The 144,179-nt window shown below is 36.4% G+C and overlaps 4 protein-coding genes across 13 annotated transcripts; 2 read left to right on the top strand and 2 right to left on the bottom strand.

The window, feature by feature from the left end:
- Nucleotides 1-29,661: 29,661 nt before the first annotated feature.
- Nucleotides 29,662-34,116, top strand: Hip14 (palmitoyltransferase Hip14). 2 transcript variants are annotated; one of them, XM_090154567.1, is made up of 13 exons: nucleotides 29,662-29,799; nucleotides 30,135-30,519; nucleotides 30,587-30,725; nucleotides 30,811-30,973; nucleotides 31,036-31,161; nucleotides 31,230-31,369; nucleotides 31,427-31,527; nucleotides 31,603-31,727; nucleotides 31,797-31,953; nucleotides 32,029-32,112; nucleotides 32,177-32,328; nucleotides 32,386-32,483; nucleotides 32,553-34,116. In XM_090154567.1, the coding sequence occupies exons 1-13, from the start codon at nucleotides 29,740-29,742 to the stop codon at nucleotides 32,704-32,706; spliced, it is 1,884 nt and encodes a 627-aa protein (XP_090010693.1). In that variant the 5' UTR covers nucleotides 29,662-29,739; the 3' UTR covers nucleotides 32,707-34,116. The 2 variants fall into 2 exon arrangements, with proteins under 2 accessions (XP_090010693.1, XP_090010694.1); XM_090154568.1 differs by lacking the exon at nucleotides 29,662-29,799 and adding an exon at nucleotides 29,903-30,043.
- LOC149934925 (serine/threonine-protein kinase BRSK2-like) lies at nucleotides 33,508-123,947 on the bottom strand. 4 transcript variants are annotated; one of them, XM_090154563.1, is made up of 17 exons: nucleotides 123,649-123,947; nucleotides 96,509-96,603; nucleotides 67,147-67,232; nucleotides 64,730-64,870; nucleotides 56,079-56,229; nucleotides 52,930-52,998; nucleotides 51,787-51,933; nucleotides 51,397-51,431; nucleotides 48,998-49,162; nucleotides 47,674-47,792; nucleotides 47,536-47,593; nucleotides 46,741-46,800; nucleotides 46,374-46,633; nucleotides 45,393-45,441; nucleotides 45,116-45,269; nucleotides 40,067-40,295; nucleotides 34,126-36,749 (listed from the first exon to the last, which is right to left on the bottom strand). In XM_090154563.1, exons 1-17 carry the CDS (start codon nucleotides 123,746-123,748, stop codon nucleotides 36,376-36,378), a joined length of 2,292 nt encoding a protein of 763 aa, XP_090010689.1. In that variant the 5' UTR covers nucleotides 123,749-123,947; the 3' UTR covers nucleotides 34,126-36,375. The 4 variants fall into 4 exon arrangements, with proteins under 4 accessions (XP_090010692.1, XP_090010689.1, XP_090010691.1 ...); XM_090154565.1 differs by having other exon boundaries at nucleotides 45,146-45,269; XM_090154564.1 differs by having other exon boundaries at nucleotides 46,374-46,618.
- Nucleotides 123,948-124,149: 202 nt separating this feature from the next.
- LOC149934924 (uncharacterized) lies at nucleotides 124,150-128,870 on the bottom strand. 2 transcript variants are annotated; one of them, XM_090153075.1, is made up of 9 exons: nucleotides 128,651-128,870; nucleotides 127,888-128,037; nucleotides 127,487-127,533; nucleotides 127,327-127,418; nucleotides 127,136-127,262; nucleotides 126,765-127,070; nucleotides 126,481-126,701; nucleotides 124,848-126,419; nucleotides 124,150-124,776 (listed from the first exon to the last, which is right to left on the bottom strand). In XM_090153075.1, exons 2-9 carry the CDS (start codon nucleotides 128,025-128,027, stop codon nucleotides 124,681-124,683), a joined length of 2,601 nt encoding a protein of 866 aa, XP_090009201.1. In that variant the 5' UTR covers nucleotides 128,028-128,037; nucleotides 128,651-128,870; the 3' UTR covers nucleotides 124,150-124,680. The 2 variants fall into 2 exon arrangements, with proteins under 2 accessions (XP_090009201.1, XP_090009202.1); XM_090153076.1 differs by having other exon boundaries at nucleotides 127,897-128,037.
- A 334-nt stretch (nucleotides 128,871-129,204) lies between these two features.
- LOC149934923 (uncharacterized) lies at nucleotides 129,205-137,944 on the top strand. Of its 5 annotated transcripts, none has more exons than XM_090153070.1 (11): nucleotides 129,205-129,278; nucleotides 131,020-134,776; nucleotides 134,842-134,981; nucleotides 135,069-135,530; nucleotides 135,597-135,734; nucleotides 135,863-135,987; nucleotides 136,068-136,192; nucleotides 136,261-136,439; nucleotides 136,507-136,719; nucleotides 136,787-136,873; nucleotides 137,071-137,944. In XM_090153070.1, the coding sequence occupies exons 2-11, from the start codon at nucleotides 131,137-131,139 to the stop codon at nucleotides 137,119-137,121; spliced, it is 5,160 nt and encodes a 1,719-aa protein (XP_090009196.1). In that variant the 5' UTR covers nucleotides 129,205-129,278; nucleotides 131,020-131,136; the 3' UTR covers nucleotides 137,122-137,944. The 5 variants fall into 5 exon arrangements, with proteins under 5 accessions (XP_090009196.1, XP_090009200.1, XP_090009198.1 ...); XM_090153074.1 differs by lacking the exon at nucleotides 129,205-129,278 and adding an exon at nucleotides 129,341-129,472 and having other exon boundaries at nucleotides 134,842-134,966; nucleotides 135,087-135,530; XM_090153072.1 differs by lacking the exon at nucleotides 129,205-129,278 and adding an exon at nucleotides 129,341-129,472 and having other exon boundaries at nucleotides 134,842-134,966.
- Nucleotides 137,945-144,179: the final 6,235 nt, after the last annotated feature.

Raw genomic sequence — 144,179 nt, 5'->3', positions numbered from 1 at the left:
AATAATATATAGTGATAAATATGGTAAATAATAGTATATAGTCGTAAATATGGTAAATAATGGTATATAGTGGTAAATTTGGTAAATTAAATAGTAAATAGTGGTAAATAATGGTATATAGTGGTAAATATGGTAAATAGTGGTAAATATGGTAAATAGGGGTTAATTTTGGTAAATAATGGTATATAGTCGTAAATATGGTATATAGTCGTAAATATGGTAAATAATGGTATATAGTGGTAAATAGTGGTAAATAGAGGTAAATATGGTAAATAATAATATATAGTGGTTAATACGGTAAATAATAATATGTAGTGGTAAATATGGTAAATTAAATAGTAAATAGTGGTAAATAATGGTAAATATGGTAAATAGTGGTAAATAATGGTAAATATGGTAAATAATGGTATATAGTAGTAAATATGGTAAATAGTGGTAAATATGGTAAATAGTGGTAAATATGGTAAATAATAATATATAGTGGTAAATAGGGTAAATTAAATAGTAAATAGTGGTAAATAATGGTAAATATGGTAAATAGTGGTAAATAGCGGGAAATAGTGATAAATAGTAGTGAATAGTGGTAAATATTGGTAAATAGCGGTAAATAGTGGTAAATAGCGGTAAATAGTGGTTAATATGGTAAATAGTGGTAAATATGGTAAATATTTTCCATTATTTATCATATTTTCCATTATTTACCATATTTTCCATTATTTACCCATATTTTCCATTATTTACCAATATTCTAAAAAAGTTTTATTTTTGGAACACTCGTCAAAAATTACCTAATTCTTCGGAATGATACTAGCGGAAGCCTGCTAGAGCATACGTTTCAAACCCACAATATTCCACAATTATCTCCTAACATTACATAATAGACTTCTGCTACAACCTCATTTCAATTTATTTCTATCACGATCCAAAAACCTCACGTACGTTTAAATAAAAATACTCGCTATATTTAAATTTAAAACCTTTTTAACTAGTCTTCCAGCGAAAAGCCCACTTTGCAGGGGTAAAAGTTGGACAGGGCATTATTCGAATCATCCAAAATTTCTTTAATAAATGCAACCGAAAGTAATTAAATAAAAGTTAATAAATTTATTCGAAATTAAAGTGAACGAAATGGAGAGGAAACTTTTAAAGAAAGACCAATTCTGCAAATTTAATATATAAAAGTCCACAGGGAATAGAGGGCCCCAATTTAATTTTAATGAAAATAGAGACGCAAATAACCTATGACATTTTTCCATTTCTAACCATTCGCAGAAATTTCATAACGGCTTGAAAGGAACGAAAAGAGGCAGTCGCAGCGCCATCTCTCTCCAAAATGATCCAACAAAAAATGGAAAGCTTCTTCTTTTTAGGGCTGAAAATTCCTTCCACGTTTATCCAATTAAAATTTCCTTGCCCTTTTTTCCCATCCAAAGCGACTACTAAGTAAAAATGTTTTCATCATCTCCAAGGCGCGAAGGGCCCGCGGAGAAGACGACGTCGCGGGGGAAGGGGTGAGTGGATGAGGGGGGAAGGAAGTAGGGGGCATCCTCATTTTAATACGATTGCTCCGAAAGAGGAAGAAGATTGGAGAAAATTGGCCGTGTCAAGTCGGGCTGATATTAAATTCCTGGAACGGGCCTACAAAACCTAGCGACAACTACCACCAACCAGCCAGCCAAGCCTATCACTCCGTGTATTTTTAATCAAAATCGGTTACATTGAAATTGGGCCCATTTTAATTATGAATTTTGACGTTTTTCCGCCTTTTAATCACTTACGCTTAGCTAATATCATAAGTAACGTAATACCAATAAGTGAAACAATTATCAAAACATTTTCAGCGAGTTATTGCTTAATTAAGGTTTAATTTAACACACAGCCCTCTAGTGTCAAAATAAACTTCTACAAAGGATGATAGGGGGTGGTGGAGTGGCACTTTCGCCTCGCAGCCCGAGGATCCGGGTCCAATCCCAACTTGTGGCACTGGGTGAAAACTCGGAACCACTCCTTCCGCGTTGAGTTTGCAAGTTCTCCCCCCACTGATTATAGCGGTTTTCCTCCGAGCTCCTCGGTTTCCCCTTTCCACATAAACCTGTAGAGGTTAGCGATAATAGTGAGTGTAGGGAAGTGTTGGCTCGCGAAATTTATCCCTGACACCCGAATTAATGGCTTTAAAAGTCGCTAAATGGTTTGTTATGTATATAAGCAAAGAAATATGTCATACTTATTTTTATTACATTACTTATGGCTCTGGCTCAAATATAGTTATTCACACTGGCGAAACTAATATTATCTATCTTCCCTAATGCTTAAAATGTTTTAATCGCCGTAAAAATCTATGTTTTAATCCCTAGCGTCCCTATTAACTATTGTTTTAAAACCTCAGCTAGTTTTTATGGAAAGAGGAAACCAAAGAACTATATGAGGAAAAACCCCTTTCCATACAGGGAGAGAGCTTACAAACTCAACGCGGAAAGAGTAATTTAGAGCTCTTCATCTAATACCACAAGCTGGGATCGAACCCGTGCTCCTCTTGCTTCGAGGCGAAAGTGTTAACCACTTCGCCGTAATTTTAGAAATTAATATCAGATTCGTTATTTCTTAATCTACATCAAATACGCTCGATCAAATATAATTTAACGAAATATCAAAAGTAATAATTTATTACGGTGGTTCTCAACCTTTGTCACCTCGTGGAAACCCATTTCGGTTTAAAATTTATCGTGGTACCCTCGCTCGAAAAAAAAATCGGTATTTAAATTTTTTCTTCCAAAACTAATTCTATCATCACACAGCTCAAAATCTCGTGGAACCTCTAGAATTTTAACCGAAGCCTTGGGGTTCCATAGAGCCCCATTTGAAAATCACCGATTTATTAAATAAGACTATTGTCGTGCAAAATTAAATAACAAAAATCTAAAAAAATGAAAGTTCTCAACAATTTTGCTAAGCTGGAATAAATTACCATAGCAATAGCGACGTAAATATATCTATCTGTATTCTATAGGTGGCGGTCAAAGGGTGAGACAGGCACGGTCAGTGTTATACGGTAGAGTGGCTGCTATCTGATCCAATTATCGTGGCGAACCTCATCGTCAACTATATCAAGTTAATGGAAAACTTGGCCGAGCGCGGAGATAATTTTATCGCTGGAGCGACGAGGTTTGGCACAGAGCCTCAAATGGAGGGGACTATTCTTGTAAACAAAATGGCAGCGATGGTCGCGGAGGGCTTGCTGATGGAAGGGGTTTGGTCGAGGGTTTGGTCCTCTTCCATTTAGTATATTGTGTTCAATAGGCGGGTTCCAGCCATCAAACGAAACGTGCAAGTGCCCTGATGGGAAATGTCAAGAGTGCTTCGCCAATTTCATTAAAAAGAGATCGACGGATCTCGATAATAAATTTCAATTTCCTTAATTGGGATACCCCGGCGCTATTGGCAGCCCGGCAACGCTCGCCCAAATCTCCCTCCCGCCTAGTTCGTTTTCAAATTCATCACCACTATTACCGTAAGTAAACTAATAACAATAAGTACGACAATTAACTAAAAAATTATCACCGAACTGATTTATACTGAGTTATTGCCCCATCGGGGTTTGGTTCGGCACAGAGCCCCCTAGTGTCGAAATATGCTACTACCTAGGACTATAATATACGGTTTGAGTCTATTTGATCGATTCCCAAATGATCGAACGGGTCCCAATTGATCGAATTTCCATTTGATCGAATTGCATTTGATCGAATGGCATTTGATCGAACGAAATTTGATCGAAAGCTACAGTAGGGTAAAACCACTAGTTTTTGGGAGTAAATCGAAAAGGCAACGGTGCATAGGCGCCTACGGCGCGCGTACATCAACCTAACCTAACCTAACCTGACCCTATTTATATATATCAATAACAACGGGCCGTTATCGTCATCATATAGTGTATAAAGTAAAAATCTCTTCATCTTCGTGGCTTAATACAGTTAAAGCAATGAATTATTCCATCATTATTCCTTCTGCATTTAAGCAATGAATTATTCCATCATTATTCCTTCTGCACTTCATATTGACATTCGGTAAAATAAAAACATACCAACTGGTACTATACATACTTTTGAATTCGATCAAATAGTATTCGATCATTTGAAGGTTCGATCTTATGAAACAAATGACAAATGGGATTCGATCAAATGGAATTTCGATCAATTGCAACGTATAATGATGGACTGTCGATCACATATTTTTCGATCAAATGGACCAACACCTAATATACTACCCAGTTCTGTTGAGTGTCCAAATCTGAACTGGGTTGAGTCAGAAAATTACCATTAAAACAATAAAAAATTACATACTTATTGTTATCATGTTACTTATGATTACAGGCATTTAATATGAGTACCGTTTTTGGTATCGTTCAATCTGTAATTCGGTACGTAAGCTGGGCGATACGGTAAAATCTACGCCTATTTCAAATAAACAAACTGCCAGCTAATACAAATGGTGAAAAGTAACCAATATTATTGTTTTTGCTAATTTGAATAACTTCTGTGACCCAAATGTTGATGATTCGATTCCACCTCGAGGCAGTTGACGTTTTTCATCTCGTTCAGAAAGCTAATATTCAAATTAATTAATAAAAATACGTTCAATAAGTTCCAAGCTGTTGGAGTTTATACCACTACCCATTTCTTGCCGTTAAGCAAAAGTAAATTATTTGATATGGCCAAGTCATCAAATAGCTCATTGTTTCACGTATTCTTGAAATTGATCTTTTCAATTGGACAATTTGCGACTCTTAAGGTCTATTCACACGAGCCAACTTTTTGATCCAACTAGATGAGTCAACTTTGAGTTGAGTAAACTAGTTGGTTCGTGTGAATAAAAGTTCGATGAGTTGATCCACCAAAAAGTACGCGAGAAAAAAATGGATCACTGATCCATTTTTGCTGACTCAGCATTTTGATTTGAAAAGTTGGCTCGTGTGAAAAGGTCTTAATTCAAGCATATTTAAAGTGTATTATAAATCTACAATCGTGTTTTTAAATGCCGTTATTCGCACCAGATGGTGACGATAGCAACAAGTCACTAAGCACAATAAATAAATACCTGTCAGTGTTGGACAACTTTTATTTTGGGGCACTTTTGTCGAGTTTGGGAATACGGTCAACTTTTATTTTGGGGCACTTTTGTCGAGTTTGGGAATACGGACAACTTTTATTTTGTTGCGATTTTGTCGAGTTTGGGAATACGGTCAACTTTCATTTTGGGGCACTTTTGTCGAGTTTGCAAATACGGACAACTTTTATTTGGGGGCGATTTTGTCGAGTTTGGGAATACGGACAACTTTTATTTTGGGGCGATTTTGTCGAGTTTGGGAATACGGACAACTTTTATTTTGGGGCGCTTTTGTCGAGTTTGGGAATACGGACAACTTTTATTTTGGGGCGATTTTGTCGAGTTTGGGAATACGGACAACTTTTATTTTGGGACGATTTTGTCGAGTTTGGGAATACGGACAACTTTTATTTTGGGGCGATTTTGTTGAGTTTGGGAATACGGACAACTTTTATTTTGGGGCGATTTTGTCGAGTTTGGGAATACGGACAACTTTTATTTTGGTGCGCTTTTGTCGAGTTTGGGAATACGGACAACTTTTATTTTGGGGCACTTTTGTCGAGTTTGGGAATACGGACAACTTTTATTTTGGGGCGATTTTGTCGAGTTTGGGAATACGGACAACTTTTATTTTGGGGCGATTTTGTCGAGTTTGGGAATACGGTCAACTTTTATTTTGGGGCACTTTTGTCGAGTTTGCAAATACGGTCAACTTTTATTTTGGGGCGCTTTTGTCGAGTTTGGGAATACGGACAACTTTTATTTTGGGGCGATTTTGTCGAGTTTGGGAATACGGACAACTTTTATTTTGGGGCAATTTTGTCGAGTTTGGGAATACGGACAACTTTTATTTTGTTGCGATTTTGTCGAGTTTGGGAATACGGTCAACTTTTATTTTGGGGCACTTTTGTCGAGTTTGGGAATACGGACAACTTTTATTTTGTTGCGATTTTGTCGAGTTTGGGAATACGGTCAACTTTTATTTTGGGGCACTTTTGTCGAGTTTGCAAATACGGACAACTTTTATTTTGGGGCGATTTTGTCGAGTTTGGGAATACGGACAACTTTTATTTTGGGGCGCTTTTGTCGAGTTTGGGAATACGGACAACTTTTATTTTGGGGCGCTTTTGTCGAGTTTGGGAATACGGACAACTTTTATTTTGGGGCACTTTTGTCGAGTTTGCAAATACGGACAACTTTTATTTTGGGGCGATTTTGTCGAGTTTGGGAATACGGTCAACTTTTATTTTGGGGCGCTTTTGTCGAGTTTGGGAATACGGTCAACTTTTATTTTGGGGCACTTTTGTCGAGTTTGCAAATACGGACAACTTTTATTTTGGGGCGATTTTGTCGAGTTTGGGAATACGGACAACTTTTATTTTGGGGCGCTTTTGTCGAGTTTGGGAATACGGACAACTTTTATTTTGGGGCGCTTTTGTCGAGTTTGGGAATACGGACAACTTTTATTTTGGGGCACTTTTGTCGAGTTTGGGAATACGGACAACTTTTATTTTGGGGCGCTTTTGTCGAGTTTGGGAATACGGACAACTTTTATTTTGGGGCGATTTTGTCGAGTTTGGGAATACGGACAACTTTTATTTTGGGGCGCTTTTGTCGAGTTTGGGGATACGGGCAATCTTGTTTTGGGGCGTTTTTTTCGAGTTTAGGAATACGGTCAACTTTTATTTTGGGGCGCTTTTGTCGAGTTTGGGAATACGGACAACTTTTATTTTGGGGCGATTTTGTCGAGTTTGGGAATACGGCCAACTTTTATTTTGGGGCGATTTTGTCGAGTTTGGGAATACGGTCAACTTTTATTTTGGGGCACTTTTGTCGAGTTTGCAAATACGGACAACTTTTATTTTGGGGCGATTTTGTCGAGTTTGGGAATACGGACAACTTTTATTTTGGGGCGCTTTTGTCGAGTTTGGGAATACGGACAACTTTTATTTTGGGGCGCTTTTGTCGAGTTTGGGAATACGGACAACTTTTATTTTGGGGAACTTTTGTCGAGTTTGCAAATACGGACAACTTTTATTTTGGGGCGATTTTGTCGAGTTTGGGAATACGGACAACTTTTATTTTGGGGCGCTTTTGTCGAGTTTGGGAATACGGTCAACTTTTATTTTGGGGCACTTTTGTCGAGTTTGCAAATACGGACAACTTTTATTTTGGGGCGATTTTGTCGAGTTTGGGAATACGGACAACTTTTATTTTGGGGCGCTTTTGTCGAGTTTGGGAATACGGACAACTTTTATTTTGGGGCGCTTTTGTCGAGTTTGGGAATACGGACAACTTTTATTTTGGGGCACTTTTGTCGAGTTTGGGAATACGGACAACTTTTATTTTGGGGCGCTTTTGTCGAGTTTGGGAATACGGACAACTTTTATTTTGGGGCGATTTTGTCGAGTTTGGGAATACGGACAACTTTTATTTTGGGGCGCTTTTGTCGAGTTTGGGGATACGGGCAATCTTGTTTTGGGGCGTTTTTTTCGAGTTTAGGAATACGGTCAACCTTTATTTTGGGGCGCTTTTGTCGAGTTTGGGAATACGGACAACTTTTATTTTGGGGCGCTTTTGTCGAGTTTGGGAATACGGCCAACTTTTATTTTGGGGCGATTTTGTCGAGTTTGGGAATACGGTCAACTTTTATTTTGGGGCGCTTTTGTCGAGTTTGGGAATACGGACAACTTTTATTTTGGGGCAATTTTGTCGAGTTTGGGAATACGGACAACTTTTATTTTGGGGCGCTTTTGTCGAGTTTGGGAATACGGACAACTTTTATTTTGGGGCGATTTTGTCGAGTTTGGGAATACGGACAACTTTTATTTTGGGGCGCTTTTGTCGAGTTTGGGAATACGGACAACTTTTATTTTGGGGCGCTTTTGTCGAGTTTGGGAATACGGGCAATCTTGTTTTGGGGCGTGTTTGTTGAGTTTGGGAATACGGACAACTTTTATTTTTGAGCTGATAATTATCGTACGTCTGGCAACGCTGTTCTCAATCCTCCTCAAACTCAAACCAACCCAATATCTCATTGGTTCCCTAAACACCTGACGCCTTCCAACGCGATTGAAGCCCCTTAACTAGAAATATATAAATACACACCCGATAAATACATTCTTAATGACACAATAACGCGTAATTAGAAGCGAACTCTCAACTAGGCGTTTGATTCGTCATCCAATTCGGTGGCAAGGTCAAACGGAAAACCTTTATTACGTCGAACGAAAATAATTAATTTGTTTCGGCTGATAAAAAAAAGCACGCGGGTGAGAAGGAGGGAGGAATGGCAATAAAATAAACAAAGTACGGTAAATGGAAAGGAAATTGTAAATGGAACAGAAAGAGAGAACGGCGCGCTGCAGAAACGCTCTCGAAGAAGCGAGGGCTGTCGGGAGAGCCACGCTAATTTGCCTTTCTGCGGGAATAAATTGTTTCCGTTTGGCGAGCATCCGCCCGCGTCCGTTCAGACCTAAAATGGCTTTTCGAGCTGATCGAAAAGATTCCGCCCGGACCAGGGCTCAATTATAAGTGTATCTTTATTAATTATTGTCGATTCGGTGATTAATTATTTTGTCAGGCTAGAGACCGCTTTACACTTTCCACATCCAGCCGCGCCAACTAAACGCGCTCCCAAACTGACTAAAATTGGCGAGAGAGGGCGGGCTGCGCTTAATCGGGGTCGAGATCACGGGCCGCCGGAAATTATTATTGGATCCTAATTAAAAGCCGCCGTCATGTGAGCGCCCAGATGAGAATTCACGCTCCTCTCCAGCTCTCCCTCTCCGGTTATCGGTCAGCGACTCTGGGGCCAATTTCACCCCACCCTCCCCTCTCACCCCAAACCCCATACTACCCCGCCCCCCCCCCTTGCATCGTCATCCACCACCAAAACGTTAAACTCCATTAATTAATTAGTTGCAAATATCAGCCTCATAACCCCCCACCCAATTATTAGTTTATTATTTTATTTTGAGACTCAAATTAGTTCTGTCATAAGTTTAAAATTATTATCCATAATTGTGTCATACCAAAAATGGCTTCGAGCTTAGAAAAGATCGCGCCATCTAGGAGCAACAAACACAACACCCCACACAAGGAGAACGCAACCCGTCAAAAGTTGTGCATTTTCTTGCGTACAATTTTCCCCCTTTCCATAAAACGTTCAGCGTAAAGGCTCGACCAATGAAATTTGTATACAACACTGCGTTATCGGGTTTAAAGACTAGCTGGGTTATCCATGTGTTTTTTGCTCCTAGGCGCCATCTACTTTAATACCTGTCCACTAAATGTGTGAAGAAATAGCAGACGATCTTTGAATATGAATGTTCTTTAACTGAAACGTTCAGCTTTGCCGGGAGTAGTGGCGTACTCCTGTAATCCCAAGCGTCTGGGAGGCAGAGTTTGTGTATGGCCGTGTGAGGACGACCACCAATCTCCCAACGAGTGATTATCATACTTCCGCCACGGGTGTCCCATCCCTATCCCCAAGTGGCCGTAACACATATCTCACACCTGATTAATCAGATGGACGAACGGACTGAATTGTCACACCCGTCAAAATCGCTCATAACGAGCTCCAAAAAAAACGTTCAGCTTTCATATCGAGATAACTTTGAATGAGCAGACAGCTTTCACACATTAGATTTAAACACAGTCGGTAGGCGGAGATAGTTCTTACCAAAGTTTAACCTACGCACGAAGCCTATAGAATAGTTCTTTCTATAAAGTCACAGTCTCTTACTTTCACAAGTCTACGAGCACGCGCTACAGTCGCCAGAGAAATATAGCTTTTTCAAGAGCCCGTGCAAATCGCTCAAGCGAAGAATATACTAATAAAGCTGTGTCTTGTGCAAAGATATATGAAATAGTATAGATCAACAATCCTACGAGGGACTGATACGGAAGTGACAGCTAGCAGACAACTCGTATTTTCTGGATGCGCAACGTTATAGCGCCATCTTTCAACCAAAAGTTTAAAAAAATGACACGTGACTTCAACTCCACGTTACTCTAGGGCTATCAATATTATTAGGCCTAATCTTCAGCTTTCTTTTTTTCAAATACTAATTTTGGTCACCGATAAATGACAATATTACGTAACGCTTCCAGAAAATAGTTTCCAAATACTAATTTTGGTCACCGATAGCTGGCACTATTACGTAGCGCATCCAGAAAATATTTTAAAAATAGTAATTTTGACCACCGATAGATGGCACTATTACGTAGCGCATCCAGAAAATATTTTCAAAATAGTAATTTTGGTCACCGATAGATGGCGCTATTACGTAGCTGTCTCTTCCGTGTTCTTCCCAAGGGCCCGTATGAAGCGTTAGGTATCTATGCTATTTCATATATCTATGGTCTTTTGACGCAAGAGCAACATATTCTTTTTTTTTTTACTTTTAATACATTTTATTTTAAAGAAACCTTTATTAGCATTTCAAGAATGTATTTATTTCTACTCAGGGAGAATGAATATGTCGAGACTATCGACGGACACGTTGAGGCCCTAACGCAGTCACGCTAAGGGGGGGGGGAGGAAAAAAGGAGGCGGTCTTATTTTTTGCGTCCTCGCAGCAACGTTAATCGCGTCGAAAAACGTAATTTTTAAGAACCAATGAGATTGCAGTATTATTTGATTTTATTAAAGCGGGGGAGCATACCGGCGGTCCCAACGGGTGGAATTGGAGAAACGCTAACAAATAATCTCGACATATTCATTCTCCCTGAGTATAAATAAATACATTCTTGGCATTTCTAACGATAAAAATAGACCATTTATAAGCAAATTATCTACGTCTCGGCATGACTTCCAAAGAGCACTTATTAGGCTATTGACTTGGTATGAAGTTCAAAAATGTGTGCTCATTCTAGAAATAGCTCAAACACACTTTGAAATGTTGGTCTAAATTACAGTTTACGCTTGCACCGTGCCGTATAGGCGTGTAGACGTAGCTCTATTGTACACAGACTGTTTTCCATATATCGTTATTCCTAAAGAGTAATTTTACCGAAAATGAATTTTTCGAGCTAAATGTTTTTGTAAATGAAGTAGCGAAACGCGAACACGTTCATTTAAATTAAATTTTAGACAAACCGAATTTTTCGAGTTACCTGGTTTTGGAAATGAGGTAGCGAATCGCAAATGTTTTATTTTGTTTGGAGCTAGATGGCACCTGTATCAATTGCTACGAAATTTAAATATCACAATAGTGCGTACGTATTCTTTGAGGCCCCGCGAATTTGCCAGAAATCTCACTAAAAATTAAAATTTCTTAATGCAACCGAAAACATAGTTTAGAAATGATCAGTACTAACTAAAAATATAATTTTTAAGTAAGTTGGTATTAATTTAAAAATGTATGTAGATTTAAAGTCGAATTTCGCTAAATAGCACTAAAACCGGCTACCGAGGGCATGATATATGGAATACGGCGTTATCGGCTACACTGTACGTGGGCCCAATACAAATAAATACCTTGTGTGTAAAAACGCGTACGTCAATATACCCGTGATGGAATTCTAACATTTTAGGAGAAAGGTGTAGTTTTAAGGTCCTACTCCAAAACACTTGATTAAGTTTATTATTTTCCTTTACACAGAAATTCACCAAACGTATTACCATTCAACACACAGAAATACGCCAAACATGCTACCTTTCAACACACAGAAATACACAAAACATGGTGCCTTTCAACACAGAAAAACACAAAACATGCTACCTTTCAACACACAGAAATATGCAAAACATGGTACCTTTCAACACAGAAATACACAAAACCGGGTAGCTTTCAACACACATAAATACACTAAACATGGTACCTTTCAACACACAGAAATACGCATAACATGCTACCTTTCAACACAGAAATACACAAAACCTGGTAGCTTTCAACACACATAAATACACTAAACGTAGTACAATTCAACACAGATATACACTAAACGTAGTACAATTCAACACAGCTAGTACAATTCAACACATAAATACACTAAACGTAGTACCGTTCAACACAGATATACACTAAACGTAGTACAATTCAACACAGCTAGTACAATTCAACACAGATATACACTAAACGTAGTAAAATTCAACACAGATATACACTAAACGTAGTACAATTCAACACAGATATACACTAAACGTAGTACAATTCAACACAGATATACACTAAACGTAGTAAAATTCAACACAGATATACACTAAACGAAGTACAATTCAACACAGATATACACTAAACGTAGTACAATTCAACACAGATATACACTAAACGTAGTACAATTCAACACAGATATGCACTAAACGTATTACAATTCAACACAGATATACACTAAACGTAGTACAACTCAACACAGATATACACTAAACATGGTACAATTCAACACAGATATACACTAAACGTAGTACAATTCAACATAGATATACACTAAACGTAGTACAACTCAACACAGATATACACTAAACGTAGTACAATTCTACACAGATATACACTAAACGTAGTACAATTCTACACAGATATACACTAAACATGGTACAATTCAACACAGATATACAGTAAACATAGTACCTTTCAACACACAGAAATACACAAAACATGGTACCTTTCAACAATTGGCTGAAATCCATTTTCCGATTCTGTTTTCCTCAAGGGTAAAAGCTATTTACCAACTTCAGACTAAACCGAAAAATTAAAGAAACGATCTTTTATTTACACCCTAATAAATATTCGATCGATAAAACAAATTGCATTCTTTAAAATAAAAAAAATTAGATAAGCCCTCGCTAGAGGAGTCGAATGTAAATTTTGCTTTTATCAAGTGCAAACGGACTCCCGAAGAAAACACTATACTCTAATGGCATTTTTTTTTAAATAGAGAAATACCTAAAGGTATATCCTATTTAAAAATGTGGGTTTTTTTACAACCATTTTGCGTTATTTCACTTATTTGACGGACGAACGTTACTTGACACCTTTGGAACTCTCAGCTCTACGGCCATTGCCCAGTATCGAGCGAAGTATCGGGTAAGATTAATATCATTTCTATTTGAAACCTTCGACGGTTGTCAATCAGTTGGCCCTTATCAGTAAGCAGCCCTGGTTCTGGATCCACGCACGAAAGCTCCCTCCTCCTCCCAAAAAACCACCCTGGACCAAGAAGGACGGAGGCGATATTTTTTTTAATCAAATGGGCGTATGCTTCATACGTGACTTTTTCAAAGGAGGCTCGTAGATACGCTACGAAGTTGCAATTTATAGTTAACGGGTCTCGACAATAAGGCCCAAAAAAATACTTATTACAAAACTAAATTTAATTAGTATTCGGGGACTTTGGATAAAATGGAAACTAATGAGCCCTATATTCAAAACAGACGACTATCAAATTGGAAATTTACTGGTTAAGCAATAAAAATGAAATTAGAGTATTAAGGAGAAAATATATAGCTTTGTCCAATAAATGTCATCATACCATCATTAAAAATTAATAATAAAAATTGGAAATCTGGGAAAATAGAGTTGTTATCTTATATCAAGAACGTATTTAGTTTACTGAGAAGGTCAAATGCGCGATTCAGATCGAAATAGTAACGCCATCTGCCGTGGACATATTTTAAAATATTTTTAATACACTAATTAAAAATTTACAAATTATTTTTCTATTATTATAAATTAAAATAAATCGTTGAAATTCATTTTTGAAAGTTGCAAGAACTAAATTAAGTGTAAAATCAAATTTTCCAGTAACTAATTATAGATAAAAGAAACCGATTACAGATGGCGCTACGCCAATGGGAAAAATGGAGCATTTCCGTTTTGAGGGAGGAGCTTATGTAGTAGATCATAGTAATAGTTAGTGTAGTGAGCTGTTGGCTCGCGTGGCATGCAGGGCTTTCCACCAGTTTCCTACGCATTGTAACCCGGCCACCTGAATTAATGGCTTTAAAAGTCGCTTGATGACTTAGGCCTCGGGTGGTGCCTTGGGTATTAATTAGCCTAGCTGATTATTCTTTTTATCATGGAAAGTAAACTCGTAACTTAAACAATTCATTTCTTAAATCAGATATATAAATAATATATTTAAAAACCAAATATCACGATTAAAAGTATAAAAATAAATAAATTGTGTCAAATACAAATTCTAAATTCCAAATAATTACCCCTTCAAAACGAAACCAAGATGCTGAAATCTCCGTTAACATAAGTTTAAAAAAAAACCATCATCCCAACATAGATATTTACTCATAAGACAAAAGCATTCTTTTCAAAAGAGAATATAATAATTAAAGACAAAAATCGCAACTTCAAAACGACACGACGCGTAAAATAAAAACTTTCGTCCTGGAAAACAATGGAGTAAAGGAAAAAGGCTGAAGAGAAACTTCCGTTGAAAAAAAAAATGTTCCTTGGATTAGCCCAGCTCCGTAAAAGAAGGTGGAGAGCGCCACGGAATCGTGGATCGAATTTAAGAGTCAAAAGGAGACTTTCTGCACGCGCAATTACGTCTTCGGGTCTCCAAGGAGAATTAGTTAATTGGAGAGAAAAGGCTTATTCCGTACTTTCGCCGGCGCGATCCCCTTCCCCGCATGGCGCGCCAGTCTTACGCACAGTTGGCTGGCAGGAGACCAGAGTCGAAGGAAGAAAACCAACCGTACAATAATGAATCCGGCGTTTATAGAAGCGGAATATTGCATTACCGTACCGCCTGAGAGAGAGCGAGCGCCATCTACAATCGTTCCCCGCTTAACCGACAACGCCGCCGAAGGTAGGGTAGGGCTTCAACCCTAGCGGGATACCTTCGAGCCGCGCTATTTCGTCACCGAGCGGTGCATTACACGCGAGAGCACTAGGAAAAGGCAAGAGGGGGTGTACGTGAAATAAAACGACATTGGACTAATGGATGGAACCGCCTAATGTTTTTGTTTCCGACGCTCTTTCGATTGGATTGTTTTTTTCTCGTTATCCACGACTTTCTTCCCACCCCCCCCCCCCCCCCTCGCTCTCCTCCTGGAGGTATTCTTTTCCCCGGTTCTCGCTAAGAGAGGATTACGCCGAAATTCGTTTTACTAAAACCTAATTAAACTCGGCAAAAATAAAGTGAAATCGGGATTCTTCCGAGACGCCACTAATTAAAGAACGGAGAAGAGCGGGTGGGGGAGGAAGGATCAACACCCCTCCCATCCCCCCCTTCCAGAAACAGGGCAAGGCGGATATAATTAAATAATGGAAGAAAGTAATCCTCTTTTATTAGAACTTATGGCTTTCGCCAGCCGAATATCGACATTAATGTTTTGATAAAGTTTGAATAATAAGTAGAAATCTCGATTGTAAAACGCGTCATTGTAAGGTGGAGACATCTAGCGATTATCCCGCGTACCGCGATAAAGACCAAATGTTTGTCTTCATTTTGGCTCGCTTGTCGTGTCTAATCCCGGTTGTAAACCGCGGATGGGGTGGGCCAACGGATTTTGAGACAATCTCTCCGCTACGATTTTCTCTGTCCTCTCTATTAGTTTTTACGATCGTCGACCGCCGACGTTAAAAGAGAAAAGAACATCCCAAGGATGGATGAGGCTAAAAAAAGCGAAGCGATAATACAGATTTTTGCGTCTTTTTATAGAGTCCCTGGCGCCATCTATCACCAAGTGAGAGAACTGAATAAAAAAATTCTTCAGAAAAGTATTTGAATAGGATTAAAAACTAAATCGAAAAATCCAAAAACGTAACTAGCTTCTGTGAAACCTGGTGACAGAGTAATGAAATTCGTTGTTCAACCATCAAGAAAAAAATAATATGGGAGGCAAAGATTGTAAACCAAATCATAACTTATTTTGTAGCGAAAGTTCGTCTGCTTTTGATTTTTCATGGCACTCTTTCACACAAACAATCGCCATCTATGTTTACGTTTTGCCATTAAAAAGCAGACGAACTTACGCTACGAAGTGTGATATTGCTATAATCCTATATTCTTAGGTTCCTGAATGCATTCTTCACATCATCCCTTTTAAAAGATGTGATTGGTGCTTGTAAGGCCGTGCAGATAAATATCAGGCCCTTCTGACTGAAAATTCCAAGGGGGGGGGGAGTTCTGCGAAGGGCCTTGTGATGGGCCCCTAACGTAGCAGGTCCCCAGGAAGCATGCTTGTGGGCCCTTTTCCGTCAGGCCCTGGATATTTTGCCCTCCATCTGCTTGAAATGTCGGGCCCTGGGACAAATTATGTCGTCAAGGGCCCTTCTGACTGAAATTTACAATGGGGATTCTGATGGGCCCCTAACGTAGCTGGTCCCCAGGAAGCATGCTTGTGGGCCCTTTTCCGTCAGGCCCTGGATATTTTGCCCTCCATCTGCTTGAAATGTCGGGCCCTGGGGCAAATTATGTCGTCAAGGGCCCTTCTGACTAAAATTTCCAATGGGGGTTCTGATGAAGGGCGTTGTTATGGGCCCCTAACGTAGCCTATCCCCTTTTCTGTTTCGGGCCTGCAACCGGAAGTAACCCTTCGCCAACATGTTTTAGTTTTGTAATTGACCTATTAGGAAAACGTGTTAATAATAAACAGAATTGTTTCCCTTTAAACGCTTGTGACAGCACTGCGAGAACATCGGGTTCAATAATAGGAGATTATCCAAAACGGGGTCGGATATCCTTAGTTGAAATGACGGCCCGAGAAATTCAATAACACTTAATAATTAATTAACTGGCTTCGGTAACGGGGGTAGGGCTGTATTGGAATATTGACATTTGCAATTAATCAGAATCTGATATACGGTATATACGGTATAATATCCAACAAGTTCGTTCGAAAATGGACCTACTCATTAATTCAGCAATACAGGAGTAAAGTTCGTAGATATTTGTCGCTCCCATCTTTAGAACAAATATTAATTTTTAGCGCAAACGCCGCTGACTAATTCTATAAGCTAATCAAGAAAATTCTTAATTTAATATATAAACAAAAAGGAGTCTTCTCTCGATCAATTTTGATACTAAAAAACATTATTGTTTAGGATGGGAAACCCGGCTCTTTATCAGATACACCGCCCAAGTTTGGCAAATTAAAAATGGAGGCTAAAAATTCTTTTCGGCGTACAAAAAAGGGGGGAGGGAGGCAGGACTAAACGTAATTATTTCTCCCAAATTTATTTTCTTAGTTAATTGGGATCGGATACGAGAGGGGGAGCTTATCTAAAAAGCCGTTATAATTTAAAAAAGTTGACAAATGACCAAAATATAGTTCGGCGCTACAGTCGCCATCTACCTTCGCAAAACCGAACACTGCGAAAAAAGCACGGCTATATTATTTTGATATTAATTTAATTCTTAATTTTAATTAAATAATAATTTAATTCTTAACATTAATTAAACATTAATTTAATTCTTAATTTTTAAAAAAATATTAATTTAATTCTTAATTTTAATTAAACATTAATTTAATTCTTAATTTTAATTATATGTTAATGTAATTATTAATTTTAATTATATATTAATTTAATTCTTCATTTGTTCATATTATTAACTCATTCTTAATTTGTTCATATTATTAACTCATTCTTAATTTGAACTTAATATTAATTTAATTCTTAATTTGAACTTAATGTTAATTTAATTTTTAATTTGAACTTAATATTAATTTAATTCTTAATTTGAACTTAATATTAATTTAATTCTTAATTTGAACTTAATATTAATTTAATTCTTAATTTGAACTTAATATTAATTTAATTCTTAATTTGAACTTAATATTAATTTAATTCTTAATTTGAACTTAATATTAATTTAATTCTTAATTTGAACTTAATGTTAATTTAGTTCTTAATTTGAACTTAATGTTAATTTAATTCTTAATTTGAACTTAATGTTAATTTAATTCTTAATTTGAACTTAATGTTAATTTAATTCTTAATTTGAACTTAATATTAATTTAATTATTAATTTGAACTTAATATTAATTTAATTCTTAATTTGAACTTAATATTAATTTAATTCTTAATTTGAACTTAATATTAAATTAATTCTTAATTTGAATTTAATATTAATTTAATTATTAATTTGAATTTAATATTAATTTAATTATTAATTTGAATTTAATATTAATTTAATTATTAATTTGAATTTAATATTAATTTAATTATTAATTTGAATTTAATATTAATTTAATTATTAATTTGAACTTAATATTAATTTAATTCCTAATTTGAACTTAATATTAATTTAATTCCTAATTTGAACTTAATATTAATTTAATTATTAATTTTAATTTAATATTAATTTAATTATTAATTTTAATTTAATATTAATTTAATTATTAATTTTAATTTAATATTAATTTAATTATTAATTTTAATTTAATATTAATTTAATTCTTAATTTGAATTTAATTCTAAAAGTTCGTTTTTAAGTTTTACTCCAGTCTTAATAGATAGAGGATTCCATAATATTATTCCTAATCAGGAGTAGAGTAAGGTTATGACGTCATTTTACTCCGATTCGGTGGTGTCGAATAATTGGAGTCGGAGTAAAAATGTGCTGCCTGTGGCCTTTTTAACAGATAAACTCTGGCTAGCAAAATCCGATTTACTCCGCTACTCCTCCTTTTCAGAACTTCCGAAGGAGTAAAAAGAGTAGCCCTAATACTCCGGTACAAGCGAATAGTTTAAGAGGCAGAGTAATTCTCATTCCAGGAACAGGCGAATAAAACATTTTAGGTTAAAAAGAGTACACTTTATGTCCGAGAACAGGCGAAATGAAACCACATATTCCAAGCCTCGGCAGCCAAGTTAAAAGCAGATATCCTACGTTACCGCAATGGTAAAATAGCGTACAGTGTCTACCCCCTTTGGTTTACCTTTGCTACGCCAGTACCTCAGTGCCACCTAGGAGCAACAAGAACAAGGAGAACGTAGCTAGCCTTTAAACGCGCTAACAAAGTGTTGTGTACAAATTTGATTGGACGAGCCTTTACGCTGAGCATTTTACGGGCGGGGGGGAAGACAATTTCCGAATTTTCCCCTTCCGACGGCAGCAGGCGCTGTGTTTGTTGCTCCTAGGTGGCAGAGAGTAAAAACATTTATTTCCCGAAAATTATCACGTGTTTCTGGTTATCTGGTTTCACTCCATTCCACTAGATCAGGCTCCCCGCCAGCAATAGGCACAAGTAGGCACGTGCCTACGTTGAAAAAGTGTAGGCCTACTTGGGGGCCTCCAAATTTTTAAAAAGGTGGCTATGATTGGGCCTCCAAAATCGAAATAAACTTTCAGTTCGTAAGATTTTTACATTTGGGTCTTCTAAAAATGTTTATTTAGAAAGCAGGTTTCTTTGCCAATTTCAAGAGGGTTAGAAAGAATGACCGCGATTCCAGATTTTTCCCTTAAAAACTTGATCTTTTGAATCGACTGAAATACTACATGCTAGGCAGAAAGGTGCACCTGACACCTGTTTGCCGTGGTGTCAGTGAGAAGCTACAACACACTGTGTTACACCGAGGAGCAACAAACACAGCACCCCACAAAAGTCGCGGATTTCCTTTTTCAAGACTACTAAGCTATTACAAACAGTCTTTTTCAAGACTAGTAAGCTATTACAAACAGTCTTTTTCAAGACTAGTAAGCTATTACAAACAGTCTTTTTCAAGACACATTGGATTTTGAGGTGTTGAAGGATAAACCGGAATTTTTTTGCCAAGATTCAACTTTAGAGAGATCCTGTTGTAACTCGGCGTTAGATGTGTTTGTACTAAGAATTTTGATAAGTTTTGTGTCATCTGCAAAGAGACTGGGGAAAGAATGGTCGACAGCTGAAGGTAAACTATTGATGTATATTGCAAATAAGAATGGTTAACATTAGGAGCGTACACCTATGAAATTAGATATAAGAAAGGTATAAATCATTCTAACGCCGATGGACTAAGTCGTTTACCTTTATTATCAAAACTAATAACACCACCAATACCATCCGAGTATGTCTTCGCAATTAGCCAACTCAATCAAGGACCTCTCGACTCGATACAAGTAGCTGAAGAAACAGCAAAAGACCATATTTTGAAGCAAATCTACAAATTTGTTCAACAAGGGTGGCCAAACAAATTAGAAGAACATTTCAAGCCATACTGGAAGAGAAGATATGACTTGACTATTCATGAAGGAGTCTTATTAGCTACCGACCGGGTGGTCATACCGAAAACTTGCCAAGAAGTTATTCTGGATGAACTGCATAGTTCACACCAGGGAATGCTGCAAACAAAGCGATTAGCCAGGAGCAAAGTTTGGTGGCCAGAATTGAACACCAACATTAGGACAGAATTAGAGCATGTTGAAGTTGTCAGCAAAATGCAACCATGCCAAAGGCTGAATACTTGAAGTGGCCCGAGGAGATCCAACCGTGGACTCGTGTCCATATAGACTTTGCCGGACCGGTAAATGGGAAATATTTATTAATATTAGTGGACGCTACCTCGAAATGGATGGAAATCGGAGTCACTTCAACAACCATCACATTCTTACGACAAAATTTGGCACGTTATGGAATTATGAAGACCCTGTTGAGTGATAATGCCACTTGTTTCACAAGTAACGAGTTCCAAATCTTCACGCAGAATAACGGCTTCAAGCATTTGACCATTCCACCGTATCACCCTGCTTCAAATGGTCAGGCTGAAAGGGTGGTGCGTACCGTGAAGACATCATTAAAAAAAATTGATGGTACTTCTAACTCTGCCATTGACGTCATTGACGAAGGTATAAAAAAATTCTCAAATGGATCTCTCGACGTAAGACTAGCATGATTTCTCATAAACTATCGCCGCACTCCGCAAATTAGTGGTAAATCTCCAGCGAAAATCATGTTTGGAAGAGAAATCCGCACCAATCTTGGCATGGTCCATCCAACGAACTTTAAAGAGGAGAGAGGTAATGAGAATATCAACATCGATAAACCTTTAATTGAAATGATAGAAGTAAATAATAATAGCGATAAAACCATTAGTAAAAATTAGTGATGTTACCTGTAAGTTTCATCATAATCAAAAAGTCTTTGTAAAAAAACTATGGTAAGGGAGAAAATTGGATAGAGGGAACTGTAAAAAATCTATCGGAAATATGATGTATGGGATTGATATTGGGAGAGGTATTATTAGAAAACATCAGAACCAATTGAGACTAAGGAGGGAGAAGTTATTATAACCAACCGTGTCTGAGACATCAACAACTGGAGCCAGTAAAATGAATCCAAATCCAGATGCAGGGTACAGATCAGTATTACAACCACTGATCCAGAGTCATCAACAACCACCGATCCAGAGTCCTGACAATGAATCTCCAAGCTGGAGTAGCAAATCATCACCAAGTCGATCACCGAGTCGCAATCCTATCTTATTACCACGACAAGACTCGAGACCAGAGCAACAGCCTACCGCAAGCATCTCTATTCCTAGTGTAGCCACATCATCAGAAGAAGCCCGATCAAGGATACTTATTAGACAAGATTTTGACAAAGAGCCTCAGTCGAGTAAACACAGACCACACGTACGAAGATCCAGTCGAAGACGTAAATCAATTAAAAGACTTAATTTATGAACTGAAATGTTTAATCGTGAATGTAGTTAAATGACACTATAACCAGTCTATGTGATGTTATGAACTATAATAGCCAGGGGGCGCCACTGGGTGGGCAAGCTGAGGGAGCTCTAGTTTTATGACCACCTAAACAGTGGTCTACCGGCTGCCGACATGTTCGGTACTCTTACTTAAAACTTTAATTAACAAGAACAAACACATCAGATTGATTAAATCTAGATTAGATTTTTTAATCTTGATTACCCTGATTTAATCTTGATTACCCTCATTTAATGACGATCACCCTGATTTAATCACGATTACCCTGATTTAATCATTTTACTATGATTAAGACGCAGCCAAAATTGAAGTGACCTGCCCCTCGGAAAAATCTAATCGACGAATGTCATTCCTTGATTAAAATGCCTATAAAAAATCCATTGCAGGGGAAACTTTTAGAAATCATGTCAAAATAAAAATTTTAAAAACAATCCTTAAAAGTCAGGAAATTTTTGAAAAAAACATTATAGATGGGGCCTCTAAATCAGGCTGGGCCTACGTGCAGAAAATTCTTGGCGGGGCTACTGCACTAGATGGCACTACGATACAGGTGTACGGCCACCCGAAAAACTTGCATATATCGTAGCTATATAGAATAGGATCTCTGGTTGTAAGGACCGCTCTACCTATAGCAATGACCAAGAAAACCAAATTTATGAAACTGCCAGAGTATAATTCTGGCGCCATATATGAGGCACCGGACAAAAAAACGGCAGTATGAAAACGACGGGGGGGGGGGGTATAAGTGAATAGCTAATAACGGCGGGAACAAAGCTTCAACGAGAAGGTGGGTGGGCTAACTAAAGAACAGGTATATTGCGGTCGATGGAGAGAGGGTGGGATATCTCTTAAGTAAACATTTAACTGATCAAAGAAAACTGGAGATGCGCTAATAAGATTGGAGCGAAGCTTTCGGCTTTTTTTGTTATTCGTCTGTTGGGCCAAAGTTAATTTGCACCCTCCGGAAGGGATGGTTAGCGGGCTAAACTTTCCCCTCCCCTAACCACCGTAATTAATACAATCTTTGCTTAAGCAGAATTTTTTTACACCCTTAAAGCTAACAATATTCTAGATGTTGATTTTTTTTCTACGCCTAACCAATAGGGTCACCCCTTGAGGCGTGTTTTGCTGTTAGGTGTATAGAGTTATAATTAAATTTAATACATTAGCGCACGCGCGATGTATTAAAATTGATTGTAAACAAAACTGCAGATATTTAATGACGAAATAAAATTGCGCCTTAATAATTCAGTCAGTTTATCATATCGTGTTTTGGTGTTAGACATAAGTACAATTTAATTTAAATAATTAATATTAGAAAAATGTTTTTTGGAGTTAGATGGTGCGTGTATCAATTGGTACGAAATTCAAACATCACAATAGAACGTACGCGGGTTGTGGGGTCCCCCGAATTGGCCAGAAATCTCACTTAGAGTTAAAACCGAAAAATTAGTTCATAAATGTAATTTTCAAACAACTCGGTCTTAATATTAAATAAGTATGTAAATTTAACAAGTTGGCAAGCCAAAATATACCTCTCCTCGGAAGAATTGTCCCTAGTGGTATTAATTTCTCGAGATAACCCTTAAAGATATATCTCCGCAATTTAAAGTTATTTGTTAAAAATATTAACCCATTTCTATCCCGCCCGGTATAAAATTTTAATTATAATTAAAATAATTGAGACGAAACGACCAATTTTAATTTATTCAGAATATCATAAGTTAAGTAGTTACAACAGTAAGTTGGACGTACTATAACAATGCACAATTGAATTAAACCCTTTTACAGAACAAGTTTATCAGTTAAATATAATACGAAGCAAATTTTAATGAAATATCTACAGAGGCTTTTTGGAATTACTCGCTTACGAAATACTTGCCGCATCTTTAACGCTCATTTTATTTCAACACTCGCCCTTGATGAAGATACCGTAGATATCTGGTAGTGGACGACTCGTTCACTTCCTGTTGACGTTGTGACGCATACCACATGAAAAAGACCAATGCCGTCCAATTTCCAATATCATATAATGACTCGCACACCCAAGAAATCATTGACTGCGTTAGAAATCGTAGATATCCAAATATCCACACCAAATGTATTTACAAGAAGCAAAAACCTTACCATCAACAAAGCACAGAGAGCCACTTGACTAACCGCCAGCTTTTAAAGCAATTAACGTTAAATTATCTCCTTTGAATTAACAGAACTATATATAGGTCGTTAAGAAAGTGGACCACCCACAGGGTCTACCCTTTAACCCTCTAATCTCGGCTGACTGCGCTAAAACAAGATTTAACCTTTAAAAAATACCAGATTAGGCCTTCATAAATTCATTAATAAAAAAAAAGACTTTATTACCTATTATGCTTACGATGCCTGTCTTAATTTCAGTGAATCTAAGCAGCTATCGGTGGTTCTGTGGTAGAGCGCTCGACTGCCAAGCCGAATGGTCTGGGTTCGAAACCTGGGTGGCGCATTTGTTTTTAATCAATAGAGAAACGCTAAATTAGAATTTCTTCGATGCAATAATTTCAATTTCAATTCTATTTCAATTAAACCAAAATTTCGTACTCTATTAAATACGCTTCCGATAAAGCTGAAGGTCTAATTTTCAATAAGGTGTGACAAGTGTCGGTGGTTCTGTGGTAGAACGTCCGCCTGTCAATCAGGAGGTCTCGGGTTCAAATCCCGCCCGATGCGATCGCAAATTGATACTAAGACGAATACCGTGTACAACTGGTGGAAACCCTGCCATTGGACGTTGAGAGGTAGCATTACACTCAGCACTCGGTCCGTCCCAAAGTCATTAAGAAGAAGTTGGAGACAAAACGCCCATATAAACACAACAGACTCAACATGCACATCCATCAGAACACAAACACAACAAATTCAACACTCACAACCTACGCATAAACATTACAAAAACGTAATACACCAAACCGTCACGACGGTGAGCGAAAAAACACCATCCAAACCAAACCGCAAATGCATCCGTTAACGCTCACCGTCACACGGTGGTTTTGCCAACCCTTTGAGAAACTGCGTACGCAGTGATTACACTTTGCACCGAAAATGCGAACGCGTTCGCAGTCCTGACAGACAGACACACCCACAGACCCACCCACAGACCCACCCACAGACAGACACGGTCGTTGTATAACCCCTCCTAGGGGACTTTGTCCCCTCGGAGAGGTAAAAAGCACTAAAATCGGAAATTCATAGGGATGCACCGATATGTCGGCCGACACCGGTATTAGAAAAATATTTTCAGGAAATTTTTTTAAAAATAAGAAAATTCTCGATTAACTAACTAATGATAATATTTTATTTGATTGGCCGAGCTACGTACGCCAAAAGCTAAATCATACCTTTTTAGACCGAGGGTTACGAGTGTAAACAAATAAAAAACAACGATATTCGATTTGTGAAAATATGTATCAAGTAAAATGAAAATAAACATATTCCTATATGCTCTTGCAAACCTTTTTCAAAGGAAAATTATGATAAAATGGTATAACAGTGCAGTAGCGGCGCTAAGGTTTTTTCACAGGTGGGCTAATTATTTTGTGGCCCCTAAGAATTTTGTGGCCCTTAGTCCCTTACAACCATGGAGTGTAGCTTCACTCCATTTTACAAATTTAGTAACCCCTTATACATTTTTCAGGAAGCGAGAAGAGCAAGGTCGTTTTCTTGTTGCGGCTCTCGTCGGGTTTACTGGACCCCTATATGACCTTGTATCCGACCTGGAGGGGACACGTACATCCCCGGGGTATTTCCATAAATTTCCTTTCTTTTCTTTCTATTGTCCATTCAACTTTCTCTCAATTTCCGCTCCCGTCCTCCCGAATCTATCTGTTTATGGTCTACTATCTTATTGAGTAAACAAATTGATTTTGAAAGGCAATAAAACAAATTTCTAGAGATAAAGAAAATTCATAAATTAAAATATGTGGCCTCTTAATTATAAATTTGTGGCCCCTTTAATATAAACATGTGGAACCTCTCAGAAATGCAGGGGGGCTAAAGCCCACTTCAGCCCGCCCTTAGCGCCGCTACTGTAACAGTGCACTGAATCGTCTTTTACAATGATTTTATCATATACAATACTGTTATGAGAGATAACTTTGTTAATATCGGCCAATATTACAGCCGATGTTATACCATAAGTAACATAATAACAATAAGTATGACAATTAACGAGATTTACAACCAAACTGATTTTCATAGTTATTGCGTAATCAAGATGTTTTCTGAGCACAGAGCTCTCTAGTGTCTAAAATATGCGAGACTTCCGCTAAGCCGAAATATCTGGTTTCCGATAGATAGGCGGAATATTAGGCTAAAATGATAAGTTTTTCTCGGCGCCACGAGTTTTTTATCACGCATGATTCGCACGCTGGGCTTCTAAACAAAGCCAAAGCCCCTCGTGACTCCAGAACGAGCTCTCCGATATTAGGCTTAATTTTTTATCAAAACGTAGTCATCCAAAACGTTAAGTCGCGAGTCCAAGTCACAGCTTGAAGAGAGTATCAGCTAGGAGCAACAAACACAAGGAGAACGCAGCTAGCCTTTAAACACGCTAACGAAGGGTTGTGTACGAATTTCATTGGACGAGCGTCACGAGCCTTTACGCGAACGTTTTACGGGTGGGGGGAAGACAAGCGTCTAGCCAATGAAAAACGTACACAAGAAAATCCACGACTCTTGACGGGTTGCGTTCTCCTTGTGTGGGGTGTTGTGTTTGTTGCTCCTAGGTATCAGTGCCGAAAAAAGGTTCGGTTTGAAAATTAGCATTAAAGCAATAGGAAGTGTCATACTTATTGTTATTATGTTACTTATGGCTGTACCCATATCGGTGCCTCCATAGAAATTAGCAACTTGTCGGCCCCGATCTACCAACTTGTGGGCCCCCGATCTAAAAAATTCATAGCGGGCTACCGAGGGCGTGATATTTCTTTTCGATTAAGATATCTCTGGCCTTTCTAAACCTAATTCTAGGAGAGTTATGTGGAATACGGCGGACGCGGACGCGGCTGCGGCGGCGGCGGGGGCATCGGCTACACTGTACTTGGGTAAAGTAAACACAAATCCTTTAGGATTGTGTGTAAAAAAAGTGGTATTAAAATTAAGATTGCTTTAAATACGGTTGCTGTTCTTTGGAGTATGTTAAAATCCAGGTATAAACTACGATTTTCATTTAATACGAGTTTTAATTGAAATCGCTCAAGTGGAATTCGTGGGAGTTTCGGAGAAGGGGGAGGGTGGCTGAAAAGAGAGATTTTGGCAGTTTAGAAATGGGGGGATGAAAGTGGTGCCGGGAAGAGGAGTAAATTCGATCCAATCCTCCCTCTCCACTCCCCCTTGACCATTTTAGCGACAAAACAATTTTCTTGTACAAAAAGCCCCATCAGTTCATTAGTGGAATAACCGGGCCGGAAAAACGAAAGTGATACCAAGGATTCGTAGGGTGGTACCTTTTGGTATTATAGGCTATTGGCACTCTTTTAGAAAGCCCATTGAAACTGGCTCAAGAGCTTTAGAACTTTAATAAGAGATAAACCAAAAAACATCTACTTCTAAAAAAAAAGGTGTTTTCTCTAAATCTATTATTTAACAGGCTAAAGGTGTACTACAGTAGAGCTAAAAAATAACCCGAAATTTTTAGCAAGGTCCAGATAAGGTAAATACAATTGAAGTGAAACAGTTTTAGAGTTCCCTTTTGGTCAGTCACCCAGTTTACTTTCTAAAGGATTATAAAAGAAACGATTTAAATTTACATTTTTATCTCATTTTCTCGTTCTTTGATGAATGCACCAAAGCACTCGGAGGGTTTTTGGATAGAGAATATAGAAGTGGAATAGCAACTCTAATTGTAGGGTTTAAAATGCATCTCGAAATTAGGGGTTTGAGCGGGGTACTTCCGGTTATTGTAGAGGTAAACGTAGAGGTTTATGACCTAACATTACCGGAAGTTGACATGGCTAAAGTACCATGAGATGAAAATCGGCGAAGTTTTTATTCCTCTTCTATATTTTCTGTGGTTTTCGAAGTTGATGAAGTTTTTTATTTACGTCATAGGTCACCTATGATGTCATTAAATAATTCTACTATTTAGATATTAGAATTTAAAATATTTTGAGTATTAGACCTGTTATTCGACTAATATTTGGGCCAATTATTCGACGATAATTCGATAAGGTAGTATTTTGGTTAAGCCTAACTATTCGGTATCTAGATCGAAAACTACTATTCGTCTCGGTATTTGATTTGAATATTTTTGGTATTCGATATTCGTCGCGATTGGCTAAAAGTGCTATTCGCCCAGCCTTAGTGAAAAAGACTACTCGACTCAGGAACCTTGCACAAGTGGCGTAGGAACTGGTTCAAATCGTACCCTCTTAATCGGCCCTTAATGGGTCCGAGTGTGCAATAACTGGTGGCTTTAACGGGGAGTCGGGGTCCGGCTCTTGTAACCCATAAGGGCGGTGGCGCACTGGGAGATGTTAGCTCTGATCAAATGGTCCTATCTCCACCTCTGACTTCGGTCAGGTAGGGGCTGGATACTGGGTTTCGGCTCAGGCTAACGGAGAGGGTCCGTGCAAACTGGCCGTCTCGGCGGATTGGGTAGCCTGCTGTGGGGCTGCGAACCTCCGTATGAGGGCGCGGCGGTTCTGTTTCCCGGCCTTTTGGACTCCCACCGGGACATCCGGCGCCAGCTGTGCCGGGTTACTTGGACTCGCCGTTCCCCTTTATGAGCTCTCTCCAATGGGTTTGACTCTCTGCCTCTGTAGGTAGGGTGTCGGCTGGAGTTGCTACAGCATCCATTCTTACTCCCACTGCTGTGTGCGAAGTGGGGATTGCTCCAGCCATTGCTGCACCTTCTGCTGGATTGAGTGGCTTGCGTCTAAGGTGCGACCATCAGTAGTAGGGTTCTGCTACCCATGGTGGATTTGTCACCCGTCCGGGCTTGGGGACGCTGGCGTAGGGCACTATGATGATAGGCCTCCAGTCGTATGGTCTCTGTTACTAGGTACACCGGGCTATAAATTCTGAAACACTGTACCCTCTTAATCCCAAACGTTCCAACGCGCCTGCCTAGCACTCCCGCTGTCCCGGGGTTAGGTACGTACCGCCTGTGCTAGAGGTATCGTACTTTCCGCTCCAGAAACACCTTCTCTGCTCCAAGCTAAAACGACCTCCCCCGCCCAACTCTTGCTTGCAGGGAGGGGGGGATCTTCCATGATACCCCCGAATCGTTTCTACACAGGAATAAATAAATATATTCATACATACATTTCATTAGGTAAATAAATAAAATTATCAAAATTAAAAAAAAACTATGGTTTTACATGAAAACTTACTTATTAATGGTAATATAACTCCATTGCATTCTTTACTTTGGATTACCTCCACAACAAAATACTAAGCAGCACAGCAAATATTAAAAGTCATGTTAGTGACGGGTCAATATTGGAACCCTTTCGAGGTGCCCTGGTATTTCCGGAGCCGCCCTGATACAAAAGGGTGTACCTGTATGTAATGTACGGCAAAAAAAAGTTATAACCTTATACAGAAATACCATAGGTTACATTCCCTTTAAAGGTAAATTTGTATGTTATAACAAGAATGCATCCAGGAATCCAGGATAGCTGCGAATATGAAGCCACAACTATATAGCCTCTGCTCTGTATAGGGTACTATCCCCTTATTCTCTTTTCCCAGAATAAATTCTTGTTGTAAATAGGAAACTTTGTCAAAGCAAGGATCCCATATGGTCAAAGTTTATGAAAGTCAAAAGGAAAATATCTAGTTGAATTACCGCTATTGAAATGAATGATAAACATCCCCCCTTTTCGGTCGATTTAAGTTGTTCAAGCAGCGCTCCAAGCGTTGGAAAATAAATTTCGCTAAAATACACGGGGAAGAACCGGATCCTGAAAATAGCGAGCGCTTGCAGGCGGCCGTGGGTTGTGGTTAGATGGCGCTAATTGATGTTTAAGGAGAAGCGTGATTTTAGGGGCCATGGCGGACGATAAAGATCCTTCATGCACACCTGTGTATTTTACCGGTGGGGAATGCCAGGTAAATAATTATAACAAAATTTTGCATCGAAAATGTTGCTTAGTGTAAGGTTTCCACTATGGCTAGGAAAATATTTTTTCCGATTTGCGTAAATATCACTCAGACCTATAAAACTTATGTATCGTAAGCCTTTGGTGTAATAAACCCGGCTACCGCCCATACAAAGCCATTTAGACAAATTTGCCATTGATTTTGTTATAAATCGTTTTGGCTATGGGGGCTTTTCTTACTTATCCCAACAATGGTCTAGAATTATTTACGCTTGAGTTACAAAAACCTTATATTCCAAAGACAATTGGTAAAGTTTATTTAGAGAATTTGTTCATTTGAAACAGGGCAAAGAAGATGGAACATTTGTCAACCAAGACAGTAACAGAAATGATGCTGGTACCGATACAACGGTGCCATCCGTAGATTATAGTAATTTTGATATAGTGAAAGCTACGCAATATGGGATACTTGAACGTTGCAAAGAAATTGTAGATAATGGTTACGATGTAAACCAAAGAGATTCTGAAAATGTGACTCTACTCCACTGGGCTGCGATTAATAATCGCCGTGAAATAGTTAAATACTTCATTTCTAAAGGTGCCGTGGTTGACGCGATTGGGGGTGAGCTACAGGCAACGCCTTTACATTGGGCGACACGACAGGGACATTTGAACATGGTCTGTTTATTAATTCAACATAATGCTGATCCTTCCTTAAGAGATGGAGAAGGTATCTCTAATGTTTTAAATATATACACATGAAAAGTCTTTACTAACATTGTTAAACAAATTTGTAGGGTGTTGTTGCTTACATTTAGCCGCTGAATTTGGGCATACGGCTATTGTAGCATATCTCATTGCAAAAGGGGAAAATGTTAATATTCTTGACCGTAATGGTATGACCCCTTTGATGTGGGCGGCATACAGAGTTACTACGTAAGTCTTATAAAATTCTTTCACCCATTGTCTCACCCCCCCCCCCTAAAAAAAAGTATTGTTATATATGTTGTTATTTATCTAGAAATGATCCCACTCGATTGCTTATTACACTGGGGGCCAGCTTAACTATGACAGATAGACATCATCGAAATACTCCTTTACATTGGGCAGTATATGCCCGAAACAGTACAGCTATAACACTACTTTTAAGAGCCGGAAGTAATGTCTTTGCAAGAAATGCCCAGGTAGTCATAAATACCTTAAGATGTCATCCTACTATTCTGTGTAAAACTTCATTTTCTTCAAGGGTGATTCTCCAAAAGCAATGGCAGAGAAAATGAAATCCACGTGGCTAGCGCAGCGCTTGGAAGAAGCGGAAAAAGAATGGGAAGTCAAAAACAAGCACATATTTCTACGCTTTCATAGAGATAAGGTACCTCCATACCTCCATACTCTTAAGTCTATATTTTTACACTTGAGACTTATCTTTCTTCTATTTAGAGCTTGAGGTATTGGTGTATGTTTGCCTCGCCATTCGTTGGCTTTTATTTAATTGGAGCAATTTTGGAAAGCAGTGAAGCATACATAGTAAAAATAGGCCTCTTCATGATCCTCGTTGCTTTATTCTCAATTATCAGCAAGTACGTTGTCTCCTAACTTTCTAATAAAATCAGCGTTAATAATGATACAAATCTTAGATTTTTCTTTGATGACCGGTTCCTCAATGTTCTTCCAGTATCAGTTTACCTCTCTACAAAATTTTGGATGTATGTTACTTGGTTTACATATTTGTGGCCCTGTATCCTTTTATTTATATGAAATTCAGTATGGTGACACTAAAGGAAATTTCCTTACATCAATTTAATAAAAAAAGATGTTGGAACGCCAGCCAAAACTATAGGTTTTGTTGTGACTTCAACTGTTTTGTATTATAACTTTTACAAAGCTTGGAAGTCGGATCCAGGTTCTGTGCAGGGTGACCAACAACAGCAATTTAGGGTCAGTTTTGCCTGTTTAATATGAAAAAAAAAAATTATATATTGATAATTTAAAAAATTAAATGGATAGACGATAATCGAACTGGCTGAAAGGGATGGTTTCAATCCAACCTGGTTTTGTAGCACTTGCCTTGTTCAGCGTCCTTTAAGATCAAAACACTGTTCGATATGTAATCGTTGCGTCGCCAAATTTGACCATCATTGCCCTTGGGTATCCAACTGCGTTGGCAAGTATCATTCCTATAAAGAAAGCGGAAGAAAGGTTAAAAAACATGTTACAAAATGTTATCTCGCCACAATAGGTTCTGGAAATCACCGCTATTTTGTAAATTATCTCTTATTCCTCAGTATAATGATTGCCTGGTGTTTATATGGATGTTATCTTTGTAAGAGTTTGTTGATTTGTTTTTTATGGTAGCTAAGAGATTTATAAATAATGGTCTTTAATAGTCTGGTACGGCCATTGGTCGCGAAATAACATATCAACACTGTCATTTGTCTGGAACTCTCTGTTTGTGAGTGGTTGGGTCGGTTGGATTGCAGTCAATGCCTTACTGCACGGTGCCTGGGTTGTGTGTCTCTTAGGATGTCAACTATATCAGGTCTAGTGGTTAAAATTTTTCCTTCCAAGTAGGATATTAATTTTTTTATCGGTTTAGATAATGTGGTTGGCGATGACGACAAATGAAAGAATGAATTGCGCAAGATATCCACATTTTAAACGAGATAAGAAGGGACATTATAGGAGTCCTTTTCAGTAAGTATCACCTATACTTTTAGATCCCTTTTTATGTACAGTATTACTACTATTTTAAATATTTTACAGTCGTGGAGTTCTAAAAAATCTGATAGATTTTTACGAGTGCCGCTGCTGCGGATTGTGTCGTCACGAAGTGAAGGACTGGAGGAAAGAATACGAAGTGATCACGAGCGAAGAAGAAAAGAGTCATTTGTTGAACGACAGTCAAATGTTTGTTTGAAAAGTGCAACTAACAAAAAATTCAAAGATATCTTTGGCTTATTTTTTATCCTAATAAGTGAACCGAACTTTTTGAAATAAGATTCGTTAATAATAACGTACGTATTACCAGAAGGTCGCAATTAAGACTGGAGATTGTATTTGCCACTCTTTTTCATGTAAATTTCTAATCATCGCTCCATTTAGTATCATTTTGATCAAATAGGTGTACATGTTTCAGTTGTAGTTTCTTTTAATAGTTTGTAGGATAAAATATAGTAAATCAATTGCAATTGATAATTTAGGTATTTAAATAATGAAAACAGTGAGATATTTTGACTCGTTGTTGCCCCTGAAATAACAGTTTCTCGAAAGTGTAAACTGTTAAGCACACCAATATTTAGCAGTCAAAGATTAGGCAATGCTAAATATTTCTAATAGAATCCAACTGCAAAGTCAAGGTTAAAAAATAGCAGTTGGAAATTTAAAAGCAGGCTATTTTATATAATTCTGCGAATTTTTTTTGTATATATAATAAGTGTGTATGTGTGTGTATAAAACTACTTAATCCCAATTAAATTTTAAAACTAGTTGATCTAGAGACTAGTTTTTATAATCCACCTCTGTTAATATTTTAAACATTGGCTTCATAAAATTTGTCACTGTTTTTATTGTATTATAAATTAAATGGATTAATTTTGCTCAAATTTTACCCAATTGTCCTATAGTCTGAAATGTTATTGTTTGCACAATTTATTTGTTAGATCTCTTTCATATCAATAATTAAATTATTAATTTTTTAATGGACAATCTATATTCCAGGTAAAGTTATTGTTGGTTTTATTAAAAAAAAATGTAAATTTCTTACGTACCCAGTTTTCTAATTATTTCCCCAGCAATTTCTATAGTGCAGTGCTCTTAGTCATTTTCACTCTCTCGTAAAATGAATTGTTGTATTAAACATTTTCAATGCCTGGCATTTACACTGTTCTATATTAAAAAGAAAGTCATGAAAACCAAAGACATCAAATTTCTACCAGATATGATTTTCATAATCAGTGTTGTAGTATTAAATGTACATGTTAAAAAAAACTGGTTTTATAAGTAGGGAAAAAGATTGGCAATGGGAGATACCTATTGCCAATAACAATCACAAATTAAATAAAGCCTATATCTTCATGCATTATTAACTATAAAAATAATGAAAAAAAAGTGAAATTGATGCACCAAAAGATGTTTGTGAATAGCCAATAAGTTATATTTTGGACTTATACTGGGATTTACTTTCAAATATACCATATTTTTTTTCTTTTAGTAGAAAAAACTTACTTTTGTTAACTAATTTCTATTAATTTGTGCGATAAAACATTTTGAATTTAAAGTAATATCGTGGATTATTCCAAAGTGTAGAAAACCAACACGTAAAATGAAAAAAACCTCTGTAAATTTTAGGACTTTTTATTTGTTTAACCTGCACCATGAATTTCATTAGCAGGGTTTAAAACACAAAAAAGAAACCCCTTCAATGACATGCATAATTTTTACCCACTTTTTTTTTTCAATAATTTTTTTAGTTTTTTTTTGCTTGATGTGATTTTTTTTGCTACTGTTATAGATTTTTTTAGCTCATTCTACTGTCCAAGAAAATTTACTGGAATGGTATCGTTGGCTATTTGTCTTATTATCTCGACTAAATCTAAAATATACAAAATTTACACAGGGAAGGAGGGGATGGGGTTAACAGGGAATCATAACTACTTATTACAACCAAGTGATATTCACAGAAGGTTTTTCTCTTAAACTTTTTGCCAAATACAAAAATAACGAAAAACAATATATATATATAACACGTATCCCGCTATCTAATTAAATAGATCAAAGCGTCACTCTTCGCTTTTTTCTTCTAGGTGATAAGTTTTATTTACAATCTGACTTTTTATTATTTTGCGGTGCTTGCAATATATATAGAAATCATTTTTATACGGCTTAAAAGAGCTTTAACTATCGTCTACTCTTACAAACATGAGATCTACCGTGTTGGTGCCTTCTCAATCAATGTGCTATAAGAATTTATTACTCTAAAACATGCCCTGTCTAAATGGCTCTTCACTAAACCAGAGGAAAATTATCAGTTATATTTTTACTTTTGAGATGTTTTTAAGATCTTAAAAGTTATAGCCTTATAGTTTAGAGGGCGGCTGACTGGCTGCTTCTAAATTGACATTTCCATTATTTTGGTTGTCAATTTTAATATCGCCGAATGAGGCCTACGATTCCATTCCAGGAGATATTGGAATAGCAAACAGTTTGATGGAAGAATAGGACATTTTTTTCTCTTTTGGTTTTTTTTTTTCAATATCTTCGCGAAGGGCGTTTTTCTTTTGATACGAAATAACAATGTAAATGGTAGTAGAAGGAGGGGAATATGATTAGCGCATAACGATTCACAAATAGGATATTTGATAGCAATTCGATTCCAACAATTCTTGTTTGTTATCAATTTTAGAGGGATTAGGTATAGGGGAAATTCTTGGGGGTATTCTTTTTAGAACAGGGCATGATACACAGTTAATATTTTTCTTCACATTTTTCTTAAATAGCACATACTGGAAATGCAAAATCCACTTTTTTTTAATTGTTTAGATTGATATGACCGCAAACCAATTTTCATATTTTTTTGCCAAGATGAAATTGGTAAAAACCTTTATGCTTTTTTTTTCTTTCCTAAAGCAAGTTTACCCAACCCAGGCTACAATTATACACATATTTACATATAGAAGGGATTTTAAATAAATATTATATCCATTTCTTAGCGAGAAATGGACTTTTAAACTTAATTTATCTTTTTTTATAAGCCTATGTGAAAACGTCACAAAATATAGCGACTGCCGATACTTTCTATAAAACGAAAAAATTTATAAAATAAATAATAACTTTGCTTTTTTCCCCTTTCCTTCAATTTTTAAAGAAAAAAAATACGATTGAATGAGGAAAGAATTCTTAGAAGGTAAAATATTTTTGTTCTTTACATATTTCTCCTAAATACCACTTTTTCTTGTTATTTTATATATGTCCCACGCACAATTAATGTTTTCAGTTAATTTTTTTCTATGCTCGACGGATGCTAGTAAATTAAATTGCAGATATCACTGCCACATGCACGCAAACGTTAAATGATAAACGCAAAAGAGATAATTTGTTTAGTTTTTTTTTATCGTAGCCATTTAGCATTTAAACAGCTCCGTTTCACACCACACAAGATTGAAATGATATCCACTTTCGTTAGATTTGAAATGAATTGCTAATAAGAACGATTACAAACATTCGTTTCCACGGAAAGTAAAGGAACGTGTTCCTTCATATTTACGTTAGTTGTTCCGTTAAACAATGCCTATTTTTTTTATTAAGGTATTGACTGAAATTTATTTATTTTTTGTGACTCAAATATCTATTTCAGCGCATTTTTTTTTTTCAAAAACCTGGTAACGGTTTTTTTTACTGGCAAAAGCTACAAATTCCACGCGTATTTCGTTTTTATCGTCGAAGATTTTGTGATCATTATTACAAACGATTCGGAGTAGCGAATTAAATTTGAGTTTATAGCTCGGAATGGTCTAAGAGAATTTTCTAATCCGAAACAAAGTTTTTGAGAGAGATTTAGTCGTGGTTCTGTTGATAAAACGAGGTGTTATCAGACTTTGTCTTTGGGTCTGTTAGTGGTGTCGTAGCTCATCCTGCGCCCGTTGGCGATATGCCGTCCCACTTCGTCTCTCCTTTGCGACAGCAATTTGGCTTCCCTCTCAAAAATATCGGCCGTCGCATCCTGGTCAGACTTGCACCTGGCCATGATGACCCCTCCCGAGCCGGCGCCCGAGCCCAGAGCCATATCGTCACTGGCCACTTGGGCGTGCGTCGGAGTCGGCGACAGACTTTCGGAGCCGCAAGAGGAGCTGTCGCTTAGTTCGGCCGTTGGTCTGCGGCTGATTCGCGGAGACATGTTAGGACGGCGCCCGAGAATTTGAGCTTGAATGTGCTCGCAAATTCGTTTGAACCTTCTGATAGGACCTGCTCCGGATCAATTACACGCGACCATCAGCAAAAATCCCTTTTTTTTACATCGCAACCTCTAAGGCAGTTCGATAACTTAGGATAATTCCCTATCTTCGTCAGACTAAAATACGATCTAGACTCCCAGCTGAGAACAGAGGCCATGGCAAATAAGAGGGGTAAAATAAAGGCGCGAGTACAGGATATTTTTGGTAGGAGATTTTTAAGCCAATGAAACTCGTAAGAAAAGACACGTATGCTCTGACGTCAAAATGACTTAAAAAAACAGTCCCCTAGATAGAGACGGAAATCGGCCGAGATAATTATTCCAAGTTCGAGTTATGTATTCCTGGTCTGGTTTATTTCGAGGAAAACGTCTGTTTTTAAGCACCAATTTTGACCCAATAGAGTGCTAGCAGTTGATGCGTTTTTAAAAGTTAGTGACGTCACAGCCGTAGCTTCCGTTGTGGTTGTCATGAAAACTCGTGTTTTTTCTCAATAGACGTTTAACATTGGTGACGTCAAGCTGCTGGCACTCTATTCCTTTCGTTTGAGTGATTAAATTCTTTTCAGAAACCTTCAGAATCGAAGCAAACCAGACACCGATCATTTTTGTTTTGATGTATATTAGTTTAAGGAAGATACTACACTTAAATTGAGGTTTTTAGAGGGTTTAGTACCTTGTTAAAAACTATCACAGTAATTCGTTCGGGACGGTTACATTAGGTGGTTTCTTTTCGTCTGTTCTAGTGTACTCTTAGCCTGTTACAGGGATGATATTTACTCGGTCCCATAAACAATTCGCTTGTTGCGGAGTATTACAGCTACTCTTTCTACTCCTCTTCAAAAGCGGGTGCCAATAGAGTACACTAATAAAATCGTCTGCTTATCCAAAATTTATCTGCTAAACGTTTTATCCCGTTTCGAACTATTCGCCACCGCAGAATCGGCAAAAAAAGGTTGTCATTAGTGTACCTACTCCGAAATACTCGAGGGGTTGGTCACTCCGCGAACTCGGTGTACAAGTCATCCGAGAGTGTCTTACCCCTCGGAAATACCAGAACAAGCGAAAATAAACCACCTATTAGAGTTCCTCGGATTTACTGGGTTAATTTGAACGAAGATAATAATGAACTCCGTACCTTAGTTTCGAATTAAGAGAGCTTTCCGATTAACGATTTTGTAACGAAGCGATTACCCACTTCCGGTACTTGATCTCCGGGAAACCGAGTTTCAGCGGTTCCTGTAGTACGCTTTCAATAGTTGGTTACCATAGTAACTATGGAGCTAGTTTTTTCTGAGTTCCGGCAGGAAGTGGGTAAGCGCTATTGAGTTAAGCGCGAAGTAGTGCTTTCGAATCTAGAGTACGAGGTCTTTGTTTTTTATGAGCCGATCCTACTCTCGGTTAGTAAAAACATACTACCAATTCCACCCACAGTAAATTCCTGTCATAGCACTCGGCCGCCCGGATTTAAAGTCGCTAGATGATCTGGGCCTAGGGTGGTGCCTTGGGTGTTAGCCTAGCTGATTATTATTATTATTATTATTAATTCTGTAATAATACTACCGCTTTATCTAGCATCGTTACCGCAGGTTTTGAGGTCGTTCACAAATAACGTAACGCAGTGGCGTATACAAGGGGAGGGTTTCCATGACCAACCTCCCCCCCCCCCATGTGCGTAGCTTAGACTGTACTAAAATTTCACCCCCTTCTCGACCCTCCCAGGTATTAGTGCCATTTTCCTTTCAAATTATTGACATATTTTAAATACTTTTTGTTGTAAATATTTGTATTATGTCATTTTATTGGTTTTTTTTTGTGCAGTTGTGCTCCCCTAAGTGGAGCCGCCCTGTTCTAAAAGGGCACGTAATAATAATAATAATAAATAAACTCATTCATTCATTCATTCGGGTATTTTACATCGTCTGACATCCTCCTTGACGAATCCCTGGCTACGCCAATGAAGGGATGGGGTTTGTAAAAGTGTAATAAAATGTTAAAGGGTGGAGGGGGTGGTCTCTGAAATGTTACGTAAACTATCATATTTTTAAACCAGAATCTAAAAGATCGATTACTGTGTGTTACATCTTCAATTTAGTGCTTATTTTTCTCATTTATAATAGATGATTAGTGACACCATACACAAATATTTTTAAAGCAAGTGGCGGCTCTAACATTGCCACTTGTATTATGAAAAGGCCACTGTTATTAGAGATGGCCATGAATCTATCCGATCCTTCGAGAAACGCGACTTTAGTGTAGAGCATGGTGCCATCTATGTATGTCAAAGGAAGCTAAAATTTAAAATAGTCAAATGATAACGTGAAAAGAGAGCCACTGTAGGGTATTATAGTTAGATTGTTGATAATTGCTGTAATTTACGTTATTGATCAATTTACAAACGATCCAATCAACGAGAGTGGTACCAATAAGTACCGCCTTTTTGATTTCGACACTAGCGACATCTATTGAAAAAAGAGCTACTTCACGTCAAGCCGCTGATTATTTATTTATTATTTATTTAATTTAAGAAAAATAATTTTAAGATTTATGATGACGAGTATTTGTAACGTTATTAACTTTTTTTTACCAGGGGGTTCTAAAAGTACGTTTTTTGCGTTACGTTATTTACGAAGCCCTCTATTTCTAATTAGTAGTTCAGCAATAAATCTAGAGATGGCGCCACATTTGCGGATGCCACGTGTTAGTCGTCTTATTCTGTGATAAGTTTTAGAAACAGTGTTTTGGCAGAGAGGAATTTGTCAAGATGAACCATGACAAAGGATCGGCTCACGGGTGTTATCCCAAGTTACCGGAGCTTCGCTTTGGAGGTCGGACACATTAATAGCAGGGTTCGTACGAAATTTCCGGAATTAATTTCCCTGACTTTTCCTGACCAATTTGCGAAATTTTCCCTGACAATATTTGTAGAATAAATAAATGTTTCAAAAATGTTTTAATTATTTTTGGAACCATTTTAAAATTCCCTGATTTTTTGGGACCATTTTAAAATTCCCCGACTTTTTGGAAGCATTTTAAAATTGCCTGATTTTTTGGGACCATTTTAAAATTCCCCAACTTTTTGGAACCATTTCCAAATTCCCTGACTTTTTGGGACCATTTTAAAATTCCCTGACTTTTTGGAACCATTTTAAAATTACCTGACTTTTTGGGACCATTTTAAAATCCCCGCACTTTTTGGGACCATTTTAAAATTCCCCCACTTTTTGGGACCATTTTAAAATTCCCCCACTTTTTGGGACAATTTTAAAATTCGCTGACTTTTCCAGTTCGTGTACGAACCCCGAATATGACAAAGGATGCGTTACAGTACCGGATATGAGAGTAAAACTAATGCAATAGACTGAAGGTTTGTCTCCGTGGTTAAATCTGTCGAGTCCATTTGTGGCAACGAGACTGACATCATTGAGAGGCCCCGCGCTGACGGCGGTAATATCCACGTGGAATCGAATGTTGCGTTGGAACATGGTGGGTCCTCCCGGACGCTTGTACTCGACCCGAAAAGACATCGGAGACACGACACTATGGCTCAAATCGGCAATCTGAGCGAAATGGTCAAAATTCGAGACAGGCTTTAAAGAAGCATTTCAACCCCCAAAAGATGGCTATTCTTCAGGGTTTGTGCAAAAACGTCTCCTTTCAAAAGCGTACAAACTAAACTGACCCCACTTGATTCTACTTGTAAATGGGAATTTTTTTTTAAGGACATTAATAAATGTCGTTTACAGGGTGACCAGGGAAAAGCTTTTCATAGGAAAAATAGGAATTTTAGGGGCAAATTATAGGAAAATACAGGAAACTAAATAGGCGAATTATAGGAAAATATAGGAAACTAAATAGGCTAAATATAAAAAGGGCGAATTATAGGAAAATACAGGAAACTAAATAGGCGAATTGTAGGAAAATATAGGAAACTAAATAGGCTAAATATAAAAAGGGCGAATTATAGGAAAATACAGGAAACTAAATAGGCGAATTATAGGAAAATATAGGAAACTAAATAGGCTAAATATAAAAAGGGCGAATTATAGGAAAATACAGGAAACTAAATAGGCGAATTGTAGGAAAATATAGGAAACTAAATAGGCTAAATATAAAAAGGGCGAATTATAGGAAAATACAGGAAACTAAATAGGCGAATTATAGGAAAATATAGGAAACTAAATAGGCTAAATATAAAAAGGGCGAATTATAGGAAAATACAGGAAACTAAATAGGCGAATTGTAGGAAAATATAGGAAACTAAATAGGCTAAATATAAAAAGGGCGAATTATAGGAAAATACAGGAAACTAAATAGGCGAATTATAGGAAAATATAGGAAACTAAATAGGCTAAATATAAAAAGGGCGAATTATAGGAAAATACAGGAAACTAAATAGGCGAATTATAGGAAAATATAGGAAACTAAATAGGCTAAATATAAAAGGGCGAATTATAGGAAAATACAGGAAACTAAATAGGCGAATTGTAGGAAAATATAGGAAACTAAATAGGCTAAATATAAAAAGGGCGAATTATAGGAAAATACAGGAAACTAAATAGGCGAATTGTAGGAAAATATAGGAAACTAAATAGGCTAAATATAAAAAGGGCGAATTATAGGAAAATACAGGAAACTAAATTTGCGAATTATAGGAAAATATAGGAAACTAAATAGGCTAAATATAAAAAGGGCGAATTATAGGAAAATACAGGAAACTAAATAGGCGAATTATAGGAAAATATAGGAAACTAAATAGGCTAAATATAAAAAGGGCGAATTATAGGAAAATACAGGAAACTAAATAGGCGAATTGTAGGAAAATATAGGAAACTAAATAGGCTAAATATAAAAAGGGCGAATTATAGGAAAATACAGGAAACTAAATAGGCGAATTATAGGAAAATATAGGAAATAAATAGGCTAAATATAAAAGGGCGAATTATAGGAAAATACAGGAAACTAAATAGGCGAATTGTAGGAAAATATAGGAAACTAAATAGGCTAAATATAAAAAGGGCGAATTATAGGAAAATACAGGAAACTAAATAGGCGAATTGTAGGAAAATATAGGAAACTAAATAGGCTAAATATAAAAAGGGCGAATTATAGGAAAATACAGGAAACTAAATTGGCGAATTATAGGAAAATATAGGAAACTAAATAGGCTAAATATAAAAAGGGCGAATTATAGGAAAATACAGGAAACTAAATAGGCGAATTATAGGAAAATATAGGAAACTAAATAGGCTAAATATAAAAAGGGCGAATTATAGGAAAATACAGGAAACTAAATAGGCGAATTGTAGGAAAATATAGGAAACTAAATAGGCTAAATATAAAAAAGGGCGAATTATAGGAAAATACAGGAAACTAAATAGGCGAATTATAGGAAAATATAGGAAACTAAATAGGCTAAATATAAAAAGGGCGAATTATAGGAAAATACAGGAAACTAAATAGGCGAATTATAGGAAAATATAGGAAACTAAATAGGCTAAATATAAAAAGGGCATTATTGGATCACTTAGCGGATTTACAAAGCTCGTATATTTCAAGATTTTGTTCGAAAATGGCAGTATTTACAGTAGATGATGATACGTACAAAAAGTTCTTTCATTTTCAAAAGACCGAGAAATTATAGGAAAATATAGGAAAATAGGTAAGAATAAAGGAAATTATAGGAAGGCATTCAAAATATAGGAAATATAGGAAGTCTGGTCATCCTGCGTTTAGAGCAACGGTTTTGAAAGGAGAGCCAAAGATAAAATGAAATAATGCTTCGAATGGTATTACATCATTTTAATACCGGTACTTTTTCGTAAAAAGCTGAACGAAAGGTACCTAATCTCAAACTCAATTTTTAAAACAGTGGTTTTCAACCTTTATTTTCCGCGGAACCCTTCGCTATCAGAATTAAAATCCGCGGAAACCCTGAAATTTAAGGAATTAAATATTATCCCGGAAGTCGAAGGGCAAAACCACAACTCTACAGATTTCAAATATATTATTTTTTTAATTATAAAGAAATAAATTAATATATGTAATATTAAATAATAATAATATTTATAAACAAAAATGCAAAAATATTAATTTATTAATCAAAATATCACAAATATGAAGTAGAATAGACTAGATTAGCTAGATTAGATTTGGGTTTTTAAATTATTTATCCTTTCTTTTAAATATTTCCACGAAACCCCTGGAACCATCTCGCGGTTCACATTTTGAAAACCACTGCTTTGAAAGAATGTCAAAAAACACAAAACTATTCCGATATTGTTATGAAAAAAAATAAAATAATTTTGAATAAATCCTAGAGAATAAAGACCCTAATTTAGAATTACAAAAAAAAGAGTATTAAATGGGGAATTCAAAACCACAGAAAATATTTCAATAGACAAAACAAAGCAAATTAAAATACTACGCATGCGCCAATGATCGTGCAACGTTTGCATGACAACTCTACCATCTACAGTGCGTAGGAAGACAAAAACAAATTCGTTGGCAAATGCAAAACGGAAACGTTATTATATTCAGTCGGAAATCCATATCTCTACTTGTAATGCTTATCGGGGCAGATTTTCGTCTCGATGTGGCTGACGGTTTTTTTAAGGTCACTATGTTAACTTCACAAACAACAACGTGAGAGGGGAGCGCGCGCAGAGAGGATTTTTTTTATCTCGTAGGCGGGGCCAAAGCCGTCAGAGTGATCTTACCATACGCGATACGGCAGGATAAGCATTCCGAGTAGAGGTTATAGTCCAAGAGCCCATGACAAAATAAACATGTGATAAGGTACACGATGGCTCAAGGTATTTTTTAATTAGGTTAGTGATTTGTAACAAAGAACCGTTTGTCTTACGGGTCAAAGTGGGGGCTTTCCGGAAATACGAACCACGTGACGTCACTTCCAGTGACCTTGAAAATTGATATGACCTGATATTGTTATCATTCGATTGGTCTCAACGTGCTCTTACCAAATATCGCTAAATTAACCTTCAAATCTGAACCAAGAGGCGTATAAGATTAAAAAACTAATTTCGAGCCCCTCCCAAATTTACATGTATAAGGCAAAATTACTTTTTAGTCTTATACGCCGTTTGGTTCAGATTTGAAGGTTAATTTAGCGATATTTGGTAAGAGCTCGTTGAGACCAATCAAATGATACCACTATAAGGTCATATCAATTTTCCAGGTCACCGGAAGTGACGTCACGTGGTTCGTATTTCCGGAAAGCCCCCACTTTGACCCGTAAGACAAACAGTTCTTTGTTACGAATCACTAACCTAATTAAAAAATACCTGGACCCATCGTGTACCTTATTACATGCTTATTTTGTCATGGGCTCTTGGACTATTAGGATTCCTGATTCAGTCTGGAGTGCTCTTCATCCTTGGACAAATAAACTAACGGACGCGAATCGTAAGCGAAAACCGCTTTCTATATATTTCCCACCAACACTCCTTCGATCCCAGTTGGTGACACAAGGTGAAAGCTCGGAACAACTCCTGCGTAGAGTTTGCAAGTTATATCCCAACTAGTTAAAAGAGTTTCACCTCTCCATAAAAACTTGTACAGGTCAACGGTTATAGTAAGTGTAGGGAGCTGTTGGCACGCGTAGCATAAAGGGCTTGCCACATCCCTCCTACACAATTTAAACCGGTCACCTGAATTAAAGGCAATAAAAGTCGCTAGATGACTTGGGGCTAAGGTGGTGCCTTGGATGATTATTGTCCTACCGAGAGAATCGTGAAACTTTTCTACCCAAATAAAAAGTACGTTAAAACGTTGGAGGTCAAACTCAAGGTATTATGCCTAACGTTAAACGTTTATTTTGCGTGAAAGTTTAATATTTGGGTGGAAATCAAAGTTTAATATTTGGGTGAAAATTAAAGTTTAATATTTGGGTGAAAATTAAAGTTTAATATTTGAGTGGAAATCAAAGTTTAATATTTGGGTGGAAATCAAAGTTTAATATTTGGGTGAAAATTAAAGTTTAATATTTGAGTGGAAATAAAAGTTTAATATTTGGGTGGAAATAAAAGTTTAATATATGTGCGAAAATTAAAGTTTAATATTTGGGTGGAAATCAAAGATTAATATTTGGGTGGAAATCGTTCCAAAATCGGACACAGTGGCGCTAAAAGCGGCGTTAATTTTAAAGAACCAGACGCGCATTTTAGATTCGTGTCCTGAAGTTTATTAGTCCAAGCTTCAAACTGTAATGTCATTCAAAACGGCAAACGGATTAGCCTAACGACGACAATCGTGCGCAACCAAAGTAAAGGAGCGTTTTCGTCGGTGAAATGGATTGTGCGATGATGAATGTTCTAGGCCTATGTTCTTGGTTAGAAATGATTTGGAATAATTTAAGTACCGGCATTAGAGAAAAAGAAATGTAACGCACAGAGAGGAAGGCATGGATGAGATCAGCTTTAACGCAGCTCAATGGCCTATCTTTCACCAAGATCACGTGACTTTCGTCGCGTTCGGTGCTCATTAAACTGCCAAACCAAGAGCGTTTGGTCAACCTGCGGAACACAAAAGAAATATCGCCGACATTAAGAATTACGCCAATCCCGTCACGAAAATACCAGAAAAGAGTTAATAATGAAAAAGAGATAAATCTTTGGTTTTGAGGTCGTATCACTCACTCTGGAGACGAATCGGGAGTGAGACTAACTTCATCTGATGCAGATGGAACTGGCAAAGAAAAAAATGCGCATTTTTAGTATCACCGAAGTCAGTGATATCGTTGATCCATCAGTGGCGTCACTCGGAGTTAGGGAAGATATTCTACATCGGACCAGCGCTACGACTTGGTTTTAACGTAACTAACGCCTGTTAGTTAAACCGACTCATTCTTAACGTAACTAACGCCTGTTAGTTAAACCGACTCATTCTTAACGTAACTAACGTCTGTTAGTTAAACCGACTCATTCTTAACGTAACTAACGTCTGTTAGTTAAACCGACTCATTCTTAACGTAACTAAAGCCTGTTAGTTAAACCGACTCATTCTTAACGTAACTAACGCCTGTTAGTTAAACCGACTCATTCTTAACGTATCTAACGTCTGTTAGTTAAACCGACTCATTCTTAACGTAACTAACGCCTGTTAGTTAAACCGACTCATTCTTCACGTAACTAACGCCTGTTAGTTAAACCGACTCATTCTTAACGTAACTAACGCCTGTAAGTTAAACCGACTCATTCTTAACCGGGGTTGCCTCAGTTTTTTTCACAATCAAATTCCTTGACTTTACCAGGATTTCCCTGACCATCTCCGGAGATTTTCCCTGACTTATTTTGTGCCAAGATTTTGTATTTTTTTAACCTATATTTTAGAAAAAGTTTCCTATTTGCAACCGAAATTAAATTCCCTGAAATTTCCCTGCTTTTTATACCCATACTCAAATTCCCTGACTTTTCCATGAATTCCAAGTTTTCTAGGTACCGTCGCAATCCTGTTAACGTAACTAACGCCTGTTAGTTACACCTGGTGGCAGAAAATACGCCACCCACCACATATATACGCAACATTACTCTCCCTTTAAAGCGTACGTGGTCCAGTGTAGGATATCGTAAGCGAAGCCACTGACGGAAGGGTCATCGGGGTAAAGGGTAACCATTCACCTTGAAGTTTTCGTCTGTGGAACCTCGGGCTGCCCAGGAAGCTGTTTTTGAGAGTATTGAGCCTCGACTTCCAATACGGTTGGCTGACGCTGGGAGAGCCCGGAGGCGTGTTGAGGGGGCTTTCCTCCGGAGTGCCCCTGGGCGTTGGCTTGGGCGAGCTCAGGGGCGACGCGGCGGGACTGGCGTGCAAACTGCTGCCGGTGGCGCTGCCTCGACGCGTTCGACTAGGGAACGTCGACACCGTGCTGATATAATCAGAACTGGTTATTGCGAGGGTTCATTAGTAAACGAGCGACTCAATCGAACGTATATATAAAGGAAAAAATATCCCCTAAAAAGCGAAAAAGGCGCTTAAATTTCAACTTACCCGTACGGATATCGGCGGGGAGTTAAAGGTGAGCCGTCGCTCAGAAGGTCGAAGCTGTACCTGAGGGAGAAGAAAGCAAGAGGGTAAATGCTATATCGTTTCCAATAGGCGAAACTATAAAGTCCAGGGGGTTGAAAAGATGGTAGTCAAGTGACTTTGTGGAGAACCGCAACGCCATCTATTCTAAGAAATCCGAACTATTATTCCTTTTATTTTGCTAATATCGGTTTAAATTTTAATCGATTCATCTGAAGCATCTAATAATTATTATTATTTATAACATTTTTTAAAATCACCGTGTGTGTCTGTCTGTCTGTCTGTGGGTCTATCCGCATTTTCGGGGCAAAGTGTAATCGCTGCGTTCGCAGTTTCTTGGAATTAGGGAAAAGGTTTTTTGCAAAAGAGCCTTATTTTTGTCATTGGGTGTAGTATTACTTTTTTTTTAATTTGCGTTACTATCGGGAGGGATTCGAACACGAGTCCCTCAGCACGACAGGTGAGCGTTCTACCACAGAACCACGGATATATGTTAATTAGCTGTCTGCAGTATCTGCAAGGGATAATTTTTTTCTTTACCGTCGCACGGCCAACTATAAACACGAGTTACCGAATCGAAGTTGGCTGTTAAATAGTAGTCACATGTTTTTGTTTTACCATTTGAACAAGTTGTTTAAGGCCAAATTTACTTTATAGTTTGGCCTATTAATAGCGGAAATGGAAATGTAAAAACCACATCCGATAAACGAAACAAAGAAGACACTACCGCCTCGAAAGGCCTAGTTTAGACTAAATCACCTGGGACCTGACCTCCCATTTACTTGGCACGTGTCCACTCGCTTCCTTGGGGGATCGGCTACAAGAGCGCCCAAAAAGAAAATAAAACTACGTCAGTCACGCCGATGAGGACATTTCGCGAGAGCCGTTCTTTCGTACCCAAAACACTTCCGGTTTCTGAACGGTTCCTGATTATAATTTCGGTTTCGTCTTCGTACGATGGTTTCCGCCTTTTGCGGTCCAAAAGCAGAAAATATATGACTTTCTCCGTGTTGTGACTGAAATTATCGGAGCAACAAACTCGGTATTTGTTAAGTGGGTTAAATCGGGAAAAATAATGATAAATCCAGGACATGACTCTGGTACCTTCACGAGTACTAAGGCGGTCGTCCACTAAAAGATACAGGCGGCCATTTAAGTAGGGGGGCCTGGAGGGGGGGGGGGAAGGGGTAAATAAAAATTGGGAGCAAAATCAAGCAGAAATTTCCAGTTTCCCGAACGCCATCTAGTGTTGACTATGTTGGAATTCGGAAATAAAGAACGAAAAATGATAAAAAAACTTAAAAACTCTTTTAAAAAATTTCAAATTTCTATGGAAGATTCCTCGTTTACTAGTGTAAAATTGAATGACCTTGAAGACATTGTTCAAGGTCATTCTATCTCGAGATCCGTTGGGTTTACGGATTTGGTTCTAATTACGAAGTTGTTACTCGCCATATTATTAGTTCAAATAACTTTGATTTGAACAAATTTGACCAATCAGAAGCCGAGAAATTGAATTTTTGCGAGAAAAAATAATTAATGCCTTCCGTGAAATTTCAATTGAAATGTTAAAAAACACTATGAACTCCGTCGTAAAACGAGCTCAAGCATGTATATTAGCCGACGGTGGCATAATTGAACCGTTGTAAACTATTCAGTATTTATTTGATTTAGTCACATTAAAACTAATCATATTATTTTATTATCAAACACTGAATTCAATAACCTTCATTTTCTCGTCTTCTGATTGGTCAAATTTGGTCAAATCAAAGTTATTTGAACTAATAATATGGACCCAAATCCGTAAACCCAATTGATAGTTTTTGAATGACTTTGAAGACATGGTTCAAGGTCATTAAATTTTACACTAGCAAATGTCCCCCGCTCGAGAAATGTTCCATAGAAATTTGAAATTTAAAAAAAAAACGTTTTTCAGTTATTTATAATTTTTTGTTTTTAGTGGACACAAAAATAAGTACTTACTTTAATAACCACACTCAATATGATAGCTGTAAATAAATATTCCAGGATATTTAAAATGACGTAGGTCCACGATCGCGCGTTTTTCCCAATAGGGGCAATAGTGGTCGGGTGTTAGCGCTATTGGACGGGTGTTAGCGCTATTGGACGGGTTTTTCACATAGAGTCATGTCCTGGATTTATAATTTTTTGGGCCCATCGTTAGTTAAAAAGAGATAATCGTAGATGAGAGAATACTAACGCGGCGCAAAGTAAGTCTTGCACGAGTTTTTCCCGGTCTTTAAAGCACCCCAAAGAAGTCATACTAGAGAGTACATCCGGGTCTATATCATTGGCCGTAGGAATTATATGGGTCTGAACAACTTCTTTCATAGGAAGTTCTAATTCTAAATCGGTTTTATTTCCACTGTAAAAAAAAACAATAAAGAATAGTTTAAGAAAATGTAGATAGAACGATCAACCCGTATTCGTAGGAGTTCATCAAGATTGGAGTATTCGATTGCCATTTCTAATTCGCAGAGCTTTCCGATTGAAGGTTTTGTAACGAAGCGTTAACCCGAGGTTCGTAAAAAAGGGAACTATAAGGTTGCCTCGATCGCCTGGTTTTTTTATCAAAATATTACGGCTTTTGCGTTGCAAGGTAAATTCGTGACGTCAGCCAGATGATATCGTATTGAAAATCAACGGAGTCTGATCTGGGTGACGTCATCAATTTTAACTCGTACAGAAATTTTTTCAAACATCTTCTTGATCGAGACCCCCTTGCAGGGCTCCCAGCTATATTTTTTTAATATTATAGGAATTATAGCAAATTTCATAGAAAATATAGAAATTTATAGGAACATTTTTAGCTAAAAAATAGGAATTTATAGGAACATTTTAGCTAGAAATAGGAATTTATAGGAACATTTTAGCTAAAAATAGGAATTTATAGGACCATTTTAGCTAAAAATAGGAATTTATAGGAACATTTTAGCTAAAAATAGGAATTTATTCGAACATTTTAGCTTGAAATAGGATTTTTTTTTAAATAGAGCTAATACCCAAGGCACCACCTTCGACCACATAAGCAAGGGAACAATTTCGAAAAAATAAGAAATTATAGGAGTATATTGAAATTATGGAAATTTATAGGAACTCTGGGACCCCAACAGTTGATGTTTTCGGGAGTATCGGACCTAATCCAGACCTAAGCTGTTTTCTAATACATTATTTTTAAAATTATAGGAATTTCTAGATATAGCTATAGAAAAGCTAGAAAATTTCGAAAAAATAGGAATCTATAGGAATTTTTTTTGAAAAAATAGGAAATTATAGGAGCATATTGAAATTATAGGAATTTATAGGAATTATAGGAACTCTGGGAACCCTGCCCTTGGCGTTTACCCACTTCTGGCACGTGACCTCCGAAAATTTGGCCTCCACAGGTTGTTGTACAGCGCTATTTGTAGCAATTCTCGTCTAGTTAATATTTAATTACAAATCCAGCCTTTACCATGGCGCTACCTATTGGGCAAAAGTGAAATTAAATGCTCGAGAGAAAAATTAAGACGATGGCCAAGTTAAAAGAAAGTTAAGTCAGGGCGACTATTATGCTTTGGAAATTATATCAGTTACCCTCAAATTTACCAACAGGACAGAAACGAAACAAGATTGATCCGCCTTTCAAAGAGCCGTCCCCTTAATAACATTTTCATGGTTCCTAGAAAATTTCCGGGATGAATCCCTGACTTTTCCAGGTTTTCACTGACAAATTGGCCAAATTTTCCCTGACCATTTTCGAAGAATAAATGAATGGTTTGAGGTCAAATCTTTCTAAATATTTAATATGAATTTTTAATATATCGTTCAAAAATTTACTGGCCTGATTTTGGGAGTCATTTTTCAATTATCTGCCTTTTGGAACCATTTTCAAATTCCCTGACTTTTCCCTGACATTTTAAGGGCCATTTTCAAATTCCCTGACTTGTCCCTGACCTTTCGAAGCCATTTTTAAATTCGCTGACTTTTCCCTGACCTTTCGAAGCCATTTTCAAATTCGCTGACTTTTCCTTGACTTTTGGGGCAATTTTCAAATTCCCTGACTCTTCCCTGACTTTTGGGGCCATTTTCAAATTCCCTGACTCTTCCCTGACTTTTGGAGCCATTTTCAAATTAGCTGACTCTTCCCTGACTTTTGGGGCCATTTTCAAATTAGCTGACTCTTCCCTGACTTTTGGGGCCATTTTCAAATTCCCTGACTCTTCCCTGACTTTTGGAGCCATTTTCAAATTCGCTGACTCTTCCCTGACTTTTGGGGCCATTATCAAATTCGCTGACTCTTCCCTGACTTTTGGAGCCATTTTCAAATTCGCTGACTCTTCCCTGACTTTTGGGGCAATTTTCAAATTCCCTGACTCTTCCCTGACGTTTTGGGGCTATTTCAAAATTCCCTGACTTTCACCTGACGTTTTGGGGCCATTTTCAAATTCCGTGAATTTTTGGGGCTATTTTCAAATTCTCTGACTCTTTGGAACCGTTTTCGAATTCCTTGACATCAGGTTTTTCAGGTCGTGTACAAACCCTGATATTATTCAAACGCGTAATCTCATATATCGAATACTCCTATCATGATGAACTTCTGGTATTAAGAAAACTTACGCTGTAACCCACGGATGTTTTGTTACTTCAGCCAACTAAGAGTAAAATATGGATACATTTAAAATAGTAATAAAAATGTAATATTGTCCGAAAGTAATATTTTACAAAATAACCATATTTTATTTTATAAAAAAATCTCGTACGTTAGTTAAGAAAATTATATAGAAATAATAACAAAAAAAGTGAAAAGAAATTACCATATTATGTTAAAAGTTGACGGCATGCCATTTTATACCGTAACAAAATAATAACGAACGGAACTTAAAACAAAAAAAATCATAATAAAGTTTTATGAAAATAAAATAAAAATCGGAAAGAATATATACGTATATATTTCCTTTTTCGTGTTGAAAAAGGCGATTTGTAAGGGAATGGAGGAGAGGGGATTACCGTCATCCGTTTATCAGGATTGACCTCGATCATCCCTCTGAGCAGGTCCTGACATTCGGGCGGCACGAAATGTGGAATATGAAAGACACCACGCTTCACTTTCTCCAACAATTGACGGAGGTTGTCGTCGTCAAATGGTAAGGCACCCTGGCACGGAAATTATTCCAAACCACCACCGTTTTCAAATTATTCCATCACTTTATAATATACGAACGGGTTCCAACAACGCGGCTCTTTTTTTCCAAACAGGTGTTTACGAAAATAATCGGTTTTCTTTTTAAATATGTGCGTAATTTATAAGATGTTTACGAGATGCTAAATTGAAATGTTTGGAACTCTTCGTATATTTATTAAATGCAATCGATAGTAGATGGTTTCTTTTCGCCCGTTCTCGGACTAAAAGTGTACTCTTTTTACCCTAAAACGTTTTATTTGCTTGTTCCAGGGATGAGAATTACTCCAACCCCATAAATTATTCGCTTATTCCGGAGTCTTAGAGCTACTCTTTTTACTCCTACGCCACCCTCCTACGCATTGTCACCCGGCCACCTGAATTAAAAAAGGCTTCAAAAAGTCGCTTGATGACTTAGGCCTAAGGTCAAGGGCGTATTTAAGGGGGGGGTTGGGGTTCAAACCCCCCCGAAATGCTGATGCCTAATAAAAATCAGTGAAACTTCCGTCAGCACCCCCCCCCCTTTAAATTTTCCCTCAAAACCCCCCCTGAAATAAAATCCAGGATACGCCCTTGCCTAAGGTGGTGCCTTGGGTATTAGCCTAGCTGATTATTATTATTATTATTATTAAAGGAGTAAATCGGATTTTGTTGTCTGCTAGCCAGAATTTATCTGTTCAAAAGAACACAGGCAGCCATTTTGGAAAAACGTTTTTACTCCGACTCAAACTATTCGCCACCACGGAATGGGAGTAAAATGACGTCATAACCTTACTCTTCTTACCCTACTGCGAAATCCCGGAACAAGCGAAAAGGAACCACCTAGTGAGTGTGCTGGTGCGTATGATAATTTATAAGATGTTTACGAAATGCTAAATTTAAATATTTGGAACTCTTCGTATATTTATTGAATGCAATCGATAAAAAGGGGAGCTATATATTGAGTATGATAATTTAAGTGATATTTTTACCACTAGCAAAGCGTAGAGAATAACTCCACAGCTCCAAACGTCAGCTCTTCGGCCGTCGTATTTTTCCCCCTTGTTGGTCGGTCGGTCGGTTGACGGGAGAGTCGAGAGAAAAAATATCCCAAGTAGAAGAAACCAAGGACGGTAGAAAAGAAAGAAAGGGGGGGGGTGCAGAGAGAAAGAGCCAAAAGGATCAATAACGGCAAAATAGAGCGAAAAAGTGGGGCTGGAGGAGCTGGATGCGCCTAGAATTGAGGACGAAATATCGCGACATAAATACATATTTTTCCTCAGACGTTCACGCAAGAGAAGGCGAAGCGGATGAAAAATGTCGCCTTCTCCCTGAACACCGGTGCGAGACGTGTGGAACACTTTTACAGGCGCGAGGCCTATTTTTCACCTATGGTTCCAAGTAGACCCCGACGCCACCGACCGTTTTTTTTTGCGCCGCCGAAATCGATGTTTCATCGGCGCGAGGCCAAATTTTCACCTATTGTTCCAAGTAGACCCCGACGACACCGATCAATTTTTTTTGCGCCGCCGCCGCCACCGATGTCGATGTTTTATCGGCGCGAGGTCTATTTTTCACGTATTTTTCCAAATAGACCCCGACGCCGCCGATCGTTTTTTTTTGCGCCGCTGACGCCAATTTCGTTGTTATTTCGGCGCGCCGCTGCCGGTTTATAATATTTTTTAACAGGGCTACTCGATTTTCCGTTGATATCAGTCTCTTTGCAGCTTTAACAATAATGTAGTTCTTTGTCACGTCTGTTGGTAATTATTGTGTACTCTTAACGTCTTATACTCCTAGAAAAGGGACTGCTTTAGGGCTGTGCGATTAGTGGTTTTAGGCAATCGAGTCGGTTATCGAGTATCAATTTTTTTTTCAACCGAGTAATCGAGTACTTGATTAAGGGGAAACTTTATCTTATTTGAGTCAATTAACTAAAAAAAAACCTCGAGTAATATTTTTAACTAGTCGGGTTATCGAGTACTTGATTAGGAGCTGGTTTTTTCAAGTACTTATGAAATTAAATTTAAAAGAAGCGTGAAGTAACTTTCAATACTGAAAAACATTCCTTTAATTTAAATGAACCACAGTTTCGACCACTTTGTAGGTACCGTTTTTTGCCCAACAAAACGTTGTAAAAACCCTTCTTTGAACTTTGAAGCACCGAGGATAGAAAAAACTAATACTCGACGAGAATTCTTCAATTACTTATTCGAGGTAAAGTACTCGAACTTGACCTCAAAAAAGACCAAGTACTCGATGATGTTCGAGTACTCGTCTCGCACAGCCCTAGACTGCTAAAACGTCCTACAATGAAAACGAAATTTCATATCAGTGTTGCCAATGTTCAACCCCTTCCATTCTCAAAAACTCCGCGGAAAATAGGCACAAAGTTTTGAGACCAATGAAATAATTTTTTTTTATATAGATTTTACTAAAAAATATTTATTTATTGAAAATTATTTTCGAGGTATGCAATTGAAAATGCCGCGGTTGTTGTTTAAAGTTGGAAAAGTTCAATTGACCTTCGAAAAATCCTCAAAAACTGGAAAATCCCATGAAAACCTTTGAATTTGTAAAAAAAAAAATCCCTTTATCCCATTACTCAAAAATAGCCCTAAAAATCCCTTTATCCCATTTCTCAAAAATAGCCCTAAAAATCCCTTAATCCCATTTCTCAAAAATAGCCCTAAAAATCCCTTAATCCCATTTCTCAAAAATAGCCCTAAAAATCCCTTTATCCCATTTCTCAAAAATAGCCCTAAAATCCCTTTATCACATTTCTCAAAAATAGCCCTAAAATCCCTTTATCCCATTTCTCAAAAATAGCCCTAAAAATCCCTTTATCTAATTTCTCAAAAATAACCCTAAAAATCCCTTTATCCCATTTCTCAAAAATAGCCCTAAAAATCCCTTAATCCCATTTCTCAAAAATAGCCCTAAAAATCCCTTAATCCCATTTCTCAAAAATAGCCCTAAAATCCCTTTATCCCATTTCTCAAAAATAGCCCTAAAAATCCCTTTATCCCATTTCTCAAAAATAGCCCTAAATTCCCTTTATCCCATTTCTCAAAAATAGCCCTAAAAATACCTTTATCCCATTTCTCAAAAATAGCCCTAAAAATACCTTTATCCCATTTCTCAAAAATAGCCCTAAAAATACCTTTATCAAATTTCTCAAAAATAGCCCTAAAAATCCCTTTATCCCATTTCTCAAAAATAGCCCTAAAAATCCCTTTATCCCATTTCTCAAAAATAGCCCTAAAAATCCCTTTATCTAATTTCTCAAAAATAGCCCTAAAAATACCTTTATCCCATTTCTCAAAAATAGCCCTAAAAATACCTTTATCCCATTTCTCAAAAATAGCCCTAAAAATACCTTTATCTAATTTCTCAAAAATAGCCCTAAAAATCCCTTTATCCCGTTTCTCAAAAATAGCCCTAAAAATCCCTTTATCCCATTTCTCAAAAATAGCCCTAAAAATACCTTTATCTAATTTCTCAAAAATAGCCCTAAAAATACCTTTATCTAATTTCTCAAAAATAGCCCTAAAAATCCCTTTATCCCATTTCTCAAAAATAGCCCTAAAAATCCCTTAATCCCATTTCTCAAAAATAGCCCTAAAAATACCTTTATCCCATTTCTCAAAAATAGCCCTAAAAATACCTTTATCCCATTTCTCAAAAATAGCCCTAAAAATACCTTTATCTAATTTCTCAAAAATAGCCCTAAAAATCCCTTTATCCCATTTCTCAAAAATAGCCCTAAAATACCTTTATCTAATTTCTTAAAAATAACCCTAAAAATCCCTTTATCCCATTTCTCAAAAATAGCCCTAAAAATCCCTTTATCCCATTTCTCAAAAATAGCCCTAAAAATCCCACGATTTGGCAACACTGTTTCATATAAACGCCGCGCCACGAAGCCGTCGCCGATGGAAAATGACGGAATCGCCGCCGCCGGTCAAAATTTCGCGGCGTCGGGGTCTAGTTACAAGAAGCCTTACACGCGGAATCGAAATATGAAAGGTTTCGTACGCGGCTATTTTTAGCTCCTCCTTTCCCGTATTTAAGATGGAATTATCGATAACGGAACGAGGGATGCGGGGAGGTGAGAGAATAGCGAAGTAGATGGAAATACCCTTATAACTTCGGGACAGGCGTAATGTGGCGATCCGCAGGATGTGTCCAGCATGGATCCTTCCATTTGCAAAGAGGCCATCCCGAAGTCGGCGATTCGGATGTTGTTCTTCTCGTCCAACAACAGATTTTCTGGCTTTAAATCTCGGTGACTGCGGAGAATTCAATTCGGAGAAGATTTCCATTAAAACGGCCAAAATAAAGGCTTTTCAAAACAAACATGTTCGAAATCTGTTACGTAAACAGTCCCCTCGAAGCCGAGCGAATACCTTACTAAACTCGGTTTCGCGGCTATGCTTAAGCCTAGTTCCCACTTTGCGAAAAAAACAATTTTCGCGCTGAAAATTGACGCTCGCGAATAAAATTTGCGATTTTTTTCAAATTCGCCGCTAAAGTCGCGTCTCCGCGGTATCTAGCGAATGTTCTATTTTTTGACGTCCACACCTTGGCGATAAAAAGCTTCAGCCAATCTCAAAACGCGTACCCTCGATCTATTCCGCTCCCGTCCGTCACTTATTATGCGTAGGTCTTTAGAAAATCGGCTCGGCCAACTTGACCAAGATACTGAAGTAAAGGTAATTATCTCACGAATAGAATCGTTTATTTATGGAAATTATCAACAGGAACATCCATTTGGTTCATTTTGAACTGATGTTTTATGTTAGGCCTAAAACATTACTAAAAACCCGCGCGAGTTGTTTTCAGCGTTTTTAAATTTTCGCGATAAAGTGAGAACCGCTTTCCCAGCAACCGAAAAAACGCGTCTTTTTTCGTTGCGCGAAAATTTTATTCGTCTCGAAAATTCGCCAAGTGGGAACTAGCCTTGAAACGGAACAAAATGTCCATTTTAAAACTTATATTTTTACTAAATGATGGTTCAAAATCGAATTAATTTTTTTTAATTTAAAATGCGTCTATTAGAAGCCACGTTTAATTGAAATGGGACCCTTGAGGATAAGAATTTAATTATATCTAAGAGCTCTATCAAACACTAAACTAAAGATGTAAAAAAGCAAAATGGTAGAAAAAATCCTACAGAATTTTCAAATACAAATTTCCTAGCAATTTTTAACGAATATTTTAGCAAACGTTTTATAATTCGTAAAAAATTTATATTAAAAATAGGATTATATTTCTAAAAATAAATGACTTTATAGGATTTTTTTTTTCAAAATTATAGGATATTATAGGACTATATATATGCCATTTCATTTACTAACATTATGCATTTAAAAATAAAATCTATATTTAGTTAAATAAAACTTTGATTTTCACTAAATAAAATCTATATTTAGTGAAATAAATCTTTGATTTTCACTTTAAAATAGAAACTATTTAACTATTTTATCACAAAAATATACTAGTAGCTAACCATGTTAACAATAACAAAAGTATAGACTAGAATGACTTTATATAGGAATTTATCTTATAGCTAAATCTAGCAATTTAACTGACGTCGTGAGTGGCGGGTTTTGAAATGAGCAAAATATCAAAATGATTATAGGACTTTTTGGGTATTTTGCTAAAAATATAGGATGTTATTGGACATTTTTGAAAATATAAGATTTTATAGCAATTATAGGATCTTTGGGGGCCCTGAATTGCAAACAAAATTTAATTCCCTGAGTTTTCCCAGAATTTTAGACCCATTTGGAAATTACCTGACTTTTTCAGGTTCTCCAGGTATTGTGGCAACCCTGCCGCATTTTTAATAGAACTTAAATAGCGGTACTTCGGAAAGATATGTCTTCATGGTGTAAGATATTAAAATATAAATATATATATAATTCACATAATAATTATATTATATTATATTATATTATATTAAAATAAATTATACTAATAATTAATTAATTAATAATTAATGTTATATTATATATTAATTACCCTAAATGATTATTTAATTAAGGTTAAAATACATTTATATTATATAATTAATATTAAAATACATTTATATTATATAATTAATATTAAAATACATTTATATTATATAATTAATATTAAAATACATTTATAATATATAATTAATAATAAAATACATTTATATTATAAAATTAATTTATAATTAAATTAAATATAATTTAATCTTTAAGGCCATGAAGACATTGCGATTTCAGTTCTATTAAAAATACGTTTTTCTCTACCATTTTTCTAATATATCTTATACTTCGATCGTTGGTGGGTTCACTACTAAAATATAGAGGATTTCTATATACCACATATGTGCGCTAACGCTTTATATTGATTACGTCTACAAACGAAGCCTAATAAAAATCTATAAACTACGTAGTTTTACACATAAATGGGCTAATGGCCACTCATAACATTAAATAGCGTTATAAAACGATCTAATTTGCAGCGAAACTTTCCACCTTAAAGTGGCCTATCAATATATTGAAGCGAAAGAAGTACTAACAAGGAGAGTACCCGAGGTGTTTATTGCCGATTTGGTTCAAAGTCGGGCGTAATGTAGACCTATATGAGATATGATATTTCCCGAAAGGAGACGTTGCACTACCCATTCGATTTGCCATGGCAAACGAAAATGTTTTTGACCACTTAAAACAGAAAAATCTTCATTTAAAAAAGTATAGGATTTTCTCGGAAATTTTTTTAAAATTTTAAAATCAGGAAATGGGTAATTTGGATATTAAATTCATAAATGTTGGCTAAATTTGAAAATTTTTGGCGTAAAATAATCCTTTAAATTATAGATCATTCTTAGTCGATTAAAGAGTTTGTTCTGCTGCGACTAGACATATAATTGATTTGTCTATGGTTTCTGTTTTTACTGCCAAAGCTGAGAATTTTCTATTCATAGATCTGGCAGCATTTTTCAACAGGGGGGGGGGGGCAAGACAGTCAGAGAGGGGTTTATTTAACAATTTTTGGGTAAAATAAGGAAACAAATCATTTCTTTTTTGTTTTAAGTGGTCAAAAACATTTTCGGTTTCCATGGCAAATCGAATGGATAGTGCGACGTCTCCTTTTGGGAAATTTCACTGATATATCGGCCTATTTTTCTAATACCCGTATCGGCCAATATCGGCTTAATTTAAGTCGATATAGGCCGATACCGGTATTAGAAAAATATTTTAAGAAAAACATTTAAAAATAAGAAAATTCTCGATAAACTAATGATAATATTTTATTTGATTGGCCGCGCCACGTACGTCAGACTTCAGAAGCTAGATCATACCTTTTTTTAGAAAGCGGTTACGAGTATAAACAAATAAAAAAGAACCATATTCGATTTGTTATAAAAAATATGCATCACGTTACACGTAAAATCAAAAGTAAAAAGTAAATGAACCGAAGTTATCAGACTGCTATACTCCCCATGTTGGAGGCGTTTTCCTTATAAAGAAACATTTTGACCTCGAATTTGAAATTTTGCGCGCTCCATTTTTTTATACATAGAAATAGCTAAACCCACAATTCTCAAGCGCAATTTATCGCGTCAAAAGAAGGGGATGGAAATTAGTTTTTTTTACTCAATTTTATCATCATTTTCATAAGGAAAACGCTCTCCGATTCTAAGTGCTATTTCGATAACTTCGGTTCATTTACTTCTGGTAAAATGAAAAGAAACATATTCGGATATGCAAACTTTTTTTCATGAAACATAAGAATAAAATGGCACGACAGTGTATTGAACCGTCTTTTACAATGATTTTATCATATACACTACTGTTATAATAGATCAGGGTTGCCACAGTTTTTTCACAATCAAATTCTCTGACTTTTCAAGGTTTTCCCTGACCATCTCCGGAGATTTTCCCTGACTTATTTTGTGCCAATATTTTGTATTTTTTAACCTTTATTTTAGTAAAAGTTTCCTATTGCAACCGAAATTAAATTCCCTGACTTTTCCCTGATTTTTATACCCATATTCAAATTCCCTGACTTTTCCCTGATTTTTATACCCATATTCAAATTCCCTGACTTTTCCCTGATTTTTATACCCATATTCAAATTCCCTGACTTTTCCCTGATTTTTATACCCATATTCAAATTCCCTGACTTTTTCAGGAATTCCAGGTTTTCCAGGTACCATGGCAACACTGCATGTAGACAACTTTGTTAATATTGGCCGATATATCGTCTAATATTACCGCCACGAATAGACGATATGTCGACTGTACCCATATCGGTGCATCCCTATTCTTTAGTTAAAATGATTTTTTTCTGTAAATTTTATTCCAGTCTATATACAAATGGTGGATTTGGAGATGCATCGTATTTTTCTTATTCAAGAGTTTTAAAAAAGGGGGGACCTTTTCCCAGCGTAACATTCGTCATTCGCCGCATCATATGGCTTTAGAGAAGCGCGGATAGCGAGAAGAGCCGGGCCTTCTTATTCCAAAACGAATACCAATTCAGAAAGGTCGTTTATCCTACTTGGGGTCCCCTTTCTCCCCCCGCAGCGGCTCTCCAAAGAGGACGCCAGACTGGGAACTGGGACAGGATATACTACGACTCTGGGACTCTATATCCGCTGCTTGTGGATGGGCTTCGAGGAAAAGTGGCTGCGGATCATTGCAATGGCTCCCTAGAGAAGTTTTTCTTATCCCATCGAAAAAAACTCAAACCGGGTGTATATATACAGGGTGTTCTCTAAATGGTGGTAGGGCCGAGCGTCTGCGGGTTCTACAGTATATTTTAAGAAGAAAATGTTCTATGGGGTACGTTCAGCAGAGCTCATCGGACTCACCGATTACTAATCGGTGACATCGGTTTCCTACTGTACGCTTTGTCGCGTTTCCGGTCTTGACGTCACGATAGTCATCGGTTACTCACCGAAGTCATCGGCTGGAAGAGTCGGTTTTTCCGATGACTGACGTCATTTCTGAGGTAAAACTACTATAAAAGCTACGCCATTTTAATAAACACCGATGACTGAATAAAAGCGTTCAGCAACTTACGACATCATAATGACGAAAAAGCTCATCGGTGGAAAATATCAAATCCATCGGGTTTTTTTCCGTTGACTGCTGCTGAACGCAGCCACGGCATTTTCCCGATTTAGGCCACCATTTCGAAGTTACTAAACAATTTATGTGTGGATGACCCCTTAATTAACATAACATTTGAATACCTTATCGTAAATTAGCTGTTTAATTTATAGACATCGGCACGCGGTCGAAATAAAAAAATCTTTCTCGGCGAATGTTACAACTAGGAGCAACAAACACTAGGAGAACGCAGCTATCCTTTAAACACGCTAACGAAGGGTTGTGTACGAATTTCATTGGACGAGCGTCACGAGCCTTTACGCTGAACGTTTTACGGGCGAGGGGGAAGACAATTTCCGAATTTTCCCCTTCCGACGGCAGCAGGCGCTAAAGCATCTAACCAATGTATAACGTACACAAGAAAATCCACGACTTTTGACGGGTTGCGTTCTCCTTGTGTGGGGTGTTGTGTTTGTTGCTCCTATAGGTTACAGTAACTTTTTACGAATGAATAAAATATTTACGCGTTCACTACAAAATAATTTTGTTCAGACGTGAACGTGCTATTTTTTCGTTACCGTGACGATTATTTATTTCTTTTGGGAAATAAGTGAAAATAAACTTTACTAAATCTATTAAAAAATCAAATCAGATAATCGCCATGGTAACGAAAAAAGAGCGTCCAACAAAATGATTTTGTAGTGAGATTTTTTTATTTCGGCCGATTTACGTTAAGGTATTAAAATTTTACGTTAAATTAAGGAGGAAGTAAGTAGTTTTATGTTTTTGAAAAAAAATAAGAGATGGCGCTGAAACACGTCTCTTGCTGGTGTTGTCAGAAAAATGTTTTTATTTCAATTTCACGTTATTTAGTTAAACTCATTGTACTCTTAAAGCTGAGAGCATTTAAAAAACGTACTCGCGCATACTTAAGCGCGTTACATTTGAATTTTGCTATTTTTTAAGAAAGTCGCGCACCAAGACCGTAGCGACTTCGCGCGTCAGTTAGGCTAACTACTCAAAAATACGGTTTTAATTGAATATAAAATTTGTTCGTTCGGCTAGCGGTGCCATTTTCAATGATAAACTAGATTTATGTCAAACCTATGGAGAGCAGTTTTAATTTTAAAAATCGGTCCACTAGTTAAGATTTTTTCAAGGGCGCCAGTTTCCAAATACTATAGTTTGAAATTCGAATATAAACCTTCAATCATTGACTAGTTAAGGTTTCTAACAAAATTATGCAAAAAACCGAAGTTTAATATCTTCATTATTGTAGAATAAGAGAGTGTCGTAAGAACGTCTTATTTCTAGAGTTATTGCTGACTTAAAGGGGAACGGTCAAGCTTTAACCAGTTAGATAGCCATATAGCCCATTAAAAACTAAAATTTATGGCGAAAACCGCATCAAAAAATATTGAGTGGTTAATTTTTAATAAAATGAAGAAATTTCGGGAAATCGAAAAGCGCGCGACCGCCGCGACACCTGGTGAAAAGTGAGACAGAAAACAATGTAAAAGCGCGCGCTGCTGAAGACGCGAAAGATTTGTTTTACACGCGCGGCGCGTTCCAGTTATAAGAGACTTAAGCCTAAATTGCGCGATTTTAAAAGTTAAGATAGTTCGCAAATCGCTCTTACGGGGTTAGGGGCGCTGGCGGCAGCCCCTAAGATGGCGGCGAAAATTCAAACCCAAACACATGGCGTTATTTTTCGTTTCCACTTTTTGGGTTAAAAGCTATTTTTCAAGACAAAAAAAGGTACGTGTTAGTATATTGAACGTCTTGTTAATCTTTTGATACGGAAATAAGGCCATATTTGGAAAAGCTTGGCCGTTCCCCTTTAAGCAATCGTTTCGTAACTTCGAAATGGTGGCCTAAATCGGAAAAATGCCATAGAAAATTTTCGTCTGAAAATAATCTGTAGAACCCGTATAGACGCTCGGCCCTACCACCATTTAGGGAACACCCTGTATATAGCCAATGTAAACGGGGGTTTACGCAATATCCCTCTCAGTCATATATATTCTATCGGGGTTAGAGATCCCGAGTTAGAACAATAAAAAGTGAGAAACAATACAATCCGTCCCATTTCCAACCGAGCACACGCCCTACTTTCTCCAAACCTTACTTGAAACCTTACTGTTGGGTTTGAAACCTTACTGATGGGTGTATGTAAATCCCACGTTCATGGGGTTAGTAAATCAGTTTTCCGGATCACAACTGCTATTTTTCTTTACAACAAAAAACCTGTAATATTATGGCTGTGCTCAAAAGAATAAAAAATGTAACCCATCCGCGAGTGGTCAGAAATAGAACTCAAATACCTGCGGTTAAGATACTACACATCAATATTTACCCTAAATCCCAAACCTTCAATATTTCATTGAAAAAGGAAAAAAACATTTAAGGTAGAATGATTCCATAAAAAGGAATTTCTATACTCAGTTGCGGGTTAAGAAAGGTAAAATATCTAATACATTTGGCGGAATGATACAAGCACGAATTTCCGATAAATCGGCGGCGGGAATTTCGAATTTAGCTTATTTTCTGTTGAATTCCTAAAGGGGCCTACGAGTGTTATATTAATCCATTTTAGAAATGTCTATCGCGTAAATTTCAAAGTGATTAATAAATATTTTATGTAATTATTATTTTTAAGCTTCATTATAGCGAATTTTTAGTATTATGCTCCTAAACAATCCTCGGCATTACCCGTTCTATACACTCTTTTATATCCTTATTTGTGAGAGCTGCCATTTTATTACAGGTCTGATTTAAAATTATAGTGCATGCAAGGCCGCTTCACGCGGTCAAGTGCACGCGACGTCTCGAGCTGATGAGCACGTGCAGGCGCCCTTGCCTGTACTATTTTAAATTAGGCCTGTAATGAAATGGCAGACTTCGTAAAAGAGTGTATACTTAGTCTGAATTCGCCAAACGGAATTTTTTTAGGTACGCCTCACTTATAGTACTAAAAATAAATACTTCTGGTTTGGGTAAATTGGAACATTTTTGGGGTAAAATAAGGAAAAAATCTTATTTTTGTTTTAAGTGGTCAAAAACATTTTCGGTGGCCATGGAAAATCGAAAGGGTAGTGCAACGTCTCCTTTTGGGAAATTTCATATCTCATATAGGTCTACATTACGCCCGACTTTGAACCAAATCGACAATAAACACCTCTGGTACTCCCCTTGTGAGTGGCGGGATTTGAAATGGGCAAATTATCAAAATTATAGGATTTTATAGGACTTTTTGAGGATTGGTCTAAAAATATAGAATGTTAAAGGACATTAGAGGTCGGGGATGGTTAACTTTTATGAAATAGATAAAGCTCTCAAAATTATTCGTAACACGTTTTGATCAAGTAATTTATATTTCTGTATTATCCGATTAATTTTTTGATAAATTTGTAAAATTAATCGGAAAAACGACGTTTTTTTCGATAAAAAGTTAAAATTTTACGAATAATACATGTTTTTTAATCATTTTCCGAAATATTAACCGGTAAATTTCTTTGTTTACATTTTTCCCCATAAAAAATCAATTTAATCATGGATAATGATTAACCGTTTCCGACCTCTAAAGGACATTTTTTTAAATAAAGGATTTTATAGGAATTATGGTAAAAATCTTGTTTCGGTACAACAACGACAACAACAACATAAAGAATAAGTTTTTCGGAAAAACCAAACGAACCAAATGGAATGGCTGTGGCAGAAGTCTAGCGCGGAGATAATTTGTCGGAAGAACCTCCTGGCTTCTTTGGGAGTTAGCCGGCCCTTCTTGACCAAGTAGTCGAACAACTCCCCGCCAGAAACGTGCTCCAGAATTAAATACCTGTATGTGCGCCGGAGGAAGAAAGAAAAACACGGATGAGACCACCTCGAACAAATATCGCCGTATTCATTAAGGAAAAAGAGAGAAAATGGTACCGTCCTCAAATTCCCATGACAACATAAGTATCTCCCGAAACACAGAAAAAATCTACGCCGTACTCTCCATCACGTACAACCCGAAGTATCCAAAAGTCAATTTCTTTTAAAAGGGTCCGCTAGTCGCCATAATAATAATAGAAAAATACTTAAGGGGGAAGACTACAGTGGCCATTGTCTCATTTCGCACTATTTCAAGCTGAACTTTTTTAATTTTGTATTTTATCTTATAAAATTAATATCTATGTGTAGAACGGCCTCTTGTTTAGTGATTAAAATAATTTTGACAATTTTAAATTTAAAAGTAATTAAGTTATTACGTTTTAATTCGGACCCCCGGATCTAAACAAGTTAGGCAAGCGCCCAAACTACCCTTTAGTTAGGACCTTATATCTCTTTATCTATTAATATTAGAATTATCAAAATTATTTTAAGCAATAGAGGAAGGTTCAGCCTAATAAGAACGAAAAACAGGCTTTTACTGTATTCTTCCCCCTTAAACAGGGTTCATACGAAATTTTCGGATTTAAAATCTCTGACTTATCCAGGTTATATTCCTGTTAATTTTCATGATTTCATAGGTAAAAGTAGAAAGTGAAACATTTTTTTTTAAATATCAAAACATAGCTATATTTTATAACAACATACTCCTCTCTCGGGAAAAGGTGCCAGACATGAGCGCCCAAGAGAAGATACCTAATTTTTCTCTGCAATGCAGAGTTTGTTCACTAATAAAATCCCTGACTTATCCTTGACTTTTTACGATATTATTTAAATCCCTGACTTATCCCTGACTTTTTCCCCAATTTGAAAATCCCTGACTTTTTTCCCCAATCTGAAAATCCCTGACTTATCCATGACTTTTTTCTCCAATTTGAAAATCCCCGACTTATCCCTGACTTTTTTCCCCAATTTGAAAATCCCTGACTTATCCCTGAATTTTTTCCACAATTTGAAAATACCTGACTTATCCAGGTTCCATACGAACCCAGTTAAAAACGAAATTGGAAAACGAATACGCTCGTCATAAAAATTAATGAAAATAACGTAAGCTTCGAGAGAAATTACACGAAGAATTAAAGGTAGTTAGTTGCGGGGTGAGGGGAGGCGAGAGGGATTAAATGAAGCGTTTAAAACATTGGGTGGAAATTAAGCTAATTTTGGTTGATGAGCGCTCTTTCGTGACTGAAAATCGGGGCATTCGGAGGATCGACCAAATGGAAAGGAGGGGCGCCTCAAATGGCTGAACCTTCGACGGTGACGGCGCTCACTACCAGATGGCGCCACTTTCTATAAGGGATGCCCTCCGAAAAGGGGAGCGGTTTGAATGGTCTACGGTACAAAGAGCGAGGGAGAGAGGAGCCGCCTATACAGGGTGGAAGCCTCTGCCGTGGTCCAGCCTCGGTACTTCTGCTAGTACACCAGAGTACTGCGGGTGGAACACTTCTACAGGCGCTGGTAGGCCAAAAATAGACCAATGGGAGAATTGGAAACCTCAGCCGTGGTCCAGCCTCGGTACTTTTCCTAGTCTAAAAATAGACCAATTGAAGAATTAGAAGCGCATCTTACAAATGCTTTTACGGGCGATTGGATAAAGATGCGCTTATAATTACCACATTGGTCTATTTGTGGAATACCAGCGCCTGTAGAAGTGTTTGACCCGCAGCACTCTGGTGTACTAGGAGAAGTACCGAGGCTGGACCACGGCTGAGGCTTCCAATTCTCCCATTGGTCTATATTTGGCCTACCAGCGCCTGTAGAAGTGTTTCACCCACAGCACTCTGGTGTACTAGGAGAAGTACCGAGGCTGGACCACGGCTGAGGCTTCCACCCTGTATAGGATGGAGATTGGAGAAGCCGGAGAGCGAAGAAAAGGTGTGGGATTCCTGGTGGCGTTCCCCCTTCATCTACATCACTTCATTTCTCCCTCCCGTTGCCTCCCCGCAACGCTCTTTAACAGTAGCCAGAGAGAGAGAGAGAGATAACTTATGTTTGAACAAAATTCCCCGTTGGGGAGACATTTTTGAAGAGAGTTCGACGTAATGCATTTTCACTTAGGAATTATTTGACATTCAAATATTCGGTGGCAATTGCGCGAATGGTGAGGAGGAAATTTATAAAACACTTCGCTCTTTTTAAAATGCACAAAAAAATTGAGAATAAGGATTTGCGGTCACTTACAGGTACTTCTTATTTTCGTAGACGTCGTACAGACCCAATACGTGAGGATGTTCGATAAGTTTCATGATGGCTATCTCTCGCTCAACCTATGAAAAGAAAACAGAACATTTCAATTTTACTTCACATTCTTCAATGCAAGGTTGGCTAATTTAAATCAATTTGATTTAGGCCGTTAATTAAATCACACAATGTATTTCAATAGAAGGATAAAAATAGAGTTCGGCATTTGGATAAAAATTAACCACTTATTTTATTTTTATCCATAACCTACAGTTATCCGAAAATATAAATTATTTTTTGCAAGTTAAATCGTTGTTTATCCATGGATAATATCCTTAGATAAACAGTTAACCAAAATATTTACGATTAATCGAAATTCTATCAGTTAATTTATCTATTACGCAGAGCTCTGGATAAAAATGAGTAAAAAATAGGTTCTTTAAAATTAAAATACGTAGAAAATCTGAGCAAACTAAAATATTAAATAGTAATTTAATGTAATTGATATCTCATTAAATTCAAGAGAATCTAGCTGATAAAAGTAAAATATCCATTAATTATACAGGAAAAGAGCTATTAATTGTACAAAAACCAAAACTTCAAATAAAAAAATCCGATTTAAATAATAAAAATCGATTGATTCTATTTTTTTTTTAAAAAGAAGTGTTAATAATATGAAATTATAGGATATAAATTAAAAAATTATAGGATATAAATTTAAAAATTATAGGATATAAATTTAAAAATTATAGGATATAAATTTAAAAATTATAGGATATAAATTTAAAAATTATAGGATATAAATTTAAAAATTATAGGATATAAATTTAAAAATTATAGGATATAAATTTAAAAATTATAGGATATAAATTTAAAAATTATAGGATATAAATTTAAAAATTATAGGATATAAATTTAAAAATTATAGGATATAAATTTAAAAATTATAGGATATAAATTTAAAAATTATAGGATATAAATTTAAAAATTATAGGATATAAATTTAAAAATTATAGGATATAAATTTAAAAATTATAGGATATAAATTTTAAAATTATAGGATAAAATTTTTTAAATTTCCAAAATCTATATGATAATTATTAGATAAAAATTTCCAAAATCTATATGATAATTATTAGATAAAAATTTCCAAAATCTATATGATAATTATTAGATAAAAATTTCCAAAATCTATGTGATAATTATTAGATAAAAATTTCCAAAATTATAAAATAATCATAGGACTAAATAGTTCTCAAAACTATATAGGAATTATAGGATAAAGTTTTAAATTATAGGATAAAATTTCCAAAATCAATAAGATAATTATAGGATAAAAATTTCAAAATTATAAAATAATTATAGTACTAAATAGTTCTCAAAAATATAAAGGAATTATAGGATAAAAATTTCAACATTATAGGATAAGTATTTCAAATTTTAGGATAAGTATTTCAAAATTTTAGGATAAGTATTTCAAAATTTTAGGATAAGTATTTCAAAATTTTAGGATAAAAATTTCAAAATTATAAAATAATTATAGTACTAAATAGTTCTCAAAAATATAAAGGAATTATAGGATAAAAATTTCAACATTATAGGATAAGTATTTCAAATTTTAGGATAAGTATTTCAAAATTTTAGGATAAGTATTTCAAAATTTTAGGATAAGTATTTCAAAATTTTAGGATAAAAATTTCAAAATTATAAAATAATTATAGTACTAAATAGTTCTCAAAAATATAAAATAATTATAGTACTAAATAGTTCTCAAAAATATAAAGGAATTATAGGATAAAAATTTCAACATTATAGGATAAGTATTTCAAATTTTAGGATAAGTATTTCAAAATTTTAGGATAAGTATTTCAAAATTTTAGGATAAGTATTTCAAAATTTTAGGATAAAAATTTCAAAATTATAAAATAATTATAGTACTAAATAGTTCTCAAAAATATAAAATAATTATAGTACTAAATAGTTCTCAAAAATATAAAGGAATTATAGGATAAAAATTTCAACATTATAGGATAAGTATTTCAAATTTTAGGATAAGTATTTCAAAATTTTAGGATAAGTATTTCAAAATTTTAGGATAAGTATTTCAAAATTTTAGGATAAAAATTTCAAAATTATAAAATAATTATAGTACTAAATAGTTCTCAAAAATATAAAGGAATTATAGGATAAAAATTTCAACATTATAGGATAAGTATTTCAAATTTTAGGATAAGTATTTCAAAATTTTAGGATAAGTATTTCAAAATTTTAGGATAAGTATTTCAAAATTTTAGGATAAAAATTTCAAAATTATAAAATAATTATAGTACTAAATAGTTCTCAAAAATATAAAATAATTATAGTACTAAATAGTTCTCAAAAATATAAAGGAATTATAGGATAAAAATTTCAACATTATAGGATAAGTATTTCAAATTTTAGGATAAGTATTTCAAAATTTTAGGATAAGTATTTCAAAATTTTAGGATAAGTATTTCAAAATTTTAGGATAAAAATTTCAAAATTATAAAATAATTATAGTACTAAATAGTTCTCAAAAATATAAAGGAATTATAGGATAAAAATTTCAACATTATAGGATAAGTATTTCAAATTTTAGGATAAGTATTTCAAAATTTTAGGATAAGTATTTCAAAATTTTAGGATAAGTATTTCAAAATTTTAGGATAAAAATTTCAAAATTATAAAATAATTATAGTACTAAATAGTTCTCAAAAATATAAAATAATTATAGTACTAAATAGTTCTCAAAAATATAAAGGAATTATAGGATAAAAATTTCAACATTATAGGATAAGTATTTCAAATTTTAGGATAAGTATTTCAAAATTTTAGGATAAGTATTTCAAAATTTTAGGATAAGTATTTCAAAATTTTAGGATAAAAATTTCAAAATTATAAAATAATTATGGGACGAAAATAACAAATTGAAAGGAGTTTTATCAGGTTGAAATAAGGAAATACTAAGGTTTTATTCGCGACCGAAAACTATAGCTACACCCTCTTTGGTTCGCCAATTCATCATTATTCGTAAATTTTACTTAATAAATAATGATACTTGCATTTTAAAATAATTTTGGCATCGTTTCATCGTTTGCTTATATTTTGATAAGTTTATTTAAAAAAGAACGTTCTTATGACTTTGTAATTTGTCTGTAGCAGACGCTAGATCATAGGCGCTACTTCGGAGAAGCTAGCGCCGTTACGCCACCTGGACTCGCTTTGATCGCGAATAGTGTGTATTTTAAGGGAGTCGTAGCAATGTAAGACATATCAGAGAAAATAACTTAATTTTTTTTTCGAATCTGCTCCTTCACGATTTAAAATTTTACGATAAAAATAACCAATTGAAAATTTCTTGTCAACTGGTGTAGAAATCTTTTAAAATTTTATCAATTGGGTTTTAACCGAATATGATAAAAATATAGGAAATATTGCATAAAATAGGAAATTATAGGACTCATTTCAGAATTATAGGATTGCTGGGAACCTGGCACTGCGTAAGGATATATATTTATTCATATATTAATGCAAATAATATTAGTGGAATAGGAAAATGTGTACTTCTTGGAAATAGATATAAATACTTTTGTTTATACTGAATAAGGCATAAAACGAAGTAATTTATATTAAGCGGGCATTTATACAAACACGCAAAGAAAAATCCATTCATCACTGTTGTTTATCCCTGGAATGTGGCATAGGCCTAACCAAGAACTTATTTAGGTTACCGAGAATGGACGACTACAGATCGATTATAGATCATGAAGTCAAACAGGGTTGCAACAATATTCCCTGTTTTCTTTGACCATTTTAATAGATTTCCCTGACTTTTTAAGGCCAAATTTAGACGATTTTTAACTTAATATTTGATTTTTATCAGAAGTTAATAAATTTAAATTAACTTATATTTTAGTACAAAAGTTATTGCAACGTTAAAAAAATTAGTAACACTTTCAAAGAATTAAATAAAAATCATAGAATTTGTCATAGTTTTAGAGTAAAATTACCTTCAAAAAGTGTCAAGATAAAATTTAATTCCCTGACTTTTCCCAGACTTTTTACAAATTCTTAACATTCTCTGACTTTTAGGCCAATTTTTTAAATTCCCTGACTTTTCCCAGACTTTTTACAAATTCTTAACATTCCCTGACTTTTAGGCCGATTTTTTAAATTCCCTGATTTTTCCCAGACTTTTTACAAATTCTTAACATTCCCTGACTTTTAGGCCGATTTTTTAAATTCCCTGACTTTTCCAGACTTTTTACAAATTCTTAACATTCCCTGACTTTTAGCCCGATTTTTTAAATTCCCTGATTTTTCCCAGACTTTTTACAAATTCTTAACATTCCCTGACTTTTAGCCCGATTTTTTAAATTCCCTGACTTTTCCCTGACTTTTTACAAATTCTTAACATTCCCTGACTTTTAGGCCGATTTTTTAAATTCCCTGACTTTTCCCAGACTTTTTACAAATTCTTAACATTCCCTGACTTTTAGCCCGATTTTTTAAATTCCCTGACTTTTCCCAGACTTTTTACAAATTCTTAACATTCCCTGACTTTTAGCCCGATTTTTTAAATTCCCTGACTTTTCCCAGACTTTTTACAAATTCTTAACATTCCCTGACTTTTAGCCCGATTTTAAAATTCCCTGAATTTCCCCAGACTTTTTACAAATTCTTAACATTCCCTGACTTTTAGGCCGATTTTTTAAATTCCCTGATTTTTCCTGACGTGTGGCAACCCTTTCAAAAGTACTATCTAGGCCAGACTTAAAATCGGAATTAAAACAGTAACGTCACCTCGCCAAAAAAACATAAATGCTACGCTGGAAATAAACTTTAATCGTTACTACTATCGAAAATTAGCCATAACCCTTGTACATGTAAGCTTATATTTAATGCAAATTTGAGTTCCAGCGAAGCATATTGATAATGTTTCTGGTAATAATTCAGAATTTAAAAACTATTTTGATAATATAATAAATTAAGCTTCAGTTGAAGTTGCTCAATCTAAATAAGTAATAGGCGCTTAAAAAATCATCCTCCCAGGATATTGCCAAGAATTAATATTTCCGAGAGCCAGGAGCCGCAAGGTATTGTTTATATAGTGCTTGTGGAAATATTGGAAACTTTTCACCTGTAAACAGAACGTTGTGTTTTTGCCAAGCCTTAATATGTCAAAAAAGCTGCCTGGTTAAGGGTTCGTACAAAATTTCACGAATTAAATTCCCTGACATTTCCAGGTTTTCCCTGACCAAAATGCCAAATTTTCCCTGACCATTTTTTGCAGAATAAATGAATGTTTGGAGGTAAAATCTTGAAAAATATTTATTTGGTATTTTTAATACATCTTTCAAAAATGTATTTGCTTGATTTGGGGTCATTTTAAAATTCTCTTAATTTTTTGGACCATTTTAAAATTCCCTGACCATTTGGAATCATTTTAAAATTCCCTGACTTTCCCCTGACCTTTGGGAAACATTTTCAAATTCTCTGACTTTTACAGGTTTTCCAGGTCGTATACGAACCTTGTTAAAAGGGAACGCCATGGGGAACGCTTGTTGCTGCCGTAAAGGAGAAAAAATTCCATTATTTTAACAAGCACATATAAACAGTGACTTGCAGGTCCTGGCTCTAGGAAATATTACTTCTTGGCGATTTCCAGGGAGGATGATTTATTGAAGCTGCAATTAAATTGAACTTTTACGTAACTAATTATAGACGTTTTCCCAAAAGATAAAAGAAAACGTTCTTACGACCGATACCAGATGGCGTTATACAATTTTACAAAATGGAGGTTTATATCGGTTGAGAGAGGATCTTAGGTATAGATTCGTCCATTCTCGGTAACTTAAATAAATTATTTTCCAACATTCGTCCATTCTCGGTAACTTAAATAAATTATTTTCCAAGATTCGTCCATTCTCGGTAACTTAAATAAATTATTTTCCAACATTCGTCCATTCTCGGTAACTTAAATAAATTCTTTTCCAAGATTCGTCCATTCTCGGTAACTTAAATAAATTCTTTTCCAAGATTCATCCATTCTCGGTAACCTAAATAAATTCTTGGTCTAACCCTTTTCCAAGTCACAACAAATAAATAAAAGGGCCGTCCGAGAACGGAACGGTTAATTTGTAAGGCAAATTTAAAACCTTCATTAGAATAAATAATGAGAGGGGGAATGAGGGGGGGGGGCAAAACCACAATTAACCTAGTAAGAAGGTTCGTTTCACAAAGTACGAATAGCGGGAAAAGTCGAGACAATTTAAAGGCATACGTCTGAAAGGGAACGATTGACTGAAAAGAAATAGGAGCCTCGTAGGATCACGTTGAACGAAAAAGATTGGTCTGTTGGATATTCGAAAAAAGAGAGATGGTGGGAGGGAGGATGGGAGGACGCAAGCACGCGCGTGACATTAAACCTCCCAGTAGATGTCGCCGCGTGTGAGACAAAAAAGATCGGATAAGATTGTAAGGAGAGAAGATGGGGAGTAAAGTAGGATGAATCGATGAAGATGGGAGGTAGCGGGCGACAAGGGGTGCCCAAAAGAAATAAGCCTATATAAAAAAAACCCCCTATTTCTTTCGAAATGGTAGTTGGGAATCCGCTAAGGAACCGGCGCGTCGAAGAATAAGAACGCTGATGAAAATGGTTTTAAGCGGTCAAATTTTTTCTCCGCAATATTCAATCCGAGGATATTTCGACGAGTGCACTGGGAAGAAATCAGAAACCGCGAAGCTCCTGATTTGAGGAATAACTTAAGCGAAAGAGTTAGTTTTAAATTGTAGCTAGAGAGTTTAAACAAAAAAAAACGGTTTCAAATTTCCCTTTAAAAGAATGGCTAAAATATGATAAACTCGGTCGCCGAAATTGGTGGCTATTTTAGAATGTAAAACGTGACTGGAATAAGCGTCCTAGTTCCCGAGCATAAGCGAAATTTCGATTTTTATGTATAGGTCTTATTTTAACACTATGTATAGCCGTTTTGGAGAAAATCGAGTTTTATACGGGGTGCGTAAGAACCCGATAAAATTGTTTCAAATAGGGGAAGAAAAATAACGAAATCACTATTCCCAAAGTGATACTGTAGTCGAAAACCAAACACGTGAGACTTCCAGTAATGTCGATGTCGCTATGGCGATAAATTTACATCAGGGCCAAGAAGGTATTTATTTATATTTAGAGATAATAAACATCCGGGAGTTTCAACCAAAATAGCAGGGTTGACTGATTAAATTAAATTAAATTAAATAGTAATTCAATTCATGGTAACCACAGGAAACCTTCCAATTTTTTATAGGAAAAATAGGAAATATTAAGCCATTTTATAGGAAATTATAGGAATAACATTTATGTAAATATAGGAAATTATAGGAATAATTTTTAGGTAAATATAGGAAATTATAGGAATAATTTTTAGGTAAATATAGGAAATTATAGGAATAATTTTTAGGTAAATATAGGAAATTATAGGAATAATTTTTAGGTAAATATAGGAAATTATAGGAATAATTTTTAGGTAAATATAGGAAATTATAGGAATAATTTTTAGGTAAATATAGGAAATTATAGGAATAATTTTTAGGTAAATATAGGAAATTATAGGAATAATCTTTAGGTAAATATAGGAAATTATAGGAATAATTTGTAGGTAAATATAGGAATTTATAGGAACGTTCAGGTGAATTTATAGGAATTTATAGGAACGTTCAGGTGAATTTATAGTAAATTATAGGAATAACTTTAATAAAGATAAAGCAAATGCTTTTAAAAGATCTTTGGTTGAATATAAATATTACACTTAATATGAACACGTCACAGACCTCGTGTCTAGATAAATGTATTAAAGTTATAAATAATTTTCATTTTAAAACACCAGCCAGCAGTAAAAGCCAATGATAAGAGTGTTTTATTAAAATGATGGCTGTTTTTGAACGCCTTCTATCGAACTTTAAAACTATATTGAAATTAAAGCGCAAAATACGAAAAATATATCGAAAAATAAGAAAATGATCAAATGATAGGAAGTTATAGGAAGACAATCGAAATATAGGAAAAATTATAATATATAAGAAGTGTGGTCACCCTGTAAATTTAATTAAGATTTCGTTTAATTCAAGATTAGCTAACTGATATAAAGTGAAATGTCTGTTAATTATAAAATGGAAGAGCTATAAATTGTATAAAAATCAATAAAATAAAAAAATCGATTTAAATAAAAGATCGATTGAAATGTGGTATCGCTTAAAGCTCTTAAAAATTACGAATATACTAAGTAATTTCAAATATAAACGAAGTTTATTAGACAATAATTATAATAATCAGCTAGAATAATACCCAAGACACCACCCTAGGCCTAAGTTAGCTAGCGACTTTTAATGCCTTTAATACAGGTGGCCGGGTTAAATGATGGCGTATGAGGGTGGTAGCAAGCCCTTCATGCCACGCGAGTCAACAGCTCCCTACACTAACTATTACCGTCAATCTTTACACTATTACCGTGTTTACAAAATAACGTGTCAGAGCATATATATTTTAACCCAACTCATACAATTTGTTGGGTTAATACAATATTAATTTTTAAAACAAAAGAACCGTTGAATTTGAATATTGCTGAAACGCTTAATATTTTAAAGCACAGTAAAAATATGAACAATATGACCCTTGGGCTATTCAAATTTTTGACTTTTTTGTTTGAATGACCTTTGACTCATGACCGTTTTCTTGTCCCCGCTCATCGTGTTTTTTCTTATTAGCAAAGGGATACCAGCCAACGGTGCGCAAAATTATATGGAAATTATAGGATCAAAATTTGAAAAAAATAGCATAATTTTAGTACCAAATTACCAATTTAAATGAGATTTATAGGTTTAAAATATAGAAATATGTAAATGTTATAGCGTGTTTTTTAACGGAGTCATAACAATGGAAGAAAGATCAGAAAAGAAAATTAAAAAAAATTTCAACCTGCTCATTAATGATTTCATAATTAAATGATTTTATAGAACCATTTCAGAAATAAATTATTTTATAGGACTATTTCAGAATTAAATGTTTTTATAGGAACATTTCAGAATTAAATGATTTTATGGGAACATTTCAGAATTAAATGATTTTATAGGAACATTTCAGAATTAAATGATTTTATGGGAACATTTCAGAATTAAATGATTTTATAGGACCATTTAATAATTAAATGATTTTATAGGACCATTTCAGAACTAAATGATTTTATAGGACCATTTCAGAAATAAATGATTTTATACGACCATTTCAGAAATAAATGATTTTATAGAACCATTTCAGAATGATATGATTGTATACACTCTTTTACGAAGTCAGCCATTTCATTACAGGCCTAATTTAAAATAGTACAGGCAAGGGCACCTGCACGTGCTCATCAGCTCGAGACGTCGCGTGCACTTGACCGCGTGAAGCGGCCTTGCATGCACTATTTGAAATCAGACCTATAATAAAATGGCAGCTCTCACAAATAAGGAGATAAAAGAGTGTATAGGACCATTACAATATTAAATGATTTTATAGAACTATTTCAGAAAATATATAATTTTATAGGATCGTTTCAATATTAAATGATTTTATAGGACCATTTCCTAATAAAATGATTTTATAGGACCATTTCCTAATAAAATGATTTTAAAGGACAATTTCAGAATTATATGGTTTTAGAGTACCATTTTAGAACGATAGGAAAATATACGAATTATAGGATCGATGGGATGCCTACTTTTTGCGATTGATAACGGCGGCGTACTCGCCCTTAAGCCGAAACCTGTCACGTGGTTTTATTGCTGTTAATTAAAACTTCATAGTGTACGAATAAACTTTCTGGGTACCAATATGTAGATATGATAGGATAAAAACGAAAACAATTATAGGAATTATAGGATAAAAAATCTAAAAATTATGAGAGTTTATAAGATGAAAAGTTCAAAATTATGGGAATTATAAAATAAAAAAACTCAAAATTGTTGGATAACAATTACCGATTTATAGGATTTTGTATAGGATTAAAACATCGGAAAATAGTAATTATAGGATAAAAAAAACCAAAGATTATGGAATAAAAATTATGGAAATTATAGGCCTAATATATAGAATACAAAATATGAAATTATAAGATTTTAGAGTACCATTTCAGAATTATAGGAAAATATAGTAATTACGGAAATACAAGGATTCCTGCGTCATACAACGAGCAAAGACACCATCAAAATAATGGATGGTCGTTTAAGAAAACCCTATAGTATAAACTCCTACTTTGTAAATAACATAGAAATTCATTCCGTTTAACATTACATAGTCTATTTTGCATCTAATAACATCCGAAAATTCGTAATTACAATTAATACATCATTCTAGAGGCGTTGAATGTCAAAGCGCAAAGTCGCGTAATCAATTCGGAAAGAGAATATATATGTATTCCGATACAAGTCCGAAAATTCTCAATTTAGAACTGGCGAAACGCGGATAAACCTTGAAAATAGCAAATATTCTCTCTGTTTTAGATTAATTCAGCTTCAAACGAGAGCGTACGGGAATACAGGTGCTCGCTATCTTATAGGACCATTATTATTACACGAGCTTTAATAGACCATTAGCCCCGCGAGACGATGAATTCGAGAGCCGGGCTTCTCTGGCGTAGTCGTGATTATCCACAAAGTGGTTTTGTCAGCGCTAGAATTAATTTAAATAAATCAAGAACTCAAAAATACGAGTTGAATTCCAAAATATTTTTAAAATAGGACTTTTAGGGGAAAATATATTAAAGCGGGAATAATTCGCCGATAAGTTCCCGACGTGAAGTAGAGGATTGGTTGAAAAGGCGGAAAATACGCGTGACTGGTTTTAAATGCCAATTATTGAAGTGTTAAAAGAATAGAGAATAATTGTTTGAAAATTCCTTTCCCGAGTGGCCACTGTTACAGGCAGGCGGTCAACGCCCCTCGCGGCGAGAGAAACAATAGAGCTTTCTCAACAGGGCGCTCTCTAGTGGACAATGCCTAAGAGGGATACTTTGTAAAATTACCCGGAGTTCCAGCTGTTTTCTCCCGGCTCTCTTCGAACTTCACCCTAATATTGATTCCAGGCGTGTGAAAACTTCCAAGAGACGTTCGTTGATCAAAAAATAGGACTGAAAAACTTTATTTATAGAAACATAAACCACAGTTCCCTAGTCGAAATTTACGAAAGATGAAGCAGCCCGATAACTTTCGCGTAAAAAGTTGTTGGGATAAACTATCTCTTTACGAGGCACGACCCAAAATAGAAAGAAACTTTTCAAAGCTCCTATTTAAATACCAACGGCCTTACGAGTCTCACGATAAAACAAGGATGCTGGTTTTATACGGAAGAAGAAATTGAGGTAGGAGCGGTTTGGAGGGAAAGTAAACAGACGGGGGCTCGACTCTCCCTCAAAATAGAGAGTCTGCACGAAAGTGGGGGAAGTGGAAACGTAGAAAAAAGCAAAGTCGAGTATATGGATGAGGAAATACAATGGGTGGGTTTAACAGAATCCCGTTCGCATTGTGGAATTCTTCGGCTCGACAAATCACCGGAACAGAACGAGCTAAGAGCTAAAATTACGCGGCCGAAAAAGAAGTATCGAAAAGAGATTAGCGCCTTTTCTAAAGCGCGAGTGTCTCACCTTTTCACTTTGCGCTTCTCGCGAGTCCAATAAGCGGTACAAGACCTTGGAATCCTCCAAACCAAACCTCTTTCGACTTTCGAAATAAGTCGAATCTACCTGCGAGCAAATGTCAAGCAAGTCTAAATCTTCCAATTTGCGAGGGGGACATTCCGAAAAATCCTGTTCACTAACCGAAAAATTCACAGAAAAATCGAGCTTTTTTCTTTAAATCCTACCTTTTAACAAATCCACATAATGCCCCGGTTTGAGTATTTATTGGTGCAACCAGATGTACCGATAAATACTCAAATCCACAAAATGCACCGAAAAACACTCCAATCAACAAAATGCACCAAAATAATACTCAAACCCACAAAATACACCGAAATAATACTCAAATCCACAAAATGCACCGAAAAACACTTAAATCAACAAAATGCACCAAAATAATACTCAAATCCACAAGATGCACCGAAACAATACTCAAATCCACAAAAAGAACCTAAGAATACTCAAATCCCCAAAAATAACCTAAAAATTCTCAAATCCACAAAAAAAGAGAAAATCCACAAATACAGCAAATTCTCGAAACAAATCAACAAATCCAGCTAAAATAAAAATTCGTTGATTTTATAGCAATACATCCAAATTTTTTACATTGCAAAAAAAACTATTTTTTATATAAAAACCCAAAAAACGGGTTTTATTTTGTTTAAACCACTTTTTTTTGGTTTACATTATTTTTTTAAACACTTCTTTATTTTTCGCTTTTGTTTAACCGTGCATATATATTACCAATCAACTAAAAAAATAATATAAGTAATAAAAAATATGCCTAGATTAAACCATGCACAATCTCTTTGAAAAATTTTGTTTAAAGCAAAGGATTCTTATCGAAAAACTGTAGATAAAATAAAGTGAAATATAGGATGAAGAAGGGTACACGACGATGGAATGATTTCGGGTTATATACTTTATGAGAAAACCTGAGGAATTTATAGGAAGGTATTGTAAATCTTTTAGAAATGTAATCATTTTGGTAAGAAAATGTACAAACATTTTGGAATAAATTTTAGTTAATTAAAAAAACCAAATTATTAAAAAAACCATCGTTTTTTTTTAAAAAAAATCACTTTGCTTAAACCATGATTTAAGCCAGCCAACCTTTTAGCAGATCAACAAATCTAGTGAACAATTGAAAAATTAAAGGACAAATCCCAAAAATCCAACAAAAAAATTGAAATTAACCAAACAACGTATCGGCATTGCCGTGCAACGGGGTAACGCGGCCACGGTAATGAACACTTTCCCGCCTGGCTCCTCCCTCGAGGACAATTTATACAAACTTCAAGTGTTTTTATTTTTTCTTTTGTATTTAATTTTTTGTAAACTTTTCTTACGATTAAACCAAAAATTACAAATCCGTAGATTGTTGAAAAATCTATTGTATTTGCCAACCTAGTAAATTTCATTTTGAATGTCGGACTCTTCAGAAAAACCTTTTGTCGAGAATAATAACCAATTAAAATAAATATAAAAGAGATTACAAAATGAAATTAATTGAATGAATCAACCTAATATAATAACATGTAAGGATGTAACCCGGCCACCCGAATTAAAGGCTTTAAAAGTCGCTCGATGACTTAGGCCTAAGATGGTGTCTTGGGTATTAGCCTAGCTGATTCTTATTTTGAATTTTTATCAAAAGTCCCGTATCTCTTGACTCGCTTTACTTCAACTCTCAGATAGCGCCTAAATAAGATTTCTGAAGAAAAACTTAAAAATGATGAAAAGAAACTGCGATGCAAATACGGCCTATATCGAATTCCTCAAATTACAAGAAAAGAACGAGACATATACAAGATATTGAACTGCACCATAAAGCTGGTTTCACACTCGACGGAAAATATACCGGAAAGACAATAATAAACGCCGAGCTGAAAATTGATTCCCATTCGATATACCGCTAACGTTCAACTTTACGCTGCTAAGAAATCCGTGCTCCGCCACTCTTACCGCTTCCAACTGCACATTCCAGGGGGGGGGGGGGGGACACTAACACGATATTTATCCTCCCCTAGGTGCCAGTCGGCAACGAAAAAGAGGGCAGCAACCGGGCAAATGAAAGTGGGAGGAGTGGCGATGCGGAGAAGAAATCTTCCCAGGTGCAGACGCGCTCTCGGTCTCCTTCGGATCGATATTGTAGCATTGTGGGGCGAGTGGAGGCGCGAACGGAGGTGGCCCGCTCGGCGAAAAGGGAGACAGCGGGACAAGGTTAAAGTCATTGGCTAGACGGGGTCACACGCTGTACTTTCGCGTCCCCCTCGCCGCCGCAGAAGGGACGATGGTTTACCTGTCTTTTTTTTCGGCCACTGTCGCGTCAAAACAAGAACGCCGTTCCCCCGCCTGCAATCCGCCGGATACGCGATCCCAAAACGGAAAGGTAATTAGCGCCACCAAACCACGACGATTTCTGCCATTCTAATTAAAAACTTCCACAATTAACTTTGCCCTTTTGTTCCGCGTTTCGACGACGGAGGTCACCACTCTTTATCGGAAATAAGAAAGGTCTTCGTTCAAAGTTACGAAACCGTCAAATCTACAAGTTTTACTCCGATTTCAATCGATCTTTTTATAAACTAACGTTGCCTTCTTGTTTAAATGTTGCTCTTACGTCACAGTCTCTTACTTTCACAAGCCTACTAGCGCGCTACAGTCACGAGGAATATAGGTTTTTTTTGCGCGCGTGCAAATCGCTCGTGCGCAAGATATACTAATAAAGCTGTATAATAATCAGCTAGGCTAATACCCAAGGCACCACCTTAGGCCTAAGTCATCAAGCGACTTTTGAAGCCTTTAATTCAGGTGGCCGGGTTACAATGCGTAGGAGGGTGGTGACAAGCCCTGCATGCCACGCGTTCGAGCCAACAGCTCCCTACACAAACTATTACCGTTAACCTCAACAAGTTTTTATGGAAGGGGAAACCGAAGAACTCGGGGGAAAACCCCTTAAACCAGTGGGGAGAGAACTTGCAAATTCTACGCGGAAGGAGTTGTTCCGAGTTTTTACCCAGTGCCACAAGCTGGGATCGAACCCGGCTCCTCTTGCTGCGAGGCGAAAGTGCTAACCACTCCGCCACCCCACTTGTGACGTAAGAGCAACATTTAAACCACTTTTTATTTTATAAAATCAACTATTTGCGTTTTTAAAAGTGAGCTGGAAGTAGGGGGTCTCGATCAAGAAAATGTTGAAAAAATATCTGTACGAGTTAAAATTGATGACGTCATCCAGATGAGCCTTCGTTTATTTTCAATACGATCTCATCTGGATGACGTCACGATTTTACACAGCAACGCAAAACCCGTAATATTTTGTTAACAAACCATGCGATCGAGGCAACCTTATAGTTCCCTTTTTTCCTTGAGCTGGAAGAGAGTGGTAAATTGGTACATTTTACTGAAGATTTCGTAGATCAAATGTATTATTCTTATCCGAGTGGCAAATGGAAAATAAGTAGGAAGTCCTTTTTTTTTTGGTTTAAAACAGGTTTTTTAAACACTGCTTTATTTTCTTATTTTACTTTTAATCTATTTTTCGCTTTTGTTTAACAGTGCATACATATTACCAATCAACTAAAAATTAAAGAGTAATAAAAAATATGCCTAGACCGGAAAAAGTTTTAGTGTTGGTTTCGATTATTAAAGTCTCTCTAGAACGAAGTTTTAGTTTTAGTTTCATTTTTGATTATGAATAAATGCAGGGGGGCCTCGAAAATGTTATAGAAAAAAAATAAATTTTCAAGCGAATTAAAGGAAAATATAGGAAAATCCATAAGCAAAAATAAGGATTCTTATCGAAAAACAGTAGATAAAATAAAGTGAAATAGAGGATGAAAAGGGTACACGACGATGGAATGTTTTCGGGTTATATACTACATGAGAAAACCTGAGGAATTTATAGGAAGCTATTGAAAATATAGGGAACGCGGTCACCTTGTAGATGCTTTAGAAATGTAATAATTTCGATAAGAAAATGTACAAACATTTTGAAATACTTTTTTAGTTAATTAAAAAAAAACAATTTATTAAACAAATCCATAGTTTTTTTTTAAATCTGCAGGGTTACCAAACTCCCCATCATATTTTCAGATTACCTTTTCCCTGGTTTAAATGGTTTTCCTCCGAGCTCTTCGGTTTCCCCTTCCCTTGAGGTTAAAGGTAATATTTAGTGTAGGGATGCCTTGGGTATTGACCTAGCTGATTATTATTAAAATTTAGGGCCATAATTAGTCCATTTTTTAACTTAATACCTTACCAGTGTTACCAAAAGGTCACTTTCTTCTATAAATGTCTAACCAGGGTTCGTACCAAATTTCCAGAATTAATTTCCCTGACCAATTTGAGGTCAAATCTTGCTAAATATTTAATATGTATTTTTAATACATCATTCAAAAATTTATTTGCTTGATTTTTCCGGGTCATTTTCAAATTCCCTGACTTTTCCAGGTCGCGTACGAACCCTGTTAACCTAGTGGAAAATAGTGGCTAATAAAGCAGAAGTATTATAAAATTACCTTAATAAAAATATTACGATAAATTTAAATTCCGAAGCCTTTTAACAACGTTCAAGGTCTATCGGCAAATTGCCTAACATTTCCCTGACCTCTGACAACTTACGACGTGAGTATCACTCCATAGTTTTGGCTAACACCGCCATATTACGCGAGTTTTTTTTCTTTGCGAAAAAAGATGACGTTGCATCACGTGAAATTCAACTCACTAGACATTACCACATAATTAATCTTTCAGTATTTCATTCGTCGTGCTACTATTTTAGGATGGGAAAACATTCGGTAGGCGCGACTACTTAACACGTATAGACGAGTTAAGTTACTATAGGGCAGATACGTTCCAAAGTAGCGAGGAACTCCTTGCTTAACGCGAAAACGGTTAATCTTAAATTGCTTTTCGCGTTTCCTTTCGGACCGTCGCAGAAAAAAAGCCCAATAATTGGTTTTTCCAGTAGGCGAGAGTTCGCGCAAACGTGTCCATCGAGCCACGCCGTTTTTTCTTTCAGCTCTTTGAGACTTCTCTCTTTCTCCGCTTCCTTTGAACTGTGCCCTCGAACTGTGAAGACCAAGAGCGCCCGAGCCTATCGCTTCTTCGCGAGAAAAGTACGCTTCGAATAACAGTACATGGACGTCATTGTGCCAATCAGTATATTCTTTCGAATAAATTTGAAATATAACAAGGAATTTCAATAAATTAATTTGTCAGCTAAGGGAAAGAATTTCAATAAATTAATTTGTCAGCTAAGGGAAAGAATTTCAATAAATTAATTTGTCAGCTAAGGGAGATAATTTCAATAAATTAATTTGTCAGCTAAGGGAGATAATTTCAATAAATTAATTTGTCAGCTAAGGGAAAGAATTTCAATAAATTAATTTGTCAGCTAAGGGAGATAAATTCAATAAATTAATTTGTCAGCTAAGGGAAATAATTTCAATAAATTAATTCGTCAGCTAAGGGAAATAATTTTAATAAATTAATTTTAGAAGTGGAACAATTTCCATAGATTAATTTGTCAGAAGTAGAACAATTTCAATTGATTAATTTGTCAGAAGTAGAACAATTTCAATTGATTAATTTGTCAGAAGCAGAACAATTTCAATTGATTAATTTGTCAAAAGAGACAAATTTCAATAAACTAATTTGTTAGAAGTGAAACAATTTAAATAAATTAATTTGTCAGAAGTGGAAAAATTTCCATGAATTAATTTTAAAAAGGGAACAATTTCAATTAGTTAATTTGACAGCTAAATGGAACAATTTCAATTAGTTAATTTGATAGCTAAATGGAACAATTGCAATTAGTTAATTTGATAGCTAAATTCAACAATTTCAATTAATTAATTTGATAGCTAAATGGAACAATTTGGATTAGTTAATTTGACAGCTAGATGGAACAATTTCAATTAGTTAATTTGATAGCTAAATGGAACAATTTCAATTAACTAATTTGATAGCTAAATTCAACAATTTCAATTAATTAATTTGATAGCTAAATGGAACAATTTGGATTAACTAATTTGTGAAAACTGGAACAATTTGAAATAACTAATTTGTAATAACTGGAACAATTTGAAATAACTAATTTGTAATAACTGGAACAATTTGAAATAACTAATTTGTAATAACTGGAACAATTTAAATTAATTAATTTTACATAACTGGAACAATTTAAATTAACTAATTTTACATAACTGGAACAATTTGAATTAACCAATTTGTCATAACTGGAAAAATTTCAGTAAATAAATTGTCAGCTAAGTGGAACTAAAATCACTGGTAGTTGGAAACTTCATATTTCTTAATCATCAGAATATTTTTAACCAACTTCTTCCACTAACAAGGAGACTACCCGAGGTGTTACACACCGATTTCGTTCAAACTCGAGGGATTGGTAGCTTCATGTAACTTGAAAAATCCTAAAGGGATTTTATTCAATGGGCAACGGTTTTGCCATGGCAACGAAAAATGTTTTTGAGAACTTAAAATGGAAATTTTCCCATTGAAAATAACATGGGATTTTGACCGATTCCCCTGTGAAACATTTTACAAGATTGAAAAAAAATTAAAATACCAAAATTATAAAAAAAAAATGATAAAAATTGAGGAAAAAAATCAAAATTGGTCACATTTTTATCAATTCTTTTAATTTTTTTCACGGGGAAATCGGTCAAAATCCCATGTTATTTTATGTTGTCACAAACATTTTTCGTTGCCATGGCAAACCAGTTGCCATGGCAAACCCGTTGCTCATTGAATAAAATCCCTTTAGGATTTTTCAAGTTACATGAAGGTCTACCAATCTCCCGAGTTTGAACAAAATCGGTGTGTAACACCTCGGGTATTCTCCTTTTAAGTTCAGCAAAATTGTATAGTTTGAAATTGGTCGTAAACGGCCTTGCAGGCGAAATTAATTCAGATAATATTAAGAGGCAGCTATTTTTTTATTTGCAGCTAAAATACTTGCTAAGAATGGACGCCTGGTTATTACTACGGACAAAAAGTAATTAATATCAATTTTTTGGCAGTTTGGACCCAAAACTACATCGAAATGAAGTGACAACATTCCTGGGAATCCTAAAGAAATGCTTTCTTTTTCGGAGGAATCTACACGATAGATATCGGGCTCGACAATAGCAGAGTTGAAAAAAATGTCGACTTTAGACATAACGTAATAGAAGTGTGCTCTTTCCGAAGCTCGTGTAAATTGAGCCAAGGTTTAATTTAATCCGCGGCATTCTACTAAAGCTTAGTTGACAGTTTAATAGTCTATATTATCTTGCTAAATTAACCCCATTCACGCCTTAGAATTTCATTTTGTTTAACGTTTTGACTAAAGTACGGAAATTGAATACTCAAAGCAGTATTAAATTACATAGCGCTGTAATTAATATAATAGCAAAATTTATAATACTAAATGAATACTACTACCACTGTCATATGGCCCATCCACCCATTACGCGTACTCAACACTGATAAAGGTACAGACTCTAAAGATTACGTGTAATCTTATTAGTACAGGCAAAGGTACGGGCTTGTACACCGATTACGCGGAGTTCCTGCCCGAGTTGAATTGATAATTATTATTTATTGTATAAAATTTAATTTTAACAAATTTTATTACTTAAAATCCATTATACGAATAATTATACAAATATTAACACCCTAACCCGTATTGTGACACCATTTTCATAAAAATCGGACTAAAACGTTCAGAGATAATGATGCTTCCATTAGGTGGTTTCTTTTCGCCTGTTCTCGGACTAAAAGTGTACTCTTTTTACCATAAAACGTTTTATTCGCCTGTTCCGGGGATGAGAATTACTCCGGCTCATAAACTATTCGCTTGTTCCGGAGTATTAGGTTACTCTTTTTACTCAGATTTTGTCGTCTGTTAGCCAGAATTTATCTGCTTAAATGGCTACAGGCAGCCAGCCATTTAGGAAAAACGTTTTTATTCCGACTCAAGAAACTAGGTGGGTATGTACTATGTAGACCTTATGGTAACATGAAATTTCACCAAGGGAAAAATTGCAATGGGCATTAGTTTTACCATGGCAACCGAAAATGTTTTTGACAACACAGTATGTATATTTTATCATTGAAAATAACATGGGAATCTGAGCACTTCTAAGGGTCCCCCCTGTGAAAAATTAAAAAAAAAATTCAAATTTCAAAACCAAAAAAAAATAGATCAAAATTGACAAATGAAATGAATTTTATGATATTTTGATGAATTTTGGTCAATTTGATCAAAATATGTAAAAATTGATCAATTGTTATTTTCAATGGGACAATATACAGACTGTGTTGTCAAAAACATTTTCGGTTGCCATGGCAAAACTAATGCCCATTGGAACTTTTCTCTTGGTGAAATTTCATGTTACCATAAGGTCTACATACCCACCTAGTTTCAACAAAATCGGTAGTCTCCTCGTTAGTATCGCGGCCATGTTCCAAGATGGCGGCGAAAGACGGTGTCGGAGTCTCGAATACTTTTGGGAGGCTATATGCAACTGTAACGCCTTTCAATTCCGAAACTTTCAGCGGCACTTTTTCTCTTTCCAGATCTACCCTTGGCGATATATACGTCGAAGAGGCAATCATTACTCTTTTTTTTCGGAAGTTAGGGGAGCATAAAAAATCTAAAGGCGAGCTGCGAGGTCAATTGCTGATTCCCGGTTATACCCTGATGCATGTAGGTCCCTAAGAACGGAAAAGCCGACTCCGTTCACGCGACCGACTCTTAAGAGATCCAATGTCTGGCACCCTGCCAGGTAATGGACGGATCCGATATCACTTCGGAGATTTCACTCGGTCAGTAATTGCAGTCTACAATAGCCCTTGACTGCGAGCCCGACGCGGGGTTTTTCAACAGGAAGATCTAGTTAGTCACATACAGTGTTTCGTTCCCTTGTAATTAAATTAAAAGAAACGCAATTTAGCGATTTTTAGCGTTAAAAATTTAATATCATCCTAAATGTCGGCGTCTGACTGGGCACTGGTGTACTGCGGTTGGAACACTTCTACAGGCGGTAGTAGACCACAAATAGACCAAACAAAATAGCATGGCCTGAATGAATGAATGAATGACTTTAATACCGTCCATGAATTACAATGGTCCCTTTTTAACAGGGAGGAGTCAATGACTCTACCGGTACAATATGGTAAAATACACTGAATAAAAATAAATCAAGAAAACAGTAAAATATAAACAGAGATATGTTAGATGATGATATTATGAACTTATAATACAATGGAAAACTAGTGAATGAGCAGGGGCAACTCAAAGAATAATAAGCTGTGTACTGCGGTTGGAACACTTCAACAGGCGGTAGTAGACCAAAAATAGACCAAACAAAATAGCACGGCCTTAAGCTGTGTACTGTCGTTGGAACACTTCTACGGGCGGTAGTAGACCAAAAATAGACCAAACAAAATAGCACGGCCTTAAGCTGTGTACTGCGGTTGGAACACTTCTACAGGCGGTAGTAGACCAAAAATAGACCAAACAAAATAGCACGGCCTTAAGCTGTGTACTGTGGTTGGAACACTTCTAGGGGCGGTAGTAGACCAAAAATAGACCAAACAAAATAGCACGGCCTTAAGCTGTGTACTGCGGTTGGAACACTTCTACAGGCGGTAGTAGACCAAAAATAGACCAAACAAAATAGCACGGCCTTAAGCTGTGTACTGTGGTTGGAACACTTCTACGGGCGGTAGTAGACCAAAAATAGACCAAACAAAATAGCACGGCCTTAAGCTGTGTACTGTGGTTGGAACACTTCTACGGGCGGTAGTAGACCAAAAATAGACCAAACAAAATAGCACGGCCTTAAGCTGTGTACTGTGGTTGGAACACTTCTACGGGCGGTAGTAGACCAAAAATAGACCAAACAAAATAGCACGGCCTTAAGCTGTGTACTGTGGTTGGAACACTTCTACAGGCGGTAGTAGACCAAAAATAGACCAAACAAAATAGCACGGCCTTAAGCTGTGTACTGCGGTTGGAACACTTCTACAGGCGGTAGTAGACCAAAAATAGACCAAACAAAATAGCACGGCCTTAAGCTGTGTACTGTGGTTGGAACACTTCTACAGGCGGTAGTAGACCAAAAATAGACCAAACAAAATAGCACGGCCTTAAGCTGTGTACTGCGGTTGGAACCCTTCTACAGGCGGTAGTAGACCAAAAAAAGACCAAACAAAATAGCACGGCCTTAAGCTGTGTACTGTGGTTGGAACACTTCTACGGGCGGTAGTAGACCAAAAATAGACCAAACAAAATAGCACGGCCTTAAGCTGTGTACTGCGGTTGGAACACTTCTACAGGCGGTAGTAGACCAAAAATAGACCAAACAAAATAGCACGGCCTTAAGCTGTGTACTGTGGTTGGAACACTTCTACGGGCGGTAGTAGACCAAAAATAGACCAAACAAAATAGCACGGCCTTAAGCTGTGTACTGCGGTTGGAATACTTCTACAGGCGGTAGTAGACCAAAAATAGACCAAAAAGATAACACAGTCACAATAATAGCCTCATATTAAAGGTCAATTTTTTCAGTCCCCGATGGCGACCGTCATTATGACGCTCGATATTTCCTATTGTTCGATGTTTCATAAACCTTTCTTGGCCAACATACATCATAGAAATTCAATGCCAAATTTTATTAATCCACTAGAGAACACTATTTCGTAATACAATGATTTCCCGAACGGCTACAGAAATATCAAATGCCCAATTATATGAACCCCGATTGCCCAAACGGTTGATAACGCGACCGAATTAAGAAACCATATTTCCGCTTTAAATATCGCCATTTTGAGGTCGAAATCGCTGTTTATAGTAATTAAGTATTATAGTTTATTTACTTTCCCAAAATGTGATCCCCACCAAGGAGGCTCGAAAAATACAATTATAGAAAAAATAATTGGAAATTTAGAATTTAAGTTAAAGACTATATAAAGTCAAAAGTTTATATATTTACATAGCTTCAAACAGACAGTTCAGGATGACTACAGATAAGCTCTAAAAATAAGAAATTTGTAGTCGATTTATAGGATTTTATAAAATATTTTTTTAAAAAATAAACATAGAATAATTCCAATTATTATATTTATAGTCAATTGATAGGATTTTATAGGATTTTTTTAAAAATAGTGGAAAATATAAGATAATTTGGTATTGAACTTGCAGAAAAAATAAAAGTTTTAAATACATAGAAAGTTAATATTGATTTTTTTATTTCTTACTTTTTAAGAATTTAATTATTAAGTTAAAAGGAATTGTTTCGTAATAGGTTGAGTGAGGGTCTAATCTGTGTGACGGTAATTTTATTTAAAATGAATGAAATCTATATCAAAACACGCAATTATAGAGATATGGAAAACAAAGGAAAAATTATAAAATACAAGGTGTTTCAAAAGGTTATGCAAAAATTTAAGGAGTTGTAGGGGGTGAGTTTACAAAGTCCTTTTTTACCGATCACACGAACCCAAACCTTAATGTTCGCATTTCCGTGCTGCTTGGTTTTGCGCTTGTTGCAGCCTACTTCCAGGGGCTAGTAGTCCACACTTTGAAGCTCTATGGCGCTCTTTTAACTCATCGTAGGAAAATGGGGAAAAAACAGGCATACTTCTCAACTCACCCTTTACAACTACTTAAAAATTTTGCCAAACCTTTCGAAACACCCTGTATATGAGGTGTGAGCACAATTAAGGTTTTTTTTTATTATAAGATGTTATTATATTTTCGATATAAACATTTTCAAGGTTGAATTAGGGAGTTACTTAAAATCACCCATTTGGTTAAAACACTTAAAATATAACATCAATTTAATAGAGAGGTTAAGCAGAGCACTCTAGGAGTTTCAACAACAACGTCGGGAGTCTCGTGAACATTTTAGACGTTTAACTTTTCCCGTTTGTACTTCGGAATCGAATATTTAACAACTTCAATATTTTTATAGTGTTTACATAAAAATACTGATAATTATAGTTTTCCAACTCAACAAATCGAGACAGAGTTATGACAATTTATTATTTATCTAGCAGCGTACTGGTTAAAAAGCGTAAATACTTGTTTGAATTGAAATACACCTAGGACTTGTACAATTAAGACGAATTTGGCGAAATAAGTACGAGTATACAAAGAGATTTATTTGCGGTACACTCGGGCACACGAAGAAACGAATAATTGTATTTCGACAACACTAACGCCCATACATAACGCCTGTTTTAGTATTGTTCAAACGACTTATTTAATTCTTCGTGTTCCCTGGATTAGCGAAAGGTGTGCAATTTGTTAAAATTCGATTTCAAACGTACTTGATTGCGTTAGCCGGCGAACTGAAAGCGCGCTAATTCGATTTTAAAGAATGTTTCTTCTCGAACGTTGTTGTTAGAACTTTGCTCAACTTCTCTATTTTCAGTCAAAAATAAAACAATAAATAGTTTTCTAACAGGAAAGATAAAATTATATTTAAAAGAACTTCGCTCAAAAACAGAAAATAAACCTTGCATTAAACATAGAATCGACATTTTAAACCGATTCACTGGCGTACATAGGAATGAAGCGGAATCCAGACTAAAAATAACGCGCGCTGTTTGATCAAAAGATGAAAGTGGGATTTTCCCCAGAAGTGAGACGAAAATTGACAATCCGCCCATCGCGACTACGGATCAGAGCGGATTTCCCCCGCGTGACGTACAATGTAGCGAGTCTAGCGACGTTAAGGAGTCGTATCGAAAGCCTACACCGCTTCAAAGGTTGCCTGGCAACACCCGAAAACCAAATGTCAAACGATCAAAAGGCCCAAAGCGATTCGAATGATTAGGCGAGCGAAGATGAGCGGCTATAAACGGCACCAGATCCGGCTTCGATTGGGAGAAAATTTTGTTTAACCTGGTCACTGGTCAAACTCCATTAAGGGACGAACAAAAAAGCATCGGGCGAATGGAACCGGGGCAAGAAGCTTCGATGATCAGCCCACCTTCGTTTACATTAAAGGAGGCGCGAGGCGGAAAAAGCGTGATTAAGGCGCGGGAGAGAAAGCAACACGGGGCCTTCTCCGCCGCCGGGATTATGATGAATGGCTTCGTCGGGGCTACAAAAAGTAAACGAACCCACGGAGGGGACCCTGGCGCACTTTATTCCCCGTTGGATTTTTCTTCTACTTCATTTTCTATCAATAAGGACGCGTTCCGGCGAATGGTCGCAAACGAAATTGACAATAACTTCCATATCATTCGCGTACCTTCTATAATAATTAATTAAATTAAACCCGCGTACCTTCTATAATAATAAATTAAATTGAATCCGCGTACCTTCTATAATAATTAATTAAATTAAATCCGCGTACCTTCTATAATAATTAATTAAATTAAATCCGCGTACCTTCTATAATAATTAATTAAATTAAATCCGCGTATCTTCTATAATAATTAATTAAATTAAATCCGCGTACCTTCTATAATAATTAATTAAATTAAATCCACGTACCTTCTATAATAATTAATTAAATTAAATCCGCGTACCATCTATAATAATTAATTAAATTAGATCCGCGTACCTTCTATAATAATTAATTAATTAATTATTATTATACATTATATTATTATTATTATTATTATTATACATCATACATTGAATTAAATCCACGTTCGTTATTCGTACATCATACATTAAATTAAATTAATCATTTCACGTATTAAATTAATAAACCAGGGGTGCCACAAAATTTTGAGATTCAAAGTCCCTGACTATTGTTGCGATAAGATTTGTATATATTAATTATGTATATGTATATAATGTTTTTTAATAAACTATAGGACCTCCCAACTCCCCCCTGTGTTGTTTAGATAAGGCATTACAGTATAAAAGGGGAGTTTGATTGGAATAGGAGACAGAAGTACTATCCCTAGCCTTTACATAAGTTAGAGACAGGGCCTCTACGCCATGCCTAGCTGTCTTTGGTAGAGCAAGACCCTAGAATTAGAGTAATTATTGGAACTGGGAGGTTCTTCTTATTTTTAAAAGGAATTACTTGAGTCTTTTCTTAACACTACTCCCTGTTTTTCCTAACTATTTGAAGAGATTTTTCTTTCTCAATGTAAGTTAAACGAAGAGATTTTCCCTGACTTTTTAAGGCCAAAATTTTTATTTTATATGGTACTTTTATCAGAAGTTAATAAATTTAAACGGACTTCTATTTCAGTAAAAAGGTTATTGCAATTTAAAAAAAAATAGTCAAACTTTCAAGGAAATAAATGATAATCGTAGAATTTGTCATAGATCAAGAGTAAAATTACCTTAAAATTGAACTCCCTGACTTTTCCCTGAATTTTTGCAAATTCTTAAATTTTCCTGACTTTTTCGGACTTTTTTGGCCCATTTTTAGTATCCCTGACTTTTCCTGTTTTCCCTGACGTGGAGCAACCCGGTACACATTCAAGTCACAATATAATAATAAATATAAGCTAGGCTAATACCCAAGGTACCACCTTAGGCCTAAGTCATCCATCGACTTTTAAAGCCATTAATTCAGGTAATCAAGTTACAAAGCGTAGGAGGGTGGTGACAACCCTTTACACCACGCGAACCAACAGCTCCCTACACTCACGATTACCGTTAACCTCTACAAGTTTTAATATCGAATATAACTACGCAATTGCCAACTATAAAAATGACCGTATAGTAAAATGCCTATAGTGGTTGGCACCCGCAGTAGGTAATAAGCATCGACGCCTCAAACAGCCCGAAGGATGGCGCCATTATCGTTTTGGTTAGAAGGAATCCCGCTATAGACCGAGCGCGTATAAGGGGATTCTCCCACGCAGAGGGAGGTGACAGAAAAGGGGGGGAACCTAACCAAGGGGGGGGGGGTGAAAGCCTTCTCTCTCCAATCCAATCCTTCTCTGTCATCTTGTATAGTTATCCGGAATATCCTCCCCGCCAGTCGGGGCCGAAACGCGAAAACCCAAATTGACGGGTCTCTCTCTTTCTAACAGCAAAGCACACTCTTCCCCGATAGTCCTCCGAAGATGGTTTGTTTTCCCACCTTTTAAGCTCGGGGTGGACTTATCTCGCCCATAGAAGAAAACCCCCCTCAACCGGCTGACCCCCTGTTACGTAATTTACTAGCAAGGTGGCGGGCTCCGAAGTGGGGGGCAATTTCCTTAGTACGCTAGTGGCGAGTTTGCGACGAACAAAATTCAAGCTATAACCATCCATTACTTTCCCCCCGTACAGCCCAAAGGCGCGCGCGTGGCGGGGTTTTTCGGTGTAAAAATAAAAATCATGAAAAATTGGATTGACTCGGCACACGCGCGCCATCTGACGTGATGAACTTGTTATTAACGTTTATTTTAACGGGAACCGTATACGAGGGTGGGTGGTATTATATACAGGCTGTTTCAAAAGGTTATGCAAAAATTTTAAGGAGTTGTAGGGATGAGTTGAGAAGTATGCCTGTTTTTTCGCCATTTTCCTACGATGAGTGAAAAGAGCGCCAGAGAGCTTCAAAGTGTGGTATGCTAGCCCCTGAAAGTAGGCTGCAACAAGCGCAAAACCAAGCGGTTAAAAAAGGACAATTTGAACTCTTCACATTTCGGTTTGTGTTGATTGTACATAGTCAGTATAATGGTTGTATATATCATCCTTTTAAATTTTTAAATTTTTTTTAGATTTTTTAATACAACTCCTTCAAATTTTTGCATAACCTTTTGAAACACCCGATATAGATAAAGAATGCTTTATTGAAAAATTGACCCTCAGAAGATGTTTGAAATTAATGTCTTAATTTGTTGTATGAAAATGTTTTCATATTTCGAATTTATTGAAATTTTTGTCCTGTTCAATAGACACTTCAATAAATCATCCTTTCAGCTAGGAGCAACAAACACAAGGAGAACGCAGCTAGCCTTTAAACACACTAACGAAGGGTTGTGTACGAATTTCATTGGACGAGCGTCACGAGCCTTTACGCTGAACGTTTTACGGGCGGGGGGGAAGACAATTTCCGAATTTTCCCCTTCCGACGGCAGCAGGCGCTAAAGCGTCAAGCCAATGAAAAACGTACACAAGAAAATCCACGACTTTTGACGGGTTGCGTTTTCCTTGTGTGGGGGGTTGTGTTTGTTGCTCCTAGCTTCCAGGAACAATTTTTGCATATCCTTTCGAAACACCCTGTATAACGCGAAGGGTCCTTATAAGACAAGAAGGTTGTCGGCGCGTGCAAGACGAATCTTTGTAGCAGACGCCGGAGGATAAACGAAAGAGCCCGCAGTCGGCGCTAATCATAGCGAGGAGGATGTCCGGATGCTGCGAGAATTATACCTCCGTTGGGATTCGGCGAATTAGGTCATTTAGCCAATTAGTGGAATTGGTCATTGGCATTCCAAGATTACGGGCTGATTCCGTTTCCCTCCGAGGAACCTTCGTTAAACTAGCGAAACCCAAATTGGGGTTCGACGTGGGGCAAGTTCCCTGAATAACGAGTAGGAACGTGTCCGTAGCACTGTCTCCGTCGTTATGGTAACCGTTGGAAATTGAGTAAGAGAATATATTTCTCTCATTTAATGAATAATGTCGAAATGATCGTTTCCACGACGACCGAAACCGGATAAATTTATGATCGAGTTAAGAAAGTTTCGGCAACCACGCGGGATATCCGGCATTGACCGACCAAAACTTTCCGAACGACTTTGCAGGAAAAAGAGTCCCGTGTGCAGTCAATATTCCAAACAATAAATTCGCCATAAATAGTCGAAACGATGGCCATTGCGCGATGGTATGATGAAAAATGGCCGTAGCCTTATTATTTCCATTAGCTTTGCTTTTTGGACTTTATTTCGAAGTACGAGTACCGTCTAGACTCTGATATTGAACCATTACGCTTAACAGATCTCATAAGATACTAGAAATTTCAATAAAGCGCTATGGCAACCAATAAGCCGCAGAGTTCATAAAACTATTTATCTGATTTAAGCTAAATTGATTCCATATAATAATACATAAAAGAAGTAATAAAGTAAAATCTTCAATTAGAAAACCTATTGATGTAAATTTGTACTCTTTAGTGCAAACTTAAAAAGCCCTCATAAATTTCCCAGATTTTTTAATAAAAAGAGGATATTACCTGATATTTCCCCGAGGTTTCGAAAAAAATATGAATTTCCCTGATTTTTAACAAAAAAGGAATTTCCCTGATTTTGACTAAAAAATTAAAATTTTCCTGATATTTCCCTGATTTTTAGTAAAAAGTAATTTTTCTCGAATTTTAGTAAAAAATTGAGGAATTTCCCTGATTTTTAGCAAACAAGAGGAATTTGACTGATTTTTACTAAAATGATAAATTTCCCTGAATTTTAGTAAAAAAAGAGAAATTTCCCTGAATTTTAGTAAAAAAAAGATAAATTTCCCTGAATTTTATTAAAAAAGAGGAATTTCCCTGTTTTTTACTAAAAAATAGGTACTTCCCTGACTTTTCTGTCGACAATCTAATTCCCTGACATTTCCAGGTTTTCCAGGTCTCTATGTGAGTACTTCGCGATCAGCGGGAAACCATTTCACAGTACGCTATTAAGTTACATTCGGGGTAACAAAAGTCTCTTACTTTCTGCAAAACGGATTCGCTTAGTTTCTCTCGATTGATGATTTTGACGGCGACCTTCTTTCCGGTGACGCAATGGAGACCCAACTTCACCAAACCTGCATCGAGGAAAGAAAAGAAAATACATTAAATGTTGAAAAGTTCACTCCAGGTTGAAATGAAACTGTCAAATGCGCTTCAATTAACTACAATATTTCCGAGGCCTGTATTCTTTTCTCTCACCCCCGCGCGTGCAAAAAAAAGTCCTTTTCAATAAATCAGAATGTCAAGCTGACGATGTCGGCGGTACGTAGAAGTGTAAAGGGGTTAAAGACATTCCATTTATCCTTAGAGAGCCCAACCGAGACTTAACGAATAACCCGTTCGAAGGCGGGACGAAGGTGAAGTCCGCGAGAAGAAACGCCACCTTGCCCTTTACCCCGCGATAAAGGTTCTACTTCTATAAGTATGACGTCATCGCCGGGGATAAGACGGAGCGCCTCCGAGTCTCCAGACGTCTCGGATGCCTTTTGATCCGAGACGAGACAGAGTGAAGAATCATTTCGAAAAACGGGGGCACGCAGGGGGGGGGGGAATGACCCGAGGCACCTACACCCTCTTCCACTCATATTTCTCTCCCCCCACCCACCCAACCACCCACTCGAGGAATGCTAATTTGCATAATTCGTATTCAAGCAGACGCGTAACGTTTTTCTTATTTGTTAGCATTTCCACGTAAACACTTTCAAATCTTCAATTTTTTTATAGGAAAAATAGGATTATATTTCTAAAAATATAGAACTTTATAGGACTATTTTTACAAAATTATAGGATTTTATAGGACTATATATGCTATTTCATTTACTAACTTTATGCATTTAAAAACAAAATATATTGTAACACTTTTAAATATTATGGTAAAGTAATGGGGATTTTAAATTATTGTTAAGTTGTCTAGGGGTAATTAATTAGAATAATTGAGATTAGGATTAAGTGTTACATTAAATAAATAAAATAGGGAGTTAAATGGTTACTATAATAAAGTAATGAATAAACATAAGAAGCAAATCAGAAGTATGTACAACAAAGAAATATATTTACACGAACACAAATATAGTATATTAACAAAATTATCTCCGTCTCGCGGAAGCTTGTCCGAGCAAGGACAGTAAATACAGGGACGAGAAAGTGTATTGGCGGCCTCTGTTGGAATATATCACCTAAAACGACCTAAATGCAAGGAGAGTTAGTTGTAAACAAAAAAATAGCCGTCACCTAATTTTAGCGGTTCGTAAGTGTTCAAAACAAATGGGCAATTTTTTATTTACGCTCGTAGTTTCATTATTAATTTAACATCAAAATGGTAAAAACTAACTACAATAATACTGTCCATGGTGAACTACGTCTTAACAATGGCCGCGGTTTGTTTACATCTTACTCCCCGGAATATGAAGACGTTTAAAATCGGAATTTTTTCCCTGCTTTCTCGTCCCTGTATCTACTGCCCTTGGTCCGAGAGGGCCAAAGTCACGGCGCGCACACACATCTAAAAACCGCATCGCGTCTTCTTAGTCGCGAGCTCAATTGTCTCTTTTCCTCGCTCGGGTCGGAGGTTTAACCCCTACGATGGATATTGCGAAATCGGTGGCAACCTCCTTCCCGGAGCGAGGAAAGTTTTTGGCGACACCATACGCCCGCGGTGTCATTATAAGTTCAGGGAGAGTAAAATACGTTACACTATATTTAGAGAAATATATCTTTGATTTTCACTTAAAAAATATAAACTATTTATCCATTTTATCACAAAAATATACTAGTAGCTAACCATGTTAACAATAACACAAGTATAGACTAGAATGACTTTGTATAGAAATTTATCCTATAGCTAAATCTAGCAATTTAACTGACGTCATGAGTGGCGGGATTTGAAATGGGCCAAATATCAAAATTATAGGATTTTATAGGACTTTTGGGGGATTTTGTAAAAAATATAGGATTTTATAGGACATTTTTGAACATATAGGATTTTATAGGAATTATAGGACCTCTGGGGGCCCTGCACTTTCGATATATACAAACTCAAACAAATTGCAAAGAACGAAAAAAGGAATAAATACAGTTTAGACGACAAAACAGCGGCGGAATAAACGTGCTTAGGATTCCAAAGAAAGGATTATTTGAGTTATAGTCCCCTTAATTGAACCGAGTTTTTCTCTCGTCAATCCCGCGTATTTATCCTGGTTTTTATGCCAGGTTGTCATAGCAACTGGATTGTTTAGAAGTAAACGCCTTGATTACGGACGGTATTGATAGAATTCCTCCTCCCCCCTCGAGCCAACCTCCCATTCCGGGTGGCGCGGATGACAAAGGACCTCGGATAAAGGAGGCGGTGTCGCTGAAAAGGTGTATACATCAGGGTTTGCGCCAGGGTTGGCTGGTTTAAATCACACTTTTTAAACCAAGGTTTAAACCAAAGGTGGTTTTTTTTAAAACCACCTTTGGTTTTATTAACTTTGCTACTATTCATAGTTGGCATTTTCAATAAAAATCAAATCAGTCGATTTTATGATTTAAAGCGAAATTTTTTGAATTTTTTGATTTTTACACAATTAATTTTCCTGTATAATTATTGGATAATTTTTCTCTTATGAGTTAGCTAATCTTGAATTAAATGAAATCTTAATTGAATTTAATTACTATTTAATATTTTAGTTTGCTCAGATTTTCGGTTTTAATTTTTTAGGAAACTATTTTTGTCATTTTTTATTCCTACATTAAAATACATTCTGATTTAAATCAATGATTTTTTCCCAAAAATAACTTTAAATCTTGATTTAAATGAAATTAATTTAAATCAACCAGCCCGGCTACTATTAACTCTAAAATTTCCCAATTATTTTTACATTTGCTTACAAAAACATTACGAAATAGAGTTGTTATTTTCCGGAAAAATTAAACTTCCGCAAATCGGAAAAACAAAAAATTTAAACATATACTTTTTAAGGGTTTTTATTCCAGATTAGTCTTGAGGTTTAGGTTTATTTTTGGATTCCACAAAATAAGGTGAAAATGCCGGAAAATTTTAATTTGCGAACAATATTAGACTAATCCTGGAATTAAAACCCTTTTTTTCAGAAAAATACGGAACATTTTCGGGAAAAAGGCCTCGATAATTTTCCGGAAAATTTACAAGGAAAATTTTCCGACTTACAACTCTAATACGAAACTAAATCAAAAACGTCTTCTAGGCAAAATTTTGGTACATAATGGAAAGTCAAACTTAAACGTCGTTTCTGGCAAGACTTTTGTAGTATTGAAAACCGAAACAAATGTACAGCTACACATTTTAAATCGATACTGCTGCTCTATAGTTGATTATTGGCTAATAATAATCAACTAGGCACAGAGAGTGTTTGTTTAAAGCCTTAACAACGATGTTAAAGAGAGTCAAAGAATAATCCCTTTAAGTATAGTCCCAGAAAATATAAAAATTAATTTTGTAATCTCAAATTAAATTTTAGTTAATTAAGAACAATATGTTCAGTTAAAAATAATTAACACCATCGAAAAAACCTTTAAAAGTAATATAAACCAGGGTTGGCTAGTTTAAACCATGGTTTATATCATGGTTTAATCCAAGTGATTTAAAAAAACAATGGTTTTTTTAATAATTTGTTTTTTTTTAATTAACTTAAAAAATTTCCAAAATGTTTATACATTTTCTTACCGAAATTATTTCCTATATTTTCAATACCTTCCTATAAATTCCTTAGGTTTTCTCATGTGGTATATAACCTGAAAATATTCCATCGTCGTGTACCCTTCTTCATACTATATTTCACTCTATTTTATCTACTGTTTTTCGATTCGAATCCCTATTTTTGCTTATGGTTTTCCATATTTTCTTTTAATTCGCTTGAAAATTTCCTATTTCGAGGCATTTTCTTGGTCACCTTGCATTTATGAAACTAAAACTAAAACTTCGTTCTGGGGGCCTATTCTGTAAATATTCGAAATCCAATTTTCGATCGAAAACTACATTTCGAACTTCGAGATCTCGACGAATGGTATTCGGTAAAGATTTCGAATAAGCATAAATCAATGCAAATTGTCGAAGTAGATTTCGACATGGTATACGGTATCGAGATCGAATTCCCATTCGAATTTTTACTGAATTGCCCCCAGGTGAGACTTGTAAAAAACGAAACTAAAACTTTGTTCTGGTCACGTGAGACTTGTAATAATACTCATATTAATTTTAAGCTGTTTGGTAATATGTATGCACGGTTAAACAAAAACGAAAAATAGATTAAATGTAAAATAAGAAAACAAAGCAGGGTTTAAAAAAAACTGATTTAAACCAAAAAAAGTTTTTTTAGTATTTATTAAAAAATATGGGTTTTTATCCAACCCTGATATAAACCAGTGTTTTAAAAAAACCAGGTTAAAACAAAAAAAACTGGTTAAAACAAAAAAACTGTTTTAAGCCCAAAAAAACCTGTTATTTTGTTTTTTTTTTCAACCCTGGTTTGGGCGGGGAAAAGGTCGCCCAAAGACGTCATTCTTTATTGTTGCAGCGTCTCTGGCGTGGCGCGATGGGGTCAAAGGGTGCCGCGGCATCCGGGAAATCGAGAAGAATTGACTGAGGGCTTCCATCAATGAAGCTGACCAACGTACGGAAGCCAAAGCCGCCGATACGTCAGCCGCGGGAAAAGAGTTACAACGGCGTTTAGAAGAGAGTTACGGACGAACGGCTATAGCTTTTCCGCGGTCGGGATCGATGCGATAATTTAGTATCGAGAGTGGCCGCTAGAGGGCCGCGACACCAAAGTGCCGATATTTAATTATTAGCTTTTCCCTTTGGCGGCTTTGAAAAGCGGGACGAGCGAGACTTTTACCAAACTTAATAACAAAGTCAAGCCGAGCGTGCTAGGCCCGGGAAAAAGGTGTTTGTCTGATTTTTGGAAACTATTAAGGCGATAAAAGAGCCCGGTACCACGCGAAACGCCTCCGAGCGGCTTATCGACGAATTTTAATGAAAATATTGGACGGGTACCGCGGGAGCAACGACGGAGGTATTGAAGAGTGTTTTATCTGTTTGGAGCAGCTAAAATGTACGGCGCTCAACAAGTAAAAACTAAATACCTTGCCACGATATTTTCCGATACAAATTTACTGACTTTTTCCCGTTTTATCTAACCATTTTTACATATTTTTCCGGACCTATTTAAGACCAAAAATAGACAAATTTTTACTTCTTTTTACTTTTAAGATAAAATTCCTTCATAAACTTTTCAAAATAAATTTAAATCCCTAACTTTTCTTTAACGTTTCAAAAATTCTTAAAATTTGTAGATTTTTATTGACTTTTTACAAATTCTTAAAAATCGCTCACTTTTCCTTGACCTAAACTGTATTAAACCTGGTACCTAAAAGTTACGGATTCCCTAGCCTGTGTCAACCCTGATACCTAAAAGTTACTGATTCACTAGCCTGTGTCAACCCTGATAGGCTGATACCTAAAAGTTACTGGTTCCCTAGCCGATGTCAACCCTGATACCTAAAAATTACTGATTCCCTAGCCTGTGTCAATCCTGATACCTAAACGTTACTGATTCCCTAGCCTGTGTCAACCCTGCTACCTAAAAATTAAGGAGCGGTACGATTCGATATTTACTGAATCTTAATATACAACAAATAATATTCCAATAAAAATCCGTAATGCAAACTATAATTAAGTTATTTCTACTTAGGGATAATTACTATATGGAGACGAATTGAGGTCGAATTTTACCCAGGCACGAGAGGGGGGGGGGTTAAAATGTCACCGGTGTGTGCATCAATCGTGTCGAATGACGTCAGATTTATGGAACCAATGGGATTTTTGAGGGGGCGTAGCTTACTATTCGAGCGTTATAATAGTCATACAGGGAGTCCACTAAAAAACGATCCAGGGCGAATATCTCAGAAACCGTTTTCTCTAGGAATTTAAATTTTTTTATGTTACGTAGCTCGTGCAGGGGGCCAAAGAAGAATGATAACCTCGATGACCTTGAACCATGTCTTCAAGGTCATCCAAAAACTATCTCGAGAACCGTAAGTGTTAGAAAGTTGGTTTCAATTAGAAAAGTGTTCCCCGTCACGTTTTATGCCTACATTGCGTGAACATGATCGGATTCGACCAATAGTAAGTCGAGAAAAGTTTTACCAAAATCACAAAGGTCGTAAAAGGGAAAATTGCAAGACAGCGCTAATAACTCCAAAACAAGTCGTGCTACATTGTCGAAATTTGCTAGACAATCTCATCATGGTAGGAGATTTTAATATTCGGAAAATTGTATGACCTTGAACCATGTCATCAAGGTCATACTAAAATTATCTTGAGAACCATTACGTTTAGAGCAAAAATTCCAATTAGAAAGAAAAAAAAAGCTAATTTCTTTCGAAAAGAGAGTGAAACGGTGGTACCATTAATAAACCTTTCTGAATGAAAAATTATTCCTAATTCCGAGCGGAAGCGTCGAAAGAGAAACGTACACGTCGCTCTAGCCGTGTTTGGGCCTATCGGTTCCGAGTTAATTAAGGAGGCCATCATCTCCGCTAAAGGAGATGCGGCGCGGAGACAACGAGCTCTCGAAATGGGAACGCCGACCTCGCCAGAGGGTGAAGATTTCCGGAATCAAGCGGGGGATTTATTTGCATTCAATTCAGTCGAGAACGGCTCTACGTATACATTACGCGTAGAGTGGCATAAAATAAAGGGAGGGGGATATCTGGATCCCATTGTTCTAGAAATGGCGTCGAAATAAGAAGAACAAAGAATATTTTTTGATCCCAAGAACAATAATAATCTGGTCGGCGGTTCAACTCATCCCCAAAAGAATGTTTTATCTCCCCCCCCCCCCTTTATTAACAGAAGGGGAACTGCACGTGCTATCGCGTGCGGGGAAGAATGCCTGGATTTGGAACTAATTATCGCCCGAGTGCTCCTGATTTGACAACTTAATCAGTACCCCCCGAAAACATACACTTGACGGCGGTAAGGGTTTGGGCAAATATAATTCAAGGCCTGAGCTTGAAGGGGTCTTCGCAGCCCCAACGAAGAAAGCAAAGGGAGCGTTAAAGCTATGGCTTTTTGATGGCTCAAGCGCGAGGGGTCGGACACTTGCCATTATTTTGTACGGGATTTCGGGATTTCGTAGAGATTTTGACGATTTTATCATTACTTTTTCAAGTGATTTTGGAATTTCAATGTTAATTTATTACCATAGCGAGAGTTAAAAGATTTTGCGATTTTCGTCAAACGTCAAACATTTTAAAACCTTAAAAGTAATTCGCGACCGAAACGAGTCTATAGGTGGCGTAACGGTGCTGGCTTCTCCGATCTAGCGTCTGTTACAGACAACATAAAAGATCATAAGATCGATTTTTCTTAAATAAACTTATCAAAATATAAGAAAAATATGACAAAATTATATTAAAATGCAAGTATCATTATCTATAAACAAAATTAGGAAAACTAATAGCGTCTGCTTTAGCCGCTACCTATCTAGGTTCCAAACGCGAACCAAAGGGGGCGTAGCGATTGTTTTCGGTAGCGAATAGAAAATAAGAAGATGGTGAAACGATAAACATATATTGGAATTCCTTTCTTCTCTATCTTCAAAATGAAATACACTTCAAGGTTTTATGTCCAATCATTCTAGAGATACACGGTGGAGGGAGCTAATTCGTTAAAAGTATTATATTTACGAACTTAAGGAATTCAGTTTATAAAACCATTTGAAGTCAATAAACCTGATAAAACCGTGAACAAATAAACTACTGGACCCCAATTTAGATAGCACACTTGGTTCTCTAAGAGCCGAGCCGCTTGTAGCGCCACTGTGTCTTATATTGGAAAGATTTCTACTCAAATAGGAAACACGTGCGCAAAATAATAATATAATAACCGAACAACCTTAGGTCTTTTAAGTTCATAATTTAACTATTTAGGTTTTATACTTGAGTGGAAAAGTTTATCTCGGTAGAAGCTCTGACAGGCGATGCAATTTGAAAAGGGTTATTTTGCTCACGATTCGAGTCCAGTAGTTTATTAGTCTAAGGTAAAACTGTAGCGGAATTAACCCAGGAGAGAAAATTAATTTTTCAACAACGTCAAAACGAAACTAAAATTAAATTTGGCGTAGGTATATTAGCGTCGTACCTTGGAGGCTAAAAATATATTATTATCGCGGCGATGGGGATTTTAACATATTAATAACGAAATTAGGCGCTTTTAAAATTGATGAATCGCCATCGAACGTGCGCGTAAAAGCAGAGACGGGCGGTTCATTGTTCAGGGAAGAGTGAGAAGAGCGGAATGATGTTGAGAGGCTGAATTATAGTCAAACCAGAGAGAAAGAGGGAGGAGAGAAATTTGCTTAAGTACAAGTATGAGAGATACCATACACGCGAAGAGCTGAGTCTTCATTATTCAAGGTCACTCCCGCAGCACGTGTGATAAGACCATTCTCTCCATTTAATCCCATCGGGGGATTCGACGTCATCGATCGATAGCCATGACGTCGAACGCTTCCCTCTAATTTTACACGGGGAGGGGGAAAGGGGGGAGAATAGGGGCGTGGCCTCTCCGGTTGAAGACCGAGAAAATTCTTGTCGCTTTCCAACTTCCAGAAAATCGATGCGACACCGAAAAAATCGTAGCCGCCAAACTTTATCATTTAAAACGTCCTTTTTAAGCTTTAAAAGTACATTTAAAATATATTAAAACATAGGAAATTTGTAGTCGATTTAAAGGATTTTAAAGGATAATTTTATTGGAAAATATAGGATAAATTTCATTAATATCCCAGGGAAATATAAATTTGGAATACTTAAGGAAGTGAAAATCCAATATTTAAATGGAATTTGGGTTAACAATTTTATAAAGAAAATAATATATAATATATAGGATAAATTATGAAATATAGGAAAATTATGAAATATAAGAAAAATTATAAAATATAGAAAAAATTATAAAATATAGAAAAAATTAAAAAATATAGGAAAAATTATAAAATAAAGGAAAAATTATTAAATATAGGAAAATTATAAAATATAGGAGAAATTATAAAATATATTAGAAATTATAAAATATAGGAGAAATTATAAAATATAGGAGAAATTATAAAATATAGGGAAAATTATAAAATATAGGGAAATTTATAAAATATAGGGAAAATTATAAAATATAGGGAAATTTATAAAATATAGGAAAAATTATAAAATATAGGAAAATTATAGAATATACGAAAAACTACAAAATATAGGAAAAAATTATAGAATATACGATAAAAACTATAAAATATGGAAAAAATTATAAAATATAGGTTGTGTGGTCACCCTGAATTAATAATCATTCGCGTAAATTAAATGATGGTTTAATATCAATAAAATAACCGGCATTGGATGTTATGAACGAGGCTTAAATTCTTGGGTCGGATAAACGAGGGTCAATGAATGAGTCCCGAAATAGCTCAGTTAACCAAGGACTTCGAGATTAGCGATCGGCACGAGTGGGAAGATGGAAACAAAGTTAGGGGTCAGCCGTCAAGGCCAATAGAAGCGGACGAGGCCCGGCATAAAAGGGGTGGTAGCGGCGAAAGACACGCCGCGGAGGAGATAAAGGAGGATGAAAATGTTTCAGGGGGGAGGGGAGGATCGAAAAAGGAAGAGGATGGAGAGGCTTTAGAGCGACGCCAATTCAAGATGATCAGCTCCGCTTTTCAATCCATTCTGGAGACAGCAGGTGGCACCCTTCCAAAAAGGAGAAAGAGGAGACCAAAATCTACCTTTCTCAGCAGCTCAGCGAGACGCGCGTACCAAAAGAAAGCTACCCCGCAATGCTCGGATTCTCTCGCGAAAGAAATATGGGATGGAAAGGCAGATTTTCTTGAGCTTCTTTCACTAAACGAATTGATTTCAGTTTGCCCGTCTGATCGGGAAAATATCATCATTCATTTTGAAAACATTTTTTATCAGAAACATTTTGGGTTTAATGGACGTCATGATGAATTCTAAACGGATTTTTATGAGTTTCGCGTTTTTCTACACAGTAGAATTTAGTGAGTTTAGTGACTAAAAATTTTTAAAAAGTGACTGAAAATCTACCAAAAATGGTTAATAAATACTGTTTTATTGCATTTTTTGACTAGTTACACAATAGTAACTAATTCTATATAGCCCTAGAAAGTGATATAACGTTTTTTTAGAAAAGACAAAATTAGGCGTCAACCGATTTCTTTTCAACTTCTTCAACTTTCATAACACCTACAAGCATGGCTTGGGCTCATTCCACTTTTACAAAGGTTTTATCATCAATAGTTTTTTTCAACCGCTTATTTGCTAATTAAAATAAATTAAAAGCGAACGGAGTTTGATTTTGTTTTATTATTTGTAAAAAAAGGTTTGTAACACAGTTTTCTAACGTTCAATGCTAAGGAAATCTAAAAAATCGAAAAAAGTTATAAATAGTAACTAATTTTGGGAAAACTGACTTTTAGGTACATTTTTTTTAAGTGAATTTAAGTGAGAAAAGTGACTCAGTATCAGCAAGAATGTATTTATTTATACCTAGGGAGAATGTCTATGTCGAGACGGTTTTTAGCCTTTCTTTCAATCCACCCGTTGGTCCCCCCAGTACGCTCCTCCGCTTAAAATAAAATGAATAGTCCCGGTATCTCATTGGCTGCTTAAACTTTACGTCACCTAACGCGATGGTAATCAAACGCCGGTGACGTTTTGTCTTTCCCCCCGCGCGAGACGGGGGAAAGGCGTTCAACGTGCCCGGCGATTGTCGCAACATAATTATTCTTCCTAAATATAAATAAATACATTCTTGGTATCAGTATAGAACGGTTCTATAAAAACACAGACAAACGAAATAAAATATTAATATACAACTCTACCCTGATATAAATACGAGATTTTATTTAAAAATTATAATATTATGAGTCAAAATAAATAGGATAAAATTAGGAACAACTTTAATTACGTAATAAAATTAAAATTTATTACCAAGAATGTATTTATTTGAATGAATATGTCGAGACTATCGACGGACACGTTGAGGCCCTAACCCCCTCACGCTAAGGGGGGGGGAGGAGGCGGTCTTATTTTCTGCGTCCTCGCTGCAGCGTTAATCGCGTCGAAAAACGTAATTTTTAAGAACCAATGAGATTGCAGTATTATTTGATTTGATTAAAGCGGAGGAGCATACCGGGGGCCCCAACGGGTGGAATTGGGGAAACGCTAAAAATAATCTCGACATATTCATTCTCCATAAATAAATACACAATGTTAAGTTAAAAGGAACCACCTATGGACTGCATTGTAAAGGATTGTATAATTAGTGAATAAGTAGATAAGTCCATTATGAAAAGGGATAATAAAACTAAACCCTACAAATTTGAAGAAATTCGGCTTTCCGTTGCTATGCAACTCGTTTTGAAATTTTTAATATTTGGGCTTAGTTTCTCTATTCGGTGTTATAGTCGCGAGCCAGATTTCCCGCACGGTACTGACGAGTCCCAAATAGGACGAAACCGGTCTACCGTTGGAATTTCTGGCTATTTAATTTAATTTAATTTAGTTTTTCACTCGAAGATCTATTTGGTCCGAGTTTCGCGTCTTTTTGTTCGCTCGAAGACCTTTAAATTTCTTCAAATTTGTAGGGTTTAGCTTTATTATCCCTTTTCATAATGGACTAATCTACTTATTCGCTAATTATATAAATAAATACATTCTTGTTATTACGTAATTAAAGTTTATCCTAATTTGATCCTATTGATTTTCTACGTAAGTAGCCTATTACTAATTTCTTTAGCTTAAGAGTCAAAGTAAACTTTATTCCCAGTAAAAATCGATAAATTCGCTAAAGGAAACGCCCAATATATTTGATATCATTGGAGATAGGTTAGCGCGGGGTGGAAATAAAAATTCAATCGGAATCGGAGGTAATTTATTCATGGAAGCTCCAACAAGGGGTATTTTTTGAGCGATCTAAAATAGATCGAATCTCAAGACGCCCCGAAATAAAGTGACAAAGGGTATACATCGACAGGGTTGTTTCATTCGCCATCTCAAGAGGATATCCGTTCTACGTAAACACCGAGAGCATCCAGGAGAGAAATAAGAAAGTCCCCTTTTAGAAAAGCCTACAATCCAATCAAGGCTTAGTGTGGAGTCGGTTTAAAGGGCGCTCAGACTATACGTATCTTAGCTATCTCTAGGCCTTTGAGCGCATTGTCGAGTGAAGGTGGTTCGCGGTATAGGTAGCAGTGGCGGAAAAGAGCCGCGGGGAGAGAAGGAACAATGGTCCCAGTCAGCCTTTTCATTCCAAACTGTCATTTAAACTTTAATTAATTTGCGAGACGACACCTAGCGACGAAACTAGGAAATGAAAGACGATTCCCGGTCTCTCTCTCTCTCTTACGCTTCACCGCGGCTGTAATATCCTTTTTGCCGAGTTCTGGTTGGTTTACATCTATGACAGGGGCAGTAGGATTATATCTAGGATGAAATATAACGTCTGGAAAAAAGGGGAAAGCAACATTGACCTCGTTTTAATTACCTTGGCGCTTCTCGCAAAGAAGAGAGGAGAATCTATTTAATAGTACTGGCTGTATAATTTCAGCTATAAAAATTCTGAATAAATGGTAGGATATATTAAATCGCAATTTGATTTCAGGAATATCGCTGTCGATTTTGGAAAACCATCCTAGGGCTCCCACTCTCAATAGTGCTTCAAAATAAATAGCAATTAAAGGATAAATATTTCCAAATTATAGGATAAATATTTCAAAATTATAGGATAAATACTTCCAAATTAAAGAATAAATATTTCAAAATTATAGGATAAATACTTCAAAATTATAAGATAAATATTTCAAAATTATAGGATAAACATTTCAAAATTACAGGATTATTATAGGATTTTTCCCAATTAAGGATAAAAATTTCAAAACTATAGGATAATTATAGGATTTTTCAAAACTATAGGATAATTATAGGATTTTTCAAAATTATAGGATAATTATAGGATTTTTCAAAATTATAGGATAATTATAGGATTTTTCAAATTTAAAGGATAAAAATTTCCAAATTATAAGACAATTAAAGGATAAAAGGTTACAAATTATAGGACACATAATTCAAGATCATAGGATAATTAAAGGACAACAAATTCAAAATTATAGGATACAAATTTCAAAATTATACGATTGTTATAGGATAAAAACTTAAAAATTATACGATTATTATAGGATAAAACTTTAAAAGTATACGATAATTAGAGGATAAAAATTTCAAAATTATACGATAATTATAGGATAAAAATTTAATTTTATACGATAATTATGGGATCAAAATCAGATTTAATTCAATAAAAACATATTTGTCACATTGACCAGTAACATTAAAATTGGAGGTCAAAGTTGTGTGCGATGTTTCGTAAATACTAAATAGTCATCGATTGATACATTTTCGTAGGTGCTAGCAACAATTCGGGTTTATTAGCCTATCGGGATTTTTTTATTCGGGATTTTAGAGTCGGGGTTTTTTTTGTCGCGATTTTTTATGTCGATATTCTGTCCAGTCACCACCTAAATACGTCCTTGGTTCAATTATAAACAGTATATTAAAATCCATACAATGAAACTATAAAAAAACTAACTCCTAATTAAATAAAACTGCCAATGTAATTAAAATTTAAAACCAATACAAAATTTATAGCTTTAAAATTATGAATTAACCAAACGTAGGGCTAATTAAATCTGACCATTAATTAATAAAACCCGCGCGGTTAAGTTTGAGGGCTGGCGGAACTTCGGAAAAGTAGCGTGCGTAACGTCAAATATCAGTATAGTACTATTAATTTCATCCACTAAAGTTCCCTACTCTAAAACGTTTTCGCGAGACTAACAACACTTAACCTTTTCTATAAAGTTTATTATAGCAACGAAGCTCGAAAAAATATTCGCTAAATAAATTGAGTCACAAAGTAAAGTAGCATTTGCGAAAGATAAAAAACAAAGCGGGAGGGGTGGAAGCAGACGAGATACGTCTTTATCGCGCAGTCTTGTTTTTTTCTTCTTTACGTCCCGCAATCCTAAACGATACGGGGAAGATGATGAGGATGGTTTCGCCCTCCGACGGCGAGCACCCCTTAAATGGGAGATAAAAAATAATAGGCCAAGCGTGTTTCGTCTTACTTTAGCGCCCCCTGGTTTTTCTTTTTTTACAAGGGACGGGAGAGTGAGGGTGAAGACGAATATTTCTCTCCGTAACCATTTCTTCCTTTAAAAGAACGCGAAAGCCCATCTAGCCTACGAGCAGGCTGCTGAGGTCTAGGCTTACCGAGGTTTTACAAGGCGTTAGAAACGAAACCACACCTTATGAAATACATATTTTTGTCCGTCCATAATTACAGGTAATATCTGGGTTCTTAAAGAATTTTTAGGAATTATTTCCCTGACTTTTCTAGGTTTTCCCTGTCCATTTTTGAACAATAAATTAGAGGTTTGAGGTAAAATCTTGCAAAAAATGTAATATGTATTTTTAAACCATCTATAAAAAATTTATTTGCCTGATTTTTGGTGCCATATTCAAATTCCCCCAATTTTTTTCCCTGCCGAAACCATAGTTTTCGAATTCCCTGACTTTACTTCTGACTTTTTGAAACCATTTTCAAATTCCCTGACTTTTCCTCTGACTTTTTGAAACCATTTTCGAATTCCCTGACTTTTCCTCTGACTTTTTGAAACCATTTTCGAATTCCCTGACTTTTCCTCTGACTTTTTGAAACCATTTTCGAATTCCCTGACTTTTCCTCTGACTTTTTGAAACCATTTTCGAATTCCCTCACTGACTTTTTGAAACCATTTTCAAATTCCCTGACTTTTCGAAACCATTTTCGAATTCCCTCACTGACTTTTTGAAACCATTTTCAAATTCCCTGACTTTTCCTCTGACTTTTTGAAACCATTTTAAAATTCTCAGACTTTTCTCTGACTTGTGATGAGTAACTCCTGCCCTGCTTAACGGTAGCGTATTTCCCCCGCCATATCTATTGTAACACGTGACCTGTCAATCATGAACCTATATCCCTTCGCCGGGGAAAACCCTTTCTCGGCGTTGGGACAAATACCTATTGTAAGACCTCTGCTTGAAAAGGGACTGCCTTTCGAGGAGAGGTCAGATTTTTTGATGTACGACTTCGAAGAGAGAGGTTCTCCTCTCTAATGCTAAATAAAATTATTCCTTTTTCATTAAACTTTAGAACGTAGTTCTCTTATTTGTAGTTAACACGCTAAGTCGCGTATCCCCCCGCTACAGACTTTTTGAAACCATTTTCAAATTCTCAGACTTTTCTCTGACTTTTTGAAATCATTTTAAAATTCTCAGACTTTTCTCTGACTTTTTGAAACCATTTTCAAATTCCCTGACTTTTCCTCTGACTTTTCGAAACCACTTTCAAATTCTCAGACTTTTCCTCTGACTTTTTAAAACCCTTTTCAAATTCCCTGACTTTTCCTGACTTTTTGAAACCATTTTCAGCCGTGATCCAGCCTCGGTACTTCTCCTAGTACAACAGAGTGGGTCGAACACTTCTACAGGCGCTGGTATTACCAAAATAGACCAATGGCATAATTAGAAGCGCATCTTTATCCAATCCCCCGAAAAAGCATTTGGAAGATGCGCTTCTAATTATCCCATTCGTCTACTTTTGGCCTACCAGCGCCTGTAGAAGTGTTTCACCCGCAGCACTCTGGTGTACTAGGAGAAGTACCGAGGCTGGACCACGGCTGAGGCTTCCACCCTTTATGTATCTCGAGAAGTTTTCTGAGGTATAATATACAATATATTTCAATAGACGAGTCGAAGTTAGTAAGCCATATTACCACGAGACGGAAAATTAGCCAAGTTGCTATTCCTCTTTTTTATAGACAGTATTTTGGCGCATTTAAGGCGACTACTTGTTCAGCAGTGACGAGGATCATTACGAGAGAAAAAGGTTTCTTTTCTTTACGTATCTCTTTTTTACGGGGAAGTCTTTTCTGCTAAAAGGGGTAAAGGCGAGAATGCTAAGTAATTGGGACGAATAGTCGAGACGGAAATGATCTTACGGGCCAAACGTGCCCCGATTACTGGGACGCGGTAGGGCTGCCAAACTGGAACGCATTGCCATATTTCCTCCACGTAATCTCACCTTGACTTTCGTACATTTTTATACGTGGGGGGGGGGGTTGGCGATTTAAAAAGGAACTAGACACATTTTATGGACCTAGAATAATGGTAAAGCAAATAACGCAATTTATCGTTAAACTTAACTCTACAAAACGTAAAAGGATAAAAATACCCGTCCTTTTCTTGCTCTAAAAAGTCCACTACGTATTCCGAAGTGGTAAATGGCAAGTGTCTAATATTATGTGGTAAATACTAAATATCAACATGAACAATAATACCTTTACTAGCTAATTTGGTAAACTGTGGCAAATAATTTGTTTTTCAAATCCCCAAAAAATTGTTATCGAAAACAGTTCAGATATATATTGGACGAGCAGGGTGACCAGCAAAAGGCTTTTAAAATTTTATAGGAAAAATAGGAATTGTAGAAGCGAATTATTGGAAAATATATGAAATTAAATAGGCGAATTATAGGAAAATATAGGAAACTAAATGGGACACTTATACGAAAATATAGGACACTAAACAGGAAAATATAGTTAAAAATAATAAGGTAGGGTCAATGGAGGTAAGTGTGATCAAAATATTTTTTTGGCGTTTACCTGAAGTTACTCTTAAACTAAAAATAGCACCCTCTTAAGAATTGGTACAATTAATACGGCCACTTTATCCTACACAACCACGCAATCAAATATAATATCAATTAAATAGTGATATAAATATTTATTATTTAATTTAACTCCGTTACTGATCACACTTCCCCCAAAATGCGGGGCAAGTGTGATAGGGGGGGTGGGGTAATTGTGATCACTTGAAATCCTTGACCAATCGCAATAAATTTGCATAGAGATGGTGTCGCAATTAAGGTATTTTTTTTCGTAGATCTAAAATAATATCTTCGTGTGGTCACACTTACCCCCAAAATGCGGGGCAAGTGTGATAGGAAGGTTGGTTAATTGTGATCTTGTGAAATCCTTGATCAATCGCAATGAAATTGCATACAGCGGATAAATATGGTGTCCCAATAAAGCTCAATTTTTTTCATAGCTGTAAAATAATATCTTCGTGTGGTCACACTTACCCCGCACCGCAAATTTTGAAAGACTTTTTTCAGATTAAATTTTGAAAACCTTTAAATATTAGCAAAAACACAATTTTCCTAGCAGGTAAAAGGTTAAGCAGACTACAAAATACCAAAATGTAAAATCGGTTTGTCAGTTAGAAAAAAAATTACAGAACTTTTCTTTTGGGCATAAAATCTCTAAACACGAGTAGAAGAGTATAACATTTTTTCAACTAAAATTTTTAAAAACGAAATTTAATTCAAATTAATATTGAAAATATACAAAATGTGTACAATTAAGTATATTTCAATATCCATTCATCAAATATTATGTTATAATATTATTTGGGGAAATAATAAGGGGTGATCACACTTACCCCCTGATCACACTTACCTCCATTGACCCTAATTATTATTGACTCGAATCACATAGAATATTGATAATTTTTTTTACACTGCTTTCTTGCATTATTGGATCACATAGCGGATTTACAAAGCTCGTACATTTCAAGATTTTGTTCGAAAGTGGCAGTTCTTTAATTTTCAAAAGATCGTGAAATTATAGGAAAATATAGGTAAGTATGTGAAAATAAAGGAATTTATAGGAAGGCATTACAAATATAGGAAAATATAGGAAATCTGATCACCCTGAACAAGTTTTCAGATTTTGGGATAGAAAACTGATTTATTTACATCAATTTAATGCAATAATTTATTATTAACAACTATTTGTGACAACATTCCACATTTTTCCACTGGAATGGACGTTGCTCTAAGGAAGTGGGGTGGTGCAGTGATTAGCACTTTCGTTTCGCAGCAAAAGAAGCCGGGTTCGATCCCAGCTTAAGGCACTGCGTGAAAACTCGGAACAACTCCTTCCCCGTGAAGTTTAGTAATATAGGATCGAGAGAGTCGTCACTTTAATAATCAACGTCAAGTGTACAAATTGTAGGAAAATCGGCTATTTAACTAAATCCTAGTTTTAATTAAACAAATTTATCTAATAATAAAAATTATCGTAAATTCAAAATATTTTTTTAACAATCGCTTATCAGGGTTACCACAGGTTTTTCAGATTCAAATTCCCTGACTTTTCTAGGTTTCCAATTCCAGAGATTTTCCTTCACTAATTTTAAGTCAAATTTGGGCAACGTTTTCAGCCAAATTAAAATCCCTTACTTTTCCATGAAATATTTACAAAGTTCTTGAATTTTAGACCCATTTTGAAATTCCCTGATTTTCTAGGTTTCCTCGGACCATTTCCAAATATTTTCCTTCACTAATTTAAGTCGAAATTGGGCCATTTTTAACCAATATTTCAGTAAACGTTTTCTATTTGCAACCAATATTTCAGTAAACGTTTTCTATTTGCAACCAAGATTAAATTCTCTGACTTTTCCCCTAAAAGTTTCAAAAATTCCCCGACTTTTCCCTTAAAATTTCCCGACTTTTAACTAAAAGTTCCAAAAATTCCCCGACTTTTCCCTTTAAAGTTCTTAGCATTTCTTGTCTTTTCCCTTAAAAATTTTAAAATTACCTGACTTTTCCCTTAAAAGTTCCCTTAAAAGTTCTTAAAATTCCCCGACTTTTCCCTTAAAAGTTTTTAAAATTCCTCAACGTTTCCCTTAAAAGTTCTTAAAATTACCAGACTTTTCCCTTAAAAGTTCTTAGCATTTCCTGTCTTTTCAATTAAAAGTTCTTTAAATTCCCTGACTTTTCCTTTAAAATTTCTTAAAATTCCCTGACGTTTCCCTTAAAAGTTCTTAAAATTATCCGACTTTTCCCTTAAAAGTTCTTAAAATTCGCTGCTTCTCCCTTAAAAGTTCTTAAAATTCCCTGACTTTTCCCTTAAAAGTTCTTAAAATTATCCGACTTTTCCCTTAAAAGTTCTTAAAATTCGCTGCTTCTCCCTTAAAAGTTCTTCTATACTTACCAGGTAAGATGACAACCCTGCTAAGCGTTTACCTTACCCCCTATTCAAAAGACGTACAAGAACTCGTCCAGATGGGTTCAAGGCGTAAAAATGAAAGGCGGGGAAAAAGAGGTGAGAGATAACGGATCATCCCAGTTATGCGGCCGAATTATAGATAGTGCATCGATATACAAAATGCGGTACAGACATCGACCAAAAAAATTATCGTTTATATCCATTAAAGCATCTGGCACGGGGGAGCGCATAAATCGCGAGTTATTATTCTAATGCATTCCCGAAAAGGAGCGGGGATTGTTGTTCACCCAGGAGAGAAAGAACGAACAAGTACAGAAACCATTAAAAAATGGTTAGCTCCAATTTTGGGGGGAGCTGGAAACGCGAGAAAGCCGTTCACGCGGCTGCAGGCTGAGAATACTGGAATCGATAGATATCGGATTCTTTATCGATTACGCATCTCCCGCAGCCTATAAGAGAGTCGCCGGGGAAGGTGGGATTCCCAGCGCGGTAGACTTCCAGGGGAGGGACCGAATTTCGACGCTAGACGAACAGATGCCACTAAATATAGAACGAAATAAACCAACCAAAAATGCATTTATACGACATTCACTATCGAGTCGAAACCACTGTTGTTTTGTAGAAAAATAGAAGAAGACATATTATCATGTATTTATTAATTTGTTAAATGAAAATATTAATATTAATATTTTTAGGTTGTACGTAAACATTTATTATTCTTTTAAATGAAAACTAATCGTATTTTTTTAGGTTGTTAGGTAAGGTTATTTCTTAGTTTGGTAACTGTTCTTACCAACTAGTTACAAACAAATTATTTGATTGAAATTGGATTTTATTGATTTTTAAACCATTTATTTATTTGTCAATTTAATAATAATTAGCGTGCAACGGCAATGTAATCTAAAATTTAAATAATTTTTACTTAGTAATTTAGTTTGATCCAAATTGGCTTTGCTACCGAAAATACCTTAGTAAAGTCCGGTTTGGCACTTTTTTATATTTTTTATAAAAATCAAATCAATCTTTTTTAATTTATTACAAATAAAAGCTCTTTTCATGTGTAATTAACGGATATTTTACTTTTATCAGTTAGCTAATCTTGAATTGAATGAAATCTTCATTAAATTTTAGAGGTCGGGGATGGTTAACTTTCATTCAATAGATAAAGCTCTCAAAATTATTCGTAACACGTTTTGATCAAGTAATTTATATTTCTGTATTATCCGATTAGTTTTTTGATAAATTTGTAAAATTAATCGGAAAACGACGTTTTTTTCGATAAAAAGCTCAAATTTTACGAATAATACATATTTTTTAATTCTTTTTCCGAAATATGAACCGGTAAATTTCTTTGTTTACATTTTTTTCCCCATAAAAATTAATTTAATCATGGATAATGATTAACCGTTTCCGACCTCTATTAAATTTAATTATTATTTAATATTTTAGTTTGCTCAGATTTTCTGTGTTGTAATTTCCTAAGAACCTAATTTTCGCCATTTTTTATTCTTCCATTGAAATACATTGTGTGATATAAATCGATGATTTAAAAAAAATCACTTGATGTAGATCAACTTGATTTAAATCAGCAAACTCTGCATTTATTAATAATAGGTGAATTAAATAACGTTTTTTATTTTAAATCATTTGACTTACAAGGAGACTACCCGAGGTGTTTATCTCCAATTTGGTTCAAACTCGGGTGGTAAGTAGACCTTCATGTAACTTTAAAATCCCTAAAAGGGTGGACAAGAATGAGCTTTCGTTTTGCCATGGCAACCAAAAATGTTTTTCACAACTTAAAAACTGATTACTCGTATTTACCCAATATATGTATATTTACCAAAAATTGACGTATATTGGTCCAAATGTACCAGATTTAGCCATGATCTGAATTATGTATCTAATTGATGAACCTTTTTTAATTTTTTGAAAAATATTGTTAGGGGGGACCCTTAAAATCTTCGATTTTCCCGAGTGTATTTTCATAGAGAAAATCCGTTTTTAAGTTGCGAAAAACATTTTTGGTTGCCATGGCAAAACGAAAGCTCATTCTTGTCCACCCTTTTAGGGATTTTCAAGTTACACGAAGGTCTACTTACCACCCGAGTTTGAACCAAATCGGAGATAACCACCTCGGGTAGTCTCCTTGTTAGAGCAAGCAACTCTACGGCCAATAGAAGAACTGTGGAAACTTTAGTCTACTGCCATAAAAATCTTACGACCTCCGCAAAAAAGGCATAAAGAGAATATTAAACCAACGAATTTACGATGAAGCCACAATGAAAAGGGCTTTCTCGTTCAATATGACTAATTTTCGATCTGCAAAGTTAACAAGTTATCAGCGCTATAAAATTGGGGGTATATCTTGGTTGCAACAGCGGTCAATTTAAAGATATATTTAGGTTTCATTAATCGTAATATTTTCTCGATTTCAATTCACGTGGGAATTATCGTTGGAAAATATTCTAAGGCGACTAAATTATCCGCTTAATCTTATCAACCTCCTACTCTCTGTTAACAGGAATAAATTCTTGCAATAATAGGATGAATATTTTTAAAAGGCACTTTCTAGGAAGGCTATATGATTGGGAGGAGAAGAGGGCGCGTGGGAGACATTGTGTACCTGTTTAATGGGTGTCCACTATTCTTTAATCCTTGGCTTTTGTCCTTCGAGAACGGCCAACTAAGTCTTTCTCTCGAGCACTTCGGAGAAAGCGACACGAGCCTAATGTAGGGCTAGCCGCGGTGGTTGAACGATCTGGATGAAAGCAGATTGAAAGAGAACGCCACCTAATTTAGCCTATTACGAAAGAGCAGCCTCTCTCTTAAGCCTTGGTTTAACTCTAATAAGGGATTAGTTTCCATGGAAACCATTCTTTTCCATTCTAATTATGGTCGCGGTTGTATCCCTCTCGGGATCTTACTTTGAGGATCAACCGAAACCAAATTACACAAGTCAAGCGGATAAAAATAACCTTCAAACCAGACGGATTTACAACTTAGCTTGGATGCCTAATTAGCGCTAGAAACGTACTAATAAGCGAGTTTCTATAAACGTACCGCCATCTATCGGCTTTAAAAATAACTATTCGGATGATCCTTGTCATGCGCGGCAAAGGGAAGCCTGAGCTTACGTCGGAGGTCATCGAGGTCAGATATTATTGAAACTCGCTTATTGTAAATGATAAATAAGTTTTTACTGAATAAGCATACAAATATTAGAAAACGTTTTCAACCATGATAGGATATGTCATTTTGTCTGATAATACCTAGATTTAATTCTGTATCAAAATCAGATTAACGATTTTTTAACTATCAACCGTTAACGGTAATAGTTAAGTGTACTGAGCTGTTGGCTCGCGTGGCACGAAGGGCTTTCCACCAAACCCTCCTACCATCGACCAATAACTACTACTATTTGTAGATACTCCTACGCATTGTAACCCAGCTACCTGAATTAATGGCTTTAGAAGTCGCTAGATGACTTGGGCCTTAGGTGTTGCCTTGGGTATTAGCCTAGCTGATTATTATTATTATTATTATTATTAGCTGGTTCACAGTAATCTTAATAAAAATATTAACCAAATTGTAAATTTTCCGAATTTGCCATATTTGTTATACGAGATAATGTTTTTTAATAGCCGCTTTAGCCTAAAATAAAAATCTTTCTCTAAATGTTTTTATTATTTACTAATAAAACAACGTAATAACAGATAGCTGTTAGTTTAATGGATCAGGTAACATATTCAGATAAGGCTTACTGATTTTATTTATGTATAACACAGTGGTCTACTATTGGTTAATACCCTCTTCAGACGATACTTATAAAAACGTTTCGTAAACGAAGATTACCTTTTTGAAATATGTATGTTCACTAAACCCGGTTTTATAAGCACCATCTGAAGAGTATAAAGGGTTATTTAATAACGTCTTACGTCAAAGTAAAACAAACGTCCAACAGTGTTCAATAAAATCATTAGTCTATAATATTGTTCCATAAGTTTGTCACTTTGGGGAATATTTTACTGAGAACTAGAAACGGAGTGACGTCATCACATAAATAAAATCTCCCCCTAACGAGGCGCTGTCAAAGGCTACGTGTGACGCGTTCGCAAGCGGACGCAAAACGGCGACGAAGCCAGTAATGCAGTCTGTCTTGTGAATGGCTCTCAGTAAAACTTTCGCATAGGAAGTGTCACACTTATATAACAATATTATACACTGATGATAAAATATATAGTACAGTTTCAGCATAGAAAATATAGAAGAGGAATAGCAACTTGGTCAATTTACCGTCTCGTGGTAATATGGCTTACTAACTTCGACTCGTGTATTGAAATATATTGTATATTATACCTCAGAAAACTCCTCGAGATACATAAAGGGTGGAAGCCTCAGCCGTGGTCCAGCCTCGGTACTTCTCCTAGTACACCAGAGTGCTGCGGGTGGAACACTTCTACAGGCGCTGGTAGGCCAAAAGTAGACCAATGGGATAATTAGAAGCGCATCTTCCAAATGCTTTTTCGGGGGATTGGATAAAGATGCGCTTCTAATTATGCCATTGGTATATTTTGGTAATGCCAGCGCCTGTAGAAGTGTTCAACCCGCAGCACTGGGGCTTCCACCCTGTATTAAAGCTTTGTGAAAGGTAGAACGGCTCTTATACAGTGTGTTTCAAAAGGTTATGCAAAAATTTGAAGGTGTTGTAGGGGTGAGTTGAGAAGTATGCCTGTTTTTTTCCCATTTTCCTACGATGAGTTCAAAGAGCGCCAGAGAGCTTCAAAGTGTGGCCTACTACCCCTTGGAAGTGGGATGCAACAAGCGCTAAACCAAGCGGTTAAAAAAGGACAATTTGATCTCTTCACATTTCGGTTTGTGTTGATTGTACATAGTCAGTATAATGGTTGTATATATCATCCTTTTAAATTTTTTTAGATTTTTTAATATTTTATTTTAATTTAATTTCATTGTTTTTATTTTTGGCGCATTTTATATTGGTAATTAAAGTGCTAGCGTATTTAGTTTTATGTTTTTACCCGCGAATCCAGTAAATGGTTTCCTTCCTGTTATAAAATGGATTTGTATTTTAAAGGGAAAATAAATATTCATTCATTCGCATCAGGGACTTTAAATACTGTTTAAGTTTCCTTTTTTACGCTGGTTACCTCGATTTTTTTACAAAGTCCTTTTTCACCTATCACACGAACCCAAACCTTAATGTTCGCGTTTCCCCGCTGTTTGGTTTTGCGCTTGTTGCAGCCTACTTCCCGGGGCTAGTAGGCCACACTTTGAAGCTCTCTGGCTCTCTTTTAACTCATCGTAGGAAAATGGGAAAAAACAGACATACTTCTCAACTCACCCCTACAATTCCTTAAACATATTTGCATAACCTGTTTAAACACCCTGTATATATTATTAAAAAAAACATTTAAACGGAGGATGTTTATTTATTAAAGATTTTAAAATTGAGCTTTCGATCCCTAAGTCTTTGTTTTATTATATTTTTCCGTGTATCATAATAAAAATGTTAATGTTTACATATATAATACCTCAAGATAAATATTAAAGCTTTGTGAAAGGTACAATGACTATTCCTCTTATATATTTTCTCTGATTTTAAGCCTACGCAAAATACGTTTGAAATAAAATGTAACCACCGTGAAAAGAACGACCCCGGAGGACAGTAAACGTGACTAAGGATTATATGATAGTCAAAGACGGGGGTGAAAGTTCAGGGTGATCTTCCCATTCTGATCCGATACGCCCCCGTATCCAATAATAGGGATGTTGATCCTTCAAATTGCGGAATTTCCACCGCATAGTTATCTTACTTTTGAGCCTTTACCCGGGGAGTTTGGGGGCCCCTGGAAAATATTCGGGAACCGCGAAAATGGGGTCGGAGGCAAAATCCCTATCACCTCAAATCAGGCACTCCTCGTTGGCTTTTACAACTCGTAACCACCCGTACCAGTACTTCTCCGAGATTCGGGAACCAGCGGGACTAACGGCCATGAGGGTTGGAGGGTTGCCTGGGAGGTCTCCCTACTGGAATATTACGAGCCTATATGTTGGGGCCGACTTTATCTACAGGTTTTTATTCCTACTAATAATAATGTATATATAAAAAGCTATAGGGAGTAATGTAGGGAGGGGAAACCCCCCCGCGGTCGCCGATGCAGAGATGAGGCTTCGTTTTTATTTAGTCGCCTTCGTCCCTCTTATCCTCCGCTAATAGGCGCCACTATCGCTCTATGATGGTCCGACCAGCCAGGGATCATTTGGACAAGTCCCGCCCCCGTGTGGCCAAAGCGCGCGACAGAAGTTGACGCGAATGACCAATTCGACGGACCAAATCCTCCCGTCTCTATACGGCTCTATCGTAACTATTAATGGATCGGTCAGTTAGTAAGGAGAAGCCCCGGAAAAAAGGCCTTATCATAATGACCGAGACCGAGGGTTAAAACCATTCATTTTCCTCTTAAAGGCCGACTTACGTAGGTATTCGGTTTACTTTGTTTTTCACTGGAAGTTGGCTGCTTGCGTGGCACATGTGCTACGCAAGCAGCCAGCTTCCAGTGAAAGACAGAGTAAACCGGGATTTAACGTTAGTTTTACCTCGTAATTTAGCCCCTAAAAATGGGCTTGTCAATCTATACCGTTTAAATTTGGAACTTTAAACATTTGGGCATAAAAATTTCATAAATTAATGAAATTCCCATGAAAATAAATTAAAAAAGAATAACTTCGCATACTCTGTCGGTTAATTCGAGGGCAAAATTTGCATATCAGCCAGTAACTTAATAATAAAAGCGTTTACCAATATGATAAATCAAAAAAGCGTTTAAAAAACGTGCAAATCCACCGTTCTCTCCTAAAATTGTATTTCCATTTTTTTTCCCGTCTCCCGGAGCCAAAACGCGGGCCGATTTTAGTAACCCCCTCCTCCTCGCCCACCTTTTAAATTTCCTCTCCTTTCATCCGCTTTGACGTTAACTGATTAAATTTATAAAATTTCCCCGACAAAAAAAGGCGAGAGATGAAACACGGTAAAGAATATTTTCATCTCTCCCTCAGGAATAAGTTTAACTTTACCTTGCCTTAACTTTATTATAAATGCCTACGAGATCAGTACTCGATATTAAATTTTCTTAGATGGGAATTTTAATGGCGTTAAGGAAAAAAAATTGCGAGGTTAAAAGAATGATTAAGAGCGAAAATAAATGTTTATTTTTCTACTTTTCTTTCTAGAGACAACGCGTTTTAAATTGGAGGAAAATAAAAACTCCAGCCTTGGTCTATAAGCTTAGAAAATGCAAATTCTGGGATGTAGGCGAAAACGTAAAGCTAGGGGATTTTTATCGTTTTTGTCTTACGAGGAAAACGCAATGTCGGCGTCTAGTGGAGGAAAGAAACGCGATCCGAAAATAAATCCAGATTTTTTTCCACTGGAGTACTTTGGCGAGATTTTTTACATAAGGGTAATTTTCTTATCGACAAAGCAATGAATTTTCTAAGCTAAATATGCCTTTTCCGTCGCGTCTTAACTCGTATCTCTCATCGCAATAAGAAGTTAGCCATTCGCGAAATAAAAAGAGTCCCCTACCCAGGAAAAACAATAACGGGCTTACTAATCGGGATATTTTCCTAACCATGCAAACTGAAAAGTCACCATGCCCCTACGTGGGGGCTCGCCTTTAAGATTCATTTTTGGCAGTTGACTTTGACCAAGGCCTAAACGGAGTTACATTTATTTCATTGGTAGCTTATAGTAAAGCTAATTTTCCCATTCCTAGGGCACAGGCCAATTACTAGAGAATAATTTATACTGATCTAAGAACAGAAAAGTGGGACGGAATTATCTGAAGAACCCAATGACGCGTTCTTGCCTACCAAGGCTTATAGGAGTACATAGCTTAGGCTTACCTGTTTGGCCTTTTCCGAGTGTTTTTTCTAACCGGTAGGGTCCCACATACTGGTAGTGGTGACTATCCCCGCTGGTTCCGTCGCGATGAGAGGAGGTCATGGCGAGTGGACAACGACGCTATCCGTACTATCCGGCACCCATTGAAATTGGTCGGCATCCGACCTACGGAAGTTTCAAGTTCAGAAGCGTTTTCATTTTATCCAAAACGGTCGCGAAAACCCGCAGCCATAACATAAATACTCGGTGCGATATCCGGAAAGAATCCGGGGCCCCGACAAGACGGCTCAAAGCCTCGCGATCGATGCCGCGCTTTTGCGTCTCCCGATCCTCTGCTGTAAAGGGGGAAAAAGAGGGATAGGAAATGCTCAAGAGAGAGAGCGCGAGAGATTGAATTATGGCGCGATGCACTATCGCCATCTGTCGGGAAAATAGGTTTTTACGATATAAAACCAACTCTAATTCTGTATCCGAATGTGTTAATTTCAATAATTACATTAAAATATTTTTTAATCCTTTCCTTTAATCGAAAATACTTACAAAAATATTCTTTCGTTGTTAATTTTGGTTCATACACACAATTTGTTTAAGTACATTACACAGCCAGTATCGCAGTTAGTCATTTGTGGTACTCCCCACCCCACCAAAATCCTGACTACGCCACTGTACACAACTTATACGAATTAAATTTCTCACACGATTTTTAAGTAGTTAAAATATTTCATGATAAAAAAAAACTGAAAATGAATTGGACTTTATAAAAAATAAATAAAATGATAAACCGAGGTAGTTAACTTAAAAAAATCATCCCAGATTTTAAATAATCTCACCTTGAACTGAGTAAAAATGTTTCTTTGAGCTTAAAATGTATCACAAATAACTTAAAATATGTCAAACAAACTCATTTACAAAAGTTCGACCAACTATAATTAAATATTGTTTTTAACTTATGGAAATTACACAAATTCGTGATAAATAATTGCTAAATGATGTAATATTAAGGTGATAAGATTTTTATAATTATATAAAACATTTCAGTCAGAGGAATGTCGAGTAGCAGCTTCACACGGCAAACTACGCAAATCAGCTGGTTCGTTAAGTTTATCATTGTACAAAATTGAGCTGCTAGTCTGAAATTAAAAAAAAATTGGTTAAAGAGTGAAAAAAAGTTAAATAGTTCCAAAACCAAAAGGGATTGTACCTTCACAAGGCCAAAGTTCGAGTTCCTCAAACCATTTTGAGGATAGTAAGAGTTTGCATTTACATTTTGACAGTGATTTGGCAATGGTATTTCTAGATTGAGCGGAGTTAGCATGCTAAAATCGATAAATGATGGCTTGATGTGTTGAAAATAGTCAGTTTGCCTGTCGCATTGAGCTTCGAAGCTGAACCCATTTTTCTCATTAGGTAAGTCACTATTACCAAAGGGGGTATTACCGAAAAGCAGTTCATTGTTCAGATTATTTGATTTTGGGTACTGTCCAGCTGGCATTTCCCCACCGAACAATCTGCTGGTCAATGAGTTATAGTACCACTGATTTTTCGAATTGAAAACTGGGGTAACCCTTTCGTTAGTGGTGTACCCTTCATCGGAGGACGAGTCTGAAATATTTTCAAACTGGAATGTGTTAAGCGAGGTTGTAGCTGGACTTTGGCGTTCTATTGCATTTTCAAGTCCAATGTCAATCGGCTCATTGTCAAAAACTTCCTTCTTTATAACATCAATATCTTGGCACTTTGTGGCTCCTAATATGTCTTGAAGCAAATTAATGGGAAGCGAAGCGACATTGCGAGTTTCTGAAACATCGGATGAGAAAGGCGCATTTTTGACAGTTTGTTCTTTTTCAAAAAGCATTTGTCTTTCAGGGTTGAGGGAGGAATAGCGTTTTCTTGGCGGTACATTGTTTTTCCCCCAGCATTGTTGGAAGTTGGTCTCATCACAACCTTCATTTACGTTGAGTTTAAGCTCTGGTGACGATACGTATTCTTTCAGGGGTGGAGGCAAAAAAGCTGATACAGCGGAAACATTTTGAATTTCATTTATGGCATTTTCAATTCTACTTTCATCTTTGTCATTATTTGCTTCCGTTGTTTCCCCGAAGAGAATTTTATTACTTCTTAACTCTCTCCTATACATAGCCTGAGCATTCCACTTGGAGCGCCTCTTCTTCCTTTTCTTCTCCTCTTTCACTTTCTCTAATATACGAACTTTATTCCCTCTATAATATTGCCTGGGGCTCAATCTTGACAATGTAACTTGACAAGGCTTGATGTCAGGGAAATTACCAGGCTGCAAATTACTCGTCGAACTGAGAGATTCAAAGTCCTCGATACAGAAATCGCTTTCGCAGGCTGAACTGTCTTCACTGTCAGAAAACTTTGTTCTGCAGCGTTGAATATTGATACAGGGTCTAGTTAGATCAAAAACTGGTTTTTCTTCTTTGCAGTCATTTTTAATTTTGTTGATTGGCTCAGTGATGTTTCTCGGAAATACTAAAGTATCAGCGGCTGAGGGAAAGATGCTACTGATATCATTTTTTGATTCTAAAACGCATGCGGAAGCTTCTTTCTCAATTTTAATTTGTTTATTCGAGTCTTTTTCAGTATTAGAAGAATCACTCAAAGTTTTGCTGTATAGTCTGTGAAGTAAATCCGCAGGATGACTTTGGGTAGTTGATATTTTTAAGTCAGGGAAAGCACTGCTGTTGTATATTGGTGAATTACTATGAGAACTGAAAGTGTCATCATCAAAACTACTTCGACTAGCAGCATCCTGTAATTCAAATTGTATTATTTACTTTGATCACCTATATTAATTAAAATTAAATTATTACTTTTAAAGCCCTCTCAGCAGCTTGCGCTAAAGCTTCTAAAGCCTTCATAGCTACAGGTTTTTTCTTCCTTTTACGGCGTCTAACAGTGTTTATAGGTGGATTAACGGAGTTAGCTTTTGGACCCTGCAAAGCGGCTCTACGTGTTGGCAGCTCATTTTTACGCATTTCGTAACTTATACTTAAATTATTTTGATTCTTCCTTGTAACAGATGTAGGAGGAGCTGAAACGATTAAATTTTGTTCGATACAAACACACTAAACTTCAACAAAATTTTCTATCTTACCCAGATCCTTCTTGATTTGAAAACACAATTTGCCATTGCCTCCCAATTTTACTGAATGTAAAGTAGTACGAGGTACAATCCGGGGCTCTGTTTGCTTGATTGTGATTTTTATGGCACCATCTACATTATTACTAGTACAAACATACACTTTGGATTGAGGAGGGCTACTAGCCAAATCAGGTTTTGAGCAAGATTCAACTTGACTATGTTCTTTTTTCACTTTAAGCTTGGTGGAACATTTTGAAAAATGTTTCTTCATCGACTTATTAAACACTCTCCAGATACTATACGCCATATTAGTGTAGGCTAATCAAAATAGAAGAGTTAGATAAAATTTTCCACTACACAGGTTAAACCTATAAAGAACTCACCATTTCCAACACCGTTGAAAACTTCGCAATTGTTCACCATTTTCCTAAAATCTTTCTCAAATTGTTTCCTACTCTTATATGCTTTGAGTAGAATTTTTGACTCCATTACGGAAATATCCATTGGTTCCTAAAAAAAATTCGGTATTTTCTCAAAATTAAGTCAATTATTTGATTTAATTGAATGGAATTACCTTAATTATGGTAAAATACCCCGGAGCAAATTTCTCATTTACAGGATTTAAGAAAGGACCAGAATCATCGTGTGATTTCACCGTATTTAACACTTAAAAAAATATTAATGTTTAAAATTATTACAATACTATTCCCATAATGAAAACCTTTCATCATTACCATTCATCATTGAGACATACATTTCTTCTAATTCATCTTTAACTTTACTATAAAAGATAAAACTTTATTTTATTTTCACTGAAAATCAAATACAAAAATGAACCTAAGGTGGGTGCATAGTAAAGGAAAAAGGGTGCATTCTGAATTAAATGATTTTAGTTTATAGTCTGGTAAGCTCTTAAACTTACAATAAACGGAGAGATATTTGACATATTGGGTTTCCTCCACCTCGAGTAAAGTTAACCAGCAAAAATAGAAGGAAGTGTAGGAGAGACAGAGAAAAGGGAAGAGGCACGCAAGATGAAGTTACCGAAAAGAAATAATTTTGTAGCACAGTGTCAAAGCGTTATATTTATATAAAGTAGCTTTGGCTGAGAAAGAAGATTGGTTTGAAAACAGACTTCACAAACCTGGTTCGCTTTGAAGATTTCTCTTTATTGATATCGCTTGGCATACTGATACTGCTAGAAGACCCTGGAGACATTTCAAACCCACTATCCAAACTTATAGGTGGTCGTTTTCTTTCCTTTTTCTTCGCCATTTTATTTTCACTGAGATCATGAGTTAGAACGCAAAATTTTTTATTAGCTATTAATACAATTTTATATAATTATATATCTATATATAAATATATATATTTATGATTGTGAAGTAAAAACTAAATTTAAAATAAATAAATTTACATTAAAGAGTCTCCTTACACCCATGATTACGAAACCATTTATAATTTCCATGGTGAATAGTGATTTTTAAATATTGATTAAGCACACTTATGGGGACTCATTCACGTTAAATGAGGTTATAAGTTTCAATTTAAAAAGGGTTTAAAAATACATAAAACCATTTATCGTGCTCACTATTAAAAATTCTATGGTTACGACCTCAGCACTACAGAAGAAATATAAATTATACCTCCATACAATGCAATTGGGAACCAAGTTCATTCCACATTACTGTAACATTGGATTTTTCTGTGATTTCACAGAGATGGGATAATGGTTATCAATTAACTTTATATATATGGCCCATAGAACTGAATCAACGTTTTTAAAAAATTACGGAAATTCTTCACTAGATCAGTTAACCAAGGCTTAATTTGTATTAAAAAAAAATGTGTAGTCAAGATTTATGACTATAAATTAGTAAATTTGTAAAATAACTTACGTTTATAAGCTCCTACTTAAAGTTATATTGTAAAAATTTTAACGCGTTAATAAACAACATCAAACCCGAACTCAAATTCAGTAAAATAAACGGTTCATCATTGTTAAAATGCAATGTAAGTAAAATAAAAATATGCGGGAACTTGGGAAGACAACATACTTAAGGACGTGCGGAACCCTTAACTAATCACGTAGACATCCTATAACAGAGAGCACCATGCGCAGAGGCAGAGACGCGATGGGGGGGTGATATAAATTTGGTTTTTCAAGGTAATAATAGGTTGCCCAGAATCATAGACGGTATAAAATCATGAAAAGGAAAATTGTAGAACAATATTTTTACTCTTTATTAAATTCCAATTAAATCTAGAAAATATTAGTGTATGGATTTATGTCAAAATGTGTAGTTTCGTTAGGCATTTTATAAGTTACCTGACACTACGCATTAATGCTGGTATTAAAAAATACTACTAATATAGTGGTTTTAGGTTAGTGTATTTCTTTGGCACTTAGATTTCTGTACTAGATGGCAGCAGCTGGGCATTATTTTTAGTTTTGCCTTTTTCCGGAAATTTTTGGCAAAACTCAAAATGGCGGTCGAATGTGAGAAAACGATGAACATTTTAAAGGTTAGGCCCGGTGGTTTTTTTAATTCCTTCGTTATTTAAGCATTTTGTTTTTAAAATTGATATTGATTTCCTGTCGTATTGATATCGAGCTTTATTTTATGGGTTTGCTTTAAACTGGGTTTGTTATCTGAAAACGTCATGTCAAAAGGTTATCATTCAAAAGTTCAACTTCTTAAGGGCCTTGGTTGCGAAAGGTAACAACAAGCAGTCAAGCATTGAATCAAATAAGTTAAGTTAGGAGTGTGCCCAAGGCTTAGGCCTAATTATTTCTTGTAGAAATGTAATTGAGTATTTGAAATCCGGGAAATATATTACTTGTAATTTCTACTTCAATAATAACTATTCCCCATGTTTAAATTTACCTATTATTGAACTTAATCTTGCAACCAGTTTAAGCTAATGATCATGCTCTAGGGCTTAGCATAAAATTGCTCAAAATGATTTGCATTTAATAATGTTAATCAAATATTACTGCTCTTAAACCATGTGGCATCAATGACATTTCCTACTTTGAAGTTAGTTACCAAATTCTGACAATGGTCTGACAGCACTTGGCATGTGGACTTAATGGTAATAGTTAATGGGTAAAACTTAATCATATCCCAAATAAATTTTGGTTTCCTCTACATGAAGCGTTATTCTCTATAAAAGGCGAGTGACTAACAGGTGTTTTGACATCATGATATATGGTATGTATAAAGAAGATAATAAAAAAAACATTTGTAAACCCATATGCCATTATAGTGGGAGTATAGTCTGGATGAGTGTGACTATATTGCTGTTGAACTTGATTTTTTTATTCAAAAGTATCTGGGTTATCAAACATGTTTAGTAAATAAATACAAAACGCCTTTTATTTGAAATATTGGAAAATCTTTTTAATGTTCCTTTTTGTTATTTGACATGTTTACTTAATTAGTAAATTTTTCAAATTATCTGCCTAAGAACATGTTAATTTTGGGTCTTAGAATCACTTTTTCCACTTATCAAGCTTGAATTTTAATAAAAAATATAAAAGGCTTAATTAGGGTGGGTAGTGAATTAATTCACTTAGCATGATGAGCATTTAATTTTATCCCTACCGATAGGAATTTAAAAGAAAAAGGAGACTTATTCATATGCTGATTAATCAGAATTTACAAATAATTTTATCATTTCTGCAAAGAGGGGGGTAATTGTATAATGTTTAAACTTTTTTACATAATACCGAGCTAGGCTAATAACAACAGGTCTAAGTCTTCAAGCTACTTGTAATGCCATTTTTCAAGTTGAGCGAGTTAAAATACTTAGTAGGTTGAATGCCACGTGAGCTATCAGCTTGCTGCTATTACTATTATCACTGGCATGTTTCATGGAAAGGGGAAACCAAACATTTTAGGGGGAGAAACGCAGGAGTGCTACAATCTATGTTTAAACTGGCCTCCTCTTGCTACGAGATGAAAGGGCTAACTCCTCCACGCAACTTTTATTCAAATTATTTGTGCAATACTAGTTTTTCTGCACCTGACTTGTTTCCAACAAGTACAGGTTGTGGAAGCTCAGTTTATGTAGTACTATTACCTTTTATGTATACAAGTTATAGCTGAAACATCTGTAATTGTTAGACAACATTTACTGTTACTACAGTGTGTTCAGTCTTGTTTAATTATTTTAATCACAAAATATTTAAAAAAAAATCCTCTTTTTCATATTTGTTGTGCCAAAATTTTGATTCCATAGCTAATATTAATAAATTTTCCAGGAGCATTTCTTGAATTGTGATTAAATGTGGATCATGGACATCAATGAAGTGTGGTTTTTACCAGTGATGCACCAAAATAGGGTGTGAGGTCTGACTTGAGAGGCTGCTTTTGCAACCATGGATTCTGGTCCTTGGTCTGCTTACAGCCAACATTATTCTCGGTTGGGAGGACCAGTCAATCCACCCAACACTGCGTCGTCACAGCTAGGGGACTTGAATTTGCCATCTCCTCTTGAAAGGCAAGATTCAGTTGGTGGCTATGGTGCCAGTGCTTCATCACACCATCCTCTTTTTCTATCAAATCAACCAGGCATAAACACTTCTCAGAATGCATCTCATCAAGAGCCTTCTTTTAATGCTATGAATTTATTGTCTCCTAACTACGAATCTTCACTACTTGCCTCAACTTTTCAGCACTCTTCTAAAAGTCATTTTACTGGTATTACCTCCTCTTCAACCTCTCACGGTGGTAGCTTTTACAATAAGGATGATGCTGCTGACCTCCGAGGTGGCTTTAGCCACCGAAGTTTAGGTCCTGATGCTGGACAAGATGGAAATATGGCTATTTCATCAAATGCCTCTCTCGCATCTACATCAATGTTTGATTCTCACATTGTGTCATCTACATCTAGTACTGGTACCTGGCGCTCTTCATCAATGGCACCATCTAGCTGCGGGCCCTTTGGTATCCTTCCCCATGAAGCTGTTATGCAAAATGGGGATAAGTTTTCGCAACAGCCAAATTCAACTGCACATTCAGCATTTGCAGAGTCGGACACTAATAGAACCTATACCGGTATTTTGCCATCACCATCTCGTCCGCCATCTACATTTGGCGAACAAAACTCTGTTCCTCACACCGCATCTCTATCGGTTCACGGTGAATCGCAATACTTTGATACTATTAACGAGGGCTTTTACTCTTGCAATAAAACTGCCAGTTCCGGTTTTACTCCTTACGGTAATGCAATGAGTCCTAATAGTTCCACACCATCTTCAGTATCTCAACATGGTTTTACTCATGCCAACTACTCTGTGGAGAAAGAAAAGTCACTCGCCAATACGTCAAGCATGGAGCCATTTTCTCCAAATCCAGGTGTTATTGTTAACCATTTACAAAGTGTTCAAAATGGCCAGTCATCATCAACTTCTTCAGTTTCCTCGAGACCAGGTGTAGCGGGAACTCCTGGAAGCTCAGTGTGCCAGAATAGCCCAAATCCGTCTCAACACCAAGCTTCTCCTCACATGCCTGGTTACAACCAAATTCAAAACTACCCCTACCCATCTCCATCATCACAGACCAGTAGCGTATCGCCATCCATGATGCAATCTCCTCAACACCAGCAGCAAGATTCGAGAAGCTTGTCTATGAATCAGAAATATATTGGCTCAAACCAGCCATCTCCTTCTGTTCATCATTCTCCATATCCATCAATGAGTACACCAGCATCGGCTTCAACTCCCATTCATATCACACCACCATCTTCAATTGGTCAAGCTTATTGTCCAATGATGTCAGAAAATAGCCCCAGAGCAATTGGTTGCACTTCAGTTATCACAAATCCATGTTCTAGTGCCAATTACTCTTCTGTCCAAACTCCCAAAGACATGAATCAACCTTTGCAACATTCTATGCCAACAGATCCACTTCAACTTAATAACGCACATTACATTCCTCAAGTTGAAAATACAGATGAAAATTGCATGGCCAGTATTGTGGGAGCTGGAATTGGTCTTCAAGGGACTGAAAAATCCATGATGAGAAGTGGGTCAGGATTATCTGCCATCAACGCTATGGTGGAGAAGCACCACGATCCCCACATTGCTAGCTCTAATGATGGAATGGGAAGAATGATTCCAATGTCAAAATCGCAAATGGATATGAATCCCATGTACAATGATATGGGCCTGCTTTCGGAATTTGATGACATGGGTATGCCTAATTCCAAAAGTGGCATCATGGGTGGTAGGAGCCACTCTCAAAGTCTGAACCCAGACACGGGTCTACATCCAGCAATGGCTGATTACCAGACCATCCCACCAGCCAGAAAAAGAGGACGTGGAAGGCCACGAGGTTCAGTAAACAAAAGAGGCAGAAGGAGCAAAAGAGGTAGAAGAGGAGGTGGTCAGTTTCCATTTGAAGGAGACACCAGATACCTTCCAGATGACCCCAATGAAACGAGTATGTCTTGTGGAAGTTTAAATCCAGCAATGCATATGAATATGGAAGGTGGTGAAATGAATCCTGGAGCGCTACGAAACCAATACTCATCTAGGCTACAGATTAGTAGAGCTCCTCATAACAGAGTTTTCACTTCAAGAAAAGAAATGGGCTATAATATTGGAAGTGAGATAAAAACTGAGATGCGTAGCATTCCTCATCAGCCTAGTAGCTCATATATGTCCATGCAACAACAATCAGGGGAATTCCAGTCAAATTCGAGCTTAGATGATACAAAAGTTTTCAATTTTGAAGATAATCCCACTAATGTTTTAACACCATTTTCAAAATTTATGAGTGAAGCAAGAGGAGAGTCTTCATCTGGAAATTTAGGAATGCATTCTCATTCAATGATGATGTCAAACTGTATGTCGAATAAATGTCCGCCCAATCAATATCTAGGAATTAAGACCGAAGTCGACACTCTGTCTCTGTTATCTTCGGACCTTGAAGGGGCTTCTGAGCAACATCAATCTCTTAAGCCCAAAAATTATATGAGTATTGAAGATGACCTGGGTTTTTTAGCGGAACTACCACCCATTGAGCCCCAACCCTCGGTTTCTGACCCTTCTGGCAGCAAATCTGGCTCTAAAGATCCGGGTGGTTTTTTACAGAGTTTTTTAAGTTTCATTGAGGGTAGCACCGAACCCATGGCTAATACTGGAACAGCAACGCCTTACGAAGTTCCCTCCAGTCGTGGCCGTCGTGGTTCGGTCCGCGGGCGACGTGGGAGGGGTTCCCGTGGAAGAAGTTGTGGTCGGCGAAGAGGAATGCCCGGACTGCCTAGGCATTCTTTGGACCAAAGGCCCTATGATTGGGACTGCCAAGATGATATTTATCTTCAGAATTGTCCCAAAATTGATAATAATCTTCTGCCACCTCCTATCAATTTAAAAAACAGCGCTGACTACACTCCTTGCTCTATCAAACACAGAGTGCCAGAAACTGATTTAACTCATTTGGGTGGTGAAGAGAATATGGATAAAGATTCCATGGTCCCAAACCCTGAGGCCCCCTCGTTCTCATCTGATGATGAGGACAATACTTCGGGGGGGATTGCAGATTCTGTTGCTTTCGTGATCCGTAGGCTGTCCGAAGATGAGCCTCCAACTTTAGGTGCAAATCAAAATTTAAAAAGTGGGAAAAGACAAAGTAAAACTATGGCCAAGGTAAAAGAAGAAACGAGAAAAGTGATCAAAATTTTACCCAATAAATTCAAATCCATTTTGAATGGCGATCTTGAAAATACCAATGGTAAAAATGGGAAAACGATGACCATCACGGATCGGAAAAGGGGCCGTAAGCCAAAAACTTCATTGGCCACAATTTCAACTGACTCAAACTCGTTAATAACCAAAATAACTTTGAAACCAAAAATACCAGTTTATGAAGCTGCGGCTCAGAATGACTTGGAAGAAAGTTGTGTTGATTCCTATGATTTTGCATCATCTGGAATGATGAGTCCTAGAAGAATAACGTCAATGAGACGATGCAAAGCTGAAATGATGAAGAAACGTGAAGAAAAACTTGAAAAAAGTAAATTTTGATTTTCATAATTGTATTGTGAACAAAGTTTACTTAAGAAAGATATGTTATAACAGGGAAAAAATCTAAAGAGGAAAAGAAAGAAACTCCGACTGCTCCAGATGAGCTTGGATCTTCAGGAGATGAAGTCGATGGTGCAGACGAATCAGATTCTGACCCGGCTTGGACGCCAGCGAGCAAAGTATGCCCGAATAATGTGAAGATCCAAGTTTTGTTTTATTTTTCCATTTTATTTTAATTTGGTTTGTAATTCTTATTAATTTTAACTTTTTATAAAATGCAGTGTACTGTTCATTTACAGCCTCCTGATGGAGCTAAGAATCAGATAGCTAATACGAAACATACAACCGAGGAAAAGGCCAGAAAGAAAAAGAAACGACTGAATATTTTGAGTTTGCCTCAAAAACTTTCTCTAAAGTTTACAGCTTCTAAACCTGTCAATGGGGAATTGGGAAATAATTTAGTTCCTGGTGTAATTCACCTTTTGAAAGAAGGGAGAGTCTACACAAGGGTTAAAGAATCTCCATTGAGGGAAATTCAGAATGAAAGTTCAGAATCAGCACCACCCCCTATTAAAGACCCAGGGAAAGATCCCGAGGTTGAAGATGAAAGCAAATATGATGAAAATAGCGAAGATGACAGTGGAAATGACAGTGATAGCAGCAGTGGAAGTAGCTTCAAAGACGAAACTGGTTCGGGAAGACTCATTGATGACAAAAATGACGTACTTGAAGGCTTTTTCAGAGTAATATTAAAATGTTTTTGCAATTGCCAATCAACTTTTGCTTGAGGTATTATTTGTTGATTTTAGACTGGGGACTTTCTTATTGCTAAAAATGACGTAGAGATTTCTGGAGCTCCACTGTGGCAAATTGAGGGAAAATCTCTGTTGCAAAGATACGATACGTTTGAAAAAGATGGTCGTATCTTGTATCGAAATGCATCTACCGTAAGAATGTTTTGTGTGTTTATATTTGTTGCCTAATTTTATGGTGGTGGTCATGGTGGGGGTTTGAATGCTTGGCCTATTAACATAAAATGCTTTGTGTACCAAATTTTTTTTAAATATTTTTGTAGTACTCAGCGTGGAATCCATCATTAAAGAACAAGTATTTGGGAGTTACTGTTAGACTTTTATACGCTAGCCGAGCCTACACTATAGCTGAGTATCTAGGGCTTTCCTCTACGGATATTCCCGAAGTGTAAGATATTACTGCTGATTTATTTTAATTTTTTTTGTGTGTCAACTTTCCTCCTGACTGAATTTTTTTTATTTTAACAGTAAAGGAGAAAATATGGAAAACTTGGATATTCACCCACAACGAGAAAACTTTGAAGTTTTTTTACAGACATTGATTAGCCAAGTTTTAGATCCCAATTTCATTGCTGAAATCATAAAAGAAAATGGTTTGTATATTTTTCCACTTTTCATACAGTGTGACATTAACTTTTGAAAACTTTTTTAAACAATTTAGATGAGTACTTTCTTTCACACCTGAAAGGAATGGAGGATGAAACTAATGAAAAGAAGATGACTTTATTAGCCCCAGCCGCTCATTTGAAGATCAAAGATTGTGCTGATTCACTGCCTTGCGTTAACATTGTAAGTCTTTCTAATGAAAATGGCGAAGAAAATGAAAAGAAAATTTGCCAGGTAATTTCTTAATATGGTTTATTGAGTTTGATATTTATTAAACATGCGTACCTCTTAATTTTTTAAGCTCTGCGATAAAGACACTCCAGCTCAACACCATCTAAATTTTCACGGGCAGTGCTACGACCCTGTTACGCTCTGTAACAAAGGGCCACCTCCAATGTTAGATGAACCTGACAAGACGAGTTTTTTGCTGTGCTCGGATTGCAGTCAGTCAGTAGTTTTATATCACCGGTTGCATCATCATAAGTACAACTTCTTTCTTCAGTGTCATTCGAGGGTAATTTCATACTAGTGCGCGTTTTGTAAACTGGGACCAATTTTTTAAATTTGGCTTTACTCCGCAGGTGGCTAAGGAACGTTCGGAAGGTGCCATTAAACAATCTCATATTGTTCTTGAGCAATGTCTGCAGGATACTCAATGGATCAATGAGGTACCTTAATGTTAACTGGACTTTTATGCCTGTGACTGCTGTTGTGTATACATAGTTTTTCTTCGTAATTTTTACCTCAGTGTGATTTATAAAACAGTGCATCACAAAAATGGTTCTTTAGTATCAATGGTCCAAAAACGTAGTGTGTATGTAGCTCTAAGCCTATCTAATCGTAAAAGATGACTTTGCCTTTCTAGATGTTCTCCGAAATGCAAGAATTATGGAGCGCTTGCGAGAAACCTAGATGACAGGGAGAGAATTAAGCGTCTTATCGGGGAAAAAATCTCTTTGTTTAATGAATATAAAAAGAAAATATAAGATAGTGCGCGCGCAGTCTATCTTCCCAATATTGTAGGAAACAATGGAAAACTATTTCTACTTCGCAAGAAGATAGACCCCAGACAGAAATGAAGAGCAAAAGTTTTAAAACTAAAAGAATATTTATTTCTTCAGTTATGGTGTTCTGTTTCTCACTGTCGTTTGTTCTCATTCAAATTTCTTGATGAAAATATTCAAAATCAACAGTTTTATAGACTTCTAAAGACGCGGAGCGAAACTATGTAAGGGGGAATATATCCGGAGCATTTTTTAAAAGACAGAATCATGTTCATTTAAAATTATTTTCACTAATCACAAAAAACTATCAGTTTCTATTTTTAATCGCGAGTGACTTAACCCTAACTTCTGGTAGTTCATTTACATTTTTATCCTTTTTTTTTAATGCATTTTTAGCAGTAAACTTTTTAGTTGAAATCTTTAAAAAAAAAGTATTTACCTGGTTTATTACCTCTAAAGTTTTTATTGGCCTTTATTGGTCAACATCTACATGTATTTATTAAGATTTATCCCCCCCCCCTCCTCGGATTTAAATGGAAAATGAACTAACAGTTAAATATGTATATTATTATTTAGGGCAGGATATGTTATTTTGAATTCTGTTTTTTTTTACCACCAATCTCTCAAATGTTACACTCAGGTAAATTGGTTTACTTTTGCTTTGAGTTTCTGAATTGCTCTCTCTTTCCCCCTCATCTTAAAAACAATGTCTATGGGATTAAAATTATATTCCTTCAGCGAGAAAAAAATAGCCTAATAGGAAAATTGAGTTTTGAATATAATGAAAACAAATAAAACTGGTATTATTATATAAATATATAAAAACAAATTAAAAATGTGTAATTGTAAAATAATTATGGTGTAGCGGGTTACTAGAGAATTTTGTATAACAAAATAACAAAATTTCGCTCCCCTTTTTATTATTGGAAGAATTTGTTTTGCAATTTTCTATAATATATTTATCCTTTCTTATAGAACTGATTAGTATGCAATATACTTTTTTTTGTGGTTGTGTAGATTATCAATTTCATTACCCTTAAAATTGTTTTACTGTATAGTTATTAAATTATTTGCCAAGCTGAAAAAACGATAAAAATCTTGTTATGGGGGAAAATGCGAAAGTTATACGTGTACAATAATATTAATATAGACTGGAAACCTTCAATATCTTTTTTATTTGAAACTGGTTACTGAAAATTTACAACGGTGCACCTAAGAATTATATTTTTAGAAAAATGTTTTTTCCTCATTAATTGACGTTAGTTTTTAAAGTATTGATAGGTGCTTTTACTATCGTATTTAGGTTATAACTTTTTTTGTAGATAACATTTTTAGATAATTTAGTAAAGGGCTTTAAACCCCCACATTATTGAAATCAATATCTCTTGTTTAAAAGCGTGCAGGGAATGGTGGTTAATAAAAAAAAAGTGATATTATAGTAGTTAATTTATCGTGCTTCTCTATAAATTGGTCAGTATTTTTTCCTACTTTTGTTTAAACGCTTATCTGCGAAACACTATCTTATAAAAAAATAAGTGCCAAAATGAGCGGTGTTGATCACCTAATGGAGCACGCATTGAATTTTCTTTTCAATATTCACAGTTAAAAGTTTGTGAATATAACTGTGTGACCAGTTTTTATAAATCTTACTTAAAAACTTAAAGTATTCGTTTCGTGCTTTTGAAAATACGAGAGAAAGTTAAACTTTTTCCATAAATTAATATGTTGTATGAAAATCCCTCGTGTTCTTAAACATAATAACCGGTACATTGAAATTATCTAAGTTAGTTCCTAAAATTATACAATATTCAGTGCTCTTGACAAAAAAGAATATTGTTGGTTTTTCTATTAAAAAGTATTTGATATTGATTTTCCCCCGCTTTGCACTTGTTTCATTATTTTTACTTTCTGTGGGACTCGTACCACTGGTGTATAATAACTGTTAATACATTGTTTTATAATTTAGATATTAGTTGTGATGGTTGCTCTCTTCTCTATGTAATTTGTACATAACTTTGCCATTGAAATTACATGCTATTTCAAAAAAAGAAGTTTTAATTTTTATTCCAAAGCTCTGCTCATAATTTGGAGGCATATATTGTCTTGCCAAAAGTAACAGAACATTTTTAATCAGAAATCAGTGTCAACAGCTTTCAATAGTAAAAACAAGTCAGAAAGCCATAATATTAGCTTCATATTGACATAGATATATATTTAAGTACCAAATATTCACTCCCCTATTTGCACAAATTAAAATTGTGATTGCGAATGTTTCTCATTTTCTATCTATTCTGGTATTTTTTTTTAATTCTCACATTAAACGATTCAGAGGTATCTAATGTTCCAATTGAAGGGCCCCTGAGGGCCCTGACGATATTCCTAAACTACTTCACAGATATCCACCATGCTGCAGCGAACTTGGTTAGCTTCTGCGAGTAATTCTTTTGAACCCCACATTTAAGATAAATAAATTGGAAAAGTTCACAAATAAGCCATTGTAAAAAAAATTATGTTAAAGACAGTGATTGTTGATTTAATGGAGTACTTGGATGCAGTGGTGTAGACAACTGGGGTTCCAGGTCCAGACCCCCTTGGGCCTACCTTCGACTGTACTAAATTTCCACCCCTTTCTCGACCCCCTCTTAACAATCACATACTTCGACCCCTCCCCCCTTGACGAATTTCTGGCTACGCCTGCCCACTGCTTTGATGGGCTGAATGTTCCGGGATTTTAACCGAAAAGGGGCCCATACTAGGATTTTTTTCGCCCGACCTGGCGTTCCGCGTTATAAAATAATTTTTTTTAATTATTTAATGGGCGGTGTTACCAATGTTCGAAAGTTAAAAATCCCACAGTTTCGGTGAAAAACCGCCCAAAAGTCACAACCCCTATACATTCGTCCGAACTCAGCGAGTTTGGCTTTTCGCATTTTGACTGCGCTAGTGGTCAGGTTAATGACACTAATTGTCCTGTTCTTCCGCCCGCCTCTGGGCCTCACGTGCCTTCTTCAGTCTCTTCGGTCTCTTCACGTGTGTCTCCAGAGGCTCCTCCGGAAGCAGCCTCTATTCCTCCGGCTTTTCTGTCGACTCTCATTTCATTTTTGGGTGATGTCCTCATGGTGAATGCGCCGACGGGTGATCACTCGTGGCATCCCTCGCACATTGCTGCCTGTGCTGATAAGTATTTGCGCCCCTCTCCATGGGGTACGCTTCTATGGAATGAACTCAATGCGGTTATGTTTCCGATCGGTTCCTCCCCGAGTGGGTCGGCGGCCGGTCTTTATGCTTAACTATGACACGGTCTTCCCTTTCTTTGTTGCAATGGAACGTGGCGGGTATTGGTTCGCATTTCGGGGCGCTGGCTAATCTTATCCTCGAGGAATCGCCTACCGTGGTGGGTCTCCAAGAAACTTGCCTTCATAGCGCATCTCGGTCGAATTTGAGCCTAGGTGTGTATCAAGTTTACCGTCAGGATCGCCCGCAGTGAAACCATGGTGGTGTGGCGCTTCTGGTTAATAATCTTTTCCCCCAGTATCGCTTGGCCTGCCCATCCCTTCAGTCTTGGGAGGTGATAGTGGTTAGGGTCCATATGTCTTTTGGCTGGTGCACCTTCGTCAATATTTACAATCCCCGGGGGGGGGGGACAGCCCCGGCTACAGATTACAAGGCACTGACACCTCTTTTGACTGGCACTTACTGTGTTTTCGGCGATTTCAACGCCCATAACTCTTTTTGGGACGATTTGGCGGGTAATATTTTGATTGATTGGTATATGGCCCAGGATACTATGGTGCTCCCCAATGATGGTTCTCTTACCCGTCTTGGTCACCGTGGCCAAAGGGACTCTGCTATTGATCTCACGTTTGTCAGCAGTGATCTCGCACATCGCTCGTCCTGGAAGCTCTTACCAGCTTCGGGTAGCGACCATCTTTGGGGGAGGTCAATTCTCCTCCTATCTCCACGCCTTTGCGTTGGGATTTTTCTGGGGCTAACTGGGTCAAGTATCGTTCGCTTCTCCACGACGTTGATTGGTCCCAGCTGTTGACTTTGGAACAAGCTGTTCCTCGCTGCGGGGGTACTTCTCCGTCTGGTTGTCCTCGCCCTCCTCCCTGGTGGTCGACGGCGTGAAAGCGCGCTCTTCGCTCGGCTGCTACCACTCGTCGTCGGGCCCTCCGTTCTCGTAGAGATGCTGACCTCATTTTAGCTCGCCGTTTAACGGCGCAAGCCAAGTGTCTCGTCCGTGAGGCTTGGCGCCACTCCTGGCGTTCGTTTTGTTCTACCATGTCCAGTACCTCCCCTCTTCCAGTCCTTTAGCGTAAGGTTCGTTGGTTTAAGGGTGCCTCTGGTCCTCAGTCCTCTATTCCGCCACTTGCCTAGGATGATGTCCGGGTTAGTTCAGCGGCTTTGGCCGCGGCCACTTTAGCTAATCATTATGCTCAGACCGCTTCGGCAGATCATCCTCGCCCACCACCGGTGGTCGTGGACGCCCACCCCTGAACGGTCGTTTAGCCCCTCTGAGTTTTCTGCTGCCCTTCGACGTCTGAAGAATACTGCCCCGGGTGAGGATATGATTATGACGTTGCTGTTGCGGAATCTCCCTTCGCAAGCGCAAGACGCCCTGCTCTCTCTCTTTATAACTTATGCTGGAGTACGGCCTATATGCCCTCTCGTTCGAAATCGGGGGTGGTGCTGGCGTTCCTTAAACCAGGAAAGGACCCTGGCCTGCCGTCATCCTATCGTCCGATTACCTTGCTCTCCGTGCTTGGCAAACGTTTTGAACACCTCATTAAGGCTCGGCTGGACTGGTACTTAGAGGCTACAGATAAGCGTACGCAGTTTCAATCTGGCTTCAGACGTGGTCGCCAGGGAACGGATAATTTAAGGTACCTTTTTCACACCGCTCGCCACTCCGTCTCCCTTAAGGGTGCTTGCCTGGCAGTCTTTTTAGACATTCGGGACGCGTTTGGTAGTGTTCGGCATTCTCATCTCTTGCTTAAACTTTCGATGTTAGGTCTCTCAGAGCATTACCTTCGTTTTTTGGTTTCATATTTGACTGATCGGTCGTCTCGCGTCCGTGTGGGAGGTTCCCTGTCCCCCGCCTATGACGTCACCCGAGGGGTGCCTCAGGGGGCGGTTCTTAGCCCTCTCCTTTTTAGTTTGCTTCTTGATGACCTCCCAACTGCACTCCCGGATGGTACAAGTATGGCCATTTATGCTGACGATATAGTTTTATTCTTGTCTGGCTTTTCTTTGACGCTGTTGCGTAGGCACATGCAGGAAGCTCTGCAGAGCGCTGACTCATATTTACACGCCTTAGGATTTTCTCTGTCGCCTGACAAATGTGTTTGTATGTGCTTCTCGAAGAACCGTGATATCTCCGAGGCGGGTCCCTTGAGTATTTCTGGTACCACCCTCCCTTTCAGGTCCCAGTGCCGCTACTTGGGCGTCATTTTTGATAGTCGTTTCAAGTGGCGTCCCTACATTGAAGACTTGCGTGCCCGCTGTCTACGGCGTCTGTCTCTCCTTCGTGCTATTGTGGGGGCCCGTTGGGGCCCGAACCAGGCCACCATGCGCCTACTATACTCCGCTCTGATCTGCAGCCTCCTTGACTATGCAGCGGTTGTTTACTGCACTGCGGCGCCTTCCGTCCACCGGCGCTTGGATGCGATTCAAAACGCGGCATTGAGGCTGATCTTGGGAGTCCCTCGTTCGACGGCAGTCTCGTCTATGGAAATCGAAGCGTATGTTCCCCCGTTATCCCTTCGTAGGGCCTCTCAGTGTTTGCAGTACGCTTTGTATGGTCTTCGAGCCCCGCCTTCTCCTTGGCTCAGGGTTGGCTTCGTGGCCAAGATCTACCTTATATATTGTTCCGGGGTTCTGTCACTCATCTGGCACAGAGGTGGGATCTGAACGACCTGTTTGATAGCGTAGTTTCGCAGCTGCTTTGCCCCTCGAGGCCGGTGGACACACCGCCTCCTTTTGTTCTGGATGTTCGGTGGTTGCCTGGGCCCAAATCGGACTACACTGCCCACTCTCTGGCATCGGCCTTTTACTGTCATCTCGATTCCCTTCCCTCGGAGTGGTGTCTTGCCTTTACTGATGGCTCCCTTGTCCCGTCGTCTGCTTCCGGAGGGTTCGCCTTTGTCATTCCTAGTCTGGGTGTAAGCCGGAGTTTTCGGTGCCCCTCTCATTTGGCTATTTCTAGGATCGAGTTGTGTGCCCTTTATGAGGCGCTGTCTTGGCTTCTTGACCACGCAATTTACACTGCGATCTTATGTTCCGATTCTCTCTCCGCCCTATACTTTAGCGCACAACTCGTCTGCGGATCTCGTTGGTCTGGGGCTGTCATTTGGGCAGGCCCCAGGAACGCCTACTGTCGTTGGCTCGTGTTGATCGTTTTCCGGTTCCCGTGGTATTGTGTCGTTTCGGTGTACGCTCCTCCTCCCTTTGTCCGCTCTGCCAGGTAGAGGGAGATTTGGCTCATTTTGCTTTATTCTGCCCCGGTTCAGCGGTTTCTCGTTTGGAGTTTCGGGGGGTTGGCTTACTCCCTTCCTTTGGAAACACCCTGAACTCAATATTATCGTTCTCCGCTCTTCCGGAAGGTAGCTGCCGCCCGGGATACTTCCGCCTGCTGTCGGGATTTTTGCGATCCCTTCAGCGCTTCTAACGTTGGTGCCGCTATTGTCTGTTACGTTTATTTGTTGGGTTGGTGTCTAAGGCTCTAGCCAACGCCATATCGTGTGACTCTCAAAAAAAAAATCCCTATACATTCACAAAAACTCCTCAGAAAACAGGTACAATTTTTTGGGACCGAATAAAATTAGTTTTTTTTTGTTTTGTATTTTATTTATTTTTGATTTTTGGGAAAAATTATTAATGTCATATTTAAAGAACTAGTTTACTTTATCCTTCTTGCGTATGCCTAGGTAGCAACTCTACCATTTTATTCATTTCATTATACATTTTTGAA

Source organism: Leiobunum rupestre, chromosome 7, assembly GCF_980474605.1.
Source record: "Leiobunum rupestre chromosome 7, qqLeiRupe1.1.hap1, whole genome shotgun sequence".
In the NCBI taxonomy this organism is placed as follows: Eukaryota; Metazoa; Arthropoda; class Arachnida; order Opiliones; family Sclerosomatidae; genus Leiobunum; species Leiobunum rupestre.
The sequence above is the reverse complement of the archived record's forward strand: the minus strand, read 5'-3'. Positions and strand labels throughout refer to the sequence as shown.

What these genes read in the sequence shown, in the direction of transcription:
- LOC149934925 (XM_090154563.1), bottom strand. Translation starts at nt 123,748, where the DNA reads ATGACCTCCTCTCATCGCGACGGAACCAGCGGGGATAGTCACCACTAC. An exon ending in CAAGACTTACTTTGCGCCGC is followed by an intron (nt 47,793 to 48,997) that starts GTTAGTATTCTC and finishes CGATAATTTCAG; the next exon opens with TCACAACACGGAGAAAGTCA. An exon ending in AGAAACCGGAAGTGTTTTGG is followed by an intron (nt 47,594 to 47,673) that starts GTACGAAAGAAC and finishes GCGCTCTTGTAG; the next exon opens with CCGATCCCCCAAGGAAGCGA.
- LOC149934924 (XM_090153075.1), bottom strand. Translation starts at nt 128,027, where the DNA reads ATGGCGAAGAAAAAGGAAAGAAAACGACCACCTATAAGTTTGGATAGT. An exon ending in TTTCAACGGTGTTGGAAATG is followed by an intron (nt 127,071 to 127,135) that starts GTGAGTTCTTTA and finishes TATTTTGATTAG; the next exon opens with CCTACACTAATATGGCGTAT. An exon ending in CTGCTGAGAGGGCTTTAAAA is followed by an intron (nt 126,420 to 126,480) that starts GTAATAATTTAA and finishes TTTGAATTACAG; the next exon opens with GATGCTGCTAGTCGAAGTAG.
- LOC149934923 (XM_090153070.1), top strand. Translation starts at nt 131,137, where the DNA reads ATGGATTCTGGTCCTTGGTCTGCTTACAGCCAACATTATTCTCGGTTG. An exon ending in ATGAAAAGAAAATTTGCCAG is followed by an intron (nt 136,440 to 136,506) that starts GTAATTTCTTAA and finishes TAATTTTTTAAG; the next exon opens with CTCTGCGATAAAGACACTCC. An exon ending in TTCTTCAGTGTCATTCGAGG is followed by an intron (nt 136,720 to 136,786) that starts GTAATTTCATAC and finishes TTTACTCCGCAG; the next exon opens with GTGGCTAAGGAACGTTCGGA.
- Hip14 (XM_090154567.1), top strand. Translation starts at nt 29,740, where the DNA reads ATGGCGGACGATAAAGATCCTTCATGCACACCTGTGTATTTTACCGGT. An exon ending in TCTTTGCAAGAAATGCCCAG is followed by an intron (nt 30,974 to 31,035) that starts GTAGTCATAAAT and finishes ATTTTCTTCAAG; the next exon opens with GGTGATTCTCCAAAAGCAAT. An exon ending in TTGGGTATCCAACTGCGTTG is followed by an intron (nt 31,954 to 32,028) that starts GCAAGTATCATT and finishes TCGCCACAATAG; the next exon opens with GTTCTGGAAATCACCGCTAT.